At 42.4% G+C, this 131,986-nt stretch overlaps 4 protein-coding genes and 3 long non-coding RNA genes across 9 annotated transcripts; 3 read left to right on the top strand and 4 right to left on the bottom strand.

The window, feature by feature from the left end:
• Positions 1-23,403: 23,403 nt before the first annotated feature.
• On the top strand, positions 23,404-23,887 carry LOC307020736. Its single transcript, XR_013802973.1, has 2 exons — positions 23,404-23,563; positions 23,784-23,887. It is a non-coding gene; the product is annotated as an uncharacterized lncRNA (long non-coding RNA).
• A 9,885-nt stretch (positions 23,888-33,772) lies between these two features.
• Positions 33,773-52,579, top strand: LOC307017857. The gene is made up of 3 exons (XR_013802294.1): positions 33,773-33,901; positions 46,048-46,173; positions 52,343-52,579. It is a non-coding gene; the product is annotated as an uncharacterized lncRNA (long non-coding RNA).
• LOC307019604 lies at positions 42,901-44,754 on the bottom strand. Its single transcript, XR_013802709.1, has 3 exons — positions 44,691-44,754; positions 44,037-44,142; positions 42,901-43,676 (listed from the first exon to the last, which is right to left on the bottom strand). It is a non-coding gene; the product is annotated as an uncharacterized lncRNA (long non-coding RNA).
• LOC307020701 (general transcription factor II-I repeat domain-containing protein 2A-like) lies at positions 47,406-50,896 on the bottom strand. 2 transcript variants are annotated; one of them, XM_079652232.1, is made up of 2 exons: positions 48,342-50,896; positions 47,406-48,151 (listed from the first exon to the last, which is right to left on the bottom strand). In XM_079652232.1, the coding sequence occupies exon 1, from the start codon at positions 49,615-49,617 to the stop codon at positions 48,346-48,348; it is 1,272 nt and encodes a 423-aa protein (XP_079508358.1). In that variant the 5' UTR covers positions 49,618-50,896; the 3' UTR covers positions 47,406-48,151; positions 48,342-48,345. The 2 variants fall into 2 exon arrangements, with proteins under 2 accessions (XP_079508358.1, XP_079508357.1); XM_079652231.1 differs by having other exon boundaries at positions 47,406-48,159; positions 48,342-50,895.
• A 26,601-nt stretch (positions 52,580-79,180) lies between the features above and the next one.
• Positions 79,181-84,594, bottom strand: LOC307017854 (proteasome subunit beta type-3-like). Of its 2 annotated transcripts, XM_079647721.1 has the most exons (6): positions 84,449-84,594; positions 83,234-83,418; positions 82,768-82,875; positions 82,552-82,666; positions 79,356-79,416; positions 79,181-79,273 (listed from the first exon to the last, which is right to left on the bottom strand). In XM_079647721.1, the coding sequence occupies exons 1-5, from the start codon at positions 84,449-84,451 to the stop codon at positions 79,408-79,410; spliced, it is 420 nt and encodes a 139-aa protein (XP_079503847.1). In that variant the 5' UTR covers positions 84,452-84,594; the 3' UTR covers positions 79,181-79,273; positions 79,356-79,407. The 2 variants fall into 2 exon arrangements, with proteins under 2 accessions (XP_079503847.1, XP_079503846.1); XM_079647720.1 differs by lacking the exons at positions 79,181-79,273; positions 79,356-79,416 and having other exon boundaries at positions 82,372-82,666.
• On the top strand, positions 80,035-82,081 carry LOC307017853 (uncharacterized protein; the record flags this gene model as incomplete). The annotated part of the gene is made up of 3 exons (XM_079647719.1): positions 80,035-80,423; positions 80,556-80,822; positions 81,066-82,081. Exons 1-3 carry the CDS (start codon positions 80,207-80,209, stop codon positions 82,079-82,081), a joined length of 1,500 nt encoding a protein of 499 aa, XP_079503845.1. The 5' UTR covers positions 80,035-80,206.
• A 3,172-nt stretch (positions 84,595-87,766) lies between the features above and the next one.
• LOC307017852 (BMP/retinoic acid-inducible neural-specific protein 3-like) lies at positions 87,767-129,106 on the bottom strand. Its single transcript, XM_079647718.1, has 8 exons — positions 128,739-129,106; positions 128,341-128,605; positions 120,551-120,753; positions 102,590-102,807; positions 99,806-99,911; positions 93,668-93,904; positions 90,161-90,383; positions 87,767-89,050 (listed from the first exon to the last, which is right to left on the bottom strand). Exons 2-8 carry the CDS (start codon positions 128,571-128,573, stop codon positions 87,925-87,927), a joined length of 2,346 nt encoding a protein of 781 aa, XP_079503844.1. The 5' UTR covers positions 128,574-128,605; positions 128,739-129,106; the 3' UTR covers positions 87,767-87,924.
• Positions 129,107-131,986: the final 2,880 nt, after the last annotated feature.

Genomic DNA, 131,986 nt, shown 5'->3' with positions numbered 1-131,986 from the left:
TGGAGCAAAGTAGCCTACTCTTACAGGGCCATTAGCTTGAACAAATAGGTATTTTTCAGCAGGCCAGACCAAGGATATCACTAAACTTATCATATTTACGTTGCGATAATGAATGAATTCAAGTTCTGAGTGCAGCTCTACTGATATACAGGACTGTCTCAGAAAATTTGAATATTGTGATAAAGTTCTTTATTTTCTGTAATGCAATTAAAAAAACAAAAATGTCATACATTCTGGATTCATTACAAATCAACTGAAATATTGCAAGCCTTTTATTATTTTAATATTGCTGATTATGGCATACAGCTTAAGAAAACTCAAATATCCTATCTCTAAATATTAGAATATCATGAAAAAGTATACTAGTAGGGTGTTCAACGAATCACTTGAATCGTCTAATTAACTCGAAACACCTGCAAGGGTTTCCTGAGCCTTGAAAAACACTCAGCTTGGTTCAGTAAACTAAATCACAAGTATGGGGAAGACTGCTGATCTGACTGCTGTCCAGAGGACCGTCATTGACACCCTCCATCAGGAGGGTAAGACACAAAAAGAAATTTCTCAAAGAGCAAGCTGTTCACAGAGTGCAGTTTCAAAGCACATCCACAAAAAGTCTGTTGGAAGGGGGAAATGTGGCAGGAAACGCTGCACAACCAAGAGAGATGACCGCAGCCTTAACAGCATTGTGAAGAAGAGTCGCTTCCAGAATTTGGGGGAGCTTCAAAGACAGTGGACTGAAGCTGGAGTCCAGGTATCAAAAGTCACTGTTCACAGACGTGTCCGGGAAATGGGCTACAATAGCCGTATTCCCATGGTCAAGCCACTTCTGAACTCAAGACAACGGAAGAGGCGTCTGACTTGGGCTAAGGAAAAGAAGCACTGGACAGTTGCACAGTGGTCCAAAGTCCTCTTTTCAGACGAAAGCAAGTTTTGTATTTCATTTGGAAGTCAAGGCGCCAGAGTCTGGAGAAAGGCTGGAGAGGAGCAAAATCCAAGTTGCTTGAAATCCAGTGTGAAGTTCCCAAAGTCAGTGATGGTTTGGGGAGCCATGTCAGCTGCTGGTGTTGGTCCACTGTGTTTCATCAAGCCCAGAGTAAATGCAGCTGTGTACCAAGAGATTTTAGAGCACTACATGCTTCCGTCTGCTGAAAAGCTCTATGGAGATGAGGAATTCATTTTCCAGCATGATCTGGCACCTGCCCACAGTGCCAAAACCACCAGTAACTGGTGTACTGACCATGGCATTACTGTCCTCGATTGGCCTGCAAATTCCCCTGACCTGAACCCCATAGAGAATATGTGGGGTATTGTGAAGAAGAAGCTGAAAGACACCAGACCCAACAATGCTAATGAGCTAAAGGCCGCTATTGAAGCATCCTGGGCATCCATAACACCTCAGCAATGCCACAGGCTGATTGCCTCCATGCCACGCCGCATTGATGCAGTAATCCGTGCAAAAGGATTCCCAACCAAGTACTGAGTGCATTAATGGACATTTTCAAATGTTTGATTGTGTTTTGCTGTTATAAATCTTTTTTTTTTACTTGGTCTGAGGAACTATTCTAATTTTTTGAGATAGGATTTTTGAGTTTTCTTAAGCTGTATGCCATAATCAGCAATATTAAAATAATAAAAGGCTTGCAATATTTCAGTTGATTTGTAATGAATCCAGAATGTATGACATTTTTGTTTTTTTTAATTGCATTACAGAAAATAAAGAACTTTATCACGATATTCTAATTTTCTGAGACAGTCCTGTATACTGAAATACAACATCACAAAAAGGCTTTGTATGCTCATCGCTCACATACTGTAAAATGAAAGCCATAAGCTGCAATGCTTGCATGTATACTTTGTTATATTACATTAATATTGTTCGGTGTCTTCAGCATACCTAATGGACCATTTTAATTTGAAACATTGAATATTTTAAGAAACATGGAAACAGCTCTTAATATTAAACCATTCCAACTATCAGCCAGGACGCTTATAGGACTTTTAGGTCGCAGTAAAATATGTGACACGAAGGCCCTTGTGGACTATGTGAATTTGTCTTCATTATGTAATTAAAATGTTTCTGGGATCTATACAGACAGAGGGCTGCTAAATTATTTGTCTCATTCCACCCATCTTGCAGAACCCCTGCCTGGATTTTTCGGGGCTTGGTCATTATAAAATATTTTATCATTGTTGAGGGTCATTAAGCATCTGCCATAGCAGTAATAAAACCTACATATAGTTCACCGAGCCTTCTGTAGCAAAATTGGCATATGCTAACGGTCCTCTTGGAGGCCCAGCCCGAATGTGAGCCGGCTAATTGCGACGCGGCTTAAAATGTCAGTTTCCCAGGCTGGAGTGAGATGAAAACTCTAGAGAGCTTTTACAGCCACATCGGTGATATAAATATGTTCCTTCAATTCACTGGGGCGTCTCAGACTGCTGAGGACGTACAAGGGCAGCAGAAAGGAAGCAGAGTTTAAAGCTAATCGTAATCCCCCAACACTGCATGTTAGTTCACACTTTACCCAGGAGAGCTCTCACGGCTTATCAACAGAGAAATGAAGACTTAAGTCTGCGCCGATCATGTTTAATTAAGAATCACCAGTGATACCTGCTATGAGTGTAACGTCTAGCTAATGGAGGATAACACATTTAGAGAGACAAGGGTCAATTTGGAATCACATTTTATGAAGGTGATAAATGGACAAGAGATGTTTCGTTTTACCATGCTTTGCATACAATTTGCAGGGTAATCATGATAGTCAGTCATTGTGTGTAATTAAAATAGTACACATACTGTAAGTGATCATTTTCATGTAGTATTTGTGTAGGATGTGCACTTCTACCTGGAACAAATTGTAAAGTTCACAGGGGGAGGATGTACAGTAGTTTAAAATAGTAGAGCAATTTCCTCGAGATTAAAGTATGAAGTCACTCTCCCTCTGTGTGTCATCCTAGCTTTAGTGCACTTTGATTTGGAAGCCGGGTTCGGCTGTGCCTGCTTGTTAGTAGGGCTGCTCAATTAATCTTATTTTAATCGCAATTACGATTTTGGCTTGCAACGATTATGAAAACAACATAATCGAAATAAAATGTTGTTTTTTTTAAATTGGTTTTTCAGTTGAATTATACTTAAAGTTCAGGGTAATCAACTGTTAAAAACATACCGTTCAAACATTTTTTTTCAATAAATGGATGTTTTCAAAGTAAATAGATAATCGTTTTTAATAATCGTGATATCAATTATTGACCCAAATAATCGAGATTATGATTTTTTCCCTAATCGAGCAGCCCTACTTATTAGTGCATGTTAGTCTCAGTTTTTTGGTCACAAATTTTAGCTCTTTACAGTACCACAGCTACAGTCTTCTCAAGCTGACTGAATGTAATATCTTTCACAATGCCTGTTAATGTAACATTTAGTAAATATACTCAATGACACACTGTGTGACCTTATCCCAACTTATTTTCCCTTGCATGTACATTTGACTAACTGGTAAGAATCTTGCTGCTTCTATCACACTGCGAGCACTATCTGTTCCTACAGTGGTGAGCTTGTCCACTATCTCCCACTCCTGCAACTTCAAGAAACATGCAAATGATTCGGAAAAATGCCTTTCCTCCATTTTCATCAAACCTCAAGCGATGTCTTACTGATGTCCATTGGTCTCCAGTCAGTGTAATACATGTAATTTCTCCACTTGTTTTGCCTTTTCACTGCCAGGCAATTTATGATAAACTTATGTTGTAAATACAGGAGGAACTTGGGGTCTTACTCGGTTATGTGATTCATTTGCGTCTTCTTTTTCAATGCATTTAAGTCTCCAGATTTAAAGCAAACATAAACGCGTTAACAGTGACAGACCCAGTCAACATTTATATACACTAAATGGCTTGGACCCACTAAACAAGATTAGCTGTTGCCATTTTGTTAGCTGTCCGCAGGCAAATTAATCCTACATTCTTAATGTCGTATGAAGCCCTTTTATTATCCGAGATCAACCATATTTTAGTAAAGTAACAAGAGTATGTAGCTAGGCTAGCGACTAGGGTTGGAAACCGAAACTCGATTACAGATGAGAACCGATAAGAAAATGGTGGGAGATTGTGTATTTTGTATGGGTACCTGGTACCTGGTACCCATACAAAATACACAATTTAGGTTCTGCTTAACGGTTCCTAAACGCGGTAGACCCTGTATGGCCAGTCCGCCCCTGTATTCCACTGGGTTGCCGCGGCACAGGCGGACCCGGTGGAATACAGGGGCGGATTGGCCATCTGTGTGTTCTGGAGAATCACAGAACGCTCAGTCGTCAGGCCATTGACGGCCAGCACCGCCCTTAATTTTTTTAAACGGTATCACGTAAATTGCGCTGACAGGCGACAGAGGTCCACAGTTTCCCTGCAGCGAGAAGATGGATCGCGGTAAACGCTCTAAAGTGTGGCTCCACTACACTAAAAAAGAAAAAGACAAGGCACAGTGTAATGCCTGTGGCAAGTTAATAGCTTGCCACAGGCATAGCTCAGTTAAAAGCACAGCTATTGTGTAATACATTTTTTTTATTTGTAAAAAATTCAGTTAATAAAGCTTAAAAGAATAAAGATATTTTTGTGATCTAAACGTTTGACCTCTTTATTTTATAATTTTGGAATCGAAACGGGGAATCGATAAGAACCGAATCGATAAGCAGAATCGGAATCGAATCGATAATCGAATCGGAATCGATACATTTCAGACGATACCCATCCCTACTAGCGACTCCATGTGATTATTTTAACAACATTGATGTTGTTATTTTGTTTGCGTTTTGATCGTAATGTTGAAACAGGGGCGGACTGGGACACAAATTCAGCCCGGGACGTTCAGACGCACCGGCCCACGCAACGGGCCGCCGCCCACGCATGCGGGCCACCCTTGTAACCTACAGATAAATTATACATCTATATGCTCATATAGCCTACTGTATACTGTTTTGGCTAGATTCCCCAGAATCAAGCCATAACATAAAAGAGATGGACCTGATGAACTGTACTGGACCCTGCAGCTTTCTCACTTTCGTCAGGGTCAACTGCATAAGAAGAACATCAGCAATCAATTAAATTACCAATATTATATCAATATCATGCACGATAATGTCAATCACTAAAATGAATGCAATAGTGAATTGGCCACACATCTCTGGGTCCTTATTATTGAATATTAATATTATTGAATATAATTATTTAAAATTATAATATTATATAATTTAACTTGGTTGGCGGGCTTGCCACGGAGCCAGGCCGGGCACAGCCCGAAAAGGCGACGTGGGCAACACCTCCGCTTCTCCATCCCGCGGGCCCACCACCTACAGGAAACAGCGATGGGGTCGGGTGCGCTGCCAGAAGGGTGGCAGTGAAGGCAGAGGGTCTCGACGGACCAGACCCGGGCGACAGAAGCTGGCTTTGGGGACGTGGAACGTCACCTCTCTGGGGGGGAAGGAGTCGGAGCTTGTGCGGGAGGTGGAGCGTTACCAGTTGGATCTGGTTGGGCTCACCTCTACGCACAGCGTCGGCTCTGGAACCTTACTTCTGGATAGGGGTTGGACTCTATTCTTCTCCGGAGTTGCTCAAGGTGTGAGGCGCCGGGCGGGTGTGGGGATACTCACAAGTCCCCGGTTGGGTGCTTTGTTGTTGGAGTCTACCCCAGTGGACGAGAGGGTTGCCTCCCTACGCCTGCGGGTTATGGGGGGGAAAACTCTGACTGTTGTGTGTGCTTATGCACCCAACAGCAGTTCAGAGTATACGGCCTTCTTGGAGACCCTGGAAAGAGTCCTGTATGGGGCTCCTGAAGGGGACTCTTTAATCTTGCTGGGAGACTTCAACGCACATGTGGGCAATGATGGAGACACTTGGAGGGGAGTGATTGGGAGGAACGGCCCCCCTGATCTGAACCGGAGTGGTGGTTTGTTACTGGACTTCTGTGCTAGTCATGGATTGGCCATAACAAACACCATGTTAGAACATAAGGATGCTCATAAGTGTACGTGGTACCAGAGCACCCTAGGCAGAAGGTCCATGATCGATTTTGTTATCGTATCATCGGACCTGAGGCCGTATGTTTTGGACACTCGGGTAAAGAGAGGGGCGGAGTTGTCAACTGATCACCATCTGGTGGTGAGTTGGGTCGAGTGGCGGGGGAAGCCTCTGGATAGACCTGGTAAGCCCAAACGTGTAGTTCGGGTGAACTGGGAACGTCTGGAGGAGGCCCAAGTTCAGGAGGCCTTCAACTCACACCTCCGGCGGAGCTTTTCGGGCATTCCTGTGGAGGTTGGGGACATTGAACCAGAGTGGTCGGTGTTCAAAGCCTCTATTGCCGAAGCCGCGGCGGGGAGCTGTGGTCTCAAGGTCCTAGGTGCCTCAAGGGGCGGTAACCCTCGAACCTCCTGGTGGACACCGGTGGTCAGGGAAGCCGTCCGACTGAAGAAGGAGGCCTTCAGGGATTTGTTATCCCGGGGGACTCCCGAGGCAGTTGCAAGGTACCGACAGGCCCGAAGGGCAGCAGCCTCAGCCGTGGCCGAGGCAAAGCAGCGGGTGTGGGAGAAGTTCGGAGAAGACATGGAAAAAGACTTTCGGGCGGCACCAAAGTTGTTCTGGAAAACTGTCCGACACCTCAGGAGGGGGAAGCAGGGAACCATCCAAGCTGTGTACAGTAAGGATGGGACGTTGTTGACCTCAACTGATGGAGTGTTAGGGCATTGGAAGGAGCACTTTGAGGAACTCCTGAACCCGACAACTCTGCCCTCTATGTTAGAGGCAGAGCTGGAGTATGACGGGGGATCGACACCGATCTCCCGGGGGGAGTTCACTGAGGTCGTCAAACAACTTCACAGTGGCAAAGCCCCGGGGGTGGATGAGATCCGCCCAGAAATGCTGAAGGCTCAGGGTGTTGAGGGACTGTCATGGTTGACACGTCTCATCAACGTTGCGTGGAAGTTGGAAACAGTACCGAAGGAGTGGCAGACCGGGGTGGTGGTTCTCCTTTTCAAAAAGGGGGATCAGAGGGTGTGTGCCAATTACAGAGGCATCACACTACTCAGCCTCCCCGGGAAAGTTTACTCTAAGGTACTCGAAAGGAGGGTCAGGCCGATTGTCGAACCTCAGATTGAGGAGGAACAATGCGGATTCCGTCCTGGTCGTGGAACGACGGATCAGCTTTTTACTCTCGCAAGGATCCTGGAGGGGGCCTGGGAGTACGCTCATCCAGTCTACATGTGTTTTGTAGACTTGGAGAAGGCGTATGACCGGGTTCCCAGGGAGTCACTGTGGGAGGTGCTGCGGGAGTATGGGGTGAGGGGGTCTCTACTCAGGGCCATCCAATCTCTGTACTCCCAAAGCGAAAGCTGTGTCCGGGTCCTCGGCAGTAAGTCGGACCCATTTCAGGTGAGGGTTGGCCTCCGCCAGGGCTGCGCTTTGTCATCAATCCTGTTTGTAATATACATGGATCGGATTTCGAGGCGTAGTCGTGGGGGAGGGGGTCTGCAGTTCGGTGGACTAAGGATTGCACCACTGCTTTTTGCAGATGATGTGGTTCTGATGGCTTCATCGGTCTGCGACCTTCAGCACTCACTGGATCGGTTCGCAACCGAGTGTGAAGCGGCTGGGATGAGGATCAGCACCTCCAAATCTGAGGCCATGGTTCTCAGCAGGAAACCGATGGACTGTCCACTCCAAGTAGGGAATGAGTCCTTACCCCAAGTGAAGGAGTTGAAGTATCTCAGGGTCTTGTTCTCGAGTGAGGGAACAATGGAGCGTGAGATGGGTCGGAGAATCGGAGCAGCGGGAGCGGTACTGCAGTCTCTTTACCGCACCGTTGTGACGAAAAGGGAGCTGAGCCAGAAGGCAAAGCTCTCTGTCTACCGGGCCATTTTCGTTCCTACCCTCACCTATGGTCATGAAGGATGGGTCATGACCGAAAGAACGAGATCGCGGGTACAAGCGGCCGAGATGGGTTTTCTCCGCAGGGTGGCTGGTGTCTCCCTTAGGGATAAGGTGAGAAGTTCGGTCATCCGGGAGGGACTCGGAGTTGAACCGCTCCTCCTTCGCGTCGAAAGGAGCCAGTTGAGGTGGTTCGGGCACCTAGTTAGGATGCCACCTGGGCGCCTCCCTAGGGAGGTGTTCCAGGCACGTCCAGCTGGGAAGAGACCAAGGGGTAGACCTAGAACCAGATGGAGGGATTATATCTCTTCTCTGGCCTGGGAGCGCCTTGGGATCCCCCAGTCAGAGCTGGTTGATGTGGCCAGGGAAAAGAAAGTTTGGGGCTCTCTGCTGGAACTGCTACCTCCGCGACCCGACCACGGATAAGCGGGAGAAGATGGATGGATGGATGGAACTTGGAATATCATGAGCATATGACTCTATCCTAATGCATCTAACTTTATTCACAATATAATAGTCTGGCCAGCCCTGCAGCCAGTTCTAGGTTCTGATTGGCTCTCTAGGTTGGCATTATAGCTTCTGACTGGCTTTCCAGGTTGTCAATCACAGCCGTGGGCATATTACACTAGTCGTAACATTGCTAAACTTTGTTCATGACGGTTTTCTCAGTCAACTAATGCTATTGCTTGCTAACATTAACATAAATTAACACAGCCCTGCACACTGCACCTGCTGTCATTATATGCCGGGTCTGTGGTTCATCATCTTCCTTCTCATTCTCCTCCTTATTACTGCGACTGGGAGCGGGAGCCCTTCTACTAAACAGCTCTGTGATTTTGGAAAATGTTCCAGCATCTTCCTGTAGCAATTTTCGTTTTTGGCTTTTTCAGCCCCACCCTTTCTTTTTTTACTGGTTGACAAGTTTGACAACCTATCAATAGCCCCGTTTACATGGAATGTTTACCGATCGTATCCGATCACTAAATAAAGCGATCCACGTTCACTCGTATACTTGGGCCAAGCATTAAGCTGATTACAATTCCACCTGTACCGAAGTGGGCCGATCGGAGTGGGGAAGTGGGCCGCGTCGAGTGGTCCGACCGGCCCACTTCGGTACCGGGCTACCGGCCCATCGGGATTCGTCCCGAATGTCCCGATGGCCAGTCCGCCCCTGTGTTGAAACATAAAATGAAGAGTGCATTCAGTGCTGTTCCTGGGGACATACCAAAGGATTGATCCTCCGGTGAACAAAAACGTCAGTACAAATTGTCAAGGCAACCCATCCAATAGTTGTTGAGTCTATTTTTAGTCTTAACTAACCAACAGATTGACATTTCCATCCCGGGGGTCATTTAGTGTGACGAAAAACAAAACACAGGGATTAAAAATGTATTTGTTTAGCTCTGCTACGGTTTGGAAGAAATAACTGACGGATGAATTCATATAATGCTTCCTCAGAGTTTCTCAGCTCGACTTTAGGTCTAAAGATAGCCTGAGGTCTTGTGTGATGGAAGGCTTATATGATTTAACAAGTATGCCACAGTAAGACTAAAACTGCCAAATGTGTTTGTTCTCTTGTTTATGGCTTTAGGGGTGTATTATAATTAATAATCTAACCTGCCCTGCCACATTTTAATTTGCAGGGTGGAAGTAAAAGGTAATTCAGTCTGTACAAATGTGAATTAGAGAGTTTTGGAAGGGCAGTAAACACCTCAAAATAACAAAAAAATCTAGACCAATTAGAGCAGTTACATTTGAAAGTCAACTTAATACAACTTCCCACACAAAGTGCAAATGTGTGATGTGTTTTACAGTAAGTTTGGTGGGATTCATTCTCAACTTTTAAACAGTTGGTGTATAGACTGTATACCTGAACCAGAAGTAACATGAGAGAGTGGAGATTAGAACAACAGAACTCATGGACAAGACATTTAGATGAAAACATTTCACAATACATTTTTATGAACAGAGAACGGACTGAAAGAAAAAATGGACGAAACCCAATTGGACAACACTGTGACATTTGTGGGGGAAACTTCTGAAGCAATTGGAGTCAGGACTCAAAGAGACACGAGGAGAGCTGGAGCTTAATGGCAAACACTGGCAGTTTATTTGGAGAACTCTGAAGAACCCTCCTCGAGCTTTTAACTAGTTCAGAGTGTAATAATTCTTCAATAGATAGACTAAACAGCTGAGGACACTGAATCACTGTTGTTGTCGCTTATGGGTCATCTACACCACGAGAAGGATGTGTTCCAGGTGTCCCACAACAATAACTATCTCTGACAGAGAGTTGCCCGGCCATCACTTCGGCGTGAGAGGACGTTGGCGCTGACTGTTCACCGCTTCTCTGTCTGAAAATCTTGTCTTTCTTTGTGTTAATCTAAGAGTTTCTGACAACTTTCTACTGCTATAGTTTTCTAACTATTCTGTGGCTTTTGTGTTCTGATCTGGACACATTTGTTACACCCGATTGCCAATTTTGACGGACGCTTTGGTTTTCTACCCTGCTACACCTGCCATTGTAGCCCACCTGCTAACGCTGCTCCATCCATCAAATAACCAGCCCCATTCTTCGTCCTGCCCCTCCCCGTGGGCCCTGACTCTGGTTCTTTAAACCTCCCACTCCTGTCGGTCCCCCCATCTACTGTAAAGGACAGCCCGCAACTGACCTCTCATCCTGTCTGACGGCTGCCAACAGCTCCATTTTCAGCGCCGCTGGTCTACAACCATAGCCAGCGCTGTGCTAACGCTAGCATCCTACCGCGGCATTACGATGTTATGATACTCTGTCTCCCAACTTTTTAATCTCAATAATTGTTCTGCGCTTCCTCTAAACTTGTCTGTAATCAAATGCTTCAGGCTTCTACGCAGACCGAGGTATGTCCATAGAGGTTCCAAACGCAGATTTGTTTACTCCCGTTCCGGACAATCATCCATAACAACTATCTGGTCGACTAACCGCTATGTCCCACAATTTTCATGTCATGAGCGCCCTTATTACTCTCTATTATACACCCTCCACTGGTCCGTTACAATCCCAGCTGTACCGAAAACCTGGAGTGGATTCCACTGCCCTCTGCTCAGAGCTGGTCCAAATTCTTGGAGTGGATTCCACTGCCCTCTGCTCAGAGCTGGTCCAAATTCCTGAAGTGGATTCCACTGCCCTCAACCACCAAAAACTGATAATAACACACTTCCTTCCACCTCCTCTCCGCTCCTCCCCCCCATCTCACGTTCCCCCCCGCACTGTCAACCTGGACAACCTCTTACCTCTTCAGCCTGTGACTATACCACGCCCCTCCCACTCAACTAACATTGCCCTCCTTAACATCCGATCACTCAACAAGAAAGCCCTCATCCTCCATGAACTAATCTTGGAAAAATCCCTTGATTTCCTTCTGCTCACCGAAACCTGGCAACAGCCCGATGACTTCTTCTCCCTCAACCAAACATCCCCTCTGGCTTTAAATACATCACTAAACCCAGAAGGAAGGATAGCATGGTCTTCATCTTCAAGTCAAGGTAAGACCGCAATTCTATTGAAAGTGGGATCTTACTAAGAGAGAACAATTCAATATTTAAATGATAAAATTACATTTTTTGGGTATCCTTTTTTTGAACTGTCTGTTTAAAATTAACTGAAGCATCAGACAAAAAAAGCTTTTGAAAATAATATTATATTTTGATTTAGGTCAAAATATAATATTTGTAAACCTGAAGAGTCAGTGCCAGTGCCTCACCAGCCATGAACCTCACTGCAGAAGCTTATATATAGACATCTTATTTTTTTGTGCCCCACCACTTTGTAACATATAAAAACGCTGCTCCCGTAACCCCAGGACCCTCTTCTCCACAGTTAACAAGCTCTTCAAACCCCGTGCTGATAACCTCCCTACTTCTACTTCCGCTACTTGCAGCTCATTCCTCCAGTTTTTCACAGACAAAATTAACGCCATTAACCACTCCTTCTCAGCTCCATCTGACATACAAGCATCTCCCCCAACCTCCACCGCTACCATTTCTCCCCCCATCTCCCTTGACCTCCTGACTGCTCCTCCCCAGTGCCGCCTCTCCCAGTTCAACCATGGTTACCCCACTTGAAATACTCTATCTGATCGGTTCCTCAGTTCCCACAACCTGCTCCCTTGACCCTCTACCCACTCCTCACCTGAAGTCCTGCCTCCCCGTCCTCTGCCCCTATCTTGCTAACCTTTTCAACTCCTCGCTGTCCCATGGAACCGTCCCCTCTGCCTTCAAAACTTCTGCCGTTACTCCAATCTTCAAAAAACCCGGTCTTGATCCCTCCTCCCTCACTAAATACCGCCCCATCTCCAACCTACCATTCCTCTCAAAAACGCTTGAACGCATTGTAGCCAAACAAATTCACTGCCATCTCCAAACCAACCAGCTTTACGAACCCCTTCAGTCTGGATTTCGTCCTCACCACAGTACAGAAACTGCACTCATCAAAGTCCTCAATGACCTCCTCACCTCTGCTGACACTGGTTCCCTCAATATTCTCATCCTCCTCGACCTGAGTGCAGCTTTCGAAACCGTGAGCCACAACATCCTGCTCACCGGACTCAGGGACATTGGTATTGAAGGTTTTGCACTCCAGTCCTACCTCACTGAACGATCCCACTTCATCTCCCTCCCCAACACTGAACGATCCCACTTAATCTCCCTCAACAACCACTCCTCTGCCACAGCCTCAGTCACCCAAGGCGTTCCTCAAGGATCAGTACTTGGCCCCCTCCTCTTCATCATTTACATCCTCCCCCTAGGTCAGATACTCCGCCACTTCAACCTGGACTTCCACTGCTATGCTGATGACACTCAGATCTACCTCAGCACCAAATCCCTCCATAACCCACCCCTTACCCACATCGATTCCTGTCTCACAGCTATTACAACTTGGATGCAACATAACCTCCTCAAACTGAACAGCAACAAAACAGAACTCCTCCTAATCAGCTCCAAATCCACCCTCAGCAAGGTCACTAACATAACACTGACCATCGATGGCACCATTGTTTCCCCCTCCAATCAGGCACGCAACCTTGGTGTAATCTTTGACCCCACCCTCTCCCTCGAACCTCACATCCACCAAACAGTCAAAACCAAATTTTTCCACCTCCGCAATATTGCAAAAATCCTACCCTCTCTCACACGCCCCACAGCCGAACGACTAATCCATGCCTTCATTTCCTCCCGCCTTGACTACTGCAACTCACTTCTTTGCGGCATCAGCACTACATCCCTCAACAGACTCCAACAGGTTCAAAATGCAGCTGCACGTCTCCTTACGCATACCAAATCATGGCATCACATCACCCCAGTCCTCAAAGACCTCCACTGGCTTCCTGTCTCCCATCGCATCAACTACAAAATTCTGGTCCTCACCTACAAAGCACTCCACCATCTGGCCCCCCCTTATCTCACCAACCTTCTCACTCCTTATCAACCCCCACGGTCCCTCAGATCCACTGCAGCCGGACTCCTATCCATTCCCACATCCACACTCTGGAGCTTTGGGAACAGGGCCTTCTCAGTGGCAGCTCCTAGGCTCTGGAATTCCCTCCCCCAAGATCTCTGTGACTCTGAATCCCTCACGGTCCGTCCACACAGCAGCGTTAAAAAAATCTTCCAACGCTTCTGCCCATTGACTTTGAATGGGGTGACGTCACTTTGCCTCGCTTTTCGCCAAACTGCATTGTGGGGAAGCAAAGCGAAGATTTCCAGGATTTCCAGGATTTTAAGGATACAAAAGTTGAGCAATGTTCAACTTTTGAAGCTGAGGTGGAAGCGTCAGCCAATCAAATCCCGTTTATGCAAATCTGACAGTACAAGCGCTAGCCAATCAAACCGCGTGCAAGCTGGGAGCCAGATTGCAGTTCATTTTCTATATTCCTGAAAATGGAGGAGAAATTAGTTATTGCGGTAGCAAATCACCCGGTTCTTTATGACCAGTCACTAATAACTTACCGGGATACAAACCGGAGGAACCAGGCATGGAGGGAGGTGGCAGAGAAAGTGGGGGAAACTGGTAGGTTTTCGCCTGTTTGGGGATTTTATATCCAGTTTACTTCGTTTAAACATTGCTAGCAAGCATAGACAGTATCTTTAGCCAGCATGGAATGTAGCATAAAATAGCACCATAGATATTCATCTCATAAATGTTCATCATAGCCCTTCCCGCTGACACTTTACCTCTGCCACATCATAGACTATATGCATCACATTAATGCACACAATGTCATACTCCTTTCTGCACATATTCTGAGTGGAGAAGAACCGGGGTTTTTTGCTTTGTATGTCGGGGGCGGGATATTCATGTGATTGGTTGTTGGTCGCGTTGCTCGCAAAAAATCCTCAAGTTTTCAGACACGCCCACCTCCAAGATTTGCAAGATTTTTTTAACGCTGCTGTGTGGACGGGCTGTCACAGTCTCTCAGTCCCGCCTCAAAACACATCTTTTCAACTCTGTCTACCCATAAGCCCCCACCCCTCTCAATCAACTTCCTCTTGACTGCCTTTTTTTGTTTATTTTATTTTACTATATTTACTTGTTTGCCTGTCCTTGTTTGTCTACCCTCCCTCATACTGTAAAGCGTCTTTGAGTTGTGAAAAGCGCTATATAGATCAAATGCATTATTGTTATTATTATTATAAACTGGTAACATCAACAATATGCTAAGGCAGCCGGGATTTCTGCGGCATCAGCACTACATCCCTCAACAGACTCCAACAGGTTCAAAATGCAGCTGCACGTCTCCTCCTATCTGCACAGATACATAATAGCAACAACATTTATTTTAAACTAATATGTTTTAACATTTAACCATTAGTTAATCTCCTTTATCAAATTATAAAATCAAAACCAGCTTGCAGCTTAAAGGTTTACTTCAAGGCAATCACTAGTCAAAAGCATTTTAAATCAGGATCATAAGAGATCCAGCTAAGGTATACAATTCACAGTGATGATTTGATCAATCTGTAATCTGTAAAATTGCAGTGTCTTCAATTTAGGATTATATTTACGTTAGCATTACATATTAATTCAAAAGATATGGCATGATAACATAATTACATTATTTAAAGTATCAATCCTTATGTCATTTCAAAATCTGAAGGGAAAAGTTAAACAATTCTCAAAATGTTAGGCAAATATTCAAAGACTTTTGTAAAAACCTGGAAAGGAAGGATTAAACATTCTTAAAACTTGAATTAATACATTTGTAAATGCTACCACTGATCTGTACCAAATTAAGTCCATCAATTATTCTTATTAGCCATACTTACCTGAACATCTACTTATGGTACTTGGAAAGGGTTCTTCTGTGTTTATCTAATGTTGAATATAGAATATCAATTTCTTTAAATTATACTTCTCTAACATAAGGATCAAATATGCTGCGTAATTGTTATATGCTGCGTCAGAGGGCGAAGGAGGACATGCAGGGCAAATTATTCCCCAATAACATTGATTTATCGAGCCACAATCTTAAGATTATCCTGCTTTATCATCTATTTAACTCTGAATGAGACCATCATTAACCAAAAACCACAAGCTCTATTGAATAAGAACATAAACTCATAAGGAAAACATTAACTGAGTCAATAAATCAAGTGAGAGGTAGGGTAATTTTCTCATAGACTTCTAAACATGATGGTCTTTACAAAGAATATAGATCCTGAGGCAATTGCACATTACTTTTCAGATCTGTAGGTTGTTGCTAAGGCACATCACTCATTATATATTGACTTTAATTTGTCTCTTTCAAAACTTCACACAGAGCACTCCCACAGAGTTTAGGACATTACTCCTAAATCACTCCATCATCTTCTGGAGAATTTATGAGGACACTCTCTGTGGTCAGACCCGTCGTGACCACCCTGCCTTTGATGCTTTACGATCCGTGAAATAGAAGCTGCAGATGTTGGTATTTTGAGAGCTGGCACTGCCTTCATTCTTTCGTTTTTTCTCTTCTCTTTTCTCCTTCCCTGCCAGGAGATGAGGGGACCACTTGAGGAGCATGGCCAATGACAGATAGAGAAGAGACGAGGTTACAATCCCTGTCACAGTCAATCAGGATGACTAACGGTGCAACAATGTTATGTTACACTCATTCCCCCGCATTGTTCCTTGTAATTTGTTTTCGCTCTCTATCATATCGAAACATGCGCTACACACGGAGAAGAAAGTAAACACTTTATTATTTTCACCCTCGATCCCTTTCTTCATCATCCTTCAAAACCTGCATGGTGCAAATGTACGTCGTTGTAGACAACCGTGATGTGCCAGGTTAAATATTGTACATTCAACACAGAGTATATGAGCTGCAATCTACTAATCTAATTTAGAGGTTTGTTGGAAGTCAGATTTATTTATACAGTGTAGCCCTTCATCACATAAGCCTGTCTGAAGGGAATCTACAGAGACAAGCCAACCTAGATCTGATAAACAGTCAGTCAGAAAATAAAATGATGGAATCTCGAGATAGAACTAAAAACAAATCACAGAGAAAAATAGTACTCCATGCCTGACCCATCTAACCTTACCCAATTTTTCTTACATATTCTTCTTCTTGCAGGTGGAAAATAAACCAAAAAAGTAAGCATTCCAACCAAGATGTGACCTTGGGTTTGTTGGTGTGAAAACGCACTTGTCAGAGAACTAATTTGTCTGTTGAATCCCTGAATGTTGACAATGAGATTCGCTACGAGGATAGCGGTTAGTTTGAGGCGGCTCAAAGCGGCAACCTCTGTGAAATTCAAGCGATTTGTCTCAATTTCCCCATCAGAGTCCTTTGAGCATCATTGTGATCCTATTAGTGGACGTCTCTGGAGGAAGATGACTTCATTGGGCCGTGGCCAGTGGGATCCGACAGCTGAGTGGTGGGGGGGAGAGTGGCGACGTATAGGTGTAAGGAAGGTATGGTAGAGGAGTGTGTAAAAGGAAACCTGAATAGAGAGTGATGAATCCAGAGAGGAGCACAGACATCTCTTTCATCTTCAAGCAGACTTGAAGCGCCCTTTCATCACCATCATCTGAAAAAATGTGCATGCTCATAGCACAGACACATTTACCTGCGGGGGGGGAAAGACAGATTTCACTTTCAAAGAATATACTCCCCCACTTTCACTCTTGTCTGCAGTGTTTGGAAGCAGAGCTAGGTGTCATTAAAGACACCACGCACACCCACTGCGAGGGACCTGGGCAGGTGACAATTATTTAGCCTGGAATTAGCCTTGTTACTGCGCCTGATGAATGTGCGAGGAAATTATGAGTGAAGGCTTGGAATGGCAGGCTCACAATGCAGCAAAACAAGAGCATGGGGTGTTTGAAGTGTCGCTCTTAAGGATGACAGAAAGCAATGAGAGGCGCTGCAGCTTCTTGTACGTTTGGAAAGCTGAAATACTTTGAGTGCAAATAAATTTCACTCCTGTGATGTCTGTCAGTTGTTACAGTTCAAAGCAAGGCACAACAAGTCAGTTGTATATGTTTTTATTAATCACGATAGTACCATAGTTCTAGGGATTGAAACATAGCTCTGTGATTCAGATGGAAATATCTGAACAACCATTTTGATGGTTTTTGAAATTGAACATCCGTTCCTCTTCCCCAGAGGATGATTCCTACTGACTTTGGTTATCCCTGGTTCTTCACCTGGTTCCACTGCAAAATGTCCACTTATTACATGAAATATCATAAATTCGTCCATACCAATAGGTACAAAGTGCCTACAAATTTAGTCAATCCCTAAACGCAAGTTAAAATGTCATAATTTCCGAGTTGTAACGAGTGTGTTGTTCTACTGATGTTTTATGTACCACCATCAAAAGGTCAAATGTGCCTAATACTGTAGATATAGCCCAACAATATGAATTTGTATGAATGTATACAGTTGCATTTTTTATCCTAGCAACGTATGCACTGGCCTTGTGTGCCTGGTACTGAGCCTGTGTGCATTTGGGTTCAACTTATCCTGACCAGATACTACAGTTATTCAAGCTTTACTCTTCCATCCCTTGTCCTTTCTGTGATCCTGTTTGGATTTATCAAGGTGAATTCAACCTGTTTTGTCACTGTGTGTGTGTGTGTGTGTGTGTGTGTGTGTGTGTGTGTGTGTGTGTGTGTGTGTGTGTGTGTGTGTGTGTGTGTGTGTGTGTGTGTGTGTGTGTGTGTGAGCCACTAAACTAAAGCTCAGTGGCCTTCCTCTGACCACACGCAGGAGACGTGATGTGACCATCTGATTTACTGTGACCAACTTAAACCGAACCCTCAGCTGCTGCATCCTAACTTCACTTTACTAAATTCCTTCTTAATTGAACAGACAGCTCAGCAAGAGAAGAAACAACAACTTTCAAAAGGCATTTAGGCAGGTCCTTTATTTACACTAGAGGTATGCTTAGTCAAAGGCTTAGTCATCATATACATGACTTCACCCCGATGACTTCTGCCCAGAGCACCCTGAGCACCGGACTGGAATCACTCTAACAGTCAATGGCAGACTTATCTAAGGGATCAACAGTTGGTCTTCCTCTGCTTATTTATTCTGCTAGTGAATGGCATTTGGAGAGATGAATGGCCTGTGATTTTCAGACATAATTAAGACATCCAGCTGAGGTTTTCCGAGCTGTCCTTGGATATGCCAGATCCTCCTCAATAATTGGCCGCAGGAATCCCGGCTGTGAGATTGCTGTTGGTCCAGTTATGGCAGCTTCTGCTTTCCAACTATCCCCACAGGCCGAAAGTGCTGATTCTGAGTGCTTTTACAGGATAACTTATTCTCTCTTAATCGCAAAATGGTCTCCAGATCCCTTTTTGTTTTGCGCGAGTCAGCCCCATTTTGATTAATGTGATCGGGGAGCGCTGAATTTGCTGGCAGGCTCAGAGGTGTCACCCAACACTGCTGAATTAATGAACACAGCTAATTATTTGTTTATGATTTGAAATATTAATAACATTGAATAAATGAGGCCGTCAGTTGAAATCACCATTTGGGACAAATATGCGCTGTGTAACTTCGTATCGTCATTAAGAGGAACAGCCTCGGCTACTCCGGCATTGGGACGTTTAATAAATGAGGCTACATTAGTCGGACTTTGAAGCAATTATATTATTCCCTTAAGAAAGAAAACTGTGTCCATTTATAATTAAAGAAGCATGCATTGTGTTTTCTGGGAAGTTTTGAGGGGTAAACACATGAAGGAGGAAGCTGCTGGAGATGGCAACGAAGATAGGGGCTTCTGTTAATGAGATGATGAAATATTCAACAAAAGCTTGCTTCACATTGCACATGTTCCCTTTATCGTATGTATGTCGTAGAAAAACAAAGAGATATGCTACCAGACTTGCATTGCCATAGGGACCTTGAATGCTAGAGAAAGTGGCCTTGGCGATTGCCATTAAGTATGATTGCACTTGAAGTATCCTCAAGTTTCAAGCGGACAAGTATTCCCGACTCACTGATTAATGGACTATTATACAGTATGTTCTGCTCTAGAGCCACTTAGAGGACACCTCAGGGTTTCCAGGCATTGGGATAATGAGTGCAGACACCGTACAGTGCTTGTGTACGAGCCCCGGAAATCCAAAGCAAGTGGTTTTGTTCAAATGTTGCATTTTGGAGCCTCGTCAGGATTCCCTGCTCTCTGCCTCACTAAAGCTGCAAGTTTAAAGAGGATGACGTTGAATCCGGAGCCTAAATCCCCTCTCCCTCGTGGTGCAAACCCCAGGCAAAGTTTTGTTTACGCCGAGCTTTATCAGTGATCTGGAAAGCATTGTAAATCCTTTGCATCTCCTCTTTCATCTCCGTACAGCACCTTGATCCTCTCTGCGTCATTAGCGCTGCGGCAATAATGAGAGAGCGGGGTGAAGAATTGCAACCTTCTGGTGGGATTGCTTTTGTACGATGTGTGCGCGTGTTTGTGTGTGGATGGGGGTGTACAGGCACTACTCATTATAGGAAGACTTTATGTAAATCCAAAAGCCTCTGTTGTTGTTAATCTTGGTGAGGAAGCCATACCCAACATTTTATTGTGCAGCACACAGCCCTCAAAATGAAATAAGATGATGATGTTGATTATGGCTGATAGTGGGGAGCAAATAGCCAGGTCTGAATTATTCTCATGCATCTAATCAGTAGCTTTATTATTGTATACTGCAGAATGGACAATCCTCTGGAGTAGCAAAACAAACCGATATACTGTATAGGTTTGCAGATGTATTTTCAATTGTTCTCGTCTTTTTTCAAAACGTAAGTTTCCTCACATTCAAAATTCTCTAAAACCTGAAATGTATTCAGTTGCGCTTCATTTTTTTTTCTCTTTAAGTACTTAATGTTTATCAGTTTCCCCAGATATGAAATGTCTTGCTGACTGATTTTATCTACTTTTAGGTTGTTGTTTTTTTGTCAAAATATATTCTACAATTCAAGCTGATTGAGGGGATTTTACACCCTGTCTGAAGTAAAATCCTTGGAGAATGATTAGTTCTCCTTTTGACATTAACATTTTAAAGATACATTACTGACAATGGGACTCAAGTGTTTAAATGTCAGTATTGCGTTGAAAAGCCATCAGTCAAACTCTCCAACAAAGCAGATCTTGGGAGATCAAAAGGTTCAGTTTGGGTATCTTCCCGAGCCGTGACACCATATTCAAGCACGGTGTGTCAGATCTCATTTGGTTTGCAAGTGTCGTATTATACTCTCCTAGATTAGCTTCAAGTTATTTGATGTCTTTTCATTATTCCAATCTACATTAGACCCCCTATTACTGCTGGCAGAACATAGCCCCATTCTTAATTTTCTAAATTAACATGTCCTTATGCTAATTGAATGGGGTTTTAATAGCTCTCAGTAGACAGCTTTTAGAATGAAAAAGAGTATAGCTAAATGAATGCCCCCAATGCCCCCTAATGTGCCCACCCACATCCTGCAGACAACATTTAAAAAAATGCGTTTTGATGTAATTTTAAGCGAGAAATATGAGTTGTTATTTCAGATTATTTGTGCAGTGGATGTGCATGATCTTTAGTTTGCTATTATTATGAAGATTACTTCAGGAAATTGTGTAGATTGAACGTTTTCATTGTTGCCAAGGTGGTTGCTAGGGACGCTGCTATCGGTTAAACATTGTGTATGCTCTCAAATTGTAATATTAAAACGTCTTTGCCCGCATTTATTTCTATTGCTGTTAGCGCACAACTCGAACATAGCAGTTTCACAAAAATACCTCAGGAAATTGTGTGCATGCAACATCTTTTAGTGTTTGCTAACAAACATGTTGTTTAAACATTCTCTCTGATGTTATATTATTTCTGTTATGTTGTGTCACTGTTTAATGGTGTTATCTTTATTGTTAGTGCACAGCGCAAGAACGCCTCTGATATTGTGATATTGCTACGCACCCCCTTCCCCGTCAATTTATATTGTGTTGGTCCACAGCACAAACGTATTAGTTTACCAAAATTTGCATCTAAAATTGTAGCATAGATACGTTATTTTCCCCTCTGCGATAGATGAGAGTAACAAATGCGTCACTTCCGGGCAAAAATAACGGCTCCGTTCACTTTTGGAGGAAAACAATGCTGTCAGTTGAACGGCGGTCAATACAAATTCTGAAGTGTTTGCCAATCCGATCAGGAATGTAAGAAAACCGGAGATTTTTGGATCTTCAAAGAGCCCGATTCCAATGACCAGACAGGCAAACAATTGCATTAAGCCATTAGAAATCGACGATCGGGCTCGATATATGGTTAAATATAGCAGTAGGCTATTTATTTTCATAGATGAGAGTAACATCTACGTCACTTTACGGCCCAGCCCACTTTTGGGGGAAACAACGGCTGTCATTTGAATGGCGATCGAGCCTGAAGGGCCTGAAGCCACAGAGATCTTCTGTTACTGTCCTTTCTTCTTAGAGGAAGTACAGAAACACGTAACTCTGGATTTGTTTTAATGTTTGAGGTGCAATAAACGACACAGCAGCTTTTTGGCCTGATAAAACTATTATGTTCCGTCTCACTCATGAGAGTAACAGCTGGAGAAATTACAGCCTCGCCTACTGATTTTAATTTAACCATATATCAAGACCGATTGTCGATTACCAATGATCGAATGTAATTGTTTGCCTGACTGGCCATCGTAATCGAGCTCTTTGAAGATCCAAAAATTCACGGTTTTCAAAAAAAAATGATCGGATGGGCAAAAACTTCAGAATTTGTATTGACCGCCATTCAAATGACAGCATTGTTTTCCCCCAAAAGTGACAAAATGACGTAGGTGTTACTCTCATCTATTCCCAGCCCTACCTAGTGTCAGCAGAAAGTAATTCAAATAATAATTCCAAAAAAATGCAAATAAATGCAAAAAAAATACAGCTTAGAACATATTTTAAGATCATGTTTAATCATCTGATTCGTCTGTACATTGCTGTTTCGTCTGTGTTCTTCTAATTAGTGTCTACAGTGTGCCTATTGAGCCGTTTTGAGCGACGTGGGTCAAGCCCCGATCTAGCCCCTCTCTCTCACTGTAATGTAAAAGCGAATGGTTGCTGTAAAAACTACACTGCGCATGCTCAGAGTATTTTTCTATAGAGGCGAAGTCACGCCCATCTACTTCCGGTCCATGGGACCCCGGAAGCGAAAAATTATACATTGAATTCAATGGAGAGAGAAAACGTATCTTTTGATCCCGTTTGAATTGTGCCACGAACTACACATATGACGTTTGTCAATCTTAAACAATCATTTCCATGTCAAAAAAGTCACATTTTGTCGTAAAACTGTTGAAATATAAGACTATGAAAAATACGCGACTACAAAGACTACAAATCCCAAATCCCATTCTGGGTCGCGCATGTGATGTCACAGGCGATAATGCTCCAAGTGGTTGCGAATCGTAATTAAAGCGAAGAAGAAGATTTCATAACTGATTTATTCCCTCCAATAAATATAAGAGATTGCTCCAATAAATTCACTTTTATAAGATGCCTGTGTGCTTTGTACCACGTTGTAATCACAAAAGTGATCATACCACTTGCTCGTTCTATCGCTTCCCGTCTTATGAAAGGACCAGGAGTCGCTGGATCAGACATATCAGGTAATATCATAGGTAATATACATGTTGTGGATGGAACATAGTCAAGTTAGCTACCTAGCTAGTAGTGAGCACGTTAGTTAGCATTACATTACTTAGCCTTGTCATTTTTAGTAGCCTTACCATGAAGTTATTATTTTATTACATGAAGTACACCAAAATGTTAAACAGTAAGATTAGTCATCATGGTAAGTATTTCGTGAAACATTTGAAGAGTAGCCTACTGCGCCCTCCACCAGGTGCTAAGGAAGCAGTTCAGGGAGAGTCGAAGGAAGGCAGGCAGGCAGGGAGCTTTGCATGACATTCTTCTGGACATGTGTCATTGTGATGACAGTGAGGGTGAGTCAATCTGTTTGTTGGAAAGTAGTTGAGTGATTACTGAGAGAAAATTATTAAAAGAGATAATTATTCAGTGTTGTTACTTTAAAGTGTTGTTACTGACCTTTTTCTCTTTTATTTTCTTTACCTCACCTGTAACTGCTGAGACCCTGAGGAACATGCACACTGGACTGACCTGCTCTGGCAACCTGATTTCCACTGTACGTAATAGTATTTGGTTATGGTATATTATTTATATACATCAAAGGCACAATGCACCCCCCAGAGAGACAAATGTATTGAGTGTGATATTTTGCATAGGTCATGTGAAATCATCTTTACATACTAGAAAACTGTAGGAGCGGCAACTTGTTTTGAAATTGAATTTTGAATATCCGATAATAAAGTTGATCTGTTTTCTTTATTCTTCTCTCTTCCCAGCTCCATCCATCACCGTTCTCTGTTCCTGCAGGTCCTGCTTGCTAATCAATGCTCATATGTTTTTACACAATTACAAATAAAGTCAATGTACTGTATGACATGAAGTTGTGCTTCATTCTGAGTCAATAATAAATTCATTCTGCCTTCAACTGCAAAATGATTGTGGACTGCACCGACATCCATGTAGCTGCCCCCCCCCCCCCACCCAGTAAGATGAACCAAGCAAAGCTGACACTCAACATACAGCTGTGCTCTTAAGTTGACATGAAGAATTTGTGAAATATTGGTAATTATTTGGAAAAAAGGACTGACGATGCAGAAAACTTTTTTTATTTAGGAACAGTGGTCAGGTGAAGCATTTATCACTACATATGTGTCACACTTAAAAGGCCAAACACACTGGCCAAACACACCTCGTTTACAACTCCCCAGTTGACAGCCATGACTCCGTCTAAATTGTACCCCCCAAGCACCCTCTTCATGAGGGACGCTGTCTGGATGGCAGCTTAATGGTCTCTGCTCAGTCGCATTGAGGCAAGAATTGCCTCAAGCCCCCGACCCCCATGCTCCTTCACCAGCTCCGGCACGTTGAAAATGGCCTTATGTTGAGGCTGCAGCTCCGGCTCAGGTGACAAAAGCCATGCCATGCCACGCTGCGCCCCTCAGTGCAGACCTGAACCAGTCTACTTCCTCAGTGGCGATGTCTCTGGCCAGTGGGTTGTATGTCTCCTCTTGCTGTTGGTAGAGTTGAGACACCGGCTGGACTACTTTTGAAGTGCCAGGCTTCCTCCACTGGCACTCAACTTCTGTGGAGCTGATCTGCCACATGGCAAATATTGCCAATGCTGCAGCGTGGCTGCATTTGTACATCCTCCGTGCACAACCACAGACAGCGCTCTGCATCGCGCCATCCTCTCCCATGTAGATCTGTACAAATAAAGTAAGTACCATGTTTGTTAACATGCTATAATAGATTGAATGAGCAATACAAGGATGGTCCAGATCTGGGGGTGGGAGGGTTTATTTTTCCATAGTTTTGTCCTCTTGTCTGATTGTTGTTATTGTTTGTTTTTTCTGAATTTTTTGTAATTTGTGTTGTATTGGTTGTGATTGTACATTGAATTTTTTTAAATGTGTATTACATTTTTGAAAAACATTTGATCAACAAAAAAAGAATTTTTGGTCAGGATCTAGACTCAGTGTGTAGTTTATGAATTAATCAATGCTCTCTACATTAGGAAAACACATACCAGTGTACCAGAGGGAGTCACACACAGCTGTGCCTAGATAACCAAACAAATTGACAAGATAACCAAAATCCTTGAATCTACACACAGCAAATAAACTGAAATGACACAACGAGATGTAAAAAGGAGATCACACATATAGTCGATATAAAACTGGCCGCTTCAATCTGAAGAGCAACTAAAACAAAACACGGGAGTGTACCTTGTTCTTGTGAACACTAATGTTATCCACAGCATACACACCCGTATACAGTACACCCGTTCTAGGTTCTGATTGGCTCTCTAGGTTGGCATTCTAGCTTCTGACTGGCTGTCCAGGTTGTCAATCACAGCCGTGGTTCATATTATGCTTGTCGACTCGTAACATCGCTAAACTTTTTTTCTTGACGGTTTTCTCAGTCAACTAATGCTATTGATAACAGTAACATAAATTAACACAGCCCTGCACACTGCAGTCATTATATGCCGGGTCTGTGGTTCATCATCTTCTTTTTCATTCTCCTCCTTATTGACTGACATTAACGTTAAACATTGCACTCATGTTACTCACCGAAACCTTGTAAAGCCGGTCCCGCATGCTGGCTCTGCAGAACCGACTAACTCCCCTTTCGTGTATGTACAGCTCTCAACGTGCCCGGACTTGTAGTGATTTTCACCTCGTTTTATACTTTTATTCTCATTCTGAAAGAATGAGGTGAAATGTGCCAACGTGACGGCCATCTTTGTGTTGGTGACGCGTATTGTGCGGGACCAGAGACATGTAGTTCACTGAGCGGCTTAACACAAAAAAATGTGTTACTTCACAGTTTTACGACACATTTTAATTTTTTTGACTTGCAAAATGTTCTTTTAAATTGACAAACATCATATGTGTCATTCGTGGCACAATTCAAACGGGATCAAAAGATACGTTTTCTCTCTCCATTGAATTCAATGTATAATTTTCCGCTTCCGGGGTCCCATGGAGGTTCCCGGAAGGGGAGGTACTTCGCCTCTCTATTCATTGTGTGCGGCAAAAAAATAATCACCATAGAGAGGCGAAGTCCCTCCCCTTCCGGGAGCCTCCATGGGACCCCGGAAGCGGAAAATTATACATTGAAGTCAATGGAGAGAGAAAAGTTATCTTTTGATCCCGTTTGAATTGTGCCACGAATGACACATATGATGTTTGTCAATCTTAAACAATCATTTCCATGTTAAAAAAGTCACAGTTTTGTCGTAAAACTGTTGAAATATAAGACTATGAAAAATACGCAACTAGAAAGACTACAAATCCCAAATGCATTCTGGGTCGCGTAAGTGATGTCATAGGCGATAATGCTCCAAGACTGGTTGCGACTCGCAAAGCAAAGAGGAAGAAGAAGACTGATTTATTCCCTCCAATAAATATAAGAGATTGCTCCAATAAATGCACTTGTACAAGATGCCTGTGTGCTTTGTACCAGGTTGTAATCACAAAAGAGATCATACCACTTGCTCGTTCTATCGCTTCCCGTCTTATGAAAGGACCAGAAGTCGTTGGACCAGACATATCAGGTAATATACATGTTTTGCATGGAACATAGTCAAGTTAGCTACCTAGCTAGTAGCGAGCATGTTAGTTAGCATTACATTACATTACTTAGCCTTGTCATTTGTATTAGCCTTAACATGAAGTAAACCAAAAATGTTAAACAGTAAGAGTAGTCATGATGGTCAGTATTTTGTGAAACCTTTGAAGAGTAGCCTATCGCCCCCTCCACCAGGTGCTAAGGGGGCGGGAGGTAGGCTAACGCCACATTAGCATATTTTCTACTTAATGCTATCTGCACAAATGGTTAACATTGAACATTAAAATATCAGGCAGCTCAGGGAGAGTCGAAGGAAGGAAGGCAGGCAGCTTTGCATGACATTCTTCTGGACGTGTTTCATTGTGATGATAGTGAGAGTGAGTCAATCTGTTTGTTGGAAAGACAGTAGTTGAGTGATTACTGAGAGAAAATTATTAAAATAGATCATTATTCAGTATTGTTACTTTAAAGTGTTGTTACTGACCTTTTTCTCTTTTATTTTCTTTACCTCACCTGTAACTGCTGAGACCCTGAGGAACATGCACACTGGACTGACCTGCTCTGGCAACCTGGTTTCCACTGTACGTAATAGTATTTGGTTATGGTATATTATTTATATACATCAAAGGCACAATGCACCCCCCAAAGACACACATGTATTGAGTGTGATATTTTGCATTGGTCATGTGAAATCATCTTTACATACTAGAAAACTGTAGGAGTGGCAACTTGTTTTAAAACTGAATCTTTAATATCCAATAATAAAGTTGATCTGTTTTCTTTATTCTTCTCTCTTCCCAGCTCCAACCATCACCATTCTCTGTTCCTGCAGGTCCTGCTTGCTAATCAATGCTCATATTTTTTTACACAATTACAAATAAAGTCAATGTATTGTATGACATGAAGTTGTGCTTCATTCTGAGTCAATAATAAATTCATTCTGCCTTCAACTGCAAAATTATTGTGGACTGCACCGACATCCATGTTGCTGCCCCCGAGTAAGATGAACCAAGCAAAGCTGACACTCAACATACAGCTGTGCTCTTAAGTTTACATGAAGAATTTGTGAAATATTTGTAATAACAGGTTTAAATGATTATTAGTAATTAATTATATAATTGTCTCATTGTAGACGAGAAGACAGGGAGCCAGATGAGAAAAGCAGAATATTTAGCTGCCATTTTCCACATGGAAAAGAGAAAGGGCCAAGTGTATTTGAGTGGACAAAAGAGAAATCCCAAATACGAAAAATAAGATTATACAATTTACAGATATGTATACAAATATATATATCCTATATACACCATCATGTATAATGATGTAGAAGGAAGTGTGGTAGATAACAAGTAGATATAGAGTTACATACAGATCCATGTTACAGCAAAAGATGGAATAACTAAGAAGCACGCAGTATAATAATAATTACACGCAACAATTAAATAACTGCTCGGCATCTCCACCACAATCCCAATCTGCTGTGTCCTGTTTTCCTCCCCTCTGCATAACACCCCATCACACATACGAAACACAACGCAGAGTCCGAGGGTGTTAAGAGTATGTTTATTTAAATGTTCTCCTCTCTACTGGCCAACACAGGGAGCATATGCTGGGTGTAGAATTGTTCCAGGAGGAGGAGATTTCCATGCCATGCAGGGTCTTTGGGGATGGGGATGATGATCGCCTCCTTCGTGGTCCACAGTAGCAGAGACTCCGGTCTGTGATGTGCAGCTGTTATATAATATACAATACATTTTTGAAAAACATTTGATCAACAAAAAAGGATTTGGTCAGGATCTAGAGTCAGTGTGTAGTTTATCAAATTAATCAATGCTCTCTACATTAGGAAAACACATACCAGTGTACCAGAGGGAGTCACACACAGCTGTGCCTAGATAACCAAACAAATTGACAACAGGGATGCAAACTCATCAGGTATGAAAAAGGTGACAAGGATCCGAGCCCCCTGACCCCACAGGATATCGGCTTTAAAATTAGGAATAACAGAGGATTTTAGCAGTCAGAACAACTAAAGCAGCAGTATTAATAATAACAGAAACGCCATAGAGTCACATTTAATAGAAATATATAAAAAGCATTTATTTTAATTGTGTAGCCGTCAGTTTATAATTTTGTCAGCACTGTTGAGCATTTTGAAAATGTATTGTCATGCCTCTGTGCAAGGCTTAGTCTTTCTATCTTTATAGCCACTGGTGTAAAGTAACTAAGTTCATAAACTCAACAAGTACTATAATTGGGCACAATTTTGAGATACTTGTACTTTACTTAAGTATTTCAATGTTTTGCTACTTTGTACTTCTACTCCACTACAGTTCAGAGGTACATGCTGTACTTTTACTCCACTACATGTATTTAATCCCTTTAGTTACTTAACAGATGTGGATGAATGATGTGAAATATAATCAAGTGTTAAATCAGACTTTAGTTCCACCTGGAGTAACTCCAAAAGCTACCCTGCAGTATACAAAGTCATTCAAACTAGCTGCACCTTTACCAGCTTTGATAACACTTTAATGATCAATCATTATAAAACATATCATATTATTCTGAAATGGACCAATCTGCAAAATGACTACTTTTACTGTCGCTACTTTCACTATATTTTGATAATAATACTTTTACTTGAAGAACATTTGGAATGCAGGACTTTTACTGTAACAGAGTATTCCTACACTCTGGTACTTCTACTTTTACTCAAGTACAAGATCTGAGTACTTCTACTTTTACTCAAGTAGCCTACACGATCTGAGTAGGCTACTTCTACTTTTACTCAAGTACAAGAACTGAGTACTTCTACTTTTAATCAAGTACAAGTTATATACTTATACCACCTCTGTTTATAGCCTATGAAAAAAACGATTAGAAAACGAAGGCTAAAGCTAACGTTAGGCAGATAGTGACAATGTATGCTAGTTAGCTAGCTCAACGATAATACTGCGACGGGGAAAAAAAACTTTTCAGTGCACATCACGCTCTGCCGCTCCGACAGGGAGCTCTACTCTGAACACCTGAACGGCCCGTTCTAACAGCTGTTCACCAGCGGTCCAGTCTGTGCCACAGTGACTCCGGACGCACAGTTAATATTACAACCCAGTCTCATGGCATTTCTTGTTCACCAACACGAATTTCCCCTTTTTTTCGTGTTGCACAGCACGATTTTAAAAGCAATGTATTTCTACTGGTAATGTGTTTCGTGCCTGCAGCACGTCTTTTTCTCCGGTCGGGTCGTGGAAGACCGGAAGCTGTGTGGTTCATAAAAACATGTTCTTACTCAATATCAAGCCACAATTATTGCTTTTATTTTAAATCGTATAATTTCTGACTTTTGTTTCCTTTTCTCTGAGGAAAATAAATGGGGCTCAGAGCCTCAGAACACTGAAATCTGTATTTTTTAAATCTTTTTTTCCTTCTAATTTGTTATTCTTTTCAAAATAACACACTGTTATTTACTCACCAATAACACACAATTATCCTTGCTTTTATTTATTGGTTTGATTCCATAATCTCGGGCTTTGTTGGCGTCCTTCAGGAACTGAATTTCAAAATAGAAATAACCGGAAACAGACGTAGGCGTTTCGAGCGCTTACCCAAGATCCTCAGCTATGGTTTAAGCTCGCTGATTGGATGTTTTAGCCGCAATGCATGCTGGGATTTGGCGTTTATATGATATGAAATCGGAAAACATTTTAAAAGAATAAAATAATACTTAATTTCGAGTGTTCTTGCTTTACTCTTTGAAAGTCATCACATAACGGCATTGTAATACACGGTCCAGCTGCATTAAATATTACAGATCTGCCGTAGTTCTTTATTTATAGAGCCCTGATGAGAAGACCTTTGGAAAAACTGGAAGAAATGCAGCCGAAACTGAATACTTAACGTGGATCATAAATATATCAACAATTAAACAACATCTTCAATTTCTCTTCACACAATACGTCTCCTTGCAGTATCAACCTTAATTCGGCTGACTTTTATATTTGATCTAATTCGTAGATAGGTTATATTTACACCATAACGGTGCAAAGCTGATATAAAAGGACTTTGATTTTCTTTGAATATAAGAATGTAAATACTGAGTCTGAAATAGTATAGCAATATGCTATAAAATTATGTGAAAACATGTATAAAACTACACATCTTCAGATGTTGTACATACATAAGTGTCCTACACTGATAATACAAAGTTATTATAGCTGTGTGTACCTTGTGTGCACCGCCTAGTGGTTAAAGTACGTTATTGAATTATTGTTTTTATGTGTTATATTTGATTAAAAAAATATTAAGAGTACATACTGTACTTTCATAGGGGGAAAGTAGAAGGTCTGTGATAGAAATATAGAATATAAAAAATCAAGAAGATACTGTAAGTGATCTCTACAATAAAACAGTTTAGTGCAGGATGTACAAAGATATTAATATGAGGATGTGCAAAACAGAAAAACGAATTAACCTTTATTTAAACATTAAATAATACTTTAGATTAAGGTCCTCTTTTAAATAAGAAAAAAACTTTGGGGGTATCTACAGATAAATATTAAGCCTGACAAAGTACTTAACATCTAATATATTGCTTTCCTGCAATGTTAACTATGTTGAAGCACTTATTTTAACTGATATTATACATATTAATTATACTCTTATGTATGTAGATAGTATAAGAAATGTGAAGAATATGACAGTTTAATGGTGGAGGTACAAACCCATGTTGATAGATTTCTTGTAATGTGCTGTTGAGGAACCTGTGACCGAAGACTTTCATTCATTGCATACACCGTAGTTTTGTATATGATATGTCAATAACCTTTGAAAATCTTGAAATCTTGAAAGGGATGTGCAAAATAGCCATTATACAGTCTTTAATTAACTATTAGTAGAGAATAACGAGTAATGAATATACTTTATTACTCGTTTCCATTCATGTCAATTGCAGATAAATGTTTAGTCTTCTCAAGCACCAACTATCAAATATCTCTCCTGATTGTTGCCACTTGACAATCACCTTCCCTGAATTTTACTCAGGTGTAACTAAAGTCTGATTTAAGGGTTGTTTATATTTCACATCATTAATCAGAATCTGCAAATTAACTCAAATAAGTGAAGTGGAGTAAAAATACCAGGTTAACCTCTCTATTGTAGAGGAGTAGAATTACAAAGTAACAATGAGCTGTCATGTGGGTATATATTAATGCTGCGCATTATGGACACAAGCGATTTTCACCCATTTATTAATTATATGTTTTAGATTTGATAACACCAATGTGTTTAATACTGGCAACTTCTAATTGTGGGAAAAACGAAAACATTCAGTAGAGACGTCCCATGGAACATTTTGCGAAACACAATAGCCAGCATGTGTAGTTCTTGGGGGGGCGTTCGATTCCAGTTTTGGATAGTCTGGCGTGGTTTTGTTCCATTTCAAACAGCTGTTTGACGCTCGGCGTAACCTTGGCTCACTGCCACTCCAACACCCAATCCAAGCGCTTGAAGATTAATCACAGGGACTGTAGTCCTAAACGATAGCTGGGGATTATGGGTAGTGTAGTGTCTTCGGCCATCCTAAACTCCTAGGGGCCTACGTCTGTTTCCGGTTATTTTTATTTTGAAATTCAGTTCCTGAAGGACACCAAAAAAGCCAGAGATGATGGAATTAAACCAATAAATAAAAGCAAGGATAATTGTGTGTTATTGGTGAGTAAATAACAGTGTGTTATTTTGAAAAGAATAACAAATTAGAAGGAAAAAAAGATTTTAAAATACAGATTTCAGTATTCTGAGGCTCTGAGCCCCATTTATTTTCCTCACAGACGGAAACAAAAGTCAGAAATTATACGATTTAAAATAAAAGCAATAATTGTGGCTTGATATTGAGTAAGAACATGTTTTTATGAACCACACTCCGGTCTTCCACGACCCGACCGGAGAAAAAGACGTGCTGCAGGTACAAAACATATTACCAGTAGAAATACATTGCTTTTAAAATCGTGCTGTGCAACACGGGAAAAAGGAGAAAATCGTGTTGGCGAACACGAATCAATAGATTAAAAATCGTGTTGGTGAACACGAAATGCCATGAAACTGTGTTGAATATTAACGAACGCACCGTAGGTAATGTAGCTGCTGAAGCTAGACCATCATCTCGGAGCAGCAGTCTTATTATACATCCATGAGCAGAGCCGACAGGCAGGAAGACTCGAGCACACAGCTCGCGCTTCATTATAATATATAAAAAAGGCTCGCGGCCGCACATTAATCCGGGTCCCAGACCCCCTCCCATACCCCAAAATATTTTTATTCCAGATCTACATCAATCACACAAACTACCTATTTTGGATTCAAAACGGAGAATTTCGCCGAAAGGTGACAAGTTTGCATCCCTGGACAAGATAACCAAAATCCTTGAATCTACACACAGCAAATAAACTCAAATGACACAACGAGATGTAAAAAGGAGATCACACATATAGTCGATATAAAACTGGCCGCTTCAATCTGAAGAGCAACTAAAACAAAACACGGGAGTGCATCTTGTTCTTGTGAACACTAATGTTATCCACAGCATACACAGAGACCACGAAGTTCTTAAGGAGAAAACTAGTTGCTAAAACAAAACACGTTAGTGTACCTTGTTAGCTAGCTGACATTAACCTTAAACATTGCACTCATATTACTCACTGAAACCTTGTAAAGCCGGTCCCGCATGCTGGCTCTTACAGAACCGCTCCCTTTCGTGTATGTACAGCTCTCAACATGCCCAGACTTGGAGTGATTTTCACCTCGTTTTATACTTTTTCGCCTCATTCTGAAAGAAACAGGTGAAATTTACTAACGTGACAGCCATCTTTGTGATTGTGACGCGTATTGTGCGAGACCAGAGACCTGTAGTTCACTGAGCGGTTTCACACAAAAAAAATTGTAACTTCACAGTTTTACGACACATTTTTATTTTTTTGACTTGCAAAATGTTCTTTTAATTTGACAAACATCATATGTGTCATTCGTGGCACAATTCAAACGGGATCGAAAGATGACTTTTCTCTCTCCATTGAAGTCAATGTATAATTTTCCACTTCCGGGGTCCCATGGGTCGGAAGTAGATGGGCAGGACTTCGCCTCTCTATAGGGGCACTGTGCTGACATACCTACCAAACGTCATCTCATAATTCAGAGAGCTGATTGGCTGTGAGTACGTGTGCCGCGAAAATAGTAGTTGTTTGTGAGAGGGAGTAGCGTGTAGCGATTCAAATCAGTAACAGTAACATGGAAATAAAATGAATGAAGTTGACCATCTACTTCAGCTTTGGTAAGTTCATTTTATGTCATATATTTTGTTGATCTTCTGTGTTTTGCCCATAGGCTATTGCTCTGCTGGATCGATTGATATTGTGACCTCGGAGAGGAGTGTCTGTGTTTTCCTTATACCCCCCCTCTCTCTATCGGAACCATGGATAGCCTACAGCTATTTGTTTACGTGTTTAGAAAAGCACCAGAAGCTTATACACAGGGCCGCCGCTTGCGGACAGGCAAGGTAGGCAACCGCTTGGGGCCCCAGACCAGTAGGGGGCCCCTTGAGGGGCGACACATCTTTAAAATGACATCAGTGTCGGTTTTTAAAAAAAAAAATTATGCAAAATTCAGAACAACAAATTGTACAAAAAATAGAATTAAACAGACATCATACATTGCCATAAGCCTTCATCAAATTCAGTTAATCTAGTATAGTGGGGGCCCCATTATTGTAGATGAACTGAATTTGAGTGAGTGAGTGGGAAATGCGCAACGTTTGCAATGACAGACAGTAGGAGACCTCCCTAATGGGGCCCCACCTCATCCAGGCTCACTCCGGTCAGTGTCGCAAATCGCGTGCATGATTGTTTACAAAATAATCCTGATGACAAGGAAAGGCACTAAAAAATGAAGAGAAATTATCTTTCTGGGAGCGAAAAAAGGAAGAAGAAAAAAGATGAAGATGAGAGAAAAAAACAAGACAGTGGTAAGTAAGTTGAGTAGATAACGATGAAATACGAAATAACTAATAACCTTAACTCTGGGATAGAGAAACTTGAATTACGTAACTTCCACTAGAATCAAATTATTTATTTTTGTTTACTTTGACGTTTAACATGACATGAGTTAACCTAGCAGAACAGTATCTGCTCTGCTGGCCGTGACATTACCGAGTCAAGTGTGCGCAGCCGGCTCGGTACAATGTCATTGACCTATTAGAATAGCTTTGTTCAGCTTGTTTAGCTAGTTGGCTGAAAGAACGTACAGTAGAAGCTAGAATTTACAGTTGACGTGTTAGCTTAGCTCAGCTAGCCGGCGGAAAGAACGTAAAAGATAGTAATTACAGTATTAACACGTCTTCATTAATCTTTTTTGGCATTGTTACTGAAAAAAACATGGTCTCTGCCATTTCTACATTAACATTTCACCCGTTGTTTAATGGGACACCAGTAATGGAGTAATTTGGTGGGGGAAATTAGCTAACTTTTTCTGTAGTTTAGTTAACTGATGAAGCTGTGTCCGACTGAGCTAACTGTCAAGCTACAGTATGAATGTTAAATTAGGAAATGTAGATGCAAGACATTTGGACAAGTGTACTCTAAATAACTTATTGTTAAGTTATTGTGCTATGTGTTGAGTGTATTTTATTGTATTTTGCTTCTCTGTAGTGTACTCCTAGTGGTTTTATGATGATACTGAAAACTGTATATTTCAACCTTGGTAGCCATAGTGCAGGCTCCAGCACAATCCTCTGTATTGGAACCATGTTCACTTACATTGTCCCTTTCAAATTAAATGGAAATAGTAAACAATAGTGGAAGCTATCCCCAAGAACAACATTCGAAAGCTCAATATGAGGAATTTGAATTATATAAAGTGAAAGCATTTTGAATTTTTAACATGTTACTGTAATAAGTTTCACTTTATTATCCATCCCCAGGATCCTTTCTTAAGTCTCTAGCACCAGCAGCAGCAACGTAAAAGGATAAGGTTCCCCCTCCAAATGCTGATGATGGTAAGTAAAGTATTCCACTTTTAATTGATTATACGTGCATCGCACTCCAAAGATTCCTTGTAACATGATATTCCCTGTTTCTTTTTTGGTCATAGCAGTTCAGTCAACATCTACCTCCAGAGGGGCGTCAATATCTACCTTGAGTGGGGCGTCAACATCTGCCTCCAGTGGAGTGTCAACATCTGCTTCCAGTGGGGCGTCAACATCTGCCTCCAGTGGGGCGTCAACATCTGCCTCCAGTGGGACAGCAACATCTGCTTCCAGTGGGACAGAAACATGTTCTCATCACAGGGGCGGACTGGGGGGAAAAAGTGGCCCGGGGATTAATTGACAGACAGGCCCACTTAATGCGCGGCATGTATCGGCCGGCCGGCGACGAAAGTATGGTACTTAACAAAAAACCATAGGCCTATGCATTTTATGTTATTTTGGACAATTATTCATATAGTAATCACATTACCTGAGCGCTTGAGTTGCCTAGAGCAAAATAGTTACAGCATATACAGGACTGTCTCAGAAAATTAGAATATTGTGATAAAGTTCTTTATTTTCTGTAATGCAATTAAAAAAACAAAAATGTCATACATTCTGGATTCATTACAAATCAACTGAAATATTGCAAGCCTTTTATTATTTTAATATTGCTGATTATGGCATACAGCTTAAGAAAACTCAAAAATCCTATCTCAAAAAATTAGAATAGTTCCTCAGACCAAGTAAAAAAAAAAGATTTATAACAGCAAAACACAATCAAACATTTGAAAATGTCCATTAATGCACTCAGTACTTGGTTGGGAATCCTTTTGCACGGATTACTGCATCAATGCGGCGTGGCATGGAGGCAATCAGCCTGTGGCATTGCTGAGGTGTTATGGATGCCCAGGATGCTTCAATAGCGGCCTTTAGCTCATTAGCATTGTTGGGTCTGGTGTCTTTCAGCTTCTTCTTCACAATACCCCACATATTCTCTATGGGGTTCAGGTCAGGGGAATTTGCAGGCCAATCGAAGACAGTAATGCCATGGTCAGTACACCAGTTACTGGTGGTTTTGGCACTGTGGGCAGGTGCCAGATCTTGCTGGAAAATGAATTCCTCATCTCTCCAGAGCTTTTCAGCAGACGGAAGCATGTAGTGCTCTAAAATCTCTTGGTACACAGCTGCATTTACTCTGGGCTTGATGAAACACAGTGGACCAACACCAGCAGCTGACATGGCTCCCCAAACCATCGCTGACTGTGGGAACTTCACACTGGATTTCAAGCAACTTGGATTTTGCTCCTCTCCAGCCTTTCTCCAGACTCTGGCGCCTTGACTTCCAAATGAAATACAAAACTTGCTTTCGTCTGAAAAGAGGACTTTGGACCACTGTGCAACTGTCCAGTGCTTCTTTTCCTTAGCCCAAGTCAGACGCCTGTTCCGTTGTCTTGAGTTCAGAAGTGGCTTGACCATGGGAATACGGCTATTGTAGTCCATTTCCCGGACACGTCTGTGAACAGTGACTTTTGATACCTGGACTCCAGCTTCAGTCCACTGTCTTTGAAGCTCCCCCAAATTCTGGAAGCGACTCTCCTTCACAATGCTGTTAAGGCTGCGGTCATCTCTCTTGGTTGTGCAGCGTTTCCTGCCACATTTCCCCCTTCCAACAGACTTTTTGTGGATGTGCTTTGAAACTGCACTCTGTGAACAGCTTGCTCTTTGAGAAATTTCTTTTTGTGTCTTACCCTCCTGATGGAGGGTGTCAATGACGGTCCTCTGGACAGCAGTCAGATCAGCAGTCTTCCCCATACTTGTGATTTAGTTTACTGAACCAAGCTGAGTGTTTTTCAAGGCTCAGGAAACCCTTGCAGGTGTTTCGAGTTAATTAGACGATTCAAGTGATTCGTTGAACACCCTACTAGTATACTTTTTCATGATATTCTAATATTTAGAGATAGGATATTTGAGTTTTCTTAAGCTGTATGCCATAATCAGCAATATTAAAATAATAAAAGGCTTGCAATATTTCAGTTGATTTGTAATGAATCCAGAATGTATGACATTTTTGTTTTTTTAATTGCATTACAGAAAATAAAGAACTTTATCACAATATTCTAATTTTCTGAGACAGTCCTGTATTTTGTGATTTTAATGTTAACAGATCATTGATACAATAACATTTTGACCCAATTTGCCTGACTTGACACATGGAATAAAACATGGGCGTAGGAAGCATCCTCAATGTGGGTGAGACAATTTAACAGGGGGTATGGGCAGGTGGTGGACCTCACCACCTCTAGGAGGGTCCGGTGGCAAGCTCCCCCGGGAAGATTTGTTTTTCAAATGTTGAAGTTAAATGCATCAATAGAGCAAAATTAGGGACTAAATCTATGGCAGTCAGTAGGGACTTGGACTGTGAGCCGTAGGGTCGCCGGTTCAAGTCCCCGACCAGACTCCATTTGGAGTGTGGACTTCTACTTGGAGAGGTCCCAGTTCACCTCCTGCCCTGCCGTGGTGCCCTTGAGAAAGGTACCGGACATCCCCCTTCCCCCCTCACTCCCATTGCTCCCCGGGCGCTGTACAATAGCTGCCCACTGCTCCTAGTACTAGACTCCTGGTACTAGGATGGGTTAAAAGCAGAGAACACATTTCACTGTGTGTGCTGTGTGCTCTGCATGTGTGACCATTAAAGAGGGTTTCATCCCTCCAAATTCTTCTTCTTCAAAACCCATATGAAACAGAACTGTAAACAGATTTACTTTTTCTTTCAACATACAACAGCAAGTGGAGGCAAAAGTGACTGCACTCAAAACAATAAACCTGCTAGCTAACTAGCCTAAACTCAGTGACAGAATGTGGGCAACACGTTCTTCTCCACAGCCGCTCGACCTCTGAGTCAGACGTCACTTCCCCCCTTTTCTATCCTACGGGTACAGCCGTACAGCCACTCCCCCTGAACCCCGGCCCAGCCCAGCCCAGCCCACTGGGCCACACCGCACCGGGCTGGGCTCGGCTGGGCCGGAACACTTACAAATGTGGGCCGGTAGGATTTAGGTAAGCAAAAAAAAAAAAGGGAGTGGCCGGAGCACTTACAAATGTGGGCCGGTAGGATTTAGGCAAAAAAAAAAAAAAATGTAATCTTTTTTTTTTTTGGCCCTCCGGCACACCGGGGAAACTCCCGGTATTCCCAATGGCCAGTCCGCCCCTGTCTCATCATGAAGATGACACATCAACCCCTGCCTCCAGCAGCACTACCACGACTACAAAAGGTTTGATCACATCAGACGACCCTGCACAATGGCCAAATGTCCTAAATGATAGTGAAAAGTGTGCACTAGTGACAAGAGGACCAATACAAGAAACAGATATAGTCTTTCCGCAGAATACTGAAAAAACTTCACGTAGATTAACAAAGGAAAACTATTCTGCTTGTAATTGTTCTTTTCTATGTGTGATTTATTCGTTTTTGTATGTCTTAACATGTCTAACACAAGAAAAAGCTGATGAAAGCTGGTTCGAGGGGCCCCCAGTGAATTTTTGCCTAGGGCCCCCACAGACCCTAGAATCGGCCCTGCTTATACACATCTAAGTTGTTCGTGCTCCTACACTTTTGTACATATAAAAACGCCACTGTTCGTGCCTGCACCACGTCTTTTTGTCCGGTCGGGTCTTGGAAGACCGGAAGCTGTGTGGTTCATAAAAACATTTTCTTACTCAATATCAAGCCACTATTATTATTTTTATTTCTAATTCTATAATGTCTGACTTTTTTTGCCTTCCGTGAGGAAAATAAATGGGGTTCAGAAGAATACTGAAATATGTATTTTTTAAATCTTTTTTTCCTTCTAATTTGTCCAATTATCCTTGTTTTTATTTATTTGTTTAATTCTAATCTCGGGAACTGAATTTCAAAATAAAGCCATGAATAATATTATGTACGAAATTATTTTGTCAATCTATACCTATGGATTAACCTTCAGCAGAGTTTTTATCATTTTAATGCCATTGAACACAACTTTTGATCAGAACAACAGCTAAGATAAGACTATGTCCCGTGAATGCTCCGTAAAGCTCCGTGTTGTGATGTCTATGGCTGTGGCCGTTTCTCAATCGCGAGGATGCTTGCTTGGTAGCACATGTCTTCCGAATCACTTCCTTCAGAAGCTAGGCAAGAATCCTTCCTGGCATTTGGAAAACGAAGACTGGAACAGGCTAGCAAGTTTGCAGGTGTGCGTCATATGAGAGGCCCCGTCTTACATTTTCCGCCACAGATTTGGGGAAATTGGTCCGTGCGCAAAGCATTGTGGGGATTTGAAGGACGCAAAGTCTACCCATGTGCAGCCTTGAAATTACCCCCAAACCAAGGACGCGGCCTCGGTGGAATTCCAAGTATGCGAGATTGGATTGGAACAGTCCTTCGGCGGCACTCAATGACGTAGTATCCTTGAAATATTGGCTTGGAAGCCAGTTTCCTCGCAATTGAGAAACGGACTGTGTCTCAATTCAGGGGTTGTACCTATGGTGGCCGGCAGGTGCAAACGCGGAACAACGGCCAAAAACACAAACATTAGCAGGAAACAGCTGCAAATCCTGAAATGAAAAACAAACAAATCCTGAAAACAAATACAACCAAAAAACGCTGCATTTACAGAAATGATGCAAACTAAATACAACACACAAACCCCGAAAACAAACGCAATAAAAAAAATTCACGCACACACACACACACACACACACACACACACACACACACACACACACACACACACACACACACACACACACACACACACACACATCATGCGCCCCGGTGACAGAACATCTCCTTCATAAAACGAGGGGGAATACTCTGGTAGTTCGGTGTGTGTATAGGTGTGTGTGATTAAACGTAGCAGCCTCGATCTCTATTCAGCTGTTCTAATGAAGGGAAACGCAGTGAAGTAAACAGTAAAAGGCACAGCTCTTTGCAGCTGGTGCTGCTCTTCTCAGATTCTGCTGAGTTACACGTTACTGCCTCCAGTGCCTGTACAACGGAGCCAGTTCAACAGACCCTGGATATATTCGATTTACCCGGCTTAACTAACCCTAACAAACGCGATGTCGATAAGCGGTCCTACGAAGCTGGTTATCAACTCAGTAAATCAACCAGGGTTTCTCTGACCGGCTTAGAGCGCGTGCACGTGAAAGGGACGGGGTTAGCAACATTTGACCAATCACAAACATGGAGACGCGTGCTGACAGCGCAGCGTCATACTTCATGAATGAATAGTGTAAATAGCAAATCCTGCTTCGTAGTACAGGCCAGAGTCCTGCATCGGGTCGGGTATCCGCGGGTACCCGACGGGTGACCCGCAAAAAAGGTGATTTGCGGGTGGTATTTTTTCAAACGCTTTTTTCCGGGTTCACTTCTGGGTAAAACAAAGATGATGCGGGTCCGGTTGCGGGTGTTGCATAATAAATATATTTAAACAATAATAATTTAGTTTAATGTTTAAATCCTCAGACCTCTCCTCCGCGGTACCGAGCATAATCATAACCTCTGCAGTGCATCTATCTGCTGCTGAGCGCACCACATTCTGAATGGCTGAGGTGAAGCTCTCTATAGCGGAGAATACAGCATTTTCAATAACTCTTCCTCAAGAGCAAAGTCCAACGTCTGGGAGGCTTTTGGTGTCATCCTAGATGGAGAAAATAAACAACATCCCAGGCTTTTTGAGCCAAATATGCAACTGCGTGTGTTAATAATTGCACGTTGTCACTGCTTTATATGCGGGTTCGGGTCGGGTTGCGGATCATGTGCCGGCGGGTCGGGTCGGGTTGCGGGACTAATTGGCAATATGTGCGGGTAGCGGGGCGGGTTCGGTACTGCACGTCACGGGTGCGGGGCGGGAGCGGGTCTTGAAAATCAGACCCGTGCAGGACTCTGGTACAGGCCACTGGTGCCGCAGAGATTTCATAAAGGGAAGGAGGTTTTCCTTCTATAAAACAGCTGTGGGCAGCAGATACTGTGAGTCACGGACAGGAATCCCTCAATTTAAATAAAACGAGGCCACGCTTTATTAACTCGTGCGCACGCTTTATTAACTCGTGCGAACGAGAAAGTAAAAAGTGGCAACGTTTTATTTATTTTTCTCTCAATGAACCCTCCAGGGCTCCGTCAATTTCAACTAGCCTCCTCTCTATGGTGGCCGGCAGGTGCAAACGCGGAACAACGGCCAAAAACACATATATTAGCAGGAAACAGCTGCAAAACCTGAAATGAAAAACAAACAAATCCTGAAAAAAAATACAACCGAAAAACGCTGCATTTACAGAAATGATGCAAACTAAATACAACACACAAACCCCGAAAACAAACGCAATAAAAAAAATTCTGCAAATACCAAAACGATATGCAAAGTCCAAAGCACGTACAAATCCCAAAACACATACAATAAAAAAATATTCCGGAAGTGCTCCAGGCCTCTAGGGGGCGCGCTACGTGGAACAGATTGATATCTGACCAGACATAGAGAGAACGAACAAGAGTGCTGCAAATTGAAGCCGGAGGAAACAAAGTTGATCGAAGTGGAAAAAGTCGATATATAAGAAGGTAAGTTTTGTTTTGATACAAAGAGCGTCATATTTACCCAGCTAGCGTTAGCTTTGTTTGGTAAAAGAGTTTGCAAGTCAAGAGACAGCACTCTGCACCTAAATGTAACTCTTGACATCATATAGATATATTATAGGTGCAGAGAGGAGTTGGTTTATTGTGCCCCAATGTAAATCCTAATGTGAGAGTTAAATGACGGTCAACAATATAATGTACCTTGGTCAGTTTGGATTTATCGTGGCATCTATTCTTAATTAAAGTGAATTTATTTTATTTCAGTCAGTCATTTGTGTGTATGCAGCTGTGGGACATTCCAAATGTTCCAAAAGTGAGCACTCCACGAATGGAAAACAGTTTGCCAGGGTAAAATAAAACATTGTCAACATATTATTTTGTGCCACAAAAGCAGAATGTTTTAACAGTACAGTAGTTTGAATATATTTGTTGTTTACCTTTATCAGACCTCTCAGGCACCCACAACCAGCGTCTGATCGGGTAAGACTAATTAAAAATGTAATTATACCATGTAGGTTTGAATTTGTGAACATGAAATCAATAAATCCCTTTGTGTGCACTTATTTCCTGGGTAAAAATAGGATAGAGCACCAACTCCATTCCAGGAAGAGGTCCAGTCTGCCCCGGGTCAGAACAACTTCTATAGGTAAACGATGTTGACAGTTGCATCTTGACACAGTTGTGTGGTGTGTATCTTTATTTTACATTTGTTTGTTTGTATAACCTCCAATCACAGTGGGTAACATTGCCAGGAAGCAGAACGATTATACTTTCATACATTTCCAAATGACACCCACAATATCTGACATCTTAGTGAAGACGATACAAAAAACACCCACAAATATTTTTCAAAGATCAGATATTGTTTGTTGCATCCATTTCAAATGTTTACAAGGATTGTGCAGGAGTTTGACAAAAGTGTTGTTGTCAGTTTAGAACCCAATGTATTGAAAAAAAAACAGGAAGAGGATCGACATCCTTTTGTAAATATGACTGTCATGCATATATTATGTATTTGAAAATAATTATTCAACTGTCTTCTCACTGCAGCAACTACACAAATGGGTATGCACCTATCATTATTGATAGCAAGTCTAAGCCAGAAGACAAAATGGAGCAAAGGTATTAATTGTTACTATTACCACTTAATTTTTCTATTCTATACTGTAAATCTTATTACTAGCTTCATCATTTAATATTACAATGCATCACTTTGTCTTTCCCAGCACAGAATACCTGACTGCGGAGGACATTGTTGCAGAACTCTCTGCAAAAAGAACAAATACATCTTGCAGCAAGTTCAATATTAATAGAGCCAATGTGTGGGATGGAGCAATCCGCGGCTTCAAAGGTGCCTCATTCGACCCCTCTCATGAGATGTCAGTTAAGTTCACTGATGATGAGGGACAAACTTAGGATGGAGTGGACACTGGTGGTCCCAAGCGTGAGTTCCTGACCCTCCTTATGGAATGCCTGAGAATGAAGAAAACATCATGTCATAGCAACTGTTTGTGCCCCATGGCGGTGTGACTTTCCCAGCCGCTCACTGTCTCAAAATCTGATTCTAAATGTATAATGTTCTCTATAAAGATAGAACTAATACACAATTATGAATGTATAATGTAATACACATGTTTTGTGTATTTAATCATGCATTGGTCTACAATTTAATGATGGCTTCTACTTATTTCACATAAACAGACAATGAAAAAATGTGTCCTTCATGCTGATAACTAGTGTATGCATCTGCCAATTAGTATTCTAAACAGAGTAGTGTGTTGAATCCTTATTTCTTGCATTTGAAACAGATACAATAAAAAAAAGTGAACTTACTGTTGTGTTCAACTTCTGCCAAAAACTGTACATGTTTCCCACAGGAGCCACAGAACACTTGAACTGTCCCCAGATGTTGGCAACAGAAAGGACAAAACATGGCAGCCTGAAAATACATACATTGATGTAGTAAATCCATTTAATCAAGTCAATTAAAAACACATAGTCTAAATAGTGGTTAGCAGAATAAATAGAAAGATACATCATGTTTATCGTTGAATCTGTGTTTTGTCTCTCTCTCTCCTTGAATGTCTTCTCTATATTTGTTCTTGAGCATGTCTAATGCACACTATCCTGTCATTACTTTGTCCCTCTTCACATGTTGTCACTTCTCTTTCTCTCTCTCTCTCAATGCAATAGCTTTATTAGCATGACCATAGTTACAATTGCCAAAGCTCTGTATAGTTGCAACATCTATACACAAATACATACATATAAAAAAACTGCTAAGAATTCAATTGTCCTTTTTCCGCGGTAACCACTATGGCCCGTGTTATTTGCCTGCACTTGATTTGTCATCTCTTTGAATAATGTTCTTCCCTCACTTTATCTTCTCTTCACGTGAAGCTCTCCTCTCCTCAGCTGGTGTAGTAGTTAGGCACGCTAACGCTAGCTATATAAATATGACGCTCTATGTATAAAAACAAAACTTACCTTCTTATATCTTTCTCCACTTAAATGAACTTTCTTTCCTCCTGATTTCCATCACTCTTGTTCGTTCTCTCTACGTCTGGTCAGACATCAATCTGTTCCACGTAGCGTGCCCCCTAGAGGCCTGGAGCATTTCCAGAATTTTTTTTTTTGTATGTGTTTTGGGATTTGTACGTGCTTTGGACTTTGCATATCGTTTTGGTATTTGCAGCGTTTTTTTCTTGCGTTTGTTTTCGGGGTTTCTGTGTTGTATTTAGTTTGCATCATTTCTGTAAATGCAGCGTTTTTCTGTTGTAGTTGTTTTCAGGGTTTGTTTGTTTTTTATTTCATTATTTGCAGGTGTTTCCTGCTTATGTATGCGTTTTGGGCCGTTGGGCAGCGTTTGCACCTGCCGGCCACCGTATGTATCCTTAGAAGAGTGCATTCTTAGGCCGCACACGTCACTTCTGCCAAAAGAAGGCTGTCCCAATAAAAAAAAAAGACGAGACTCCTCCGAATGCGGCCCACGAATGATGATGTACACTCCGCGGCCTATCATATCCCAGGGTGCAATGCGTGCAGCGAAGAGGAAGTTTTTTTCAAATGAAATGGCTTCCGGTGTCCCGAGCAGAGTGGATTTAAAAGCAGCCGCAAGAGGACAAACACGTCAAACCCAAGGGGCATTGAAACGTACATTTTCGTAAAATAATACGTATAAATTTGACGCTAACTAGCTAGCTGGACGTACTGCACTGTTGTTTACACTTATTTTTTATTTAATTCAGAAGTTTACTAAAGTCATACAGAGATCTTGGCTCTGTTATAGATAAGTTATACTTTATATTACATAAATAGACCAAAGTGAAAACATTTAGACCGGTATAGCCTACAGTACGGTGGGATTTATAAAATGCTACCCTGACGTGTAGATGCTGTTAGCTTTATTTATTTTTCTGACATGTTCCAATTTTGTACTGTTTATTAAACTTTGGGACAACATTACAACCTTTTTATTCAGCTCATGCTGCTTTGAGGTTGGGCTAAAAGAAAAGCCTATTTAAAATATTTCCACCAGATTTGATCATCTTTTATTTAGGTGTATTTAATTTATCCTAATCCCATAATAATAAGACAATCAAAAATAGACAGCAGCCTTTTGCTTGATGTTAGTTTGTGCAGTGCTGTCAAAGGGATGCACGTGTGACTGTCATTTAATCTCTTTAGTTTTTAAAAAACCAGAACAGTACATCATTTTAAATTATCCTTTAAGGATTGTTTTGCTGAAATGCTTAGTTACATTTTGCAATAATACTTTTGCAACCCTGTGTTTAATATGATTAATTCACTTTTTTATTTTTCTCTTGTTTTTCTCTGTAATTAGGACAATTCTGGAGAAATGGATCTGCTGGAGAAGGACCCCCTAATCTGAAAAGTGCACAGCGGATCATCAGGACAGAGCTGCCATATGGATCCCCCGAGGTGCTGGAGAAGGACCCTTAACCCAGAGGTGGGGACTCGAGTCACATGACTTGACTCGAGTCGCATATTTTTTGACTTGAGACTTGCTTGACTAACATTGATAAAAGACTTGACTTGACTTTGACTTGGTATTCATGACTTGATACTTGACTTAAGCTTGAGACAGATGACTTGAAAGGACTTGACTGTTTCAAATTAAATATTTGCGTTTGTTTTTGTAGTGGGATATTACATTGAGTTTTTTCGAAAAACGTGATTATAACGCCATGTGCGCAAACCTGGCAACCCACTAGACGGCAGGAGTGTCAGTTAACATGGCAGCGGCTAGCTTTACTCCAAAAATAGTTAAGTTTGGATTCAAGGATTATTTTGTCGATGACGCTAATAAGAAGAGAACAGCAGTATGCAGGGTCTGCAGCATAAAGATCAGTGACAGGACCACCACAACATCCCACTTCATTCGTCACTACAAAAAAAAAACACAGAGAAAGGTAGGCTACGTGACTGTGTTGTGTTAGCTAGAAAGCTAACGTTAAAGAGCCTGTGACACGAACCCAACAACTGTTGTGCAATGAAATAGTGGGCTACTAGTAATCTCGAACCGTCAGTTTAAAAAAGAAAAAGCGATACCGTTCCGATAAATATCAATAATTTCGAACATCGCGGGAAAATTCCGTCGACTCATTTTGAGGTTTTGGGGAAGCAGGAAGTGACGTCAATGCGGGAACGCTTCACTGTGCGGCGAGAGAGCCAAACACGGACAAAGTGTGTTGTCATGCATAGAAATGGTGAATTACTGAGTTTAGGCACGTTAATAACGTTTTAATGAAGTTGACTACAGTATATTCATATTTCTCAGTGCTTTCATGTCAATTCGGCGAACATAAACATAAATGATCGTGGTGAAGATGATGATTAAATTAGGATTAAAAATCGGTAGTGAGAGCTGCTGAATTTCCTCCCGTCGGATGTGATATAAAAACAAATCGATTATTTTTGTAGTTTTAAACTCAAGTGGATGAAACTACATTTATTAGTGCATTCATGTCAATTCGGCGAACATATGATACGTTAAATGATCGTGAGGATGATGATTTAAAAATCTTTTGTTTGAGCCGGTCGGCATTTCCTGATGAGAAAACAAACCTTAGCTTTTTGTAGTTGCAGTCAGTGGTGTCGTGGGCGTTGGACGCGGGGGAACGCCGTACCCCCACTTATTTGAAGCATGATTTCTTTTTTTAATAGTCTAATACAGGGGTCACCAAACTTTTTTCTCTGGGGGCCACATTATTGTTCCTGACTGTGATGGGGGGCCGGGGCCGAGTCAGCTCATTGTGTAGAAGAGATTACTAGCCCGGCACAGCCATCCCCACTACTACTTCCACACTACTATATCAACACTTGATTCCTGTCACATATTTGTTTACCATCTTTACTAGTGGTTTACAAAAGTAGCAATTGAGTCTTCACACTTTGCTTTAATTTGAAATACCACAGATATTCCATTTATTTGTTTTCTAATAAAAATAACATCAAAGCTGTCAAGGTAAGAAACATCTGCCTAGTTGAGGTGATTGACACTGGCAAATGTGAGTTCAAAATGATAAATTATAGGTAGGCCTGATGATGATGATAATAATAATAATAATAATAATAATAATAATAATTGTGTGCAGCACTTAATAAAGGTCAAATAAATAGGCCTATAAAATAAATAAATAAATAAAAAACATCAAAATTATAATAACATGAGTAGGCTAATAGAACTAGCCAACTCTTATGCCTATCCAGGTGAGCATGTTCAGTTAACATTTTGTTTAGGTCAAGGTGAAAAGGACATGAGCAGTGTAGGCTCAAAACTAAAGCACAACAATAATACAGAATAATGGCAATCAAAATCAGTAGCCTATATGTAGGTGAACTGGATTTGTACTTGTTGATGAATTGTGCTGTCTTTGGGATGGGATCAGCAACAGCAATCTCCTCTCCTCACTTCAGAGTGCCTTCTGGAGCCCTGGCATGGAGGGATGACGGATTGAACACAAGAAGCACCATATTCAGTAAATGGCAAGACATGCTGCGGTCTGCTTTTCTCTGTGACATAATTTTACAACATATGTAGCAAATTAAAAAGAGCCTTCACATTTCATATTTATAGCAATTAAAATCAGTAATTGTTCAAATCAGTGTGCTTACCGTATCAGTGTGAACTGTGTGTTTGCTTCTGGCTGATGAGAAGTTCAATGTCTGGTTGCAGTCTAGTGGTAGCCAGTCTCAAGGTCTGATGCAAGTGTTTATCTGTGAGTCTGTTCCTTGTTGTATTCTTGGTTTGCTTCATGCGGGAAAAGGTTTGCTCACAGATGTAGGTGCTGCCAAAAACTGTGGACATCTTCATTGCATGCTGTTTGATGTTTGGGTAGGTTTCCCCTGGGAGCGAAGCATAGAACTCAATGAGACTGTCAGGCTTGAACGCATCTTTAAGGATATCACAATTCTGCAACTCGGCTAGTTCAAACTGAAGAGAGGGATGGGCATCATTTATGTCGGCAGCAAAGGGGTTCTGGAACAAACGTATTGCTTTACCGTTGACATGAAGCTCACGGAACCGCACACTGAACTGCCCCTGCAGCATTTCCAGTGCATCTTTGCACTTTTCGACTGGGAACGGGACAGGTGGTTTCTCAGCGCAGTAGCTCCGGGTGGCAGGGAGATGCTTAAAGTCCAGCTTTTCGACCTGTCTCACAAGCAGCACTAGTTTGACCTCGAACGCTTTGATGTGGGAATACAGGTCACTGATTAGCTTCCCTTTGCCTTGGAGCTGCACGTTAAGGTGGTTCAACATTTCAGTCACATCTGTTAAAAATGCGAGGTCCCATTTCCATTCTGGCTCGGTCAGCTCTCGTACCGTTTCACCTTTAGACTGCAGGAAGGTGTTGATTTCGGGTAGCAGGTCGTAGAAACGGCGCAACACTTTGCCTCGGCTTAACCACTGGATTTCTGTGTAGTACAGCACATCCTCGTAAGCAGACTCAAGCTCGGAGAGGAAGGCCTGGAACTGTCTGTGTTTCAGACCATTTTTTCGGATGTAGTTGACACAGTGCACAACCACCTTCATAACAGACGCCCACTTCAAAACTTTGCAGCATAGGGCTTGCTGGTGAATCAGACAGTGGACTTGTAGTGGGGGGGTGAGACCTCGTTCCTCGAATTCGCTGTTCAAGCGCCCTACTAGCCCCCTTGTCGTGCCAACCATACTAGGTGCGCCATCCGTAGTGATGCTGGCAAATTTACACCAGTCTAGACCCAACTCTTCCATTGTTTTGCACACTTGGACAAAAATATCCTCTCCTGTTGTAGTTCCTTTGAGGCTTTTTAGTGCTGCCAGCTCCTCAGACACTTCAAAGCTTTCGCTAATCCCACGAATAAAAATGAGCAGTTGTGCTGTGTCCTGCACATCATTGCTCTCATCCATGGCCAAAGAAAAAACTTGAATTGTGACGCTTTCTCGTTCAGCTGCTCATAAACGTTGTCCCCCAATTCTTCTACTCGCCTGATCATAGTAGTCGTGGAGAGACTCACACCGTTGACTGCCTCTCTCTTGTCGGGACACACCTCCTCGGCCACAGCAAGGATGCATTTTTTAACAAAGTCCCCATCATTGAAGGGCTTCCCATGGGTAGCTAGTATGTGAGCTACCTTGAAGCTAGCTCGAACAGCAGCGTGGTTTACCTGGGTTTGGCGAATGAATGTTTGTTGTTGTGCTGCCAGTCCGCCTTTCATTCTGCGAATTCTGTCTGCTCTTGCTTGCCCTCGCAAGCTAGCAAAGTCACTGTGGCGGGTTTCGTGGTGACGACGAAGATTATATTCCTTGAAAACCGCCACACTCTCTTTACAGATAATGCAAACGGCACGGTCCTTATACTGAACAAAAAAATAGTCGTTGGTCCACTGTTCTTTGAAAATTCTGCACTCTCTATCAACTTTTCGTTTAACGTTAGCCATTTTTGCTGTCCTGAACACTGACAGTTCTCTACGCGTGCGTTGTCTGTCACTCACTTGATCTCCAAGATGTCGGGTGACGACAATTCGGCAAATATAGTGCATTTTATTTTATAACTAAATATAATTTTTTTAACTGAAACAAAATCAACAAAATACCAAACGCAGACATGTTATTATTTTCCAAAAATCAATTTGAAAAAAATAAGCCATGACGACTTTTGGGGATTTGCCTCATAGGGCCGGTTCAAGTAGTGGGGGGCAGAGGGGGTGGGGGCCGGTCAAAGGGGGGTGGCGGGCCGGATCCGGCCCCCGGGCCGTAGTTTGGTGACCCCTGGTCTAATACATCTAAAATCATTGCCAGTGTTATCAGTTGCAAGTGTGTGTTTGTTGTAATAATGACGAAAACATAATAGGCAGATTTCACAGTAATTATAATAAAAACGTAGCTCAAGCATTTATGCAACTTGATTTGAAGCGTGTGTGTGTGAGGGCAGAACTGTGTGTGTAGGGTGACCAGGTGTCCCGCACTGTGCGGGACTGCACACACAGCATTTTTATTATTTGTCCCGCGTCCCACACATTGAGACTATGTCCCGCATTTGACTGATGGTCGCGCAGAAAGGCCGGATCGGTTCGCTGACAGCCGGCACCGCCCTTTATTATTATATTGTCTAAACGGCATCATGTAAGTTGCTGACAGGCGACACAGAGGTCCCCAAGCCCCCCCCCCCGTTGACAGTTCACGAGCGCGTCCATAGTGTCTCCCGTCCACCCACCACCCCGTCCACCCAGTAAAAACATCCCCACTACACCACTGGTTGTAGTAGTAGGCTACACCAACATGGATTAAACGTGTGTTTTTTTTTTACCACAATGTTGGGGAAATTAATGGATAAAATGCACGGATTATTATTATTATTATTATTATTATTATTATTATTATTATTATTATTCCCACTCCGATCGGGACACTAGGTCCACCGTTTCCCCGCAGCGTTGACAGTTTACGTGGGCTGGGCTGGGTGCAGTGGCGGACTGGCCATCGGGACGAATCCCGATGGGCCGGTACCGAAGTGGGCCGGTCGGATAAGTCACTAGCACATCCCCCACTCCCCTCGTTGACAATTTACTAGTGGTACCGAAGTGGGCCGGTCGAGAGTCCCGGGCTGATTTTTAGTCCCAGTCCACCACTGGCTACATGACCGTATGATCGCCCATATTGACGCACCTAATTCCTAAACTTCTAACAGATACAACATAAACCGATCCTTCAGCCTCATATGAGCTCTCAGACACGTTCAAAATTAAACTGTCATCGCTGTCTGAGCTTGCTGCTGTGTGCCCCATTGTGCGTTTACATGCAGATGCTGGGATCCTGAACGGTGCAGCTGGAGCGCTGTGCCCGCAATGACGTCTCACATAATTTGGCGGGACTTGAAGAATCCCCGAGAAGATCTAGAAAATTGTCAACATTGAAGGGCAGATTAATGGTTATCAAAGTACAAATTTCCAAAATCAGTTCAGTAACGGTTTTCAAGGGGACAATATTTACTCAAATTGATGGGTTTGATTGATGGGGTTGAACTTTTTGATCTGTTATGATGATAAACTGAAACCATTTCTAAATTAACCCAATTAAGTTAGTTTTAAATCATCCTGCTTAGTTTATAAGGAAATTATGAAGAGGAACACATTAAATGGTTTGAAAATGATATCTATGTAGGTGCTGACGCTGTTGGCGGTTCAAGTGTTAACAGACATTTTAATTAAATATGTGTAATGGCAAATGCCATATATGATTTTCTTACCTGGAATTCTGCCTTTTTGAACAGACTTTTTGAGTCCTTGCTATATATTGTCTACAGTTCTGGGGTTAATATGAATCTAATATGATTTTCATCGGTCTAAATTAGATTTCAAATGATTAACTGTGTATGTAATGAAGATCATAGTGTGGGTTGAATCAATTTTCATAACCACTGTCTTTTAACTGATTTAAATGCGGAAACTGGGCTTATTCATCAGAATTTCGTATGACTTGACTTGACTTGCTTGAACCGAGCAATAACTTGTCTTGACTTGCTTGACTCTCACCACAGTGACTTGGGACTTGCTTGATACTTGTAGGTCAAGACTTGAGACTTGCTCATGACTTGCACATGTAGGACTTACTCCCACCTCTGCCCTAACCCCAGCGGATCATCAGGACAGAGCTGCCATCCACCTGGACACCCCGTGGTGCTGGAGAAAGCAAAACGGCGATCAGGAACATCCTCCACCCAGACCTCTGCTTACTGCCGTCCTACAGACTTGTGTCTTACTTTCAGAATTTGATTTTGTATGTGTCCTTTTCTTTTAATAGATATTTAACGATTATAGCTTGAGTCTGTCTGATTCCCCAAACAACTGCTTCTATATACTTGCTGCACATATAATAAACACACTTTTGCTGATATTTGTTTTACTGCTGTTGATGTTAAATAACATGATTGATTTCCTCTGTCTCAATGATGAAAGTTATAATAATAGAAGACATGAAGCTGCAGAGAGAGGATGGATATATTCTTACCTCTACTTTGTGATAAGATGAAAATACAAAATTAATAATTGTACACATTGTACACATTGTTTATTTCATTTACTGAGGTTTTAACCATTATTTACAACATGTGTACATAAGCAGTGGAATAATAGGATATCTCTAGGTCATTAAACTGTCTTCAGTTTAATTTTATTTATACAAAAAAATAGGTCATAGAAAATGTTTAATTGTGTATTTCAGCAGAGCGGGGAGGCACGGTGCTGCTGGACCTGGAGGTGCTGACCTGGAGTCAGTGGGACATCATCTGGGCAGGTTTAGGGGAAGAAGGAGAATATAAACTGTTATAATCAGTCACAGCTATTAAGATTAGAACACTAATATTGTTAACAATCGATCTATACAACATGCCTTTGTTCATTTAAAAAACATATTGTTTTATTAGTACAGAAAAATTAAGACTTATTTTAAATATGAAATAATATGATTACGGTAAATTACATCAGCTATATTTAATTAATTTGTTAACTTACTAATGTAACATTACTGGGGGCTAAAGGAACAGCTTCATCTTATTTACCTGGCCATGGTTCTCTTTATTTCATCGCCGACGGTGATCTCCAAAAAATGTAAAAGTAAAGTTTCTGGATCCTTTTCCGCTAATTTGCTAGCAGGCTGCTGGAGCAACGCAACCGAACAGCGCGTATCACGTGACGTAAATACGACGCGCTCTGTAGGCTAGACTCTCATTTCGTAGGCCGCTCGGTCCAGCCTACGCGGTCTCGTCGGCCGCATCCTGCGTCGACCGCGTAGGCTGCGTACCCCGAAGGATACAACCCCTGAATTGAGACACAGCCTATGTCTGCTTCCCATGTCGCAAGTTCTGATCGCTCAGTGATGATACTTACTGTATATGTCTGTGGAATCTCAGCTTGCTAATCGATATCTTGTTTGTGCAGTTACGATAAGTAATAAGGGTATTTATGCCTAGAGTTCTGTGCTAAGTACGTTAGCATTTTTTCGCTCAGGGCTCATTTTGACGCATCTTGTGAGATTTGTGTTTTGTTTCGGTAAAAATGGTTCGTATCGTCAGCTAGCTGAGTTTCTTCCTGTTAATCGGGGGCTCTTGGGCTTAACAGGTTAACAACAGGAGGGGTCACAGACATAAGACCAGCTATTAAATAAAGCTCTTCTGACTTTAGCTATCATGTGGGACCCGTTAGAATCCTGCTTTGGATAGTCTGCCGTAGTTTAATTCCATTTCAAAGAGCTGTTTGACGCTCGGCGTAACCTCGGCGCACTGCCACTCCAACATCCAATCACAGAGCTTGAGGACTAATCACAGGGTTTGTCAAGCAAAGCTGATGGTGTGGTCCCAAACGATAGTTGAGGATTATGGGTAGTGTAGTGTCTTCGGCCATCCTAAACTCCAAAAAAACAATTTGTTTCCCCGAATAGATTGGGGGGGGGGGGGGGGTTTGAATTTTGACTTGAGCCGTCCCTTATAGATACTGTCTTTTTACGTTAGTGAGCCGGATCATTTGGCTCGGCTCTCTTAAAGCGCCGGCTGTTTCGGCTCCCAAACGGCTCTTCAAGTTACCACAGTTTACCACGGAGCCTCAGTATCGCCGCTGCGAGGCTCCGGCGCTCACAGCTCACGCGCGTGCTCCACTAAAACCCCCCCGCTCATCCCGTCCAAATCGCGCACGTTCCGTGTTGTCCTGTAGCACCTTCGATGTCGGGGAAACGATCTTCAATACTCCGAAAAGAATCCCACCAGACTCCTTTGCCCCTCCAACAGAGGGATGTCCTTGTCCTGTTTCCTTTTCGTCATTTCAAGTGATAAAAACTCTCGATCTTCTCTCAAATTATTAATATTTTTGGACGCCCTCGGCTCGCGTTCAGGGCGTCCCGAGCTGAATAAGGCTGTCAAATGACGGCAAGACGCCCCCCTGGCGGAAACACTGATGAGTACTGCAGATATCATTGTAAAAATTATTTGACAGTGAGGGGAATACTTCCGGTTTTACTGTGAAAACTTCGACCCCGGAAATACTGTTGTCACCCCAGGCTGTTGCCTGGCAACGCAATTCTGTTCTTAGTTATGGCTGATAAGGCTTATCACTTATTGGGTTATTAGTTATTACTGTTTTGATATTTTAAACCCCAAACCGATGGAAAAACCCCACAGCAACATTGAACAGATGGTCATAACATGACCCTGCGCTCTAGTTAATAGACAAAATAATTTCATACATAATATTATTAATGACTTTATTTTGAAATTCAGTTTTTTTCTGTTCTAAATGTACCTTAGAGGAATATTTTTCAAGTTTTTAATACTCTTAACAACATATGAGTGGACAAATATGCTTTATGCAAATGTTTATTATCATTTGAACAATGACAAATATATTCTCATGAATATTAAACACAATTCAACCTCTGAACATTGCAAATATTCGCCTCAATTCAACCTGGAACCTCTCTCATACAATAATACAATACAATGTGTGTGTGTGTGTGTGTGTGTGTGTGTGTGTGTGTGTGTGTGTGTGTGTGTGTGTGTGTGTGTGTGTGTGTGTGTGTGTGTGTGTGTGTGTGTGTGTGTGTGTGTGTGTGTGTGTGTGTGTGTGTGTGTGTGTGTGTGTGTGTGATGGATCGTTGGAGCTACGTATGTGCAACTCAAGGCTCGAACGGGAGCTGCCTGTAAGCTGCAATCATGTTGCACTATCCGTGCTGAGTGTGCTGACTTTTCGTACAATGTCCCACTGTCTGGCTACCTGCATAAAGTCAAGTGCTCGGCGCAGTTGTCGGTGAAATGTCGCTCCTCTGTTTTCATTGAAAAAGCTCCTTATATCCGTTAGCGCAGCTAGCTATCACCAGATGCTAACAACAACAATACACGTAAGGTCTTTCTCTCGCTCGCTCGGGCCACACATACACACACCCTCCCGGTCCTCCCAATGGCCAGTCAGGGCCTGCCGGTGAGCGTGGAAGTGTGGTCTGCCGCAAGCGGACGGCAGGAGCGGGGCTGTCAGCATCAGCTTGTAGATGGTATTTTAAACTTGATGCGCTCTGAAACTACGGGGTGGCCGAGGACAAAAAATACACATGCGTTGATCGCGTTAAAATAATTAGTGGCGTTATTAACGCGTTAACTTGACAGCCCTAATAAACACCCATATGAAAAAGGTCGGTTTGCATTTTATTAATCAAATAAGTATGTGAACATAACCAATAAGCTAGCCAATAACAAATAAATGTAGGTTTATTTGATGGTTCGTTTATATCTTATAACTTATATCTTATTTTACCAGTTAACATTTATTTATGCATAAACAAGGATAATTTTGTGTTATTGTTGAGTAAATAACAGTGTGTTGTTTGGAAAAGAATAACAAATTAGAAGGAAAAAAATATTTTAAAAATACAGATTTCAGTATTCTGAGCCTCATTTATTTTCCTCACCGACGGCAATATAGGCTACTATGTCCCAAGTTGTGGACCAACGTAGTTATTACACGTTTAGATGTGAGACTGGGTTGGGTTATTTTCATGTTTTTGCCATTTTGGGTAAAAGATAGGACTCTACAGCCTCCTTTTTGTGGTTAAGCAAGCACTATAACTAAGCCTATGCTACCTGTGAGAATCAGAAATCCTTTGTGAGTCACACACCAGAGAAATGTTGAGTGTTCAGCAAAGGGACAGTTCAAATTAAAGTGAGAAAATCTGAAGTGCTATAAGACAGCAGTGTTATTTTAATCAGCTATCAGAGTTTCTGCAGTTTTTGCGGACCTTCGTATTCTAACCTTGCTATTAGTTAGTTAGTTAGTAGGATGCTCCTCTTTTTAAATAAACTGTTAATTAGGATTATAATCATCCAGTTGTAGAGCTGAAAGTAGAATATGTGTCTAAGCATTTTATGAAACATATGTAGTGATCAATATCATGTTTACTGTTCCTTTGTATATTCTGTTCATCGTAAAAAGGTTTTAAAAGAGGTGCTGCTACAGTTAGTTTCCAGGGAAGGTGTCCCTCGTGGCTTTTTACTGCAAGCTGTCTGGGCTGTTCTGACGTATCGTCAGCTATTATCCCTGATGCCTCCCATGGGGCCATCCTCTCCATAAACTCTTCCCCTTCACTGAGTCCCTGCCTCCCGTCACGTGCATGCTTGTTAAACAGACACACACATTATTCTAACTCATGTTCCCTCTGAGGCCCACAAGCCGCCAACCCAAAGCTGCTGCTTATCACTCAGCCTCTGCCCCATGTGTGTGTAAGTAAATGTGAGGTGTGTATAGCTGCTTGCATATTTATGCTCCTGCTTTCCCCTTGGATAAAGTCAAATCAAAATATGTATACTTTTCCCCTATTTCTAACATCCTACCTCCTAATTGCTAAGTTCTAGGTTTGTTTGGCTTGAACTGAACAGTTTGACCCAGAATCCTTTAGCAGATGAGCACATATACAAATATAATTGATTAACAATAGAAATATCCTGGTGAAGAAGGAATCTTGTAAAACATTCAGATATACGGTTTAACATGTTATCGCAGCAAATATTCTAAATAGCTGCCAAGAGGAATGTCGTCTTTGATGCATAAATCTCTGCTGGTCAAGCGGGGTTTGAAGGCAGTCGCGTTACTGAATCTACACAGTCCCTCAAAACCATTGAGGTGAAGCACATCAAAACTATTCAAACTATCAAATAGAAACTTACCCCAGGGGAAGCGGAGCAACTGTTAACCTGTTAAGCCTGGTAGCCCCCGGGGGCAGGGGCTCATAGCCGTGGGAACATGTTTCAAATGGGGGGTGCTGTGGGGATGACACCAGGGCCAGTTCTGACCAATTTGCTGCCCTAGGCAAGATTTTGGCTGGCAATGAAAAACCTCTACAAAAGACCAATACACTACAAAAAGAGAAACTTATTGACATGGTGGACAGCTTATATAAAAATGCTTCAAATGTATTTAGTATTGTTTGAACATGTTTTATTTGTGGGGTAGACATCACATCCTCTAGGGTTGTCCGGGGGTATGTCCCCCGGGAAGTTTTTTTTAACATAAACACCCATATGAAAATGATTGTGTGGTACTGCACATTGGAACAAATGATTTTGTGAAACAACAGTCAGAAGTGCTGAAAGAAGACTTTAAATGTATGTTGGAAACTGTCAGCTCTCTAAATGTGGAGGTGTTCATCATTGGCCCTCTACCGCAAGTCAGAAGAGGAGTGGAGAGATTCAGCAGATTGTTTGCACTGAGCACGTGGCTTTCAACTGCCTGTACTGACCATTCTGTCAATTTTATTCACAATTTTAACTTTTTCTGGGACCGCAGACATCTTTTTAAGACAGATGGAGTTTGCCTGAACAAGTTAGGAGTGAAATTGTTTATCTCTAACATATTCAACTGCCTGAGTCATCAATCTGTTTCCTCTGCCAAGGACAAGCAACAACAGCAATCCAAACAAGAGAAAGACACAACACATCGCACAGAAAACCTTGAAGAATTACCACTGCACCCGCCTGAGGAATGTCTTGATTATGGGAGACCTATGACACAAATGGAGGCGTCTCCACTGCCCTTCACCCCCCCTATCACCTTTGAGTATACTCTTCCTTCACCCCCCTGCTCTCTCTTCTCTCCGTTCACCCTTTCACCCTCGCCCACCCTCCTGGAGTTCGACCACATGAAGGAGATACAGAGGGTTCGCACCAAGTCCTTCCTGGAGATCAATGACCGCATGAAGGCGATATGCAGGGTTGGCAGCATGTCCTTTACACCCGCCCCTCAACGACGCCCACCAAAATCACCGAAGCAGAGACGCGCACCATCTCCCCCGTCTTCATCACCGTGCCTACGTCAACCACCTCCCCCCCTTCAAGACAGCATCTGCGGTCTCCAAAGCCTGGTAAGAATGTGTGTGTACAAAACGCAGCAAACTCTAACTGATATGTGCTGGGTCCAGGCTCAAGGCCGTATGGCACTCTCAACTCTTTCCAGGACAAGCCGGGGCCCTGCCTGCCTGTAGCTTTGCCGATATCTGTGTTGATAGGTAATAGATTGAGAGCGATGAATCAGCTTAGACACAGGAAGCGCTCAAACGTTTGTGTGAGTTTATAACATTTAGCATTGATTCCATGTCAGCCACAGCTTGTTACAACAAATCTGACTGATAGTGTATTTAACAAACTTAAACTAGCTTTATTAAATGTCAGGTCTTTGGCAGGAAAAACGTTTTTAATCAATGATTTTATCACTGAGCACAATCTCGATTTTATGTTTTTAACGGAAACTTGGATTGAACAAAAATAACAGTGCAGCTGTTCTTATCGAATCAACACCTCCCAACTTCAGTTTTATGAGTCAGGAAAGAATGCATAAGAAAGGAGCTGGAGTTGCTATTTTGTTTAATGATTCCCTTCAATGCAGGAAGACATCTTATGGGAACTTTGCTTCTTTTGAATATGTGGCCCTTCAGCTGAAATGCTCCTCTCGAGCTCTGTTCCTAAATATCTATAGACCACCCAAATACTGTGCAAGCTTTTTTGATGACTTTACGAGGGACGCGGGAAGTCAGTCAGAGTTGGGGGTTCGGAGTGCGGGTGTGGGTGATAGTGGAGCCTCGCAACGGCGAAACTGTGGCGCTTACACTGTAGGTGCGCCGCGTTTGTGCTTCAGACGTGGCTCCCTCCGCAAAATGAGGCCCCATGAGCGAGGTGAGGCCCCACACAGTCTGCGTGTAGGGAGGGTCCTGTATAATAACGTCATATTAAATGCAGTCATTTGGTCTTTAGCAACAGCTTGTGAGAGCAGCGCATTCATCGGTGTTCGTTTTAATGCTGCCAATTTGTTCACGACCTGTGTGTTGGTGGGACTTCTCATGCTCCCTAAATGTTTCCCCTGCCTTTTGCCAGTTCTTAAACCCTGCTTTCACAAAACTCCCATCCCTGATCTTGCAGTGACGAGCTTCTTTTCTATAGCAGAGCAACAGAAGAAGCACACTGTATTGTCACTTTCTCTTATAGTGAAGCTTTTTATAGACTGCTTACACTAAAATGCTAACTCAAAAATATTAACTCAAAATAAAACTTTTGTATTGATTTGTTTAGTGAACTTTTTGGCGTTGAAGTTACAGCTCTCCGCCAACAGATGGGGGTGCTGCAGCCACCTCAGCAACCCCCCTTCCCACGTCCATGGACTTTACTGAACTGCTGTCTATGGTGTGTATTGACTTTGACCGTCTAGTCATTGTTGGTGATTTTAACATCCATGTTGACTACCCCCAGGACAGAGGGGCTAAATAACTGTTTTGTGTTCTTGATAACTATGGACTGACTCAGCATGTGACGGAGCCCACGCACAATAAGGGGCACACTCTGGACTTAATTGTCTCAAAAGGTCTGAATATCTCAAAGGTTGTGGTGACTGATGTTGCACTCTCTGATCATTCCTGTGTTTTCTTTGAGAGCTCTATTTCTGTTCACAAAAATGTTCAAAAAGAGGTAACCAGAAAGCGATATTTAACTGAAAATACTAGGGAAATGTTTACTCAGAATTGTTTACTCAATGAATTTGCCTCCTTCTTCACTGACAAAATTCAGAAAATTAGACAAGCAGTCAGTGCCTCTGCATCAGGTACAGCACATGTGTTGTCCCTGTGTCCACTTAAAATCAATTCAAACACCATGACATAATTCCATCAGATTAATAATAAAAATCTAGAGGACATTATTCAACTTCTGAAATCCTCCTCCTGCTGCCTTGATATTATTCCAACAGGATTTTTCAAAAACGTTTTTCATTGCATGGCCTAAGATCTACTTCATATAGTAAACACATCTCTTCACTCAGGTGTTATTCCACAGACCCTAAAAATGGCAGTCATTAAACCGCTCTAAAAAAAGAATAATCTAGATGCTTCAGTAATGAACAATTACAGGCCCATATCAAACCTGCCATTTCTAGGTAAAATAATTGAAAAAGTAGTTTTTCAACAGTTGAGTAATTTCTTGCATTTAAATAACTGTTTTGATGTGTTCCAGTCAGGCTTTCGTCCAAACCACAGCACTGAGACTGCTCTTGTAAAGGTCTCCAATGACATCCACTTAAACACAGACAGTGGCAGAACTTCAGTGTTAGTATTATTAGATCTCAGTGCTGCGTTTGACACTGTTGACCACAACATATCACTAGACCGACTGGAAAACTGGGTAGGACTTTCGGCAACAGTTCTAAATTGGTTTGAATCCTACTTAAAGGACAGAAACAACTTTGTTTCTATAGGTAAATACACATCTCCACACATCTCCACAAGCTCCACATTTGTGGAATCAGCTTCGAGTTTGTGTTCGGGTGGCAGACACCCTATCCGTTTTTAAGAGTGCGCTTAAGACCTTCCTTTTTGATAAAGCTTATAGTTAGGGCTGATTAGATTCAGCCCCTAGTTTTACTGATATAGGCTTAGTTTTTCGGGGGACATCTTACTTCTTCCTTCTCTCTGTCTATACCTGTGTACTCTCATGTTCCGATTAACCCAGCTTCCCCAAATTTCTTTCTTTTTGGTGTCTATATACGCTGGGATCCGGAGTCATGGATGATCGTGCGGTCCTGTGTCCTGGATCGCGAGCCCTGGATCTTGAGTTGTGGCTGTGGTGCTGGATCATAAGTCCTGGATGGATATCCTCGTGGATTCATCTTCCTATTATACACACATGCATTTCCAAACATTTGGACTACCTATGTTGCAAATGTATTATCTTTTCAATTTACACACGGCATCTATTGCATGTCTGTCCGTCCTGGGAGAGGGATCCCTCCTCGGTTGCTCTCCCTGAGGTTTCTCCCATTTTTCCCTTTAAACTGTGGGTTTTCTCCGGGAGTTTTTCCTTGTACGATGTGAGGGTCTAAGGACAGAGGGTGTCGTATTGTCATACTGATATTCTGTACAAACTCTGAAATCCACTGAGACAAATGTAACATTTGTGATATTGGGCTATATAAATAAACATTGATTGATTGATTGACATCTTATCTCATTATCTCACAATGTTGCTTGGGGCCCCCAGTTGGCCAGGGACGGCCCTGTGCGGGGTTCTTCAAGGCTCCATCTTGGGGCCTCTTCTCTTTAACATCTACATGCTACCACTGGCTCAGATAATGAAAGACTACAAAATAAGTTACCATAGCTATGTGGATGACACCCACATTTACATAACCATTTCACCAGGAGAGCATGCTCCAATTCAAACACTGACTAAGTGCATTGAACAAATCAATGACTGGATGTGTCTGAACTTTCTCCAATTAAACAAAGATAAAACTGAGGTAATGGTTTTTGGAGCCAAGGCAGAACGTATAAAAGTTAGCGCTGAGCTTCAGTCTGTGATGTTCAAAACAACAGATAAAGCCAGAAATCTAGGTGTAGTCATGGACTCTGACCTGAGTTTCAACAGTCACATTAAAACAGTTACTAAATCAGCCTACTATCACCTAAAGAACATACTGTATCTATAGGATTAAAAGACTAATGTCACTGCAGGATTTGGAAAAAACTTGTCCATGCTTTTATCTTTTTTCTGATCAAAAGTTGTGTTCAAGGGCATTAACAGGCATATAACGCTGCTGAAGGTTAATCCAATGTCTCTGCGTCACTTTGAAATGATTACTGATGATTCATCATCATATTTATGTCAATAAACTGAGTTTTCTTATAGAGTGTATGAGAGCTGTAACCCAACTTCCGGTTTTGGGCATGCTGGCTGCGCATCACTCTCATTTACCAATGGTAATGTTTAGATGAATTTAGGAACTCCCTCTCAATTCTATTGGCTCTATCGGTTAAAAAGAGGAGTCAATCATCAAAATCAACCGATGGGTTCCAGAGTTATGGCAAATAAACCCAAATGAGCTAAACCTCTCTAAAAAGGTCACATTTCACTTGAACTTATTATATGTTATGGTTTGGATTTCTAAAGCTTTGTGTCTACTATCCCATCATTCAAGGGTAGTTTTCACTATAAGTAATATGGAAACTATAATTTACATTATTTCACTATGTTCAATCTGAATTTAAATTTAAAATAAAAACATCTATATTGATTCTGACTCTCCCACATCCAACTCACAGGTTTATCATTGCTTTGAGAAAAAAGATTATTAATTTACCCCTTTTAGAAGTGAAGTTATAGTCATTTGTTCTGGGCATGTCATTTTTGAGCCTGAAGCCTGAAAAACAGGCTCAGGGCTTAACAGGTTAACAAACCCAAAACATCAGTGAAATGAACTAACTCTTCAGAACTAACAGGCTGGAAGTGTTCAAGGATCCAGGACTGTGCAGTGGAGCAGCTGGTTATAGGAGCACAAACAGCATGCTCTTGGTAAACACCAGAAGCAGGCCATTATCTATTATTGAGAAAATAAACAGAGCAAGCCCCCCATAGTCACAATCAAATCAAGTAATTTAACCTAAGGATTTTTTCACTAATGTCTCGGTTGTTTTCTAGTTACAGAAAGTTCACATGCTGGCCATTATTTAAAAATCCACTCTTGTTGTTTTTTAATCTCGGAACGCATTGGCTATTGGTCTAATGATGATAAGCCTTAAGGGGCATGAGGGTATGAGCCAACATTTTGTGGCAAGGGCTTCACTTTGTGTTATAAAAAAAGTGGGGGGGGGGGGGCGTGTCACCTACATCCCAATAGTAAATGAGACTTGCTGCATATGCTACTGAATCCAACACATTTTACCCAGTTTTGGGGGGTTGAATTGTATCCAGTTAATATCCGAGCCAACACTTTCTTTTTTGTGTGCCACTCATTGTTTACGACCAATAAGCCACTGAATAGCAGCAGATACGTTGTTTCACAAGTACCAGCTATACCGACTAATTTTATACTATGAAAAAAGGCGCACTTTGTCACCTTTCCTTTTAGAAATATCCCCATGTATCTTTTCTTAGTGATTCATTCCTGACTTAACTAAGAGGATTTTCAAAATGTTATGCTTTGAGAAAGTGGTGGGATATTAATGATCATGCAGCTTGTCGAAGCTAAAAAAGAAAGAAGAGAAAGTAGGCATGCTTCATTTAAGAACTTAGAAAAGAAGAATACAAAGGTAAAGCGGGTAAGACAAACAAGCACGATTTCAATCTAGACATAACGATATTTCCGTGAAAATCTCTCAATTTAGGATCAAAGCAAGGCAAATCAATCCCCCATGTAATTTAGGTAATTGTATGACACAACCAGGGCCGTCCCTCCCTACAGGCAGATCACGCAGACTATAGGGGCCTCACCTCGCAGAGGGAGCCTCATCTTGCGGAGGGAGCCTCAACTGAGCCGCAAATGCGGCTCACCGATGCGCTTATGCGGCGCAATTAGTGGCGCGGCACGGTTTCGCCGCTGCGAGGCCCCACTATAGCACCTCCCCCGACACAACAGACCAATCTCAGACTTGTAAGGGATAATGTGCAGCGAGGCGGTCATTATGGGGAAAAGAACACCCGAAAGGCAGATCAGCGGGATCACCTTAATAAGCGGGATCACATTACACAGCTACACACAGCTACACACATTATTATAATACACACATTATTATAATATTATAATTATCTTGATCAGCATGAAGGGTGTTCGCTTGCTTATTACAAGGCCACATTCTCAACAAAGCAACGATATGACTCCCAATATTAATTGAAATGCTTTTATAGATTTTGAAAATGTTTCTATTGATTTAAAAAAAATAGTAGGACATTATTGATTTAAAATGACATGCATCCGCAAAGAAAAATAGTCCGTTGTTACTGTTTGAACTACGTAGCAACGGCAGGAACTGCTTCAATAGCGTTTTTGCGGACCTTTTTGATTACAGATTTGAAAATATCATTGCTTGCTTTATAAGTAGCACAATTCATTTGGTCAAACCTTTGGAAAGTATCTAGAAATATCCCTGCCCTAATGCCAAAGTAACTGGCAACTGAATATGTGTTGCCGTTTGATGTCTATGTCTGGACCGTTGCGTAAACAAGGAGGGTTTCTACTTCTCCGCTGTTTTCTTTTCCCAGTTTGACCAAACTGCATAGTTCAATCGACCGGACTTCTTTCAGCAGATGTGAGCGTCCTTAACAACGGTCAATAATTGCTTGACAGCGGTCTTCAATACTGGATTAACAACGTGTCACGTTTTCTGAATTGACCAATCAGAATCGAGTATTCAACTAAGCTATGTAATACAATGTGATATTAAACCATTAGATATGAAGATTGGTTCCACATCTGTTTCATAGATATAAAGTTAATGCTAGTTGCCTTTCGGGTCTAATTTTTTCTATGTCATTGTTATATTTGAATATGCTAATGTAGCAGGTATATAAATATACAGGAATGCATTCCACCAATAATCCCTCACGTTTTATTTTATTGTTCCAATATTATTTATTGTCACTTTTATTTTGGTATGTTTACTACAAAAGACCGTTTTGGGAGCTAATGCTTTTATTTTGAAGTCTTCACTTTCGGCAGTGACGTCATCTACCTGCGTTGCACCCTCTCTCACTCAGTTGTTTGTATGAGGTGAGGAGAGTTTGTCATGTGCTCTTTGTAGATTTATGTTCTAAATGATGTTTACAGTGTTTATATAATATCATTCCATGGTGCTAATGTGTTGCTGTGTAGTTGTTTTGCAGAAGTTTGAGTGTTTTAGCAAACTTTTAGTTAAGTGTACTGTTTAGCAGCACTTGTGAGGACTCACACACAGCACCTGCAGCATGTTTAATGGCGTCTTTTCCCCACCACAGACTAGTGTGTTGCAGATGTCCATGTGTATTAATGCTGCTGCATTATTGTGTTTACTTCATGCAGGTATGTTTGTTGCTCCCATGTTTTTGGTCTATTGTGTTTTGTACTATGTGTTTATTTTATTGTTTTATTTACATGTCTAAAAATACTAATTAGCCGGTGGTGTATACATTTCCAGTGTAACTGTAATTGTACAGTGTATTGTGATCTATTGTGACAGATTTGATATCTGAATGTTTTATAAGTACTAGTCTCGCAGTTGTTTGTATGGCAGACTGAGACTGGTGTGTTGCAGACGTCCATGTGTATTAATGCTGCTGCATTATTGTGTTTACTTCATGCAGAGGAATAAATACGCCACAGTTTTGGTTAAAGACAACAACCGAATCTCCTTGTCCATCAAACACGCACAACACAACGCAGAGTCGTAGCAAGGGTCTGCTGAGAAGTAGGCCCAGACCGGCTACATTGGTGCCGTGACCCGGATCACATCGTGGATCAACACCAGCTTGGTCACCGGAGGTTGTCGGACGTCAAAACAACAACAAAAAAGAGGTTCCCTTATGAAGGTTATATTGAAGTGGCTTTGTCACAGTTACAAGGACATTGTGTTCTTTCTTGAAAAATGTGTGTCAAGTGAAAGAAAAAGACATTGAAAAAAATGTCCATTGTTTATTGTGAATCAGTATTTTCTGTTTTTGTTGACATTAACTAAGTTTTTTTGAAAGAAAAAAAGAGATGGATTTCAATGTAATGGGGAAAACTGTTCAAAATGTTTCTGGTTTTGGGAGGGGGGCGCAACTTCCTGGTTTGGAATTATTTAACTCTCCAGTTGCTGGTTTGGGGAGGGGGACACCGCTGTTTAACTCTTTTGGGAGGGGGGCACAGCTGTTTAATTATTCAGTTGCAAGTCCAGGCGACATGATGTCGCCAGCGCCCAGCTACACCCGCCCAGTTATTGTTCCAGACAATGGAGGTTCCCCAGTTCTCACCTCCACCCGTCTACCTAGCCACCCGTCCCTTACCGACAGACCTACCTTTTCACTTTCGGCCATCCCAGACAGGAGTGACCCAGCTTTGAGTGATCTCATCGCACACATCGCCCAGCAAGTGGGACAGTCTATATCAGCTCAGTTAAAGGAAGAGAGTCAAGCGAATGAAGGCAGTCAAGCACGGGTTCAGAACTCAGGTGCAGGCCAGTCGCGCGTTGACTCCACACTTAACCTGACTGGTGTGAAGTTAGTCATGCAGTCCGATGTGAGAGAGCCTCCTGTGTACAGAGGAGATGGGTCTGACAAGCTCTCAGTGCATGAGTGGGAGGAGCTCATGGACACGTACTTGAGGAAGAGGAGCATACAGCTGGGTGAGCAGCATCAGGAGATGTTGACTAGATTAATGGGCAAAGCCAGAGACATTGTGAAGATAACGCTCCGTAGCAATCCGTTATTGAAGCCTCACGAGAACCCAAAGGTTATAACTGACATATTGAAACAGCATTTTGGTGGTGTGTCATGTTCGAGTATGCCCCTTGCAGACTTCTACAGCACTGTGTCTGTAGCAGGAGAGGACCCTGTCAAGTACTGGATCCGCCTTAACAAAGCTGTTGATGCAGCTGAGGAGGGCTTGAGCAGACATGGGAGACATATTGATGATCCCCGTCGAGAAGTAACCATGATGTTTGTCAAGTATTGTCCAGATCCCTCCCTGGCTGCAGTGTTGCGGTTCAAAGCGCCAGAGAAGTGGACAGCTGGTGAAATACAGGAGCATGTTGACCGTTATCAAATCGAAATGAGAGAACAGCTGAACACCAGACCAAACCGCCCCAGCGCAGCAAGACATGTGGCAGCTCATGTTCAAACACCTGTGTCTGAGGAGGTGTCTATGCCTAGCCTTCCAGTGTTGCCCCCTGTCCAGGCTGAAGCGAATGTCACATCTGCTCCTCAGTTTGATGGTAATTGCCTAAAGACTTTGATTGGCCTGCTTGACCGCACACTAGCTCAGAACAGCCAGGCGATGGCTCAGAACAGCCAGCCGATGGCTCAAAACAACCAGCCAATGTATAGGCAGCACCCGTCTGACCAGAGAAAACACTGCAAGGTATGCAAGTCTATGGAACACTCCACTCTAGCACACTGCCGGCGGGAGCGCCTGTGCTTGTCTTGTTTTAAGCCTGGCCATATCAAGAAAGACTGTCAGAGTTACACTCCTGGACGGGAGGACCAGGCCGCACATTCACCTCGAGAGCAGCAGCCTTTAAACTGACTGGCCCGCATTTGGAGAGGGGACGTGTGGGTGAGGACAAACAAACCCTCAGAAGTGACAGTGAATATGAACAGTGTTATGTGAAGTTGTGCGGTGCAGCACCGGCTGGTGTGACGATGATAGCACAGAACACGCATAGAGTTGAGCCATATGATGAGCTATTCTATGCTCCAGTCAATGTGAATAATATGTTCCAGATGCAGGGAATGCTTGATTCAGGTTCCATGGCCTGTACTTTCAGTGAAGAAGCAGTGGAAAAGATGCTGAGTGAAAAAGTATTGTCAGAACCAAGACCAATGACTCAGGAAGTGGTTTTAGTTGGGTGTGGAGGAAAACTCACTAAACCGAAGTGCATGTACGAAGTTGAACTGAAGGTGTATGGGGAGAGCTGCATCGTTCCAGTTCTTGTGGTGCCAGGCCAGCGAGATGATCTCATCATTGGCACAAATGTGATCAAGTTTCTCATGCGCAAGTTGAAGAACAGTGATGATTACTGGCGGCTTATCTCCGTTTGCAGTCTTTCCTCATCCCCAGAGTGTGAACAGTTCTTGGACCTCATGGCGAACACATCCCGTTGGAGGGGTGAGGAGCTACCAGACAAAATTGGCACAGTCAAGCTGAAACAGTCAGTCCCTCTCCTAGCAATGCAAGAACACCTCGTTTGGGGTAAGCTACCTAACGATACTCCCATGTCACCGGGAAGCACTGTGATAGTTGAGCCGACCTCATCCAAGTCCATGCCACGTAAATTCATGGTTGGCCAGATCGTGACACCTCTGTGGGGTGATAGGTGGGTCCCCATGAAGGTCACCAATCTGTCTGATAGACCAGTTACGTTGAAGAGGAACTGTAAACTGGCAGATGTGTGCCCCTGCTTAGCTGTAGAAGATTTTGAGCTCCTCCAAGGCTCTAGTCAGATTGACAAGGCTGTCCCAGGCAAGCACCATACACCAACCAGTCCTTCAGATCTCGAACAGAGGCTGCGAGATGTTGGCCTTGACAAACTTGACATACAACCTTGTCATACTAGCCACACAGGGAAGGAGAAGTTAGTCCAACTGCTCGAGTGTTACAACGATGTCTTCTCCAAGCATGAAATGGACTGCGGTGAGACGAAGGGCTTTGTCCACCGCATTCAACTTACCGATGATCGCCCATTCCGCCTTCCTTACCGGAGAGTACCCCCTGCTCACTACCATGACAGACATGGAGGAGCAAGGGATCATTCGGAAATCTGTGAGTGAGTATGCCTCAACACTGGTGATGGTATGGAAGAAGGACGGAAACTTGAGGATCTGCACCGATTTCAGGTGGTTGAATGCGAGAACACTCAAGGACGCCCATCCTCTTCCATATCAGTCAGACTGCTTGGCTGCCTTGGGAGGGAACACCTTCTTCAGCACGATGGACTTAACGTCCGGCTTCTACAACGTCCCCATGGCTGAAGAGGAAAAAAATACACTGCCTTCACCACACCGCTAGGCTTGCATGAGTATAACAGGATGCCGCAGGGACTGTGCAATAGTCCTGCCTCATTTATGCGCATGATGCTGAGTATATTTGGGGACATGAACTTCAGCAGCTTATTATGTTATTTGGATGACTTGCTTGTTTTCGCATCAACTGAAGAGGAGGCCCTACAGAGACTGGAGGTCATCTTCCAGCGCCTGCGAGACAACAACCTCAAGTTGAGTCCTAAGAAGTGTCACCTGATGCGATCGTCTGTCAAGTTTTTGGGTCATATCATAGATGGCGGCGGAGTAGCTGTGGATCCCGCAAAGGTGGAAGTCATATCCACTATGTCGAAGTCTGATCTCATGGAAGATGACGGATGTACACCCTCAGTAAGGAGGATCAAATCCTATTTTGGCATGGTGTTCTTCTACCAGCACTTCATCCCTAATTGCTCTTCCATTGCCAAGCCACTCTTTGCTCTGACTGCTGGACAAAAGAGAAGAGGAAGGATGAAAGTGAAAGTGAATGTGAAGGCAGGAACATTCAGGAAACTGAAACCTGATGACTGGACTCTAGAGTGTGACATCGCCTTTGACAGTCTTAAAGAAAGTCTGTTGGACTGTGTGGTCCTTGCACATCCTGATTTCTCACGTCCCCTGATTCTGTCAACTGATACTTCCTTCCTGGCGCAGTGTTGTCACAAGTAGCAGCTGGTGAAAGTAAAGCCCGTCCCATAGCTTTCACAAGTAAGACACTGAGCAGCTCTCAGAAGAATTATCCAGCTCACCGGCTTGAGTTTTTGGCGTTGAAGTGGAGTGTGTGTGACAAATTCAGCCATTGGCTGAAGGGCAATTCCTTCACAGTATGGACGGACAATAATCCACTCACATACATAATGACTAAGCCCAAACTCGACGCCTGCGAACAACGATGGGTCGCAAAGCTCGCTCCTTATACTTTCAGTCTGAAGCACATTGCAGGAACCAAGAACGTAGTGGCTGATGCTCTCAGTCGGGACCCGTTTGCCAAGACAGTTGGGCGTAGACTTGTTACGGAGTCCTATGGCAATCTGCTTGCCGAATCTGATGAAGTTGGAGAAAATGGAGTTCAGGATGTCTTTCGCTTAAAGGTCCAGTGTCAGCGGACGAAGAGGTCAAAACAAGGTGCTGTGACTCAGTTCCATTGTTCCCCGCCCCTGTGTAACAACATTGTGAAAGCTGTCCTTGATTCTCATGACCACTGGGATGCAGCTGCAGAGTCCAGGGCGACAGAGTTGAAACAGTCCGTTCAACACCTTGTTCCACCAGGGCAGGATCTGCTACCTGCCTTCTCCCTGGAAGAGCTCCGAAAAAGCCAAGGGCTTGACCCTGGCATCTCTAGAGTCATGCCTTTTCTGAGTCAACAGAGAACACCCTCAAGGCGGGAGAGAGACGGTCTGGACACAAGTGCTCTGGTACTCATCAAACAGTGGGAGAGACTTAATGTCATTGATGGAGTGCTCTATAGAGTCACCAAGGATCCCTTGAGCAAACAGAAGAGGCGTCAGTTTGTCTTTCCCCAAAGTCTGGTAGACAAGGCCTTGCGTGGTGTACATGACTTGGCCGGACATCAAGGGCAGGCAAGAATGATTTACCTGACAAGACAACGCTTCTTCTGGCCTAGAATGGAGCACCACATTAAGGACTATGTGAAGTGCTGCCAGAGGTGCATCCTGGCCAAGAGACCGGATCCTTCTGCCAGAGCTCCGCTTGAAAGTATCAGGACCACCGCTCCTATGGAACTAGTGTGTTTGGATTTATGGAGTGCGGAAGATAGCAAGCAGCGTTCAGTAGATGTTCTTGTCCTGACAGATCACTTCACAAAGTTGGCCCATGCCTTTCCCTGCACAAACCAACAAGCGAAACAAGTTGCTAAGAAGTTGTGGGACAACGTCTTCTGTGTGTATGGGTTTGCGGGGCGCATACATACAGATCAAGGAGCCAACTTTGAGAGTGAGCTCATCGCAGAACTGCTTAAACTATCGGGTGTCTCCAAGTCACACACTACAGCCTACTACCCCATGGGGAACGGACGGACTGAGAGATTTAACAGGACTCTGGGGGGTATGCTCCGTTCACTGCCACTGAGAGAGAAGGCCAAGTGGCCCCAGCAAATCCAGACCCTGACATTTGCATACAATGCGACAGTGCATGAGACGACTGTGTACGCACCCTTCCACCTAATGTTTGGTCGGGTTCCAAGACTCCCCGTTGATGTGATGTTCAAACAGGTCCTACACGACCCAGTGGTTGTTGACTATGGCAGCTATGTAACAACGCTTATGTCCCACCTCCATGAAGCAGCAGACATTGCTCGAAAGCATGCCATCAAGGAGCAAGACAAGCAAGCCAGAGGTTACAATCGAAAGATCAAGGGGACTTGCCTGAACGTGGGAGACAGAGTACTTCTCGCCAACAAAGGTGAGAGGGGAAAGAAGAAACTTGCGGACAAGTGGGAACCAACAGTCTATACTGTCATGGACAGCAACCCACAGACTCATGTCTACATGTTGGAAGATGACAAGGGTAAAACAAAGGTAGTGCATCGCAACCTTATCATGGATATCAGCTTCCTGCCCATAGAGTCTGCTCAAGGAGAAATGCCGGAGACTGAGGACAGTCTTGATGATTCAGAGGACGGGTCTCGGATGGAGGATCTCGTCAACTCTTTGGAAGAGGAAGAGGGTTCGGAGGATAGGACAAGCGCATGGGCACTGAGTGGGGCGGAAGACACTGCCAGTCACCGGTCCTGTGACGAAGCTGATACAGACAAAGATCAGTCTGATGCAGAGCTAGATCAGTCAAGTGTACCAGATACAGCATCAGTGATCAACGCAAGCAGTGTCCAGTCATTCAGACCGGTTACAGCGTCAGCAGTTGACACATCAGACTCAGTGTCGATGGTTGTCACAGGCCATGTCCCGACCGTTATTTCTGACACTTTACCAACAGTTGCAGAACAGGCCCGAGACAGCCAAGCACCCACTCAAGCAGACACGCAGGGTGTGGTCAGGACACGTGCTGGCAGGGTTGTTAAGAGAGTCAGCCGTTTTGTAGAGACAATGGTTCAGAGGCCGACCAGCATGAGGGGGTTCGCAAACTCTTTCAGTAAGAGATCCCAGTCTCTTCTTACCCTGTTCTAAAGGGGCTGTATTATTTCTTCTTGTTTGTTTTCTTTTATTGAGATGTTTCTTTTTTTATCGTTGTTTTTTTTTACGTTTTGCAATGTGTCACTGTAAGTGATGTACTGTTTACTTTCTGCACTCACGAGTACGGTTTGGGACTCAAGTAGGCCGGGTAGTTTGGTGTACACGGCACCAAGCAATTCTAAGAGGGGACTAAGGGTTGATCACCCTTTTGATTTCTCTGAACCTGTTTACCAGGTAGCTTCTAGCTGATTGTGAAGATGGTATCTTTATGTGAACCCGTGCCAGTTTTAACGCAGTGTTAATGTCCCTGTCAGTGTTATGTCCTGTCAGCCGCTCAGGATTTTGGTGTAATTCAGGAGGGGTGAATGTAGCAGGTATATAAATATACAGGAATGCATTCCACCGATAATCCCTCACGTTTTATTTTATTGTTCCAATATTATTTATTGTCACTTTTATTTTGTTATGTTTACTACAAAAGACCGTTTTGGGAGCTAATGCTTTTATTTTGAAGTCCTCACTTTCGGCAGTGACGTCATCTACCTGCGTTGCACCCTCTCTCACTCAGTTGTTTGTATGGCAGACTGAGGTGAGGAGAGTTTGTCATGTGCTCTTTATAGATTTCTGTTCTAAATGATGTTTACAGTGTTTATATAACCTTAAACTGTGAAACAAGGTTATAATATCATTCCATGGTGCTAATGTGTTGCTGTGTAGTTGTTTTGCAGAAGTTTGAGTGTTTTAGCAAACTTTTAGTTAAGTGTACTGTTTAGCAGCACTTGTGAGGACTCACACACAGCACCTGCAGCATGTTTAATGGCGTCTTTTCCCCACCACAGACTAGTGTGTTGCAGACGTCCATGTGTATTAATGCTGCTGCATTATTGTGTTTACTTCATGCAGTTATGTTGGTTGCTCCCATGTTTTTGGTCTATTGTGTTTTGTACTATGTGTTTATTTTATTGTTTTATTTACATGTCTAAAAATACTAATTAGCCGGTGGTGTATACATTTCCAGTGTAACTGTAATTGTACAGTGTATTGTGATCTATTGTGACAGATTTGATATCTGAATGTTTTATACTAGTCTCGCAGTTGTTTGTATGGCAGACTGAGACTGGTGTGTTGCAGACGTCCATGTTTATTAATGCTGCTGCATTATTGTGTTTACTTCATGCAGAGGAATAAATACGCCACAGTTTCGGTTAAAGACAACAACCGAATCTCCTTGTCCATCAAACACGCACAACACAACGCAGAGTCGTAGCAAGGGTCTGCTGAGAAGTAGGCCCAGACCGGCTACACTAATGTAGTTATTTCCTTTTGGAAAAATACAATCCCCAGGTTATTTATCAATAACACACTAGTGATTATTGACATAAATACCAATTGCAGTTCTAAAAGAAAATGACATTGTTAGATAAGGAGATCTATTGATACTAAAAATATCTGTTTGCTAATGCTAGCCAACTGTTAGCTAAACTCTTACTAAACTCTCTTAGTTCAGCAAGAAGGCTGGAAACAGAAGAACAGGCTAGCCTGACTTTCTCCCAATGTAACAAAGTCGACCTTCCATTAAATCTAGAGCACACTTATCAACATGGGACCTCATGTTTTTTAATGCAAAAAAACATGAAATGTCATGATGACACATCAGTCTTTGTGCTAACCTAAGCTAACCTCATAGGTGAAGGCATATAGGCTACAGTCATTAGACAACATTTCGCTCATCTAGCTTTTGGCAACAAAATTATTAAACCACTTCCCAAAAAGCGTGAGCTTATTCTGTATCCTTGTTCTGCCTCTTTCCTTTGTACACATAATCCTTAGGGTTTTGGTGAAGCTCTCAAAAGGTCTGCTCAGATGCTTTTTGGCCTCAATTAAAGGTAACTCCAGCGCCAAATAGAGAGAAGAGTTACGACAACGGAAGTCCAAAATGCTTGATTGTCACCTGGTTAAGGGAGACTAAATAGTTCCCCGGAAGTTTGTGGTGGGACATTTGAATGCATGATTACCGGAGATAGAACTACGATTTTTGGTAATAAGTAGTGAATAAAGGTTTTGATTTGCAATATTTATACAACATATCGATGTGTATGTAGTTACATCAATATTTAAAAAAGTTAAATTTGCTAATATTTGAGGATTAAGATAAAATAAGAAGTACTTTATTGATACCAATTTGGAAAATGTTTGCTTTGCAGCAGAAAAAGACAAGGAATTGTACATTAGACAGTTAAAAGACTAGAATTAAACAATCGAAAATGTAAACATCTCAAATAGAAATAAAATTGCAGAAAATATACATAGCGTGAACAGCTATCTTACCTGTTAACATATGTTAGGCTAACGTTGCCTTGGTTAAAGAGCCTGTTGCTGTTGTTTATTGCTTTGAATTCTTTAAAACAAATATTATCTTCTTAAACTTGAATGGTAGTCAGGAGCATCACTTCCTAATGTTTGATTTATTTAGAGGGAGGGGATGGGAAGGAAGGCTTCAAAATTCTGATTAGATTCATTTCTATCATTTCTTTAATTCATGGTGGTTTCAGTAATCCCCTGGTAATTTAGGACATATGAGTAATGTCATCTTTATGACTTTCAGAGAGGACAGGAGACCGACAGGTGACTATCAAAGGACTAGCAGCAGCAGCAGCATGATGATGATGTTAAAAACATTTTTATTTATTTTTTAATCTCAACAACTTTTCTGCGCTTCCTCTAAGCTTGTCTGTCATCAATTGCCTCGGGCTTCTACGCAGACCGAGGTATGTCCATAGAGGTTCCAAACGCAGATTTGTTTACTCCCAGTCCGGAAAATCATCCATAACATCTATCTGGTCGACTAACCGCCATGTCCCACAACTGTCATGTCATCTGAGCGCACTTATTACTCCATATTATACACCCACCACTGGTCCGTTACAATCCCAGCTGTACCAAAAACCTGGAGTGGATTCCACTGCCCTCTTCTCAGAGCTGGTCCAAATTCCTGGAGTGGATCCCACTGCCCTCTGCTCAGAGCTGGCCCAAATACCTGGAGTGGATTCCACCGCCCTCTGCTCAGAGCTGGCCCAAATACCTGGAGTGGATTCCACTGCCCTCTGCTCAGAGCTGGCCCAAATACCTGGAGTGGATTCCACTGCCCTTTGCTCAGAGCTGGCCCAAATACCTGGAGTGGATTCCACTGCCCTCTGCTCAGAGCTGGCCCAAATACCTGGAGTGGATTCCACTGCCCTCTGCTCAGAGCTGGCCCAAATACCTGGAGTGGATTCCACCGCCCTCAACCACCAAAAACTGATAATAACACACTTCCTTCCACCTCCTCTCCGCTCCTCCCCCCCATCTCACATTCCTCCCCGCACTGTCAACCTGGACAACCTCTCACCTCTTCAGCCTGTGACCATACCACGCCCCTCCCACTCAACTAATATTGCCCTCCTTAACATCCGATCACTCAACAAGAAAGCCCTCATCCTCCATGAACTAATCTTGGAAAAATCCCTTGATTTCCTTCTGCTCACCAAAACCTGGCAACAGTCCGATGACTTCTTCTCCCTCAACCAAACATCCCCCCCTGGCTTTAAATACATCACTAAACCCCGCCCCTCCCGCCGTGGTGGCGGCCTTGCTGTAATCCACAATCAGAACATCCAGATCACAGAACTAACCCTCCCCTCAGTATCATCCTTTGAATTCATTGCCTTCAAAGCCCCTCCCTCACTGACAGTCATCCTCATCTACCGGCCTCCTAAACCTCATCCCTCCTTCCTCTCCGATTTCACTGAGTTCCTCACACTTGCCTCATCCCTCTCTCAACGTCTGTTACTACTTGGTGACTTCAACATTCACATTGACTCACCCACCTGCAAGCTGGCATCCGAATTCACAACCCTACTGGACAATTTCTCTATCACCCAACATGTCACCTTCCCCACCCATGAGAAAGGACACATTCTTGATCTCGTCTGCTCTACCAACCTCCCAGTGATTGACCTCCACCCTTGCCCATTTCCCCTCTCCGACCACAAACTCATACAATTCAACATTGCCCCCCCCACCCGAAACCCCTGCCCACCCAGAAACATCACCTTCCGTAATCTACATTCCATTGACCATAACCATCTCTCTGAACTGCTATCGTCTAATCTCCCCCTGGACGCAACCCTCAGCTCACCTGACGATCTGCTCAACCACCTCAACTCCACCCTACTCACCTCCCTCAACACTTTAGCCCCCCTCAAAAATAAAACTGTTACTTTCAAGACCTCCTCACCCTGGTTCACACCCGCACTGCGTAAAATGAAGCAGCGAGGCCGCCAACTTGAACGTCTTTCAAAGAAATCATCCCTCACAGTCCATTACATAAGCTACAAACTCCATCTCAATGCATACAGAGATGCTCTTATTGCCGCTAAATCTGCCTACCTCTCCAACATCTTCACTGACCCCTCCCGTAACCCCAGGACCCTCTTCTCCACAGTTAACAAGCTCTTCAAACCTCGTGCTGATAACCTCCCTACTTCTACTTCCGCTACTTGCAGCTCATTCCTCCAGTTTTTCGCAGACAAAATTAACGCCATTAACCACTCCTTCTCAGCTCCATCTGATATACAAGCATCTCCCCCAACCTCCACCGCTACCATTTCTCCCCCCATCTCCCTTGACCTCCTGACTCCTCCTCCCCAGCGCCGCCTTTCCCAGTTCAACCTCGTTACCCCAATTGAAATACTCCATCTGATCGGTTCCTCAAATCCCACAACCTGCTCCCTTGACCCTCTACCCACTCCTCTCCTGAAGTCCTGCCTCCCCGTCCTCTGCCCCTATCTTGCTAACCTTTTCAACTCCTCGCTGTCCCATGGAACCGTCCCCTCTGCCTTCAAAACTGCTGCCGTTACTCCAATCCTCAAAAAACCTGGTCTTGATCCCTCCTCCCTCACTAATTACCGCCCCATCTCCAACCTACCATTCCTCTCAAAAACTCTTGAACGCATTGTAGCCAATCAAATTCACTGCCATCTCCAAACCAACCAGCTTTATGAACCCCTTCAGTCTGGATTTCGTCCTCACCACAGTACAGAAACTGCACTCGTCAAAGTCCTCAATGACCTCCTCACCTCTGCTGACACTGGTTCCCTCAATATTCTCATCCTCCTCGACCTGAGTGCAGCCTTCGATACCGTGAGCCACAACATCCTGCTCACCCGACTCAGGGACATTGGTATTGAAGGTATTGCACTCAGATGGCTCCAGTCCTACCTCACTGAACGATCCCACTTCATCTCCCTCCCCAACCACTCCTCTGCCACAGCTTCAGTCACCCAAGGTGTTCCTCAAGGATCAGTACTTGGACCCCTCCTCTTCATCATTTACATCCTGCCCCTCGGTCAGATACTCCGCCACTTCAACCTGGACTTCCACTGCTATGCTGATGACACTCTACCTTAGCACCAAATCCCTCCATAACCCACCCCTTACCCACATCGATTCCTGTCTGACAGCTATTAAAACTTGGATGCAACATAACCTCCTCAAACTGAACAGCAACAAAACAGAACTCCTCCTAATTGGCTCCAAATCCACCCTCAGCAAGGTCACTAACATAACACTCACCATCGATGGCACCATTGTTTCCCCCTCCAATCAGGCACGCAACCTTGGCGTAATCTTTGACCCCACCCTCTCCCTCGAACCTCACATCCGCCAAACAGTAAAAACCTCATTTTTCCACCTCCGCAATATTGCAAAAATCCTACCCTCTCTCACCCGCCCCGCAGCCGAACGACTAATCCATGCCTTCCTTTCCTCCCACCTTGACTACTGCAACTCACTTCTTTACGGCATCAGCACTACATCCCTCAACAGACTCCAACGGGTTCAAAATGCAGCTGCACGTCTCCTCACACATACCAAATCATGGCATCACATCAGCCCAGTCCTCAAAGAGCTCCACTGGCTTCCTGTCTCCCATCGCATCAATTACAAAATGATGGTCCTCACCTACAAAGCACTCCACCATTTGGCCCCCCCTTATCTCACAAACCTTCTCACTCCTTATCAACCCCCACGGTCCCTCAGATCCACCGCAGCCGGACTCCTATCCATTCCCACATCCACACTCTGCAGCTTTGGGGACAGAGCCTTCTCAGTGGCAGCTCCTAGGCTCTGGAATTCCCTCCCCCAAGATCTCCGTGACTCTGAGTCCCTCACAGTCTTTCAGTCCCGCCTCAAAACACATCTTTTCAACTCTGCCTACCCATAAGCCCCCCTCCTCTCAATCAATTTCCTCTTGACTGCCTTTTTATTTATTTTACTATACTTACTTGTTTGCCTGTCCTTGTTTGTCTACCCTCCCTCATATTGTAAAGCGTCTTTGAGTCGTGAAAAGCGCTATATAAATAAAATGCATTATTATTATTATTATTATTAAATGTGTTGTTTTAGGAACATCCATGTAAATACATGGAATTCAATAAACATTGAATAGCATATCATGCAGTTTGTCTGTGCCTTTTCATCCGTGTTGTCCTGGCATATAGTCTCCCCCATGGTTTGCTGTGCTGCCGGGGGATGCTCCAATCGCTCAGAGAAAGGAGTACAAATGTACGGTTTCCCCACTGACACAGAGAGGAGGAAAGAATGGCTGGCTCAAGTCAGCAGGAGCAATTTAACTATCACAAAAGACAACAACAGCAACAACAACATATGTATAATCATATTATTCACAAAACGAAGACCACACCATTGGGAAGCTTGTCTGTTTAATCAAAATAAGGAACAGGGAGAGGCTTGCAAAACTCTGGGAGTTGAGACTCAGGTGCAGGGTGAGGGTCTCATTGCAGGTCTTCAGGCTCCATTGAATGCCCCTGGGGTTCTTGTGCTGAAAGAGGGAGACAGGAGAAAGGGTTAGATACATCTAGCAACCTATAGGATGGGAAATTGCTTACCTATTTGAAACTTACCTTGTGTTTTCACTCTCCCTTAAGTCCCTCTCCCTTTGCCATCAATCCAAAATCAGCTGAGCTGCAACATAATACAGACAGGTAATAATCAACAGAATCACAAGGACAATATGGCTCTGCTAAAAACACTCACCCATAAGTTACGTTTTTGTTTACTGTTTGGAAGTCTCAAATATGCACTCTGAATCCATATCAATAGCGATGTATCACAAAAATAGCTCTCTTCCTTATTATTATGTAACGTTAACTATATTATACTAGCTTGAACTCCAAGATGGATATCCTCATTTCACCACCTCCACCCACTACAATTAGGGATGCCAGAAACTGACCATGATCAAAATCGAAAATCGGACAGCCCTGGCGAATAATAATCGATTATTCTCTAATTCCACAACGTTCGAGGAAATAACAGTAAGAGAACGGATTAATAGGCTGTTCGTGGTTAACGTGTGTTGCTAACTTTATCCGGTATCCTAGCCTAATCTGTTATCTATAAACGTAAAAAATAAAATATACTGATTTAAGGGATAATCCACTAACATCCTTTAATACACATGTGTAGTTAATTTGATTCAGATGTTCTGATAATATCCGCAATATAAATCTTTAAACGTCTTCTTACCTTTAAAAATCCATCACGAACGGTCTATTATGCTGCAACTCTACTGCGCTGCTAGCCGCAGATCCTCTCAATAATTTCCCGGAAGTTAGCGGCAAGCTAACTTCCGGGGAACTATAGCTTGGTTTCACTTGACGTCACACCGCTGCGTTCCTTTGGCGCGAAATTCCATTGGAGGTCAGGAAGTAATTTTTATACAGAGGATCTAGCTGCTGTTACCATTGTGAAAATGTCGGTGTGTTGTGTAGTTTACGGTTGTTCCAATCGATCCGGCAGAGAGAAAAACAAGAGGTTTTACCGAGTGCCGAAGGTTGTCGTCCATAAAGCTGAGCAATTTAAGAAGCTAACCGAAGAACGCCGGAAAAAATGGCTTTCAAACCTACATCTGCGGTCGGGAGGAGCAGAGTCGTCTAATGCACGTGTCTGCAGCGACCACTTCATCAGAGGTATTAGCTAACTTGGTTTTTGTGGCTTTGTTTATGTATTATTGGGTTGTGGTTAAATGCTTATGTACTTAGTAATACTGATCATGTTTAAGTTACCTGTAGTCTAATATGGACTTTGTTGGGACTTTTTAGGGTGCCCTAGCGCTTTGGGTGACGTTGAGTCGGTAGACTGGGCTCCCACTGTTAGCCTCGGTTACCACACAACAAGTAAGCCCAGATCAGAGGCATCTCTTCGACGAGAGCAGAGGATGGAGCTCAAGGAAGACCAACAAAGACAATCAGAATGTGCAGAGGCTTTGTTGGATCTCCTGCAGACAACCGAGAGCCCAGAACCGACGCAACCCCTGTCTGACAGCCCACAACCAGAGGACACCAGTGGGATATTAAATGACCAACAAGGTAAATTAACCACCAGCATTATTATTAAATATTACAAATGTGATTGTCAGAAAATCAATGCAAACTTTGAATTAGGTTTAGGTTTAGAAAATAGAGTACTAACTTGAGAATCTGCAATAATTGGAACAGAGAACTTGCATGTGTTTAAAAAGGTTGTCAAAAAGATAACATCACAACAATTCACATTCATATTTGACTATTTTAAATAACTAATTATGCTTGCTACTGCTATATTGTATGCAGATGCAGGATGCCAGACTGATTTAACGATGGAGGACATCGAGAGGATGGAGGATGTTCTGAGACAGAACACAACAGAGCTGGGAGATCTTCGGACAAAGGCACTGGACACAAAGTTCAACCAGGAGTCCTTTGAGAACAACGAAGAGAAGACAAAGTTTTACACCGGGCTCCCCAACTTCTTAGTTTTACTTCAGGTTTTTCAACTGTGCGAGCCCTACATCACCTGTGGCCCTATGTCTGTGCTCTCCAAATTTGAACAGTTCATTTTAGTTTTGCTGAGACTAAATCTCCCTCTGAAAGATTTGGTTTTCAGGTTCAACATCTCTCTCTCCACTGCTTCTAGAATTTGGCATAAGTTAATTGACATACTTCATGAGAGTACAGAATTTATAATTGAGTGGCCAGAGCGACATGTACTTCAAGCTACAATGCCAATGGGATTCAGACAGGCATTTGGATGTAGAGTTGCTGTGATTGTTGACTGTTTTGAAGTTTTTATTGAGAGGCCCTCTAATTTACTAGCTAGAGCACAAACATGGTCCAACTACAAGCATCACCATACTGTTACATTTCTGATTGGTGTTGCTCCCCAAGGCTATGTCACTTACATATCTTGTGCCTGGGGAGGAAGAGTTAGTGATAAACAGATCACAATACAGAGTGGGCTCCTAAAAAACCTGTTACCTGGAGATATTGTCCTAGCAGACCGTGGGTTCGATATTGGCGATAGTGTGGGATTTTACTGTGCTTCACTAAAGATGCCTGCATTCACCAGGGGGAAAAGTCAGCTGTCAGTATACGAGGTGGAAGAGACAAGAAAAATAGCTAATGTGCGTATTCATGTCGAAAGAGTCATAGGATTAGTCAGAAGAAAATATCAGATTCTGCAAAGCAGGGCTGTGCCCATAGAGCAAATGCTAACAAAACCAGGTGAGGCACTAGCATTAATTGACAAGATTGGGGTTATTTGCTGTGCCTTGTCTAATCTGTCAGTGTCTGTCGTCCCATTGGAGTAAAGTCATGGAGCTGTAGTCTTGTAAATAAGAAACCATGTATTATTCAGTATCATTTAATCTTTTCAGTAAACATATTTTTTGTGTTCAAACATCTTGTGTTCAAGTCTTTTCAGTAAACATCTTTTTGTGTGTTGTAAATTGTGTAGCCCTACTCAATATACAACTTTCATCTACATTCAGGCTTAATTCATTCAACAATATTCTAGAGATGACAATTGGTCTGGTGACGCTCCCATGTATGGCCATTGAGGGTTATTGTAAATGTAAATAAGAAACCATGTATTATTCAGTCTTCTTAGTATCATTTAATCTTTTCAGTAAACATCTTTTTTACAATAGCAATATATCACACAGCCCTACTTCCTCTAGTGAGTGTGGTCAGTGAATATGAAGGTGCTGTAATGCAGGTTAAAGAGCTGCCACTGTGCAAATAATAATGAAACAAGGAGAGAACCCCAACTTCCGCTCACAACAAAGTCTTCTGTCACCATGGGGCAGCCAATCAGATCCAAGGAGCAGATGAATGGTTCGGAGGTTTTTGGATCTATTCCGGCGATCACAGGCTCGATGTAGTATGGCCCAAACCTGATGAGAGCATGACATATTTACCATTTATGCAGGTATTTGGGCCTACTGTAAGCAGCTTAAATGTGGACATGGGTCTATATTAAGTTCAGTGCAATCACCTCTTCTCGTACAACAGGTTGGACACCATGCTCATGAAGGTCTTGGGCTTGATCTGGCGACCCTCCTTCAGCTCGTACCGGTTCAGTCTGAATTTAAGCCTCTGGGATCTACACACAAGGAAAAGACGTCCATCAATCCTCAGATATTTACATTGAATTCAGTCATCACAAATCTAACTTATTTCAAAGCTATGGATAGCAGAATTTCTAATAACGTTTTCTCCCCTATTTATTAGAATGCATAGTAATACTATTCAACTACAACACTTTTGTTGTTGGTATAAAAATGATAGGTGTAGTATTGTACTTGACACTCCAGGCTTTCTCTAAATGAGAAGTCTTACTTAGTCTAGATCTGAGAGTTGTAGCTTTATAGAGTTGTAAATCAATCCTGTCATCATAGTACCCTGGTGTTCACAACTGTTTAGCCACTTTGAGAGAACAAGGTGGAGGTCTACACACTCACACTGTCTGAACATCAGTGGCCAGTCCTGCCAGCCCAATATTCAGCTTATCTCCCATGGGGAAGATCTTCTGGAAGTCTGTGGTGACCATCTGAGCCTGGATGCCAAACCTCCGGTCCGCTGCTATCGCCACACAGTTCTTCCCTTGCATGGCCATGACGGCCCCTCCGTTATAGGACATAATAGACTGGATGAAGAAGGAGAAAAGTAAGAAGAGTTAAGTTAGTGAGAGCTTAAACCATTGATAGATCAAACAACTGATTAAAGAGACAAATCAAACTATTTAAACATAAAGCTCATTTTTAAGCACATTCATTGAAATACAAATTAAGTTTAAGTTGAGGCCCTTCTATACAGCATAACATGTAAAGAATATCCTAAGAATATGTATTATTTGCAACATGCAAATAAGATACTGAATAATGTTGTCCTCAAAATAAATGACTAAATGGTTATTTCCAACCACCCAAATGTGTAAACATGGAGCATAACGTTCATCTAAAATCATTTCAACGATCAAAAGAAATAAAAGTAAGATAAAATAAAAAGTGTAGTTGTAGAACATTATTATTGAACCAAAGTCTTTATTATCCCGCGTTATACATGTTTAAATGTAATGATGTATAGTGAAACCTCGTTGCTGGGTTGTTGAAGTTGTTGCAGTTGTCTGCTGTCAGTGGACTCACATTAACAAATTGCTGACTAGCTTAGTAGGTTGAAGCTTTAGCTAACCAAACTAGCAATGTCTAATTAACCAAACGTTAGCTGATGTTGACCCAAACGCAACATCAGCCCTTTAAGTGAACCGGATTTATTGAATCATAATGCCATTAAAGTGAATTCGGGGAATGATTGTAACAGTTAAGTTAGCCTACAAGACACAACGTTAGCTCGTGTGCAGCTAGGTAAGCTAAGTATTTAGCATTGCAGCTATGCCCCGGCTACCATCACAATGAAATGTTTTGTATAATTAACTACAACATTGAATATATTGAAACGTTTAGAGTTGTGAGATTGAAGTTACTTGCAACCCCAAACTTAAAATATGTTTTCATTGAATATTTGCTAAGTTTAAGCAGGATGGAGAAGTCTATAAGCTAGCTGGCTACCAACATTAGCTTAGCCATCTCTTGTAACTGTTACCCTTAAATACTAGTTACATTTGACCATTTACCTAAAAACACATTGGCATGTGATTTAATGTCTGGTGCTCTTACCATTGTGAGTGTGTTGTGATTTTTTCACGATATCTGCGGCGTGCAGGTTCATTTAATTGTTTGACATAGTCGGTGTCCTCCATGATTCCTGCGTTGATGATTGATTGCGTTTTCACTTCCTGACCTCCACTTGAATTTTGCGCGTCATAGAAGTCACGTGACTGAAACCAAGCTATTGAGAGGCTCCACGATCCGCCATTGCTGTAAAAAACTGGTCCATTGGAGTGAACGGAGATGTCGTAACTCTTCTATTACATGGCTCTGCGTAACTCCTTAGAGTAAAACTTGGTTTTAGTGTTTTTTCTGGGATAATGCTTTCTCATGTAATATGATAATGAAGTTAAATCTTTACCCAAATCAATAACAAATAAAAAGAGAGTTTTAAATTAACTCTCGGAACGGAATTCAGTCTAGGACGATCTTTTATTTTTTAGCTAAAAGTTAAACCGAAAATCTGTCCTGTAAACCAGAGCTGCTCCTAATAACAAACTCTCTCTTGCCTTTTATTATGCATCACCTTAGAGGTACACTGGACTGCTTCCAATAACACTTCAACACGTTTTTAAAACCCAGATGCAGAATATTTTAAAAATATTTAAAAAATCAAACCAGGTGCTCACCACGAGAATTACCCTTTTACTGGGATGTGATCCAGATTCAATATTTTTCTCTCACACCCCCTGCAGTCAATTAAAACACTCCAGACAAGTTGGAAGATTTCAGCATATTAAATACTACTGCAGTAACTGCTTCGAGTGCTAAAGCTATAAAGTGAAAATAACTCTTTAAAAATGAGAGGCAGGGTTGTATAAGGGATTTTTAAAGTGATACTCTAACATTATAACTTGCCAATTCTATGCTCTTGTGATGTCTGATTGCTCCGTAAAGACTTGCATTGCAGCCTGGAGATATCGCAGCTGTATCCTAAAATTGGTCAATTAAATTGTAAAATCAATGTTTAACTCAAAGGCAGCCGATGGACGATACTTGTAATGACGTCCTGAGCCTAATTCTTAAGCTTTTCCAATCTGCTCTGTGCCACATATGCTGATTAAACATTCTATTTTTTTACTGTAACACTGCAGCATGATGCATCATTAATCTGAATGACAGTCATGGTGGTATACTCAGCATCTCATCTAAAAATCAACAACCTCTTCATATTCATTCTGAACGATAGCATCAGAGCAAATTGTGTCTGGCTTTAATCTCAGGAGAAACATGTCAGGTGAATCTTGATGAAGCTGCATCTTTGCTGCGAGCTCTTTAGATGCTCGTCTAATCAAAGCCGCAGCATGCCGCTCGCCTGAGGCTCCACTGTTGACAGCCTTTAGGGGATTAATGCTGATTTCCCTTTTGGTCAGAGTTACTCTTTTGAGGGTCCGACTCGCTCCGGCGCCGGGCCGAGAGTACTATCCAGTTGTCACTGATACCCAGCTTACTGTTGTTTGATGCTGGGCATGTCTCTGCGGCGCCCCAGCTCATCTATCACAGTAACTGTGAATGGCGGACGGGGACTTGGAGGAACAGAGGCAGGCTGCTCCGACCCTCTCTTCTCACACTATATACTTAGTAATCTGTGCCGAGGCTATTCCCTCAATAGAGAATGGAGACCTTGTGTTCTGAGGCTTCAGATGGGCTAAAACAACACAGCACACACCACCGAGACTCTCCAGTGGGATAAGGCTATGTGAGGATATTGTGCTGCATACTGGAGTTTTGTGTAAAACAGATTCAAATATAACATGATTTTAATACATTATTGGAAACCCTTTCTATGTAAAGTACTATAAATGTCTATAATACTTAAACCAATGACAATTACACATTTTACTTACAAATTCAAGTTTCTGTATGAAATGTAAACAATATTTGTAACCCTTTCTATGATGTGTGTATAGGCCTTACTATAGTTCAATGTTTATAGAACTTGAAGTTGTATCTAAAAATCCTATTATTAGCATTCATTATCATGCAATTTATATTGACTTATAAAGTCTAGTCTTATATTACTTCATAGTTGCTGGTCACCGTTTTTCAAGCAAACATTGACAAGATGGACCTATAATCACATTTGAATGCATTATACAGTGTTATAAGCAGATTATTATGTGGTATGACTATATTTGCCATGCATTATAGACATGGAAACATAGGAAATGTTATAAATGTTTTGTTTTGTATATCTATATTTAATGTTAATATTTCTCTATATTTCTATGTTAAAATCGTTTTTTTTAATCGTTTTTTAGAGTTCTTATATTTGTGGACCTTTTCTTACAATTTATGTTCATTGACTTTGTTTATGTATGCACCATATACACAAAGGCAAAATGCTCGTGTGTGTAAACCTACTTGGCACTAAACATGATTCTGATTCTGATGAGCGAATCGTTTTTTCCCATGAGAGATTTCTGGATTGTGTGTTTTGGTCACTGGTTTGTATTCGCCAAATTTGGAAAAGGGGATGTCATGACATGCACTGACAGTTTGGCCATATTTAAATCAAAACTTGAGGGCAGTTGTGAGGTTGTCTTTTCATGTTGTCAGGCCAATGCCATTCGAATCTGATCATATCAACCCCCACACAGTTCAGAGTAATAAAGCTAGGCACTAAAGGCAACATCATGGTTATTTTAATTCGCTGGTACATTTTGAATGTTTTGCTGTCTTGCATTTATCCTTTTAGACTGGTGGACAATGAAATAGGTGTTTATTTATTTACGTTCTCTATTTGCATGACTTGATTTCTTTTGAAATCACCAAAAGTTAGCATTAGATTATTCCTCACACGCACAATTGACCGAAACTTCTTAACACCAAATAATTGTCTGGGGAAGTGGGGACACAGGAAGTTTCATATTGATACATATTAGTAAAATATGTATTCCCAATGTGTGATTTTGCAAAACATATCTATAAAGGCTGGAAAAAAGAGAGTCTGAGACGGAAATCTCCACTTCAGTAGCACACCAGACGTCCACTTCCATTCCTATCTATATTCTGAAGGGTTTGGAGAGTTTTGTTCATAAATAATTCATATGCTGATTTATAAAACAGGGCGAAATGTGTAATCACTGTTGACGATATATTAGATTTATTGAGCGATAAAAAAAGATATCCAACTCTAAAGACGTTTGACTTAAATAAGATACACTTTTTTACGGAAGAGAGGATTAGGGCCACATTTGACTTTCTTTATCAGATTTGCCCAAAAGAGATTTTCTTTGTTCATTATGATATTAAATTCTCCAATAAATTGGGAAATATGTGAGATTTAAAAACCGTTTTCAGTAGATTGAATCGATAAAACTACACTGAAATTATGAAAACATCAAATTTAATTGCACATAGTGTATGTACAATAAAGCCTTGAACAACATACCACACACTTGACAAAAATGGATCCAGCCTACAGAGGATGCAGGCCTATCTGTGGCAAGAGGAAATAGTACAAAACATCAAAAGAATCGCCCTTAACTACACAGTTTGTTCGCCTCGTACTCCGTGTGGTTTGGTTGCCTGGCACTGAAAGCTTGCAGGGCCGTGAGTATCCTGGTCACGTCCGCGCTCGACAGTTTGAGCCTGTGGCGGAGCAGACAGGCGAACAGATCCACGTGTGGGGCCCCTGGGGGCGAGAGCCGGTTAACCCTTAGGCGCAGCTCCACGAGCTGCAGCAGGGCTGAGTCCTGTGATCCCTGCGTGTACGGGTAGTCTATCTGCAGAATCAGGTCCTGTATCGCCTCGGGGTCAAAGTGCACGCTGTATCCGAACAGCTGCATGCTGTTCACTTTCATGTAGCCGATGTTATTCGACGGCTCGATGGCCTCCAGAGGCTCGTAGTACACCGTGGTGTTCTTGCTGGCTCCCGCGGGGTCCCTGATGCGACTCCTCAGGTAGAAATGTACCGTTTCAAAAAAGCTCTTCCATCTGTTTCCAAGAGTTAAAGTCCAATTATAGCAGTCCAAGGGGATATCCAGTTTGGTTCGCTCCCAGTCAGGGTATCCGTGCTGACCTATAGGCATGGTCCAGCTTTCCGAATGACTGCCCCCGAAAGGATTCACAAACAGAGACAACGCCGGCTCCAGAGTGCTGTTTCTGGTGAGGCAAAACTGCAGTGCCAGTCCAAGCAGCACATGGACGCGGTTGGACTTCACCCGGTTGCTCTTGAGGGTGAGTAGCATTCTTTTCCTCCACGACGGGTCGAACCAAGTGTTGACCCGCACGTCGTTGCTCACAAACACGCCGTGCAGAGCAATGCGGGGGTCGCGCCGCTGGAGCAGGAAGCGCAGCTCCAGATCCTGCAGGTCGCGGTCGCTTTCTAACCCCAGGTAGGGGTCTGTAGGGTCGGGCACGGCAGGGCGGCAGGCTCCCTGGGTGATGGTGAAGCCAAGATTACAGCTGGAGCATCGGGTCCTGTTCTCCGCAGAGCAGGAGGCACAGCGGGTACCGTCGCCCACAGAGCAGGGAATGAGGCCCTGGCATGGGGGGTGGGAGTAGGGGCAGGAACAGCTGCGGCTCTCATCACTGTAAACACCAACCTGGTGGTTCTCGCTGCAGTATAAAATGGAAAGGGAGTAGCTCAACCAGAAGTGCAGAGGCCTGAGGACGACATGACATTTTGTCAAACACTTTAGGGATACAGATTAATTCGCTAATACAAAATACATCACATTGAGTCTTTCATGTTTTGTGATTATGTAAAAAAATTAAATGTTTAGCCCCGAAAAGATTACCCTAAAAAATTGGTTGTTTTGATGTGCAGGAAAAACACTATTTTCGAAGAACTCCAACTCAGATGGCGTTCCAAAAGCAAAATAAGGTCAAAACGAATGTTTTAATCACAAAAAAACCCCACAAAAACATGTCTTACCCAGTGACCTTAAACCACTATTGAATGATTTTTTACAAGCATAAGGGGTGTGGTAAAGTCTTATAATTGGAGTCTGGACTAAGGGGGCAGTACCTGTGTTTAACTAGTGAGTTGATTGATAATGTCATTTAGTTAATTCCCCTGCCAGAAATAGCTATCAAAATAGATTTCATGAGAGGCATACATCTGAGTGAAGTAAAGACCACCATGGTCTCTGCTGAAACAGACTACCAAGGTGGGAGTGCATCTGAGCAAAGAGCAGCCATAACATTAAAAAAAAAAAAGCAATCACATAATTTGATACAAGCTGAGCCATTCTACCATACTGAATATTGGATAGAGTACAATTACCAGCATGGAAAATAGAAATAAAAAGATACAACTGTCAGCATGTAAATAGTCTAATACTTCCAGAGCAAGTAGTCAATAACACTTTTGGGCGGTCATATTCTATGATGATAGACATGCATATTAGGTAAATGTTCAGGTTCATATTTATATGTTGTGCCTCTACTGTGACATGTCTCCATGCTTTAATGTTCAAAAAGCTCTTTACTTTTTAGAAATTCACAAAACCTATATAACACACTACAGGAAAGCCCTTATAAGCTAAATAGGGCCCCTTTAAACTCACCCTCCACCACCTTTCATCTCACTCCACAACTGCTCTGCCTCAAGTGCTTTCTAATAAGTAGCGTCCTGCTCTGCTGCTTTCTCACTGTGCCTGGCCCATAAATCATTTTCATAATTATAAGCTTTTTGGGAGCACCTTGGGTTAACAGGCTGTGGTATAAATACACCACCCCCCCACCCCCACTTGTTCTCGTGTCGCCTCTTACCTTGCCCTATGCAGGACTATTTTGGGCTGTTTTCGGCACCTCTTGCTGAGGCTGAAGAGCTTGTTAACGGTGCGGCGGGCTTTGGCCAGGAGCTGGCTGCTGCCGGCCTCCAGCTGCCGGTGGCGCTGCAGCAGGCTGCTGTCCATCCTCCACATTTGTTCCACCACAGATGTGTTCACAGCGTAATGGGTTGGCAGTTTCCCAACAAAGCTTTGGAACTCCTCTGGTAGAAGGAGGAAAAAAAGAACATGAATAAGTAAAATTCTGCCTGTGGCGATGCGCCGCGGGGTAACAATACCCCCGGAAAATAAACTGTCTACTCCTGATTGTTTGTCCCAGAAAAGCAAACAGCTCCAGAGGAGAAATAACAGCTGCAACATACCAGGAAAAGCATGTTTTGTGATTTTCTTTTGAAGTGGGAACGCAGATGTCTCAGAGAACAAATTATCTTTCTGCAAAAAGATATATGGTAATCACCACCTGTTGCCAGCATACACTGCTACCCACCTTTGAGGCAACTATACATGATAGCAATGAAAGAAAGATTCCTGCCTTCAGCAACGCTCACTCAAATCCCATGTGTCAAATAGACCAAAATAAACAGATATGTCTGAAAAGTTCCCTGACATGTTTCAAGAAAGAATTTGACATGTGTCCAACGAAGTATCTGCTCAATTGAAAGCAGTGCAGTCACTCACTTTCTCTTTATATATTGTTTTATTTTTAGAAACAGACTTAAAGGTGGGGTAGGTAATTCACTTCAGAAACACTTTTTGTTATATTCCATGGAATGCTCTTAACATCCCGATAGCAATGAATACATTAAATGCTTTGACAATAAATATATACAAATATTTCATCTGTGGAAGCTGTGGAAGCCGTGGCGCTGTAAAAAGCAAGACCAATTATCTGCCTGATAACTGGATGGCCTACCTGCCTGTCAGCCTTCCATCTGTGCTCCATCTGTGCACAAACTTATCTCGTGCCCTCATTGTGCACGTTCGTGTGTGTTGGAGGAGGGACTCTGTAAGGAAGTCTGAAGGAAGGGAACGTTTTTTTTTCGGTTGTGTACTTTCAAATTCTAGCGCACTCGAGCTGGTTTCTCCATTCTTACCTACCCTACCTTTAATTTAAAACCGCTGGGTGTTATTAAAAGTACGCTACTGTGTTTTTCATCCAACATCAAACACCCTACCGTGGAACTATAGTGGTATAAAGTTCCAACAGCAGGTTCTTACTCCTAATTTTTGCTACAAAACATCAGAGTTGCTGCACATATCTTTGTTAATGAGTCTCAGTTCAGGCTAATAATCTTACGGGGCCTTATTCATAATACAAATCCTATACAAAGAATTGCTCCCAGTGATGTAAATTCAAAGGAAATTCCTTAAATTCTTACGTTTTAAAAAATGTTCCCTCACAGTTAAGTTTCTAGTAGAGATCAGAGTTTTTTCACTAAGCATCCGCCCTTAAGAGAGCTGCTACAGTATGGTGAAAACCGTTCGGAGTAAGGAGGAGGACTTTAAAAAGGCTTAGAGTTTCTTTAGCAGAGGAAAAAATAGCATAAAGGCAAAGGGGTAGGAGTGAGTTAATGAAACGCTACAGATGAAATTATTACATTTAAATGCAAATCAACGCCGCTACTTATATAGGCCAGCAATCACGGAAATTGATATAAGCCGAGACGTTTTCCTATAGTTAATATTGGATAGATTAAGTAATCAAATTACAAGCATGGAAAATAGAAATTAGGTAAATGAATATAACAAATGTCAGCATGTAAATAGTTTGCAAAGCAAGTAGTCCATAACCCTAACCCTAACATATTGTTATGCTCATTTTCAGGTTCATAATTGTATTTTGTGTCTCCATGCTTTAATGTTCAAAAAGCTCTTTATTTGCTACATATATTGGTTAGCTGGCCGGCTCTGTTATGATTGGTCGACCGCTTAGAGATGTCCGTGCCCTTAGCCTTCCACAATGTGTTGGATCGCCAGCCAATAGGAGTGCAATTATTACATACTTGTAACATAGTGATGTCACTATGTTACACAAGTAAACAAAGGAGTGCAATGGAGGCGTTTTAGCCCGAGTGTGGGAGAGAAACTCCCTCTGGAAGGAATACAGGGATTTCAGCCTTTACAGACCATACATGTAACCTTACAAAACCTATATAACACTCTACAAGAAAGGGAAACCCCCAAAAAGCATAATAGGGCCGCTTTAGTTTCACTGTCCATTATATGCTGATTATTATAGAAGGCCTCAAACCTAGCAGCAATCAGCGTTGCTGCAAATATATGCTTCATTTTTTGTGTAAAGGCCAGTCGGGCCACTCACTCTCTGGGACAGTATGTTAAGGGTAGTTATACTACTGAATCAATATCGACACAGTCATACAATATTAGTTGCTTGGACGCAGGCCAGGCTTTTCGTAACATTCGTTACATTCAGCAACCATGATGAAAAGCTCAGTGGTGCTCTAACTGTAATGCAGCTATACACGGAGGAGTAACAAAACATGTTGCATTATTGTTTCATATCTTCATATCATTATTATTCTCTCTTGGTTCATCTTTTTGATAGAATGTATGTAGAGGTAGCCTTAATTAGTATAATCAGCAACATTTACTTTGATTATTTAGCATAAAAGTAACCAATGCAGAGACATTTTAAATGTACTGTTTAGTCGTTAGGCTAGCTAGGTGGATGGTCTTTTAAAGCAAATCATTATATTCTAAAAATAAATGTGTTTCTCCCTTGTTTCTCTTCTACTTTGTAGATGTATTAATAACGTTGTAAGAAAAATGTAGTGAAATAAAAAGTACAGTCTTTCCCTTAGATGTGCAATTCAGTAATATAGGCTACTTGAGCAAAAATACTGATTGACTGCCCACTATAGGAGGATGTATACCACTCTCATGTGACCTGCTAGTTAGCATACCAGCTGGTTAGCAACACCATTTGCAGCTCTTCTTTAATGATTAACATTTTACATCTTTGGGTGAGGTTTGAGTAATATGCTTTTTTCCCCTTTTAAATATACTGAAAAAACAATAAATGATTTGCTAAATATTAATTCTATAGTATTTGAAGGGACTTTTTGTTTAACTTTTGACAAGAAAGCAGGTTATCCTCAACTTTATATTGTGATTCCCAAGAGCACTTTGGTAGGAATAGACTTTTGAAACGATCAGTGGAGTTGATAAATATAATCTTACATTGACTGAAAGGTCTCATGATTCAGCGTCTGGTAGCTGCCAGAGTTTGACAGCCAAGAATGCACTGAGAACAAAAACCAGACATGTGTTTATGTTCTAGTAAACTCTTATTTCCAAGTTTAAATGTATAATCTTTTATCAAAATATAGCCTGTAATCCAAAGTCAAGCGTTTTTTAAAAGCCGGAAAGCCAATGTTCCACCTGTGGTTCATTGAAAGCACTATTGAAGCTGACATTTTCAGGGCCAATTTTGGTATTTCTTAGTAATTTAAAACCCCTGACTCACCGGATTCTTCAAACTCCTGGTAAGTAACCCTCTCATTGTCTCTGATGCGCAGTAGGTTGCTTTCCAAATTTTGCAGGTCAGAGAGAGGACAGTTACACTGGGGGAAGTCCACGCTGCACTCACACCAGCAGTCGCTGCTTTGGCACACAAAATGGCCCTCAGATTTACAGCCGATGTAGTTGAGAGCCGCCTGAATGAAGCTGCTCTGCAAGTAGCCCGGTAGGATGACCTGCAGCCCTGTGGAAGGTAGAGGACTGGATGAAAATGGGTGACGGTCATGTTCAAAATAAACAATGTCAACATTGTTATTCTTGTCATGTCAAATTAAAGAAAAAAGTGATATTCTATTCTTTTGTTTTTTCAGTCCCTAAGTCCATGAAAAGACCAAAAAAACAAGAGTGAATTGATCTTACTGTCAAGTAGCCAAAACCTGAGTACGTTACCCATATTACATAGAACTCCATAGAGTTGTGCAGGAAATAGTCATCAAACCCGGAAATAAGTTAGCATTTTGCCACTTCTGGTACCCTTGACTCAAAGTCAACAGTTTTTGAAATTTGTTTTTGGTTAGATGCCTTAATATTTATCTGTGCCTTACAAAAACTTATAATAGTTTCATGTTTTGTTCTACGACTTAAAGTAGTCTCATCCCTCCAATAAAAATGTAACAATTGCACTTGGCTTGACAAAATTATATATTTTTCATTATATTATAAACATTATAAACTACGGCAATGTCTCTTTCCGGATCGATATTGCACAGACCTTGTAGTGAGCATTTACAACTAGGAAGTATTTTATTATTCCGTATCAAGGCTTGTGATTATGTGAGATGAAAATATTAATGGCTACCTATACTTGGCTGGATTGTACCATTAGCTAGCTCAGGATAGAGCTCTTCGTTCGATGCTAATAGAACTGTTTCAATTCTAGAACGTTTGAACATAGATACTTCAGACCAGTTTATTATAGATGAACAAAGTGAATTAAAACCTTGTCATGTTTCCCTATTTAGCTAACTTTTACGTTAGAGTCACTTAAAAACTGCTCCGTTCTCCCAAGCTAACATGCTAATATCTTAGCATGGTTTTGGAATGGGTCATTGTACGGTAAAGGAAGTGACAGATAAGGTGTGTTGTAGTAGTGGTTACAATATGCCTGTTAAATTGGCACAAATGTTCTCCATCTTCAAATATGAACCTTTTTATCAATACATCAGAATTGTATAATTTAAAGAATATATTTGGCAAACACCTGGGAGAAGGTGTATACCTCTTTGGTGGTCTGGATCCCACTTTGAAAATCAATTAAATAACCCAGCACTAATAAATAAGTCAAAAGGAAGAGCTCAGACTCAACAGTGCACTGCTTTGGGTCCTCTGCAATACTGCCGCCAAGTGTGAAATCGATCGGATGAACATTTGTCAAGGAAATCGAATGACAGTCAGAGAGAAACTCCTTCCATTTAATGGTGACTGTGGCAGCGGGGTGTGGTTAGGGCGCCAGCTGCTGGAGTGAAGGGAGTGGCTCGGCCGGAGGCCAGACAGCTGATCGGAATCAGGCAATCAGTGACGGAATAAAAGTATGTCGTAACCTGGTTCTGGTCTGTTTTGCAGTAGGCGGGATCCTGGAAGGTCGCCAAAGGACCTGTGAAGGTTCCCACACTGGCAACGTTTGAGACCCGTGTATACTTTGTTTGGAGCTAATAAACGCCTGTGATCAAACAACCTGCTCTTTCCGTCCCTATTTTGAACCCTGTGTGAGCGGAGAGGCTCACAGTGGCGCCTGAACAGGGACATCATGTCGGAAGGAGAAACCCCGCTGGGTCAGGCCCTCCATCGTCTCGCCCACATGCAGGAGATCACCACAGCATTACAGCGACAGCAGAGCGAGGCTCTGCTCGGGATTGCCTCGAGCCATTGCGAGGACCGGGCTCTCCTACGGGAGCTGCTGCAGCGTCCGGCCGCTCGGGAGGCCGATCCCGCTACCAACCCGGCCTGACCGCCTTCAATTGCCCTCCAGAAATTGACGTCAGAGGACGATCCGGAGGCCTACCTGGACATCTTTGAGGGCACAGCGGCGGCGTGCGGGTGGCCGGAGGAGGAGTGGGCAGTTGCCTCTGCTATCTGGGGCTGCGCAGCTAGCCGCCCACAGCCTGCCAGCAGCCTCTCGGCATGAGTACCGACATCTGAGGAAGGCCATCCTGGACCGGCTTGGCAGCACGCCAGAGGGACATCGCCGCCGGTTCCGGGCCCTCCCCTTCGAGGACGCTGACCGGCTGAATGGCTAGATCCTCTGTTGTTTGCAGTGCGGGAGGTGCCCCAGTCCTCCACGGGATTTTCTCCCTTTGAGCTGTTATTTGGTAGGAAGCCCCGGGGTGTTTTGGACCTAGTTAAGGAAAACTGGGAGGAGGGTCCAAGCACCAGTAAAAACGAAATACAGTACATTATGGACCTGCGAGCAAAACTCCACTCACTGGGGCAGATATCACGGGAGAATTTGCTCCAGGCTTAGGAACGTCAGCAGCGCCTGTACAACAGAGGGTCGAAACTGAGACAATTTTCACCTGGGGATAAAGTGCTTATGTTACTCCCATCCTCTAGCTCTAAACTACTCGCCAAGTGGCAAGGACCCTTCGTGGTCACACGACTAGTGGGGGACGTAGATTATGAGGTGGTGCGTTCTGACAGGGGGGGAGCAACACAGATTTACCACCTTAACCTCCTGAAAGCATGGAGGGAGGTGGCGTCTGTTTCTCTGGCCAGCACGGTGATTGAGAGAGATGAGTTGGGACCGGAGGTCATTAAAAGCATCAAATTAGCCCCGGTCTGTTGTGGCGACAATCTCTCACCGGGCCAGAGAGCAGACGTTGCTTCGTTGCAAAGGCAGTTTGCCGACGTGTTCTCTCCGCTGCCAGGGCGCACCTCTCTCATACACCACCGCATAGAAACGCCCCCGGGCGTGGCCATTCCTTCACGGCCCTATCGGCTGCCTGAACACAAGAGGAAATTTGTTCAGGCCGAGCTTCAGGCTATGCTAGAGATGGGAGTGATAGAAGAGTCCACCAGTGACTGGTGTTGCCCCGTCGTGCTGGTACGTAAGTCCGACGGGTCAATCCGGTTCTGTGTGGACTACCGCAGGATGAACGAGGTGTCCAAATTCTATGCTTATCCAATGCCCCGGGTCGACGAACTCCTGGATCGGCTAGGCACTGCTCGCTTTTACACGACGCTAGATTTAACCAAGGGCTATTGGCAGATTCCCCTTTCTTCAGAGTCTAAGGAAAAAACGGCCTTCTCCACTCCGTATGGTTTATACCAATTCATCACACTTCCTTTCGGGTTGTTCGGAGCTCCAGCCACCTTCCAGCGGCTCATGGACCGGGTGCTGCGTCTCCACTCTGCATATGCTGCTGCTTACTTGGATGATGTCATCATTCACAGTGAGACATGGGAGCAGCATATGCAGCAGGTGGGGGCAGTGCTCGAGTCCCTGAGGCAGGCGGGGCTCACGGCCAACCCGAAGAAGTGTGCGGTTGGACGGAGGGAGGTACGGTATCTGGGGTACCACTTGGGCGGCGGGCAGGTGCGGCCACAGATAGAGAAAACAACCGCCATTTCAGCCTGTCTGGCGCCCAAGACAAAAAAAGAGATCAGGAGGTTCATGGGGCTGGCCGGCTACTACAGGCGGTTCATCCCGTCCTTTTCGGAGCTGACCAGTCCCCTGACTGACCTGACCCGAAAGGGTGCTTCAGATCCGGTCCAGTGGACGGAGCGGTGTCAGCTGGCGTTTGAGAGGGTTAAAAAAGCCCTCTGTGGTAAGCCGCTTCTGTATTCTCCTGACTTCTCTCTCCCTTTTGTGTTGCAGACCGACGCTTCGAATAGTGGGGTGGGGGCCGTTTTGTCCCAGCAATTAGAGGGGGTCGACCGCCCCATACTGTACATTAGCCGTAAGCTCGCCCAGAGGGAGGTGAACTACAGTACGGTGGAAAAGGAGTGCCTCGCCATACGGTGGGCGGTCGGCGCCCTGCGGTACTACCTCGTGGGGCGCCCTTTCACCCTCTGGTCGGACCATGCCCCGCTCCAGTGGCTCCACCGCATGAAGGATGCCAACGCTCGGATCACTTGGTGGTATCTGGCGTTACAGCCTTTCAACTTCAAGGTGATCCACAGGCCGGGTAACCGGATGGTCGTGGCTGATTTCCTCTCTCGCTCGGCGGAGGGGGGGGGGAGAGTCAGCTTGCGGCCAGCGGGATCCCGGCCTGAGTCGGGCGGTGGGGGTATGTGGCAGCGGGGTGTGGTTAGGGCGCCGGCTGCTGGAGTGAAGGGAGTGGCTCGGCCGGAGGCCAGACAGCTGATCGGAATCAGGTAATCAGTGACGGAATAAAAGCCATGTCGTGACCTGATTCTGGTCTGTTTTGCAGTAGGCGGGATCCTGAAAGGTCGCCAAAGGACCTGTGAAGGTTCCCACACGGGCAACGTTTGAGACCCGTGTATACTTTGTTTGGAGCTAATAAACGCCTGTGATCAAACAACCTGCTCTTTCCGTCCCTATTTTGAACCCTGTGTGAGCGGAGAGGCTCACAGTGACCTATAGGGATGGGTACCGAGAACCGGTACTAAGTCAATACCGGTACCTGATTGTACGATATCGGTATACCGTTAAGCCGCTGGACAAACGGTGCTGCTATCGTTATATCTGTTACGTCTACTTCCTTAGTTTAACTTTAAACCATTCTGGTTGGTTGGGAACCCTCATCCCGTGGGATGTATCCGGTTTGAGACCCCTCTGATTGGCCACTGTAAATGCCACTCCTCATCTCTCTCAACAGCGCTCTTATTATTGTTGTGAGACTCCCGCAGGCATGGCGGACAGAGCGAAGCGATCGAAGGTCTGGATGCACTTTTAAAAAATGTAGTGGCGATAGTACAAGGTGCAATCTATGTACTCAATTAGTTGCTTGTAAAGGGGGTAACACAAGCAACTTAATGAAGCATTTGCAAACGAGACACTCATTGAATCTTAAACGGTGCTAGCGATACTGCTAGTGCTAATAGTGCTAATAGTGCTAGCGGGCTCCAGCCGCGCCGTGTGTAAATGTGACCTGAGCGAAGGCTCGCAGGCAGGTTAGCTGCTGCGCACGGGTAAAATATTTTGTTTACCTGGGTGCAGTCTTGCAGGCACATCGCCTTGTCTTTTTTTAGTTTATTAACACCAAATTATTGAAAAGTATCGATAAGAGTATCGAAAAATACCGATACCGATAAGCAGTACCGGTACCGGTACCGGTATCGATAAAATCCTAACGATACCCATCCCTGGTGACCTATCATGCAAAATGCACACAGCCACGGACATTGCCGTTCGAAAGCGCTGGAGACGCTGTAATACATATGCCAGGTCTGTAGATGGTGCTGCTCTCACAGAATCAACCCATGCAAAGACAGTGTTAAATTCAGCGAAATGAGGAATGGCTAAAATGCATGATCTGTTTGGTATTTAAAAAAAAAAAAGGATAAATATGCCTTATATAGGTATGGTCCTACACTATATTATTCAAATATCGCATGATAGGTCCATTTTAAGTTAGATAGATGAGCCAAATAATTGCACTGGGTTAAATGTTCTGTCAGTACCATGATCACACACACACACACACACACACACACACACACACACACACACACACACACACACACACACACACACACACACACACACACACACACACACACACACACACACACACACACACACACACACACACACACACATCAAATGTGTATTAATCCACAGCTGAAGATGGTCCCAGGGAAATGCACTACTTACTCCTCTTTGAGTAATGTTAAAAAATAGAAATTAGTTTGTATTTAGGACATTCCTGAGCTTTTTGTAAAACAAGAGGACAGAATATTTCCTGTTTGTAAGGATTAGTGTCTTAAATAATCGCATTGTGGCTGCCTTCGGCTAAACAAGATTGAGAAAAGGATTCACACATTGTTGGTTTTGGGTGTTTCATGGGATGTGTTGACTAAAATATAGATTCATGCTGGATGTATTATTTATTGCAGTTATTAAATGACTATTCATATATTTGGCTATTCCCGATGTCACCATTGCCATCTAAGGAGGTTTTACCTTGCAGTTGAACCTTGTTTTCTGGACTGTGAACAAGAACAGAGCTGACTGTGTCCAGATTGTCATAGTTGCTGCATCCGAGCGGCCCGGTTCTGGTTTCTGTCACCTGCAAGGAAATTAATAGAATGTGAATGATTGTATTGTATCTTATCTTTGTCTTTTCTTCAAGTCATCCCCACAGCAGCATTCTTTGTTTTTTGGATCTAAATATGGTGGTATGGACTGGAAACTAGCTCTGTTGTTATCCTAACATGGCTACGAGCCTTTCCTGTAACATTATTGAAGCCGTTAAGGATTTGTAAGACATTTTCTTTTTTTTCCCAATTCCAGTCAGTTATTATTTGTGGTGCGTGTGTTTGGAAGCCCCCCCTAAAAACTGAGAACATCACAGTGGATATTTTAAGGGTGTTTTCAACCTATTGTTTGCTGTGGTCCTAATCAGGGACCAATTTATTACAAAGTTGCACATTGCCTCAAATTTGGTTTGTGTTCACAGTTCCTCTGTTCTCGAAGGAACTGTTCACTAATTAGTTTGGATTCCCATTTAGGGAGAAAATTAACCTTGGCGACGGGAGCTGGTAAAAAAAGTGCACTACTTCCTTCAGTTGGGTCAGAACTGGGTCTAATCATGTTTTTACTTGCATTTAACCAAACGAAGAAACCACACAATGATGAGACTTTTGACACCAATTTTACATATTGACAAATTGCATTCGTTTATTAAAAAAAAAAAGAAATCTGAAGGGATTCATCAAAGGCATTTTATGCCTCAAATGAATTTGGAATGCAGTGAGTCACTTGAGTAACATTGAAAAGGTCTTCAATTAGAAAGCTTTTTTCTGATTTGAGAGAAAAAAATCTACTTTCCTCCTTCTTAAAAACGATTCACTTCTCGGCTTATTTCTAACTGTAATTAATCCTGATTTTGAACCTTCAAACTCTGCCACTCTGAAACAGAAAAACACATAACTTACTTGGTATTAGCATAAGTTTATTCCACCAATCCGTCCTATTTCTCACAAAATGTTCAATACTGTGTGTGGTTTTAATGAAATGCCATGTATCATAGGTGCAGCTTTACATCCCTCATAAAATGTAGCATTCATCTGCCTCTTTCGCTCCCTTTCTCTCGCTCTGATCTTCAATCTGCCTGAGCTCCACACGCTCTGCAAAGTGGCAAATGAATGGAAGTGGGCTGGCTGGAAATTAATGGAATGATATTTCTAATCCATCAACCTGATGCATAACCGTAGGAACACGTTCTCAGTTCAGGGGGGAGGGCACTTGTCTTCATCATTGGCTACTCACTTTAGCATCTATGTTTGCCCCTCAGGCTGATTAATGTGTACACACTAATGGCCACTTCAGATGATAAAAAGGATGATTGGTGTTTTATCGTACAGGACGCACCACTGCTCCCCCGTTCTGCTTCTTCACCCTCCTTTTCAAAGCTTGGTACATTTGGAGTAACATTGTTTTGTAACATGTTTTCTACTGAGTTAAAAACTTCAGCCAATTAGCCCCTAATAGGTCCTTAGAAAAGATGAGGTTGATCGTCTTACTATAAAAGTTCAACAAACGTATTAAACAGCAAATCATATCGTACCAGTTCCTTCTCCACGCATGAGTTTTACATGCCAATAAACTGCACGGCAAAGAGAGACAAAAACAGGAGAGATATTTGGTGCACCCCTGCAGCTACAACAGGTGCATCTCCTGGTGTCAAGCCAATTCTGTAAATATGCATTTGTTCTTAATCCTACCTGATTTAATACGTTATGGATGCTAATTCCCTGGGCTCTAATTAAAGGATTTGTAAGCACACGGTATCTTAAGCTGTCATAAATGTTAACTTTGTTTATTTTACGCTACTGTACTCCAGCACCAATGCATTTATTTTAAAGCTACAGTTTGTGGTTACTTTTCAGATTCAGATCTGACACACAATCCCAACAATTTGTTTATTAAAAACGTGTTACAAATAAAACAACCAAGCTGTATAAAAAGCTGTTTAAATTATCTCCACTTCAACAGATCACCATGTCTACAACTAAAGAATCCTGTTCATCCAAACATACAACATTGTCATGGATAAGGCAGCAAGAGTTAGCTTGATTTAAAAATAAATTCTCCAAACTAAATACACAGCCAAATAGATTTTTTTCCCAAAAATTGCCGAAATTATCTAGCATCACTGCCTCCAAAAGCTTCTTTATCTCTACTTTCAAGGCCACGCCCCCAAAATTGTCATTGTGAATGAAAACCTATCATATTGAACATAACATAGTTGCGATGTTGTCAGTCCATTTTTATCTTCTTTTAAAAGCCTTCAAATTAAGCCAATATGAATCCTGACAAGGAAGCGCAATGGGTTCGTAATTAACAGTTTTAGGAAGAGTTTAGGGTAAACATTTAATCTTTTCAGTGATTAAAAGGTGTGGTTGGTAACTTTTAGTTTTTTTGTAAAGCTTTCACTTAATGCTGATAGTGATGAAAGAGAAGGATCACTTTTGAAAAAGTAATGTTTCTCTTCCCTCGAGTGTTCGGTATTGCATTTGCATGATTCCTACATGCTTGAAGGAAAACAACCAATCAGAGTTAAGAAGTCCCTAATGCAGTGTCAGTTCCTATTTTTAAACTCAGATACAACTCGGCAGAACTAATCAAATATTAAATGAGATTCTGTCAGTTTTTGTATTTTGCCATGAAATGAGAACGTTTGTGACTTGGATGCCATGTTAAAACATTTGAGCCTAACTAGCTAAGTCCCAACCTTCCACGTACCCGGATGGCGGAGGATGCGATCTGGAGGTGGTGCAGCCTGCGCAGTGTGTTCTCTCTGTCCGTGAAGTAGGAGGAGGCCAGCTGGTGGAGGGCCTCCAGGGTCACCGTCCCCGACGTGTTGGAGTTCCTGTTGCTGTTACGGCTGCCATCGCCCCCCGCCGACGAAGACTCCAGGCTGAGCTTCCTTTTGTCCACAAATATTGTCAATGACTCCTCCCCTGGTCACAGTGAGATAGAAGGAAGGGGAGCTTCATTAGCTTTGACAGAGCGGCACTAATCACCTTTCATTAGTATCTTTTTAGATCGGGTATAAAAGCGCAGCAGTGATTAAGTGCTGCGAAGAACTGATGGTTTGGATGATTGTAGGAAAAGGCAGAGACAAGGTCTCTGCATCTTTTTCAATGTCAATGTTTATTTATATAGCCCAATATCACAAATGTTACATTTGTCTCAGTGGACTTCACAGTTTGTACAGAATATCAGTATGACAATACGACACCCTCTGTCCTTAGACCCTCACATCGTACAAGGAAAAAACTTCCAGAGAAACCCCCACAGTTTAAGGGGAACATGGGAGAAACCTCAGGGAGAGCAACAGAGGAGGGATCCCTCTCCCAGGACGGACAGACGTGCAATAGATGCTGTGTGTAAATCGAAGAGATAATACATTTTACAGCATAGGCAGACCACATTTTTGGAAATGCATGTGTCTATAATAAGAAGATGAATCCACGAGGATGTCAACAATCCTGTGGGAGCCATCAGGGAAGTAGTATGATGAGAGTCAGGCAGGACAACAGTGACAGGTTCAGCCACGACTCGAAGTCCAGGACTTAAATCCAGAACACAGGATAGAGGATCCAGGACACAGGATCCAGGACTCAGGACTAAGGATCCAGGACTCAGGATCCAGGACTCCGGATCCAGGACTCAGGATGCAGGACTCAGGACACAGGACCGCAGCAACAGGATCAGCCACGACTCAGGATCCCGGCGTAGATAGATACCAAAAATAAATTTTGGGGAAGCTGGGTTATTCGGAACATGAGAGTACACAGGTACAGACAGACAGAGTGAAAAAGTAAGGTGTCCCCCGACAGTCTAAGCCTATAGCAGCAAAACTAACGTGTCTACGTACATGGACTCCCTTAGTAGACCCTCCAGAAAAACGCGAGCAAAAATCCTTGATTATGCGGGCTAAATTCCTTGATTATGCGGGCTAAAATCCTTGATTATGCGATTAAACATGCAGGGTTTTTATGTGATTTTATGCGGTGACATTGCGGGAAGTTGCGAAATATGCTAAATATGCGGGGGAAAACAATAAAAAAAAATTAAAATATTGGGCTGTCTTATTTATTCTCTCTCACACACAACCTGCCACTAACGTTAAACCCCTTTACTATTCAATTAAACAAATTCAATGTTTATTTATTGTAAAAGCAATTGGGCTATTTTAATCTCACACACACCCCCCCCACAACACACACACTTCTCCGCCTCATTCTGTTTTCATTTACTCGTTCGTTATCTGACCAGCTTCAATCTTGTAGGCTACTCGCTTCGTTTCTTGTAGCCCTCGAAAGGATTTTGGAGGTTGATGCCTCTGTGAACGTGAGTTGAATGGCTTTCTTGTCCGCAGCAGCAGAAAGCATTTTCGAATGTTTGAATGAATCAAAGTGGGTCGTCACCGTCGACTTTCTCTTATGCTCCAACACACAGTTGCACGGGGTGCAGAATAGTTTCCCCCCACTTTTTGCCCGGTCTTTAGTAGAAATGTTCGTCGGTAAATGAGATGGATTAGATTTTTTCATTTTGGTGTTTTCTCTATCGTGTGAGCTCCACACGTTCACTCTATACAGTGTTGTTTACATTCTGTGATGCGCGAGCTGATGACATCATGTCAAGACGAGTTAACTTTTTTTCTTTCTCAATTTTGTGTGGAAAAATGCGGGGATTATGCAGCCTTTTGATAAATATGCGGCCTTTTAAAAATATGCGCCATTTTGCAGATTATGCGGTAAATTCTGCGATCGCAGAATCGCGTTTTTCTGGAGGGTCTACCTTAGGTTGAGGGAAAGGGGTAGCAAGTAAGAAGTAAGGAACAGAGGTGGAGAGGCACAACGTGTCTACGTACATACACTCCCTTAGTATGCACTGACACCAATCAACAGTTGTGCGTCGACTCTGCAGGGATCAAGGCACGTATATGCCTCTCTCGCTTCCACCGTCTACACACACAACCAAATGACATACCATCAGTAAGGAAAAAGAGTAAGAACTGAGATTACATGTTACTTGTTAGACGATTTTATCCAAAGCGACTTACATACTCAATACTGTGGGCAATCCCCACAGGAGCAATTTGGGGTGAAGTGTCTCAGGGACACAACGACATGCTGACTGCAGTGGGGTTTGAACCTGTGACCCCCTGGTCCCAACACCAAGGCACTATCCACTGCACCACACGCCTCCCGTATAGATGTATAGGTGAAGAGGCACAACGTGTCTACGTCAATGCACTCTTATTTGATTATTTTATCAACTATAAGCTTCATCAAAAAGGAAGGTCTTAAGCGCACTCTTAAAAACGGATTGGCTGTCTGCTGCCCGAACACAAACTGGAAGCTGATTCCACAAAAGTGGAGCTTGATAAAAAAAGGCTCTGGCTCCCATTATACTTTTAGAGACTCTAGGAACAACCAACAACCGTGCATTCTTGGAACGCAATGCCCTAGTTGGAACGCAATGCCCTAGTAGGACAGTAGGGTATAATGAGTTCTTTAAGGTAAGATGGCGCCTGTCCATTAACGGCTTTGTAGGCGAGAAGAAGAATTTTAAATTCTATCCTGTGTTCTATAGGGAGCCAGTGTAAGGCAGCCAAAACTGGAGTAATGTGGTCCCTTTTCCTAACTCTGGTTAGTACACATGCTGCAGCATTTTGAATCAGCTGAAGCAACTTAACTGACTTCTTGGTACACCCTGATAATAAAGAGTTACAATAATCCAGCCTTGAAGTAACAAATGTATGGACTAGTTTCTCTGCATCGTTTTGATGCCTGATTTTTGCAAAGTTACGTAGAGGAAAGAAGGCGGTCCTTGAGATTGATTTTATGTGGGCATTAAAAGATAAATCCTGATCAAATATAACACCAAGATTCCTTACAGTCTCACTGGAGGCCAAATTAATGCCATCCATAGTTGATATATCTTTAGATAGTTTGTTTCGTAGATTCTTTGGGCCGAGTACAATAAATGGGGTGAAGCCTGCGAGCTAGTTCAGGCAGTCAACTCGAACACCATTGATACATTAACATGTGACGCACCTCGTCCCTCTTACGACCAACCAAATACATTCTCTTAAACATGCCACTCTATTTAAGCTCAGGTCTTCCTGCCTCTGCCTCGCTATGCTGCTGCTGCCACTTGTGTGTTCACTTGCTTTGCTGCGTTCATGTACCTGTTGCTGTGTTTCATGTTGCTGCTGCTTGCCTGCCCCACCACCACCCCAGCTCCACCCCAGCTTCCACCTGTAGGCTCGGGGGATAGTTATCTAATCATCACTCAATGTTCTTTGTAAATCTGTGGAGTAATGAGGCCCGAGCCTAGACGCTAAACTCAAACTATATGCTGCTTATAATAAATATATTAAGAAACACGTGAGTTGTCTGACTGAACTTCAGTTTTGGCCGTGTTTAACATCAAAAAATGTAAGGTCATCCACGTTTTTAAGTCCTTGAGGCAGTCTTGAATTTTATTTAGACGATTGGACTCATCAGGCTGGATTGATAAATATAGTTGAGTATCATCCGCATAACAATGGAAATGTACAGAATGATTCCTTAAAAAGGAAGCATTATGTGACCGCTTTATCGAAATCAGTCGGAAGTCGCAACGGCTCGTTTCAAAATAAACATGGATTTGCGTAAGGAAATAGTTTTTCGGGGTTCGGGTGTTTTGTTTGATTTTAAATCAACAAAGTCTTGGCTTTCAGAATATGAAACTTTTATTTCCAAAATCACACGATAAATACATTTTTTAAGCTTGTAAAGGGAAGATGACAGCTCTCACTCACACTCGGCTGTTCCGCAGCGCCGCTTCCCCTCCCTCCGCTGACATTATGAATGTAAGGCGTATAGTAATCATAATAACACGGCAGGGTCCGTAACAGTTTGTTTTCATCTGATTTCAAATAAACAAAGTCTTGGCTTTCAGAATATTAAACTTGTTACGGCAAATTCAGATGATAAATACAACTTTGAAGCTTGTAATGGCATAAGTACAAGTAGAGAACAGAGTAACTTAACGTCACAGCAGGCATAACAACAGCCGTCATTTCTTCAATACACAATACAAAACGCAAAAATACACAAACACACACACATGTGTTTTCGAAGGAGCAGGTCACATATACTGTGAACAAAATAGGTCCAAGCACTAGGGTTGCCACCTTTCAGAAATAGAAATAAGGAACACCCCTCACGCCGCGCGGGTGTCCGAAACTCCTGAAATGCATAGAAATATATCTATTTTTTATATGAACCAAAATGCTTTGATTTAAATAATTGACATGATTTCACATACCATAATAGCCTCTGGGCCCTGGGGTCACTTGGTGGTCAGTAAGGAAGGGGTAGTCAAGAAAGCATTTACTGTAGTCATACTTAGTTTAAAGTGCTTTATTAGCAATGAACTTGTAAACTTGTATGTTTAAATACATACTGTGCATAGGCTGAACTAGCCTGAACCTGAGAACAGCACCTAAATTAAATAAGCTACAATAGAATGTGCTTTAAGTGTAACATTTGGGAACAATTAAACTTAAGGCAGAAAACAATGAAATGAAACACACTTGTAAACTTGTTACGGGTGATTAGACTGACCTAGGCTGAACTTGAGCATATGCTAGTCTGTATTATATGCATATAAAGTGCTGTAACAGCTGTAACAAAGCCTGCCTGAGGACTCTTTTACGAATCATCTTAAAATGAAACACTTTTGTGAACCTGTTATGATTATCTGATTGAACAAAATGACAAATGAAAAGATTGATAACATCACTCCCTGAGCCAAGTCTGAACCTGGCCGCATACCCTCTGCTTCATAACTGGGAGCCACCAGTGGAGTCAAGATACGCCTAAAGAAAGTGCATAACATAAAACTAATAAACCGATAAAAAATAAAGTGCATAGCTTCCCTCAACTCCTTTATGTCCTTTTTTTTGTTAGAACAGGTTTAAACAGTCCCCTCTCTTCCTCACTTCTTCTTCCAGGAGTACTTCTTGTTACTTCTTGCAGCACTGAGCAGCTCCTTGTCTTTCAGAGCTGTGGTGTGGAACTCTGGACAGGTCTGCTCAAAGTTCAGAGTAATGAGGAGCTCACTCCTGATGAGCTCCACTGAGCACCTGCTCCTGCAGTCACTCCACTTGTTGGTCATTCTGGAGAAGATCCTTTCCACGTATCCAGTGGATGCTGGGATGCTCAGGATGTGTCTCATGATGGAGAGCATGTTGGGCACATCCACTTCTTTAAACACAGCCATCCACCTCGCAGCCACACCCTTGGACTTCCATGCATCAGAATATTCTTCTCTGAGCCTCCTCAGGATTGTATTGGCTGTGGTGCACTCATCGTAAAGCTCATTCATCTTCAATTTATTGATGAGGTTGAGTTTGGTAGCCACCTTCTCAATTTGATTAAAGGTCAGGTTGCCATGTTGGAGTAAGAGAGGCTGCAGTGAGAAGAGCCAGTTCTCTTCGGAGAAGTCGAACCATTTCTCAACATATGAAATGGCTGTATTGAGGAATGCAGTGAATTCGGCCCTTGCCATGTGTGCGTCATGAGGGAGGAGGCGCTGCAGCTTTTGCCTTGTTAGGTACCCATAGAACTGGTCGTCTCGTCTCTGTATGAGCTTTTGCCTGAATTCATCCATGATGGAATACAACTCAACACAGGTGGTTCTATTGCTCTCCAGGCTCTTTACTACTTCCTCAAAGAGGGAGAGTATATTGTTGCAGAAAAGAAGGTAAATCTCCACAATGTCTTCATCTTCCACAGTTGAGTCTCTGTTGAGCTTTAACAAAGCTTGCACTTGCTTGGGACACTCGTCTCCTAGACTGATGAAGTACGACTTCAGTGCAGTCCAGGTCTGCATCAGCCGATGGATGGCTGGATTGAGGGAGAGCCACCTGGTTGTCACATGTCGTAGGATCTCTTGGAATTCAACGTCACAAAACTCACAAAATTCTTTGAGTGACTCTCTTCTTTTTGCTGAAATGGAGAAGTGGCCATAGACCTTCAGCACAACATTCTCCACATCTACAGTAAGCTTGTCAAGGGCGTGCTTCACTGTGTTGTGCACTATGTGGGCATGGCAGTTTCCTCGCAGCAGATCGTTTTGTTTTCTCTTCAGGTTGGTGAAAACAGAGTTGTGAATACCATAATTGACATTTGTGTTGTCAGCACTGAATGCAGTCACTTCATCCATTGACAAGCCACATTTCTCAAGGGATTGTTCCAGGAGAGCTACAATCCCAGCAGCTGACTCATCTGGATTCTCTATGAAGTCCAGCATTTTGTTGGTGACACCAGACTCTGGAGTGAAGTACTGGACAGCAAGGGGAAACATCTTCCTGTTCCCTTTATTGGAAGCATCGGTCTGTATGGAGAATGGGAGGGGTGGTGATGTTAAGATCTTGAGAACATCACCCACTGCCTTCGGGGCCAGGACGTCTTTCACCAGTGCCTCTTGCTTTGTTCTCCCCAAAGTCATCTTCTTCACCATTTTGGAATCAGATAGAGTCTTTTGATTGAGCTTGTGTCCACAGTCAGCACTGTTGTAGCTGAGGTTATGTTTTACTGTGTGGTATACCTGTGTCACCTCAGCTGCAGTAATCTAGAGGGGGGAATGGGATGATGTCAGATTATTACTTTCATATTGTTGTCACTATTTATTTTATTTATCAATCAATCAATCAATCGTATTTATTCACAGTAGGCCTATTTATTCACAGTATTTATTTGCTGTTAATCTATTAGGAATAATTTCAAATGAGCAGCATTAGCATAACAACATAAGAGTTCTGATTCTGAATCAGAGATGTTCTTTATGGTTACATTTCATTCTATATTGATAATATTAAATACACGTTTATTTAATAGACTTTAAAATCATATCGGTATGATATGGGACCAGGGGTGGGTAGAGTCTCTACCCACCCCTGGTCCCATATCATACCGAATCAATCTCAGGAGATGTTTCAGTTATGAAGAACTGTGACACTGGTGCTTGGCTCCTTTGTGTTCTGATATTTCTTGAGTGGAGATCCCCGGCTGCGTGCTGTTTGACATCAGACAGCCCACCGTGCGACACTGAAAATGTTCTGCGACATGCTTTGCAATTTGCCTTGTAGTCATCTTCAGGGACCCTATCAAGCCACTGGTTTGCCTCTTCCCATTCTCGTCTGTATTTCCGTTGTCGGTGTTTCCTCTTTTGAGGACGAGGTGGCGTATCTGAAGACATCTTGCATTTGTTTTTAAAAATCACGCCGCGACAGAGCGGCGTAATGACGTAACGTAGCGAGCGTAACGACGACAGGCAGCGCAAAGGGGCCGGGCCGGGCTGACAGGCAGACAGACAGGATTTGGCACAGAGGCAGAGCAGAGAGGAGAGTCCGCGGAAGGTCTTGCGCACCTCCCGCCAACATATTTTGCTGTTTTTAATATTTCCTGTCCTTTATTTTGTTCATTATTGTTAGTTCAGTGTTCACGTGTGTGTGTGACAGACGTGCATGGGACAGATTGTGAAAATACGGGACAAACTGCGTTCCGTATTGGTTCAATACGGAACGCAACATTTAATTCCCAATTACGTAACAAATACGTATTTCAAGGAACGGGTGGCAAGTCTACCAAGCACTGAGCCCCGTGGCACTCCATTGCTCACTTTGGTTTGCATGGAAGATTCATCGTTGACACACACAAACTTAGACTGTTCAGATAGATAGGACCTAAGCCAGCCTAAAGCAGTTCCCTTTATGCCAACTAAGTGCTCTAGTCTTTGCAATAGGATATCATGGTTGATAGTATCAAATGCAGCACTGAGATCGAGCAAGACAAGAATAGGAACAAGTCCATTGTCTGAGGCTATGAGAAGGTCATTTGTGACTTTAACCAGAGCTGTCTCTGTGCTATGATGTGTTCTTTTAAACTCCCCTTGAACAGAGAGCTAAACCAATGATCAACTTCCCCTAATCATTCTAATAATCCTAATTAATATGTTTAGCTGTCCCGGTGCGGAAAGCCCTAGTAGCCGTGACCGCTACCTCTACAGCTAGCCAACCTCCAGTCACCGGGTGTCTACATGCTAACGCTAGCATTGGAACGCTCTCCTTCTTTTCGTCTCTTAGCCTTCATTCCACTGACTCCCGCAAAATCACTGATTGTCAACAGAAACTTCGCTACTCACCCCGATCACCTGCCATGATGTGTGCTTTCCTGCTGTCTGACATTAATCCTCTCAAGAGGTTTGTTGTGAGCTGCATCCTTCCCAGGTGACATGACTCTGTCATACTCCATCGCGGAACTACTCCAGCTAAAGCACACATCCACTCTACCATGCCCGACGATGATCTCCGCCATCAGTGAACATGGACTGCTACAACAACCCAAATACATTCACCGAAGCTCCGGACGAAAGTATGTTTACTCCCAGTCGGGTCATTCCATCTCATCCATCTGGTCTGCTGCGCGCACTGACACACCTCCTCCATTTCATCATCACAACAACCAACATGTGCACTCTGCCTGCCTACTCCCCCTTCCCAAAGCACCCCAGCCTGTTCAAACTCAACCTCATCTTAAACTTGCTCTGTTTAACACCCGGTCTCTAAAAAACAAGGGTCTCATTCTCAATGAATTCATCACTGACAATAATCTGGACTTTCTCTGTATCACAGAAACTTGGCAAATACCACAGGAATACTTCTCCCTCAACCAGACAACACCCCCAGGATACAGATATATTGAAAAACCACGCCACCATGGGCATGGAGGTGGAATTGCCACAATTCTAAGAAATAATATAAAAACAATTCCAATAAACATCCCTTGCCCTTCCTCATTTGAACACCTTGCATTTAAACTGTCTGGTCTAAAACCCCTGGTTGCAGCAGTAATTTACCGTCCCCCCAAACCAAACCCTGCTTTCCCCTCGGACCTTGCTGAATTCCTCACAAAACTTTGCTCTATCTCTCCATCTGTATTATTACTTGGTGATTTCAATATTCATGTCGACTCAAACGACTCCAATACCGCTACAGAACTCCTGGACATACTCAACTGTTTCAATATCACACAACATGTTGATTTTCCTACCCATAAAAAAGGTCAAACACTGGACCTGATCTGCACCACTGGCATCGCCATCAGCAACCTGACCACCTATGACCTCACCATCTCCGATCACCTGGCCCTCATCATGGACATCCTAACCCCAACCCCCCTCATAAAGCAGAAGTGCACCATACAATTCCGGAATATCAAGTCCATACACCCCTCCTCCCTCTCCTCCCTACTGGCTGACACCATCCCTGACTCCACCGCCACCCAGAATGTTTCCCCTACTGACCTGGTCAACACCTACAACAATGCTCTCTCCTCCTGTCTCAACCAACTCGCTCCAATAAAAAACAAGTATGTCTCTTTCACTCACTCGGCCCCCTGGTACACCGATCATCTCCGTTGCCTCAAAACGAAAGGTCGCCAGCTCGAAAGACATGCTAAACGAACTGGTCTCACTATCCACAAAGACATTTATAGACTGCACCAACAGCAGTACAAAGATCCCCTCAACAGTTCACGCTCCTTCCACTACTCCTCTGTAATACAATCTGGCAGCAATAACCCAAAGTCTCGTTTTTCAACTATTAACAAGCTCCTCAACCCCATGGATAATATCTCCAACTCCTTCACCACCTCAAAGTGTGAATCCTTCCTCTCATTCCTCCAAAGCAAAATTGAAATAATACACAGCAACATAGCCAACTCCTCCGTCTCGTCCACCACCCATCCTTTTCCGGAACCTGCCTACCCTCCTCCTTTTACAGCCTTCAGACAAATTACCTCACTGGACATAGTTGCCCAAGTCACTGGCATGAATACCTCAACTTCCATCCTGGACCCCATGCCCTCTACCCTTGTCAAAGCCTGCCTCCCCCAACTCACTCATCTTATCACCACAGTCATTAACTCCTCTCTGTCCACTGGACTCGTCCCCCCTGATCTGAAACTCGCTGCTGTCACTCCCATACTTAAAAAACCTGTTCTCAACCCTGATTCTTTCAATAACTACCGGCCCATCTCTAACCTCCCATTCCTGTCAAAGATTCTGGAGCGAACTGTTGCCTCCCAACTAAAATCCCATCTGGACTGCAATAACCTTCATGAACCTTTTCAATCTGGTTTCCGTACTCGCCACAGCACAGAATCTGCCCTACTCAAGGTGACCAACGACATTCTCCTCTCTGCTGACTCTGGTTCCCTCTCAATTCTCATTCTCCTTGACCTAACAGCCGCATTTGACACGATCAACCATTCCATCCTCATCAACCGCCTCCAGTCTTCCATTGGCATTACCGGTACTGCCCTCTCCTGGTTTAAATCCTATCTCTCTGACAGACATCAATTCATCTCCATTAACAACTCCAAATCCCCCACAGCACCCGTCAATCATGGCGTCCCTCAGGGTTCTGTACTTGGTCCCCTTCTGTTCATCATCTACATCCTCCCAATTGGACAAATCCTCCGTCAACACCAACTCCAGTTCCACTGTTATGCTGATGACACACAACTCTACCTCTCAACAAAATCAATTTCTCCAACCACACACTCCCAGCTCAGCACCTGCCTCACTGACATTAAAATGTTTATGCAAAACAATTTTCTAAAACTTAACTGTGACAAATCGGAACTTATAATCATTGGCCCAAACTCACTTACCCGCTAAACCCAAGATTTTTCTCTTACCATCGATGGCTCCATTGTCAACTCCTCCACTCACATCCGTAACCTTGGCATCATCCTCGACCCCACCCTCACTTTCCTCCCTCACGTCAAACAGGTCACAAAAAACGCATTCTTCCATTTAAAGAACATCGCCCACATTAGACCCTCCCTCTCATCGACCGCTGCTGAAACTCTGATCCATGCCTTTATATCATCCCGACTGGATTACTGCAACAGCATACTTTTTGGATCACCTGCATTCACACTAAAAAAAACTTCAATATGTCTAAAACTCAGCTGCCCGCATGCTCACCTCCACCCGACGCTCCGACCACATCACCCCTATCCTCCATGACCTCCTCTGGCTCCCCATCAAACACCGCATTGACTTTAAAATATTACTTTTCACTTTCAAAGCCCTCAACAACCTTGCCCCCCCCTACCTCTGTGACCTCATCCAACGACACACCCCCACCCGTCGCCTCAGGTTTGCTGAAGCTAACCTACTGCAGCCCATCAGGACAAAGCTCCGGACCTGGGGGGACAGGCCCTTCGCAGCAGCCTCCCCCACACTCTGGAACTCCCTCCCCAGCCACGTCAGATCTGCCATCACTCTCACATCATTCAAACAATCCCTCAAAACTCACCTTTTCACTCTTGCCTTCAACTCCTAATCAATTAACCCCTTGCCCTTATTCCTCCTACCTTAGCACTTTCTACTTTTGTTGTTATTTTTGTTTTACTTGCTTGTAAGCGCTTTGAGCACCAGGAAAAGCGCTTTATAAATGTAATGTATTATTATTATTAATATTATTATTATTATTAATTATTGGCCGAAATGACATTAATAATACAATTATCTTGGAGACATTCCACACTTGGAAAGATCTGAAACTGTTTAAACTATAATATGGTATGCAAAAAGCAGACAGTCAAACTAAACTAGGAATAAAGGAATACCCAAAATACATACACACATACAGTTTACCATACGGTTACTGCAAAGGTCAACATCCCAACGTTTATGCCAGAGGGTCTCCCACAAACTCCCCCCTGCCTGAAACACCTCCATTGGACTCCTTTGTTTTCTCTAGTAACATAGTGACATCACTGTGTAACACTCTCGCTTTTATTGGCTAGCTCTCACATTTTACTTGATTTGTTGAGGGATATCACTAAGCAGTTGACCAATCACAACAGAGCCGACCAGCTAACCAATCAGAGCAGACTGGGCTCTGGTTTCAGACAGAGGGTGAAAGGAGGTGCTGCAGCACAGGCAGTATGAGGAAAATAAAGAGCTTTTTGAACATTAAAGCATGGAGACATGTCACAGTCATACTTGTCAACCCTCCCGATTTTCGCGGGAGACTCCCGATTTCATTGCCCTCTCCCGGTTTCCTCCCGGGGTCATATTTCTCCCACATTTCTCCCGATTTCTGACAAAATCAGATTTACACACGACTGTTTCTACTCTGACTTTAATACAGCTACACCATTGTTTGGTTTCCATGGTAACAGGTCTCTTTAGTAGCACGCGCAACTCAAAGTCTGAGAGGGTGAGGCAGATATTCACAGAAAACATAACAAGAATCGACAACTAGCCTACTCTACTTTCTGCTCACTCCTTTCCTGTAAAATACAGGTCCAGCCCACATTGATTTTAATCTAACAGCTCCGGCGATCCACTAGCACACACCCCCCCCCCCCCCCCCTCAAATTTTGCATTTTGAAATGCTCCCGATTTCTGAGGTCTAAAGGCTGGCAAGTATGGTCACAGTAGAACCACAAAAACGCAAATATGAACCTAAAAATGAGCATAATATGGCCCCTTTGAAGAAATGTCTCCTTTTTATTTACACTCAAGCCATTATTTCCCCGGTAATGTTCTTCTAAATTTGTCCTAAATTGTGAAGAACTTTCTGAAGTCTGGTACAGCTTTAAATGAATCATTGATCATTCCTCATGACTTTTAATAATGAAGATTGAGATGGTTCACAGGTTTGTGTGATGAATTAGCAATATGGAAGCTATAAATAGCTACAGCTGGGCGGAATAACAGATGTTGGAGAACCTTGGCGATGAAATTGCAATACTTATTTTTCTCATTGACAGGTCTAATGACCAGGGGAGCGGGCAGTATCGATTTGCAAACAGATGTTGAAGATTGCCAAACTACGCATTATGTACTCACTTGACAATATATAAAACATTTTCATCATTTAATAACTTATAAACACACTTTCCGTCATTTTGTGATAAATTATGACATAATGAAGTGGTTGTTACAAGATGCGAGAGCTGCAATATTTTAATGAAAATGTTGTAATACATGCATTTTGTAGAGGCCATAATGGATGTCCTCTACACCAGTGATCGATCGCGAGTGTGGTGCGGGTAGATCGCGGACCGTTAAAAAAAAAGAGTAACAAAAGAAAGAAAATTAAAATAATAATGTTTGAAAAATACCTTTTTAGATGTAAACCTATCATCCACCACCCCGTTAAAAGGTGCCACTTGATTGACGTATATTTGAGACACCTCAATAATATAATACATTAACCGTGCTTTACGTGAACCTCATCATGACACAAGAGACAACGGTAGGACTGTAATTTCCCGTGTTCACTGAAAGCAACAGAGGCAAGACACCACACCAATCAGAGAGTTGCATGGAAATACATGTGTGCTTGTGTCATTCAAACTCGGCTCTGTGTGTGTGTGGCAATAGTGCATTTAGTGTGATAGAGAGAGGGAGAGAGGGAGGGAGAGAGAGGGACCGGTGCTAGCGGGGACCGTGATGTTAGCATCTGGTTAGCTAGCTGCACTAACTAACTAACGGACATAAGGAACTGTTTCCACAACAAGCTGGAGGGGCGTCCTCTCCTGTCAGACTGAGGGGCTCAGGTGAGCTAAAGGACTCTCTGAGTGTTTAGAACGGTTTTGTCACAAATTATTCAAAAGATTATTTCCGCGGCACACCTTCATATGATCATTATAGTTATACAAACAATAAGAGAATAAATGAAAAACAGGTAAGAAATAGCCTACTATACAGTATGTCAGTAAAACAAGAATACAGTTTAAAAGGGGAGTGATTTGTAAAATATCCAGAAAGAAAAAGAAAATCTGTTTGCAGTTCTGTTTCATATGGGTGCTGAGAAAGGTATCCATAGATCTCTTCATGTTGCTCTCAAAGTGCACCAGATTGATGCTTTCAACTTCAATATTTAAAAAAAAATCTTCCCGGGGGAACATCCCCCCGGACCCCCCTAGAGGAGTTGAGGACCCCCCTAGAAGAGGTGAGGTGCGCCCCTCAATACCACTTTACCCCTGCCTATATGCCGTGAGCTGATTATGGAGCCTTCATTGTAACAGTAATTCAGATGCAATTAGCCTATATAAAAGGCCTCAAATTGGGCCGTCTTTTTCACTCAATTCTGCAATAGGTAGATCTCGCCTTTCACCTAGGCCGAGGTCGGTGATCTTGGGCTGAAAAAGGTTGGTGACCACTGCTCTACACTGTCTATATTATAAGGACAAATAAGAAATACTGTGCCAAAATATATTTTACTGCACCTTTTTTAATTTTTAATTTTGGTTCAGTGTGATTCATGCTTAAATACATGAAGTAAACTTTGTAGCTATGATGTTATACATTTATTTTTTATTGAAGACATACATTTTGGTTTAGTATTAAAAAATGCAAGTAACGATTTCATTTTTTGGAAAAAAACATGCAACTTCTAAAGAAAGATTATAACCACCGCAGAATGTGTTAAAATACATTTTAAAATGCGGAAAGGTGTATTACATATTGCGTTCGGACTGTTGATTAAAGCAAACAAAAGATTATGGAAAAATTAAAGTATACAATGAAGTGAAAAAATATTACATTTTTTGTAGTTTTGACATAATGTCGTGTTATTAATAATTACTTTGTTACATGGCTAGCTGTGGGAATGGAGAGGAGTCCTATTGTATGTGCGGCTTTATAAATGAGACTTTTTTTTTTGTCTTTGTGAGGGCAAAATGTATGTGAGTTTTGTGTGACTAGCCCCGGGACTTTTTTGATGAAGTGATGTAACTTACTTTTTTTGGTGTTATTGCTGACCTTTTTTCTCAAACTGCCTCATTGCTTCTATTGTCAACTTACAATGTGTGCCCCGGAGAAAGTGTGTGAAATTGCTATATGCAGCTGTGGGTTATTACTGTACATTTGCAGGTAGAAGCAATAGCATAGCTTCTACACTGTGACCTACCTCACTAACTGGTCAGTAATAAGTCCAATTATTTTGAATAAAAGGATGAGTTACTGGGAAACACGGCAAATCATTTCAAATTCAATAGACAAATTGTTTTGAGTGCAGTTTAAAGGAGTGAGTGTGCAATCAGTGAGGGCACTTAGCAAACTTTAAGATTACATCTACTGTTAACTCTAACAGCACGGAAAGGCCATTTTGTATATACAGGGTTCATTGGCCAATTAAAAAAAACTGGTCCCTTGCCACACTTAGAGGAGATCCAGTTGGTAACTTTGAGATTGTGTCTGTTAATGCCTCACACCAAAGGGTTCAATTGGGCAGATAATATGTTCGGATTAGCAACCACTCATGACAGAAACACCCCTGTGATTGTCATGATTGGCTAATCTACTCCAAATTCTGTTCAATTATCTTCCTATAGAGAAGTGCAAAAGGCAATGGGATTTTATTATTGGATTTTGAAATATGGTTCTGTGGCTATCACACATTTATGATTCTTACACCTTTTTCAGATGGAAAAATCACATTTGAACTCCACTTTTATTATTTTTTAAGCGTAAATGCAAACAAACTACATCACGGTCACATGGCACCAAGCTAAAGGCAGCTAATGTTCGGTGCCATGACATATGGAAGTCTCATTTAGTAAATTTAGCAAGGCAATTTTTTAAAGACACACTGAAGCTTCGGACATTCATAAGTGGGGTATTTGCTGACATATTTAATGAAAATCTCTTAAAATTGTTTTAACTATAAACCTAATACAGGCATCTACCCAAAATCACGTTTTAAACTATTATTGGCATTGAGATTAGTTCAATTATTTAATCACCATCTAAAGTGACACAAGTTCTTTGTGTAACATTGGTTTTTAAACTGTTATGAACTCAGCTAATTCTCGCTGTGTCCAGGGTAGTGAAGTAGAAAGCCTGCAGAAACAGTGCCACTCTGCCATTGCAACTCAAACTGTGTTTGTTTTTGCCATACAAACTGTAGAAATTATCACTGGCAAAATACCTCCACTAATTTGATCCATACCCCTCTTTATAAATTCAGTGATAATGGCAAAGCAAGGGACCTATAAGCCTTACAGTAATTAATACATCAGCTCAGTACAATTCACTTGTGTTTCTGACTGCGATAGTTGCCATATTTGGGTTTGTTTTATTACTGTGAACCATATATTATACCGGTGTTTCTGAGTAGTTGTGAGTTGGTTGTGTGAAGTAACTACAATATATCATGCATGGCTCAGTACCATAGCTCAGGATTCAGAACCGCAGTGTTGAATGTGAAGTTGTTTCTAGAAGTGGTTTTTAAGAAATCTGCTTGCGGCGATATCACAGGAGAAGCATTTGGCCCGTTCCAAGACTATCTATTTTTTGGAGCGGCTTCTGGGAAGTTACATATCAATCTCAAAGGCTTCCCAGTTTGACCACAAGAATAGATACAGTAAAAACGCCATTGCAAATGTGCACAGGTTCTCCAAACTAATTGATTTAATCACCATCTAAAGTGACACGAGTTATTTCTGTTGTGTAAGATTGTTTTTTAAACTGTTACAAACTGCATGACAGAAACTAAACTTATTCAAGTTACTTTAATGATATGCCACAGCTATTGTTGTATTTAGTGAAAAATCCCTGCCATGGTTAAATGTAAGCAACGTTGACTTTAGGTTTCTTGACTCTTTCCAACAATCAATGCGTTTTTTGTAGCCATGGCTACCACTGTTTTATACCCTTCACCAAGTAGTTTTGGAGCCGTAACCAACCAAACCTCGATCATAACAGTGTCAGAGCAGAAAATGGTCTCATAAAAAGATATTCTAGTACAAAGACCCCATTCGCTTTGTTTTGACAATATTTGTCAGTACTTTCGTAAACTGAGACAAGGTGAGTTTAAGGAAATTAGAAAACATTTCAAAACTTGCATCAGACATCTATCTTGGTTGTTTCAAGTTTCACCACCCACACCCTAAGCTCTATCATTAGGGTCTTACAGTCTTGTATCAGAGTTTTACTTGGCTAAGTCTAAAGTCAGAATAGGCGTTTTTTTTTGTCTGTTGTTTTGATGGATTTCTGCCTGAGATGTTTGAGAACTGGTATGAAATATTAAAACTACAGTATAAATAATTGTTTTGCCTGCTCTTTTGATACACTCACAGCCAAACCGTAGGTTTACTGTTGATTTTTGGATGGTTATTGTATGTGTGGGAAAAACATAAAAGCGCACCAAACATCAAAATAATCCTGGATTTCATCGCCAGTAGATGTTTTCAACTGAATTTGCATTTGGATAGTTCCATCACATTTGTGTTTTTTTTTTTCATACAGCAAACACTTTCAAACTCAATCTTCCTCAAATAAATTACAATATCTAATGCTGATTTATTAAAAGAGATAAGCCCATTGCATACAAATCGTGTTCCTCCATTCATTTTCACGGCCAAACAGAAATATTAAATCTGCCTTTCACTGCCTTCTCCAATGAATTTTTTTTGTACACTAAACCAGGGTGATTTCATGTCTTTTGAGAACCAAAAAAACACTGATCCAGAAATATTATTATATGTTTTGTTGTTTAGAAGGCAACAGACGGTAAAATCGGTGCCCCATGTGCTGAAAAAATAAATAAATCACGTTTGAAGCCGTGTGAAACAGGCTTGCTTTGAAGCTCTGCGTTCTCAACCGTACCTCCGAGAGTGGCAGAGAGGAGGAGGTGGGTGCCATATTTCTTGATTAGACCCTCAGTAATGGTCTGGAGGGTGGGCCGCCTCCCCAGCTGGCGGATGGTGTGCATGAAGTCGGGGTCGAGGGGCAGAGCCAGGCCCCTGCTGCCACCCAAACCATCCCGCTTCTCCACCGCCAGGCTGTTGACCTTCCATCGACCGAACTCCCTGGGGACAGAGCAGCACAAACACACACACACGCACACACACACACACACACACACATACACACACACACGCACGCACGCACACGCACACACACACACACACACACACACACACACACACACACACACACACACACACACACACACACACACACACACACACACACACACACACACACACACACACACACACACACACACACACACACACACTTTGAGACTGGAGACATTTGCTCTCTTGGTTTGGCCTTTAGTGATGCATAAGGCCCCAGGCGGCTGTTTAACAAGCTGTACGGAAAGCAAAGCATTAGGTAAATGTGTACTATATATAATACTGAACTGACCTTACACACATGCACATGAATCATTAACACACGATGAAGATGTAATGTAACCCTCGGGGAGCTCTATATGCCTCTGATTTCTGCAATTTATTTTCTATTTTTAATAATCAGGTTGTGGTTGGTTATTTAGCCATTGTTAGCTTTTAACTTGAACTATTCCCAATTGGAATAACTTCCATTAAATTGATTGGAACTGGATGTTAAAGTGTATTGTTGATTGTTAAGCTTAACAACTTTTTTTCAACAATGTATAGTACATTTTCTATTTGTTCTGCTAACACACTTAGCTTGACATTTCAACCAGTTAACCAGCACTTGATTTTTATTAATTTTTTTATTCTGTTTTCTTGCTAGCCTATGACACGTTAGCACATTTCTGCATAATTTGACAATTTTCTCTGTTTGTATTTAGAAAAATGTGACATATTATTATAGTATTTTCCTTTTTTTTTTATTACATTGTCTTTATTGTGGGCCTGAAATTTTAAATAAAGTTTTTATAATTTTCCTTCGTTCTGCATTCAAAAACTAAAACGGGAGATTGTTGTTGACTTCATGAGAACCCACACCCCCACCCACCGACCATCAACAGTGCTGCTGTGGAGCAGGTGAGCAGCACCAGATTCCTGGGGCTGAACATCACTGAGGACCTCTCCTGGAGGAACAACACCACGTCAATCACCAAGAAAGCCCAGCAAACTGAAGAGAGCAGGAGCCCCCACTCCCATCATGAACTCCTTCTACCGAAGCGCCATCGAGAGCATCCTCAGCACCGCCTCCAACCGCAAGACCCTGCAGCGCATAGTGACCACAGCTGAGAGGATCATCGGTGCCTCACTCCCAACACTCCTGGACTCATTTAACACCCGCCTCACCCCCAAAGCACTCAGCACTGTGGGTGACCCCACCCATCCCTCCACCTGCCTCTTCACCCTCCTGCCTTCAGGGAGGAGATTCCGCAGCCTGAGGTCAAGCTCAACCAGGCTAAAGAACTGTTTTTTCCACCATGCTGTCAGGAGGCTGAACTATCTCCCCTTCCTCCAGGCTCTCCGACCTACCCTCACTTTTATCTTCTCTACAAGGAGCTTCAACACTGATCACACTACCTGTAGATATTGCACAGTTCAATTTCACTCATTGTCATATAATAATCAGCTTTTTCTGTCGACCAGACTTTTGTTTTTATTCTTATTTTTTATTTTCGTCTGTATATATATATTTTTGTCTTTGGGACAGTGAGGAAACAGCATTTCTTCCTGTTTGTACAACACTCATAGATATTGACAATAAAGTTGACTTTGACTTTGAATATCGATGGAAGTTTCCTGAAATATAAACGGGAATAACAACAGTTTTGCAATAATTATTTAGCTAAGTTGCACCATATCTTCTCATCTATCTCTCGTACAGACTAATGAGTCTATTTTTTTAAATGTCAAAACATTTTAAATTACTGCTTTAGTTATTAAGACCACTCATGTTGAGGTGTTGTCAAATGTATCTGCGTAGCTACTCTGCAACATTTCCACGCACCCCACTTGTTGGGAATCTCTATCATCTGTCACTGTTGTCTGAACAAGCTTTTCACAGCTTTAAATAACTCCTGCACCCATAAAACACAATTTATTGACATGCAGCGCTGCGACTCCCGACTCCCACAGCAACAGAGAGGCGTCAAAACCAAAATAAAGTCACACATTATCAGCTGCCATCATTTGTTATCCTTTGCCCCCTGGACACAATTCTGCTGAACTCTAGCACTTCACAGGCCGTCTGGGAAATACCGCTGCTCTCTCTTTCTCTTTTTCTCTTCCTCCCTGCTTCCCTCTATGGCAGGGATGGGCAACTTGGATGGTGGTGGGAGCAACATAATTAATGTACTGGCCACCAGGGGGCCGCAGATTCACTTGGAACACACACACATACATTCCATGTATTGTATGTAATTATTAACAAATATACAAAGTCTTACATCTTCATGGACATTTTATAATCTTTCAGGGAATATCCTCTAATAAACTAAACAAATATCAGTTCCCAGAAATGTTATTTAATTTTGGGGCATGTTTGTATTGAACATGAACAGGTAATTTAACAGTGGAATAAAACGATTTTAAACTATTGGAAAGCACGGAAAATGTGTGTGCATTGAGATTAACCATTAAGATGACATAAACATGAAGTCATGAACACTAACCCAGACATTAGTTGTCTAACTTGAACCGAAGACTGTAGCCTGCCTCTGCTGACGCACAATAAGGGGAATGTCAATACAGACACCTGTCAACCCGCACTCCGCTGTTCCTCAGCGCTGCTCCCCCTCCCTCCCGCTGAAATTATTAATGAAAAGCATATAGTAATCATAGATAACACGACGGGGTCGTGTTTGGTTTCATCTGATTTCAAATAAACAAAGTCTTGGTTTTTAGAATATTAAAGGTGGGGTACGTAATTTTAGAGAAACCAGCTCGAGTGCGCTAGAATTTGAAAATACACAGCCGGAAAAAATATTCCACTTCCTTACAGAACCCCTTCTCTAACACACATGAACGCGCACATGACCAATGAGGGCACGAGATAAGTTTGTGCACAGATAGAAGGCTGACAGGCAGGTAGGCCATCCATTGGTCATGCTTTTTACAGTACTACGGCTTCCACAGATGAATTTTTTTAATGGATTTTTTGTCAAAGCACTTAAGATATTCATTGCTATCGGGATGTTAAGAGCATTCCATGGAATATAAAAAAAAGTGTATCTCGAGCTGGTTTTTCAAACTTACCTACCCCACCTTTAAACTTGTTTCGCCAAATTCAGATGATAAATACAACTTTTTAAGCTTGTAAAGGCATAATTACAAGCGGTAACTTAACCTCACAGCAGGCATTTCTTGTGAGTGTTTCCCCGGGAAAGAAACGCGTCACAGATTATTTTGCGGTATTTGGCTGCCTAACTAAATCATGTAGGCTAACTAGGAGTCTAGTGGACGGTATCAGTACTACAAGTAAAACAAAAAAGAATATATAATATATATTTTTTAAATTAATTACGTTGTTTATAAATTCATCTGAGTGCCGCAAAAAGAGGCCGCCATTTGCCCATCCCTGCTCTATGGCATCACTCTTTCTCTTTCCCTCTCTCCTAACATAGCATCAGTCTACCTCTCCCACCATGCTGCCTAAGGCTCTGTGTACCTTTTCTCCTTCTGGGAAGCAAACAAATCGCTGCCTAGAGAAAAAGGATCGGCATTGAAATAATTGGGAACCGGGACAGTGTGGAGAGTGTCATTACAGCCAATCTTCACCATGAGGGGAAAGGCTGAGTGTACGTCTCTGGTAAAGAGACAAGCTTTTTGGCCCAGCGTTGAGCCTGAAGCTACTGCATCAGCATGCACATAAGGAGCGATGCTTACTGCAGGAATGTACAGTATAGGCTTTTTACAGGCTTAATGTATGCTGTAATCAATCAATAGTGATGAAAAAACAATTCCTAGGAGGGAAAACATTATGCAAGGAGCCTTGAGGAGTGAATTGACATCTTAATCACTTACTGCTTCATGACTGACAGCAATGTGATGCTAATGGTGATGGTTCAGTTATTACAGAGGTCAGAGACGGGCATAATAGCAGTTTAGCCTCCAGGCTATTTTTGAGCACATATAAAATACTGAGCATCTACAACCCTGTAGGGACTGGTCAAAATATGTATGATTTATTATAAGAATAAATGCCTTCTGTTTTCCCACAATGTATCGGTAAAAAAACAGATAGCATCTCTGCAAGAGGCCCACAAAGGCGAATTAACTGTCAGTTATCTTGTTACAGCAGTTTTCTAAAACCGAAATTGAGTCTCATATTGAGGTCGTTTTTAAAATCCTTAATCCTTAATCCTAAAAACAGCTTTTGGGTTAGAAATGCCGACAGGAATTTGACAGGGTGCAGGATCGACTGCTCGAGGATGGAACACCCGTGAGCAGTGAGACGTCAGCGAGCCGATACAGAGGGCCTTCCTTCAGCCCAATCTCTCCGCTGCTAGGTCACTGTCAATGATTTCCACTAACTATTGTATGTAAGGGTGTTGGAAAAGAAGAAGCCTCATGTCAGGGGGCATTTTGGATATTTGTGCAGCAGCTTTATTGGAAAAAATGCAACTGACTTCGAGATAAACACCACAGCCTGAAAGATTCCTGAGAGAAGATAACGGTTGATTTATGCACCTACAGATATAGAAGACTATAACGTTTCTTCTTCAGAAGAAAGTTTGGCCTTGAGACTTTGATAAGTCACCTAAAATATAATGAAAACTGAACCAACTTAATACCATCTTTCTATGGGACCACTCCAGCTACGATGCCAAATTGGGCAAGGGGCATAAAAGTGGGCCACCAAATGGTCCCTTTGCAACCCCTTACTTCTGGTGCCTTTCCTCTGACCTCACCTGTCTTCAATCTCAGTCTTCATTTGATGACTATATATATCTGTAAAGATCTGTAAAACTAAATTGATCTGGGGGTCAAAAAGTCGAGGGACCAGAGCCACCCTCGACCCATTGTTCGCATCACGACCATTTTCGAACTCATACCCTGTTTCATGACTGCATTTTGCATGGTTGCAACGCTGTCTATGTAACAACATTTATCCACTGACACATGGGCAGAAATATAACACCTGACAAAGTAATGAAAACTTCCTTTATGGTTGTTCTAGCTACAGTAGGTCTCCAGACACACATCACTCTATGATGACACACACAAGACTCTCAGGGTGAAAACAATACAAGTGTCATGGCTGGTAATAAACTCAAGAACAGACTTCACAAGAATGTCTTGTCCTCAGCAAGAGGGACCTGTTACTAGACCAAGTTTCAAAATACCAATGGACACAGACTTTCAAGAAACCATAAACGTTTACATGTAAAATATCTAATTAAGACCAGATCCATATTATACATGTAGCATGTGCGTAACCTACATCAAACGCACAATATACACATACATTTTCTGCCACAAGGGGTCTCTCAAACAATATAACAACAAAAGATGTGGTTTGGTGCCATATCGTAGCATGAGTGTTTATCTGATAACGTAAGATCCGTTAAATACATTTTCAAACCAAACCCAACTATCCACAGGGGTGCCCTCCACTCTGGCTGATGTTAAAAGTGTATTGTAAAAATGTGGCTGAAAAAAATATACACATTACATTTTTTACAACTTCTAGCAGAAGACCACAACTCTAAAGGTCCCTACACACCAATATGACACCAAAGAACACATCCCGACGGGCTTGACTGTTGTGTCGCCTCACGTCTCCTGCGTCTTGGCCAACAGTCACACTGGAACACACCGCAAAGACTTCAGCCGACGGCCAAGTAGCACGTACGAACTGCGCATGCATGAGTGGCAATAACTCTCCTTACCAGCAGGCGGCGGTAGTGTGTATTCGTCATTCAAAAGAGGCAACAACCGGAAGACAGACTGTGTGATACACCGAGAGAAGAACAACAGACTGCGTGATATAAACAAACAACAAATAGCATGCGTTCCATTTTCACTCTACAGCCAGAAGCTCATGGGGCTTTCCCGAACCTGTGTCGAGAGCTGGAGTTAAATTAAATCTCAGATTTGCCTTCTTAATCGTTTGTTTGGGTCCCTCACTTCCGTTTCGCTTCTCATGCACTGATTCGCTAAGCTGAACAGCCAATCAGAGTGATTTCTTTAACTGACGGCCTTTTACCGACAGGCGGCAGAATGTGTCAGCACAGCCGAAAAGACACAACGGTGCGGGACACACCAATCTGAGAAGGGTGACAGGACGCTCATCGACGGCCAGACATCTATCGACATCTATCGACGCCGAAAATCTGCCCGGTGTGTAGGGGCCTTAACACATGCCGAAGGGGAATACGACAACCATTATAGGTGATTAAATAACATGCACCGTTAGCTTGATTAAATGATAGTTCTACTTGGGCGGAACATTGTTTTGAACATTTGGGATTATGTGAGTATACAACTCAACAACATATGTGTAAGGGCTAGTCGTTTTTTAGACATTTAAATGGAGGAATGTTATAGCTTTAAACCCTGACTGAAATGCATCAATTAACATAATGGACTCCTACAGTAAGAGTTGCAGTATATTGCCACTTCAAACTGCTTGTGAGGAACATTTAGATAAAGGCAGCAGCAGTGGAGTGTGGCTCAGGGACACTGCAGGAAGTCACTGAGAGGAAGTAATTCTCCACACACTGTCAAAGGAATTAACTCCTACTCTATAATCAAATGTCACACCCTGAAGCAAAAAGCGTAAGAAAGGCATAAATCAATATTTGGTGCTATTCACATGACTGATCAGCTCTCGGTCAGCAAAGAGCACTCTTTGCATCGCTACAGTAGCTTTTCAGATTTGATCCTTTACTTGCAAATACGGTGCAGGTGTTTGATACCTGTGAGGCCAAATTCTAGAGTGTCCAGGTTTTAATTCTAAACTCCACAGCTGCTGCTTCCACTGATTAGTTCATTTCTGGCTCAAAGTCAATAGCTGGAATTACTGGAGGTATTTCAGTTGGAATGAATGGCTGCAAACATTCAAACCCCCAAAAGGTAACACCAATACACATAAAGCCAGAAGTGGAAGAAGTGCTCACAGCATTTACTGAAGGTCAAGTTCTAATAGTGTGAAAATACTCAAGTAAAAGTTTGGCATTCAAAATGTTACTTTAGTATAAAAGTATAAGCATCGAAATACACTTAATATACCAAAACTACAATTTTTGCAGAATAATATATATTTTATTGATAAAATTATACTTAGTGATCCATTTTTATTGTGAACATAACTTTGCAACTTGTAAAGATGGAGCTAACTTTAATGCACGGAAATAATTCAAATATTGACTTGAATTAAATGTATTATGTCAACAGATTACGCAAATTTGTATTAGCTTGGTTGAAAGCAATAGTATCAAGTTTAAATAAAAAAAATATAGGTTGAATTTAACATTACTGCTTTCGACTAACGTAATACAGTAATATGAAATGTGTTGACTTAATACATTTAATGTAAGTCAACATATCAATTTTTTCAGTGTGACAGTCATGTCACATGTGTCGTCATCTATTAAGATACAGTAGATCATAATTCAATTGTGGTTATATTTTGTGTTAATAGTTTGAAGACTTGAGTAAATGTAGCCTACTTAGTTTCTTTGCACCACTGCATAAAGCCCACTCATTGCACCTCACCTGTAGATCTTGTATCGGGTGCTGAAGCCCTGCTGGTACCTCTCCGCAGCCTCCGTGAACTCCACCGCCTGCTGGAAGGGCCCTTTATCGGACAGCAGCCAGCCCAGGGGCCCGGGGCCACCGTCTCCTGGCCCAGCGGCGGCCCCGGAGCTCCAGCAGCAGCAGAACCAGAGGCTGAGAGCCCCCCCCCATAGCAGAGACAGCCGCTTATGACTGGTCCTCTGACAGCTCATGCTTCACCCAGCGACACCTCATCCTCTCCGGACTGCAAGAGGACACACAGTTCACACATTTTAGTGGTGAATAAAAAAGTAGTGCGTCGCGCACATTTGGAGAATCCCTTTTAAATCCAGTATTTATAGTAGATAGTGCAATGTTCTTTATTATAACACACTTACCCGATTTTTCAAAAAAGATTAAATGCGCTCTCAGGAATGAGTGAACTCTATTTGGTGAGAGCCCCGAATAAAAGCTCTCCAGTCCAGTGATCCGAACCAATTCTCTCATCCGTGATGTTCCCAAGCTACTCCAACTTGGTCTCTGCTCGCGCTCAACTTTATTTTTGGGTGACGATCCTCCTGCATCCATGCATGCACACGCTCCTTAAACACAAAGGAGTTCATTCTGGTGATGTCCGTGCCCAGGATATGGCTAAATGCAAAATATAGATATCCCCATCCTGTGAAGAATCCGTTCCTTCCGTACGATCCTTAAAGTTGCGGTTTTTCCTGTGGATTCTCGTTAGTGTTGCGAGCTGTTATCCCTCCCCCTCCACGCAGAGAGCTGCTGGATGAATGAGGCTGAGCTGCTGCTCCACACAGAGAGCTCTTTCTTCCCCTGCTTTTTTTTTTTTTTACAAGTGAGATAGCAAGAGGGCGAGCAAGTGCATCATAATGAGGGTGAAATATACAGTGTGTGTATACAACACAGGTGGGAAGTAACTAAATACAATGGCTCTAGTACTGCACTTCACTAAAATGTGTAACTACTCGTGTAATCTCTTTACTTGATTATTTCCATGTTATGCTACTTTATACTTCTACTCGACTACATTTAAAAGGGAAATTATGTAATTTTACTCTACATTTAGCCTACTTAACAGCAGTAGCTACTTTTAACAAAATGCATCTCAACAGCGCACTAACTCTTTAAGTCACAAAAGAGTACCATTATTTCAATCTTTTATTATAAGTATATATAAATATAATTACACACACACACACACACACACACACACACACACACACACACACACACACACACACACACACACACACACACACACACACACACACACACACACACACACACACACACACACACACACACACACACACACACACACACACACACACACACACACACACACACACACACATAAAAGCCGTTATTCTGCACAATGATTAATTTTACAATAGTAAACTTTGAGTACATTTAGCTGATAATACTTTTGCATAGGCTACTTAAGTAATATTTTGAATGCAGGACTTGTACTTTTAATGAAGTATTTGGACAATAATGTGTTGGTACTTTTACTCGAGTAAAGTATCTGAATACTTCAATTAAGTACAGTACGTTTTGGATGGCAGGATGATAAAGCTGGTGACAGTGGCGTAACAAGGTTGTGATTGGCCCCGCCCCAAACATAAGCGCACGCTGATGCGCTCACACATGCACAGACATACAAGACCGCTCAGAGGGCTATCAACAACAGCCTGCCCTGGCCTCAGACCACCACAGCCTGACAACGCAACACACTCTCACTCCCTAAACGTCCAGGAGCGACGCTTGGTCAGGGTCCCGTGGCGTGCAGTTGGGACGCGCCGAGGCTCCTTCAGCTTCATAAACGGACGCAAAGAGCTTTCAACTGATTGCAATGTATTCCCATCGGTGGCGGTATTTGACGCTCAGGGAAGCACCGCATCCGTTTATGTCAGCGGCTGTTAAAGGCAATGTGAGCGTCCATTCCCATTGGATAACGGAGAATTGTACACCCGGAAGTAAGTTTTCTCCTTACTGTCGATTGATTTAACAGTGATATCTCCACTACTCATCAACTCAAAAACACCAGATTATCTTTGTTGATTAAACAACATTGATAGGTTTAAATTGTGTACAATGCTTTTGTGTTTTTCCCCTTCAATTCTAAGAAACAACTTGTTTTCTCTGAAATGTGGAGCGCCAAAGAGACTACACTACCCACAATCCCCAGCTATTTTTGTGACGACGCCTGTCCGCTTTGCGACAAACCTTGTGATAAGTCAACAAGCTCTGTGATTGGATGAAACAGAAATTCATACAAAAAAAGTCCAACCCTGTCTCCTAAAAATTACGTTCCCACAGAACTAAACTGCATTCTCAATTACGTTTAGCTAGAAACGTATTTTCTCCCACGTTACGTTTGTTATGATCGTATCTCAAACACGTTTCTTTTCTACATATCTTCTAGAAACATATTTTCTCCCACGTTACGTTTGTTATGAACGTATCTTAAATACGTTTATTTTCTACATATCTTTTAGCCATTTATTGTCTTGCTTATAATAATGATAATAGTCATTTATAAATATAATTTTAGAGCACACATTTTAAATCGAGAATCGGGCTTGATATATGGTTAAATTAAAATCAGTAGGCAAGGCTGTAATCTCGCCAGCTGTTACTCTCATGAGCGAGGCAGAAAATAATAGTTTTAACATGCCAAAAAGCTGTGTCGTTTATTGCACCTGTAACATTAAAACAAATCCAGAGTTACGTGTTTCTGTACTTCCTCTAAGAACAAAGGACAGTAAAAGAAGAGCTCTGTGGCTTCAGGCTTGATCGCCGTTCAAATGACAGCGTTGGTTTCTCCAAAAGTGGGCGGGCTGTAAAGCGACGTAGATTTTACTCTCATCTATTATTCAAAACCATTCTATTTATTCTAACGTAAATTATATGCCAGTGTTTTATCTTTTTATTTAGCGATTTGTTTTTGCATGTTTAACTGGGAATGTTTTCATGTTGAACCGGAAGTACGTCACTTCACTTTGTCTTCTTCGTCCCTTTTACGTTCCAGACAATGCATGGCTCAGCGTAACAGACAGCGACCCCAGGTGTGCCTACATTGGAATGACATCTTCATTACTGAAGGAAAAATACTTTACCTAGTGTCTGTTAACTGGGTTTTTAATGCAGTTGGCTTTTCTTAATGGTTATAATATTGCTAGGAGTTATATCTGACGCAAATTATGTTTCTGAAGATGTGTAGTAAATTCCACCCTTCAATGTAGCATGAATGTGAACTCTCATTTCAGGAACAATACCGGAAACAGACGTAGAAAAGATCCTCAGCTCTCTGATTGGATGTTTTAGCCGCAATGCACGTAGGGATATGGTGTTTATGCGATGTGAAATCCGAAAACATTTAAAAAAAAAAAAAATAATACTTTATTCCGAGTGTTCTTGCTTTTCTCTTTGGAAGTCATCACATAACGGGATTGTAATACACGGTTCGGCTGCATTAAATATTACATATCTGCCGTAGTTCTATATTTATAGAGCCCTGATGAGAAGACTTCTAGACAAACAGGAAGAACTGCCGCCAAAACTGAATATGTGACGTGGATCATAAATATATCAACAATTAAACAACATCTTACATTTCTTC

The sequence above is a fragment of the Notothenia rossii genome, assembly GCF_949606895.1.
Source record: "Notothenia rossii genome assembly, chromosome: 9".
Taxonomy (NCBI): Eukaryota; Metazoa; Chordata; class Actinopteri; order Perciformes; family Nototheniidae; genus Notothenia; species Notothenia rossii.
Note: the sequence above shows the minus strand (reverse complement) of the source record. Positions and strands in the feature narration are given on the sequence as shown.

Bases quoted from the DNA above. Each gene is read 5' to 3' on its own strand.
- LOC307020701 (XM_079652232.1), bottom strand. From the start codon at position 49,617: ATGGATGAGAGCAATGATGTGCAGGACACAGCACAACTGCTCATTTTT.
- LOC307017852 (XM_079647718.1), bottom strand. From the start codon at position 128,573: ATGAGCTGTCAGAGGACCAGTCATAAGCGGCTGTCTCTGCTATGGGGG. The intron at 90,384-93,667 runs GTGAGTCAGGGG...TCCTTCTACCAG, and splicing joins CCAGGAGTTTGAAGAATCCG to AGGAGTTCCAAAGCTTTGTT. The intron at 89,051-90,160 runs GTAAGAGGCGAC...TGTCGTCCTCAG, and splicing joins ATAGTCCTGCATAGGGCAAG to GCCTCTGCACTTCTGGTTGA.
- LOC307017854 (XM_079647720.1), bottom strand. The intron at 82,876-83,233 runs GTGAGTGTGTAG...CCTTGTGTGTAG, and splicing joins GCCACTGATGTTCAGACAGT to ATCCCAGAGGCTTAAATTCA. The intron at 82,667-82,767 runs GTGATTGCACTG...TGCTCTCATCAG, and splicing joins AACCTGTTGTACGAGAAGAG to GTTTGGGCCATACTACATCG.